The sequence below is a fragment of the Cuculus canorus genome, chromosome 10 (assembly GCF_017976375.1).
Source record: "Cuculus canorus isolate bCucCan1 chromosome 10, bCucCan1.pri, whole genome shotgun sequence".
In the NCBI taxonomy this organism is placed as follows: domain Eukaryota; kingdom Metazoa; phylum Chordata; class Aves; order Cuculiformes; family Cuculidae; genus Cuculus; species Cuculus canorus.
The window spans coordinates 7,359,025-7,482,296 of record NC_071410.1 but is presented as its reverse complement, the minus strand read 5'-3'; the positions used below and the strand labels follow the sequence as shown (position 1 = coordinate 7,482,296).

At 44.4% G+C, this 123,272-nt stretch overlaps 4 protein-coding genes, 1 long non-coding RNA gene and 1 other non-coding gene across 15 annotated transcripts; 3 read left to right on the top strand and 3 right to left on the bottom strand.

Moving 5' to 3' along the window:
* The first annotated feature begins 2,022 nt into the window (after window positions 1–2,022).
* CD40LG (CD40 ligand) lies at window positions 2,023–25,152 on the top strand. Of its 6 annotated transcripts, none has more exons than XM_054075752.1 (9): window positions 2,023–2,483; window positions 5,888–6,023; window positions 13,012–13,389; window positions 16,686–17,425; window positions 19,241–19,378; window positions 20,617–20,662; window positions 20,944–20,991; window positions 21,292–21,354; window positions 22,783–25,149. In XM_054075752.1, the coding sequence occupies exons 4-9, from the start codon at window positions 17,270–17,272 to the stop codon at window positions 23,151–23,153; spliced, it is 822 nt and encodes a 273-aa protein (XP_053931727.1). In that variant the 5' UTR covers window positions 2,023–2,483; window positions 5,888–6,023; window positions 13,012–13,389; window positions 16,686–17,269; the 3' UTR covers window positions 23,154–25,149. The 6 variants fall into 6 exon arrangements, with proteins under 6 accessions (XP_053931727.1, XP_053931725.1, XP_009560796.2 ...); XM_054075750.1 differs by having other exon boundaries at window positions 5,860–6,023; XM_009562501.2 differs by lacking the exon at window positions 2,023–2,483 and having other exon boundaries at window positions 5,667–6,023.
* A 2,666-nt stretch (window positions 25,153–27,818) lies between these two features.
* ARHGEF6 (Rac/Cdc42 guanine nucleotide exchange factor 6) lies at window positions 27,819–67,930 on the bottom strand. 3 transcript variants are annotated; one of them, XM_009562502.2, is made up of 22 exons: window positions 67,701–67,930; window positions 66,568–66,651; window positions 58,797–58,881; window positions 53,829–53,956; window positions 53,213–53,414; window positions 50,577–50,647; window positions 49,084–49,178; window positions 47,436–47,531; window positions 46,440–46,562; window positions 45,159–45,297; window positions 43,188–43,247; window positions 40,875–41,021; window positions 39,895–39,981; window positions 38,833–38,911; window positions 37,920–38,053; window positions 37,499–37,624; window positions 34,522–34,542; window positions 33,625–33,718; window positions 32,600–32,689; window positions 31,700–31,799; window positions 30,775–30,829; window positions 27,819–30,173 (listed from the first exon to the last, which is right to left on the bottom strand). In XM_009562502.2, exons 1-22 carry the CDS (start codon window positions 67,863–67,865, stop codon window positions 30,033–30,035), a joined length of 2,322 nt encoding a protein of 773 aa, XP_009560797.2. In that variant the 5' UTR covers window positions 67,866–67,930; the 3' UTR covers window positions 27,819–30,032. The 3 variants fall into 3 exon arrangements, with proteins under 3 accessions (XP_009560797.2, XP_053931919.1, XP_053931918.1); XM_054075944.1 differs by lacking the exon at window positions 34,522–34,542; XM_054075943.1 differs by lacking the exons at window positions 66,568–66,651; window positions 67,701–67,930 and adding an exon at window positions 61,392–61,530.
* A 5,790-nt stretch (window positions 67,931–73,720) lies between these two features.
* On the bottom strand, window positions 73,721–86,554 carry RBMX (RNA binding motif protein X-linked). 3 transcript variants are annotated; one of them, XM_054075945.1, is made up of 9 exons: window positions 86,475–86,554; window positions 85,162–85,288; window positions 84,869–84,975; window positions 79,351–79,522; window positions 78,144–78,260; window positions 76,501–76,615; window positions 76,263–76,388; window positions 76,081–76,187; window positions 73,721–75,568 (listed from the first exon to the last, which is right to left on the bottom strand). In XM_054075945.1, exons 2-9 carry the CDS (start codon window positions 85,268–85,270, stop codon window positions 75,261–75,263), a joined length of 1,161 nt encoding a protein of 386 aa, XP_053931920.1. In that variant the 5' UTR covers window positions 85,271–85,288; window positions 86,475–86,554; the 3' UTR covers window positions 73,721–75,260. The 3 variants fall into 3 exon arrangements, with proteins under 3 accessions (XP_053931920.1, XP_053931922.1, XP_053931921.1); XM_054075947.1 differs by having other exon boundaries at window positions 76,081–76,172; XM_054075946.1 differs by lacking the exon at window positions 86,475–86,554 and adding an exon at window positions 86,380–86,401.
* Window positions 85,052–85,124, bottom strand: LOC128853231 (small nucleolar RNA SNORD61). The gene has a single exon (XR_008451579.1). It is a non-coding gene; the product is annotated as a small nucleolar RNA SNORD61 (small nucleolar RNA).
* A 45-nt stretch (window positions 86,555–86,599) lies between the features above and the next one.
* LOC128853208 (uncharacterized) lies at window positions 86,600–89,195 on the top strand. The gene is made up of 3 exons (XR_008451525.1): window positions 86,600–86,676; window positions 86,898–86,975; window positions 88,613–89,195. It is a non-coding gene; the product is annotated as an uncharacterized LOC128853208 (long non-coding RNA).
* A 3,076-nt stretch (window positions 89,196–92,271) lies between these two features.
* Window positions 92,272–121,037, top strand: LOC104060681 (transmembrane 9 superfamily member 2). Its single transcript, XM_009562506.2, has 17 exons — window positions 92,272–92,480; window positions 93,356–93,423; window positions 94,744–94,837; window positions 96,547–96,674; window positions 96,893–97,022; window positions 98,057–98,184; window positions 100,549–100,660; window positions 103,085–103,164; window positions 104,111–104,219; window positions 107,772–107,904; window positions 108,995–109,114; window positions 109,291–109,348; window positions 111,470–111,629; window positions 112,149–112,300; window positions 112,763–112,874; window positions 113,289–113,460; window positions 120,420–121,037. Exons 1-17 carry the CDS (start codon window positions 92,364–92,366, stop codon window positions 120,485–120,487), a joined length of 1,941 nt encoding a protein of 646 aa, XP_009560801.2. The 5' UTR covers window positions 92,272–92,363; the 3' UTR covers window positions 120,488–121,037.
* The last annotated feature ends 2,235 nt before the right edge of the window (window positions 121,038–123,272 follow it).

The following is a 123,272-nucleotide window of genomic DNA, read 5'->3' as shown; positions in this document are numbered from 1 at the left end:
TGACCTTCCAAATCCCCCCCCCAGGAAAACGATAACCAAACTGAGCCAGGCCCTTTCTGTCCCTTTCTGAAGGGCTGGGTTTGCTTGCTTCACTTCCAAGCAGCCTGGAGAGCTTGGAGATGACCATCCCTGCTGCTGGGCAGGAGGAGCCTGGCAGGCTGGTGCCGCTGCCTTGACTGCGGTAAGGAAGGGGTACTGGGGCCAAATCTGCACCCCACCTCCCGTCCCCCTCAATCAGTGCCTCTGCTCAGAGAGTACAGTGGTCTACCAGCCCCCTTCAAATCCAGGGACAGTAAAAATGGCCCTCACTTGTTTTTGTGTTTATATGTTCTGGGTTCTTACTCTCCCTTGGGCAGATTTATGTGACCATGTGACCTTAGTACAAATGAAAGCAAACTCAAAATAACTGGAAAAGGATATTTTCCTGGAAGGGTATGAGTGTTTTCTTCTGCTGTCTGGTTTAAAATACTGCATGTTTTGGGAGCAGGGCTCCAATCCACGTAGCGGCTGATCCACTGAGACCTTAGTGCTCCCCTCTGAGTTATCATATATTGTTACACGCGGCAGATTTCAGCAGAGAACTGATGCAAACTGGTGGTTTTGGTACCTTGGTTGCTGGGAGGAGGATGTTCTCATCACCTCAGTATCACACTCCGTGTCAGATGATTGCGGGTTAACACTCTGGCAATATTGCTGTGCGAGCAGCTCGGCTGTGGTCACATCATCCAGATTGCAGTCCCTTTGAGGGGGTACAAAGGCGGCTGAGTGGAAAGAGGTCAGCAACTGGGCTGTGTCATAGGGTCACCGGCCTCTCTGGGCCACCCGCCTCTGAGGATGCTTTTGGGTGGCTGGAGCCATGGTAGTGCTGGTTGCGAGCCAGATCAAATGTGGTCTTACACAAAATACGGTACAGCAAGAGACCACAGTGAATACAGCTGACCTGGTTGGCCCCCACGCTGCCAGTTCACGCTGCTCCTGCAGCCTGGCTTCTTGGCAGAGGTGAAGCTGGGTGCAGTGCTTCCTGGGAGCAAGGCTGTTCCCACAAAGCCCTAGCACCTAGCTGCTTCCCTGACCTCTATCCCCATCTCTTGTGTTTTCCCCATCTCTTGTGTTTTCCCCATCTCTTGTGTTTTCCCCATCTCTTTCTCCACCCGGCAAATGCTAGGTACAACACAGGGCTATATAAATATTGCCAAGCGGTATTTCATACTGAAATATTTCATCTCCTGCTCCCTACCTTTCCACCTGAGACACGGATAAAGTAACAGCTCTCTCCCATGCAGCACAATTGAGATAATTTTCTACACTCAGCATTATAAATCGCTCAATTAGCTTCTAAAACAGGGTGTTTACCCAAGAGAAGTGTCACTCTAGGTAAATCCTTCTGTCAAACGGAAAAACAAATTGAGCGGATGGAAGGAAATTAATGTCCTGAACATCCAAAGGACACATCTCTAATAACTGAGCACAGCCTGAAATAATCCTCCTTAGGCTGCCTGTCTCATGCTGTGTCCCTGTGCCTGCATGGATGTGAGTGATTCCATCAGCAGCGGAGAAGCACCCACGCAGCCGTGGGCTGCTTCTGCTCCTCCGTATTTGTAGGCTCAGAGATGACCCAAGTCTTGCTGATATCACTGAATGATGTGGATGAGAGAGAGACATTGCTTTGTTTAGGCCTTGCAGATCAACCCTTTCTTGGTCTCTCAAAGATTGGTTGCCATGAAAGCCTTGAAAGTCAGTTCATCTCAAAGTTTTGTGGACTCTATCCAGCCACTGCCCCCACAGAGCAGCATCCACATCTGGCTGGGTCTGGTTGTGGCTCTGGAAACTAGAACCTCTGGATTTGTAGAGGCTGTAGAGCAGTACGGACTAATTCAGAAAAGCCGGGTTCTCAGGAGGGCAGGGGGGGATGATAGTGCTTCTTGGAAACTACCCAAAATGTCACCAAGTCTTGAGTGTGTGCTGGATGATATTTAACAAAAGTCACCATGTGCGTCTCACCAGTGTGAGGAACGTTGTGTGCAATCTGGGTATTCGACTCAAATCACTCCATAGAAAAACACTAATTAAAAGTGATAGGCAATTACGGAAGTCCTCCAGCTGGACTTCTTGATGCATAAACGAGTTGGGTTTTTAAAGGTACAATAACTAGATTTTAAAGAAAATCTCCTGACTTTAGTCAAGCTGTCAAAGAACAAAGACTTTTGCGATGTGACACTATCATAGTTCCATCCACCTCACATTGTTTGTTGGTGCTGGATTTGTGCCATGTTTTCAGAAAAGATTAACATCAAAATACTCTTCTTTCCCTGCTTGAGCTTGCACCAGCGACTGTTGATTTTAAGTGTGCAAAGAGCAGCCAGGAATTTATTTTGCTTGCAAAACATAAAGGTACTTTGCTTTACACATTATGAAGAATAACAGCATCAAGACTGCGCCGTGCTGCAGATTCACAGCACCCGAGGTCTTTGTGTAGCACAAAGGTGAGTGATTTACTCTGAGTAAAAGAGCTGGGGCAGGAGGGGAAAGGGGTTTTTTTCCACTCTGCTCCGTGCAGGATCTAAGCACCCTCTCACTGACCTCTGCATTTGCCGACAGAGTGTGAAATGATTGCCCATCACTTGCCCTTGGCAATTTGAACTGTTTTTCTGTGTTTGTCCAAATATGAAAGACCAGGATCATGGTTGCTGCTTCTTTGAAAAAAAATTATTAAGGACGATTCAGTTTATTAGGTGGATTTAAGGTGTAAAATCTGTATGAATTATCTATAAGATAGCATATTGGGCAAAGCTGGTCAGTGTGAGACTAACAGCTTTTTGCAAGTGCAGGGCTGGAGGATGAGCCAGGTCCGAGGAGGAGGTTTATAGGTCTGTCATTCAAAACACGCTGTTACAGACCTCTTGTCTCAACGGAACACCCACAGGATAGTGTTATGATGGGGAAGATTAGAAGGTAAAGCCACGCTGGAGCTCACAGCCACAGACAGACTGCGAGTTGAGGGATGTACCATGCATTGTCATCCTGCAAGGCATCCTTGTGCAGCATCCTCCCAGCATGGGCACAAGCAGTGACCCCACTCCTTGCAAAGAAATCCACTGTCTGCCCACAAATTGTGTAGTGATGTCCCAAAAAGTACGTTTTAAAAAAAAATTATTGCTTTCCTTGCTTACACAGGAAAACAGTCTGGAAATGCTGCTGAGAAATGGCAGTTTGGGAAGTAGCCCTGGCATCATCCCGCAGGGTACTGGCACTGCTCAGGCCACAGCAAGCTGCCAGGCTGGTCTTATGCTAGGCAGATTTCCCACACTGGCAGGCTGCGAGGCACAAAACAACCGTGTAACAATGACTAAGGAAAATTACAGCCCATCTCTATGCAGCAACCTTAGGAAAGGAAAGAGGTTTCAGGGAAATAAGTCTTCTCTGTTGCTCTTCCTTGCCTGGGGAAAATGTGGCTTGGCAAACTGTGGAGTGCAGGAACCTAGAGCTTGGTTTATCCTTCCGTGCGTATCCATCCTCATTGTCTCTCATATATGCAGCTGCAGCAGGCACAGAAATTTGCTTTAATGCAGACTGAGAACCCAAGGACCTTCTGGCTTTTATGCTAATGAGGACAGCTACGCGCTTCCTTGCATGCAGCGGTGCATCAGGAGTTTAAGCAGCGGCAATCCTGCCCCTGCCACAGAGTGTTTGTGTCAATAAGAGCAGAAATGTTGCGCATCTCTGCAGGCACAACCAAAGGGAAAAATTAATGCATCTAGTCAGTCTGACTCAGTTTGAGCAGTTCTGGAATTGTGTTCTGAATTTTTTTATCAATCTTGAAAGGAGGGAGAGAAATCTGTAATTAAATCAATGCATATGGAAACGAGCATCTGCCACAGAGCCAGTTTAACTTCTTTGTGTTAAATATGTATTGCTGTTGGCACGCTATTTGTGACATATTCTTTGTATATAAGGGTGTTATTAAATTGGATTTTGGCTCGATTTAAGCAATTAAATGAGTCAAATCATTATATGCTTCTGAAGGATTTTTTTAAGCTGTTATGCTGGCTCTCGAGACTGCCTCTCAGCTGACAGCTACCTTTATCATTTATGATTATTCAGAAGTAGGTTTGGGTAAATCATGCAGCTGACAAGCTGTCAGTGTTCAGGTTTTCGCTGACCAAATGTGAAACTAAGAGCCCTTCTTGTAAAGCTGCATTTGGATTTGGTTTGGTTTTTCAGATACTTCTTTAAGAGCCCTTCTGAAACCTCAGCCAGACCAATGGATTCAGTATCTTCGGTCTAATTCTTTGGTTGGTTTAAACGCAAGTAGCTCTATTTCAGCCATCTGGCACACAGTAAAAATGCTGAGGGCCTGAAGTTTTTATGGCGTGAGAGAATATATTGTAATTTTCCATGTAGGAAGTTAGTTTGGTCTTGCATTTCCTGAATGCTCAATGCTCCCATTTACTCCCGGGATAAGGTCAGCATGATCCATGATTCTTTGTTTCTTTTCAGGCCCTGGTTTAGAGCTTAGACCTCCCTATGTCTCTTTTGTGCATGGACTTGAGTGCTTGCTGCCATGTGGGTGGCATGGTCAGAGGATGAGCATCTCTTCTTCCTGAGGTGTATACTCATTTCTTCTTGAACTGGGAAATCCAGCTGTGTCAATATGGCTCAGTCAGGAAGGATGCTTGGTTTGGCCTCATTAGATGTATATTTTTGGCTGCAGACAGTTTTCACCACGTGTGTATAGTCCTCTGTGTCTTTGCGAATTACAGGATATTATATCCTGCTTTGTGTTGCTTCCACTGCTGCAGCTGAAAGAGGCAAATGTGAGCGGTTCAAACAGCAAGGGTCACCTCTGGCTGCTTTTGTGTATTATAACGCTTTGAGATTATTAGTGCTATTAGTGCTACTTTATATGCCTGAGGACATGTAATGTGTTTGCATCTATGCTATTAAGTTTGTCACTTGTTTGTGGGCGGACTCATCAAGTTGACGGTGATTGCAATGGATACGTGGTGCAGCTCCTGCATGACGAGTGCCATGTCGCAGTGCTAGCATGGTAATTTCAGGAGGCTCCATCAGGACAAGGCTCATCTGCTGTGTAGATGTCCAGAATGAAATGATGCTCACTGATCCCAAAGACTTTAACATTTGTCACACTCTGCTGCTGATGCAGTCTTTGAACATTACATTTGCTGTATAGACAGCAAAAGATACAAGAATAAGAAATTGACTGAGACAAGGAAGGCAAATGCTACATTTTGGCCTGGTGATAAAATAAGAAGATATTTGGAAAAGGCACCTGCAATGCCCAGTGGAAGAGGGATAACACAGAGCTCGCGTGCACCAGGCGCAGTGCTTTACATATGCCTTAGTCCTCAAAAGGAGGCAGTAACAGACTGTGTGCAAGCCACCTCTTCTTCCAAAGGTCCTGATTCCCAAAGCTACCACTGCTTCCTTAGGAGCCATGCTGTGTTCCAGAGCAGCCATCAAACGGTGCAGTGTGAAAAGCAAACTTCCCATCAGCTTTAGCTTTAAGAAGTGCTCCTTTTAGTGTATTGCATCTGTAAAATTATTGAATTCTCACTGCTAAGGTATAGAAAATCGTAGAGTGGCTCGGCAAGGATCAGGCAGATGGGTGAAACAAGGGGAAAAAAGAATTTCTGTCGCAGTGTGTAATCAAACCGTGGTGCTTCCAGCTCAGGGATGCTACAGGGGACAGCATTATGCACAGGTCTCTCCTAAAGGCAGCTCTCTGGATGTAGCCCCCAGTGTAGGAAGTTACAAGCTTTGATGGACGAAGTGGGTGGTATTTAATTTCCTTAATTATCAGCTACTCATATGGTCACTAGATCTTTGATTTTAATGTAGGATGGCTTTTATGTCTCCTGAGCTCCAGATGACTTGGTCTGCTGTTGTAATTCAGCCCCTCAACTCATGTAATGGTGTGTGCTGAGCATCATGCAACCCCATCCTGCACCCTCTAACACCATGTGTGGGAATGAAAGCTGCTGGCTAATGTGCCACCAATCCAGGTAAGACTTTCTGCCTTGTCACCACCAAAACCTGCAGGGACACAGCAATTCAGGAGTCATGGTTGCTGAGTGCTTCCTTGGCCTTAATTCTATCCCGGAGCTGCTGAGCGTTGGGGCTTGCTGTTCACTGAGGCTGTATGCTGTGCTGATATATGAAACACTCAAGGGCTCTTTATGATTATTTTATTTTGATATCCCCAGGACAGATCTATAATTTCAAGAGCATTTCATTTCCCATGCAGAGCTCTGGTCTTTTTCCTACCTGAGGCATAATTTTATGAATGACTTACTGGCACTTTGCCACCGTATTGCAAAGCATTGTAGGCTGTTAAGGAAGAAATTCACTCCTCCTTCTGGGAAGGAGAAAGTTGTCGCATCCCATGGACACCAGGATATCTGCAGGCTGTGAGGAGGATGCAGGAGCAGAGGCTGCAGGTGGCCTGCGATCCTCTAGGCTGTGTTGCTGCTCTTGTGCCATGAAAGGGGTGAACATATCCCCCTTTGTGTGAAAAGGTTGTAAATTGTGCCTTCCTCCTAAGTGCTTATATGCAGCTGGAGAAGGATTTCTCCAGGCTTTTAGAAATCTGCTCACAGGGAGGAATTGGTTGCTGTGGAGCTCTTTGATCTTATCCCTATTTTGATCTGGAAAAGTGTACTTATATCAAGGTGGGCACCATGTCTGGTGCTGGCACAGCTGTGCAATATGTGCACCCAGTGGGGTTTTGGCTTGCACACCTCAGTGGACACAAAGCCTTGGCCTTGACCATCCCTTATGGATAGAGATGGTTTCAGCTCCAGATTCCACGGCACTGCAGAGGTGGCTTTCACTCTGGCGTGTCCAGATGGGCTCCCACGGCTGTTCTTCAGAAAGATTACTGCAACTTACTTGTCACGTTGATCTTCGGTGGGGTTTTTAACAAAAGCAGTTACCCTTTTTAGCAGGTTTCTAGAGAACAGAAGATCCCATGGGTGTTGTGGTGGTCTCTCTGGTTACCCATGCTCTCCTATGCCAGTTACTATGTGTGATACTGCTTTTGGCTGCAACCAATGAGTACCTGAAGAACCTGATCTGATTTTGGCACAGACAGTGTTTAGCAGCTCCTGAAATGGGCTAAACCGATATAGTTGTGTCTAAGAGATGTCCATTGTCTAATGTTAATCCAGACATGGCCTTTCCATGTGATTCTTAAGGCTCTGTGGACCTCAGTCTTTAACCTCCTGGGATGCCCATCACCCTTGCAATGCAGGGATGAAAATTTTCTTCACACTTCCCCTCTTTGAGCTCAGGCATGTGAGGGAAGGTGGTATGAGAACTCTGGGTTTATACCAAAAGTGTTTTAAGCACTTGCAGGACTTTTTGAAGAGTGGGGCTCATTCTTAGAGACCTGAATCTTGTGCTTCCGCCCTCTAGGACAAGCTCAGTGTTTTTTCTGGCAATAGCAGATCAAGAGGTCATTTCTATTATGAAACTATTCTGAGGCTGTTTTCAGCAGCAGCAGCCAGTGCTCAGAAAATGAACCTGATTAAACATTAGGAGAAGATTGTGTAATTGCCTGGTTTTGTGGTTCGTTATAGTTTTGCATGGGTGGGCACTGTGGTGTGAACCTACTTTCAGTTCCATTGATGTTCTCACCTTGCAAAACTTAAGAAAAAAAAAAAAAAGAGTCCCCTTTTCAAAGATCCTGATGACCACCCTAGAGAAGGGAAGCTCTGCCTGGGCTTACGAAGAGTTGCTCTGGAAAGGAGGAGGTATACCCTGAGCAACGTTTGGGGTCCCCAGGTCAGCTTTCATCAGATGACATGGTGTCATGGTAGGGTGCAAAGGGAGGTGGGAAGGTGCTGCCTGGGACTCTGGCTGAACCTGGGCATCAGTGAGGAAGCTGAAATCCTCAATCAAAATCCTCAATCCTCTGTCTCTGCAGTTTGATTTTGGGATCTGAACTCATAACCAGCACCCACCTTTGAAGGCACGTAGCTGCGGGTCTGATGCATGAGATGTGTTTGGAGGAGCCTTATGCAGATGAAACTTGCTCTTCCACTGTGACTTGATCCTGGGGGAACCCATATGTGGATAATAATTTTAGGTTTTTAGCCCCATCCCTCCTCAATCAGAGTGTTTGAACACTCTGGGTTTTTTTAACTCTACAGTCATGGGGCACTGGAACAGCTGCCCAGGGAGGTGGTTGAGTCGCCTTCCCTGGAGGTGTTTAAGGAACGGGTTGATGAAGTGCTTAGGGACATGGTTTAAGGGAGTGTTAGGAATGGTTGGACTCGATGATCCAATGGGTCCTTTCCAACCTGGTGATTCTATGATACAGGAACTTTTCCTTATGGGAAACCTCTGGGAAGTATGAAAACAGCAGATGAACTCAGTGTGGTTCCTCATCACAGCTTGAGCATGGTGGGACAGGAGCCATCGCAGCGCTCCCACATCACGAAGCAGCCTTGTGAGAGGGGCCAGGGCCAGGCGTGGGACTCCCAGCACAGCAGCCGCTCTGCAGGAGCTGTCTGGGTGCCTCTGTGGTAAAAGTGAGATAAGCTGAGTCTCTCAGCCCTCTGCAAACAGGCTGCAGGCTGCAAGATCCGAGAAGCACTGTGCATCTGCTGGTAAGCGTGACCTGTACCTAGAAACTGCAGTGGATTTGCTGTCAGCCTCAGCAGGATGCAGGGCCTGGGGCTGCAGCATCTTCCTTATTCCTTGAAGGATGGGAGATGCCCTGCTCATGTATTGGGGCTGTGATTTACCTGGGCTGGAGCTGCTTCTTGGAAAGGCCTTTTCTCTGGGTTGAAAAGGACAGAGGGGAATGCTGTCCAATGCCATACAGCCACCGGGCACTATGCATGGCCGCTTCTACTGATGTCATTACTCATTTTCAGTTGTGCAGCTGCAAAAGATGCATAGCACAGGCAACTCAGCAAGGTGTTTAGAGACCTGCATGTCTCTGGACAGTGACTAAAATAAGTTCAAAGCAGGTCTTCCTGATGACAAGCGTGTCTGGCTCTGATGAAAATGTTGTGCCAGTAGGCAGAAGAGCTTGAGCTGCAGCACAGCCTTTTGCCATCAATACCTGTGTTGAAAAGGAAGTATCTCCCTTGGGAAAATGAAGTGTGGAACAGCTTATCTGCACAGTGACCATGGTTTTAGCTTTCTCACTGTTTAGAAAGAGAAATATCTTAAAGCCCCTGCTGTCAATGCATTTGGTAGCACCATCCCACTGCAGCACCGCCATGAGAAACCTCCATCTTCCATCTGGTACATTCTCAGAGCACTGTGGGGAGAGGTATCTTGATGTTTGTGATCGCACTGCTGCCACGAATTTCCTCTACAGAAGCCCCCCGAGCTGCTGGGACCACTGGTGTGGAGGCAGGAGTTTGTGGGCGAGGCTGTGGAGCTCTCATCATGGTGCACTGGCCCACCAGTCACCTGTGGCCATAGAGGTCCTGTATGCATGGTACTTCCCAGGAATCCACTGCAGGGGAAAACAAAAGAGACAATTCCTGGTGTGACTAAACACTCCCACTTATTACATACAGCTGCCTCTGCAATGCTTAGACATGAACTTAGTCAGGTGTGAGCTGAGGCTGGGGTGCCAGTGATATCCTTGTCCTGATGGTTGGTTGTCGCTCCAGTTTCTGCAGCCAAAGCTCCTTCATTTTGCAGCATTAGAAAGAGGGATCTGCCCCAGTGGCCAGGATTTAGCCAGGGGGGTGCCTTCCCACGTTGGCAGGATAGTTTCCATAGCACCAGGAGTGTTCTTTCATTTCCACTTCTGGGTGTTTTTTCATTTTAATTTTACTAATGAGGTGGCATGGACCTGATCTTGCTGCTCAGGTTTCTGCACCCACATGATAGCTCCTACAAAAGGGGTGCTGCACAGCCCTGCCTGGGGGTTATCTGTGCTGTCACGACCATCAGCAAATTTGGATGGGCTTTACACCAGCCCTGGTCACAGCACTGGGGCTGCCAGGCTGGCTTGGGGCTGCCACTTGCTCTTCCCGACCGTGGCTAGCAGGGCTTTGGCTGAGCACACGCTAAGCCAGACCTGGGATCCACACTTAGCCTTGTTCCCACAGATGGTGGGGAAAGCGGAGGTGGCTGGACCTTGAGGAGACACGCCAGCCACAGGGCACTGCCCCTTCAGCTGTGCAAAGAAAAACCTGCAGCTTGGGGCTGTTCAGATGGAGGAATCCCTGAAACATCAGTGCTTTATGGGAGTTGGACTTGCTCTCTGCTTTGAGCAGGACTCGTTGCTGGCCTGAGCACCGAGAACAATATCATGTTGGCAGCAGCTTCTGCAGCTTTAGTTTGGTCTTCTCGCCACAAAGCCCTGGTCTGCAGGCTGAGGGCCTGCTTGAGCCCTGCCCCTGTCCCCAGGACACAGGGCAGGCAGCAGTGTGTGCATGCTTGGCTGCAGGGCTTCTCCGTGGCACCACATCCCATCACAGGGGCCCTTCATTTTTAGCAACAACTTTCCTGGTGACTGTGCGCCGCAGGGATGGACTGGGCAGGGAAGGGGAGACGGAGGAGTCAGTAGATGGCAGAGTTGTTTTAGCATCTGTTCTCTGCCATGTCTCTTGCAGGTTCACAACGATTTTATGGTGGATTTGTTAGTAAGATGATGCCCCAAAACTTGGGCTGTCGCAGCCTGGCCTAGCTCGACTTGGGGCTGCTGCAAACCAAGTGGTTGGAGCGAGCGTTCCTGCCGCAGGGCTGGCGCTGCGCAGGGAGAGGGCTCCTCGCAACGCCCGCGTGCCTGGCTCAGCATCATGGTTTACGCCGAGACAATGGGCTGTGGGTTACCCTTTCGGTATCTATTGAAGGCAGTGCTGCTCTGCCTCGGCATCACTTCGCAAGAGATTCAATATCAGTTTTGCTGCCTCCAACTGTGGGTGCATCGTCTTGGTCAGGCTCTCAGATGGAACACTGCTAGACAGTGTGGCTGGATTTCCACCCCCGCACAGATCCTTCCTACCCCAGGAGCTGCCTTCTCCCTAACAGGGGCTGAGGATTCTCTCCCCAAAGCCCTCAGGTCAGAGCAGTGTTCCATGTCTGCCCCTTACCCTTTTAGCAGCTCACCTTTGCTGCCTGAGCTCCTGCCAGCAGCATCGTTTTCTCGTGCTCATCTTGGGGCTGTCTGTGACCCGAAGGAGGATCCCAGTGATCCTGAGGGATGAGCACAGCGTCCTGGGGAATTCAAAGGTCAGCAGAGGGGAAGGAGAGAAGTGACAGTGAAGACTGAAGGAGATGCAGCAGAGAGCCATGGTGATGATTCTAGTACTGGTGAAGAAAGCCCTTTTGATGAGAGTGTTGTGGAGGTCACTGTGTGTAAGGTTTTGAAAGAGGTGAGTAGTTTGCGTTAATATTACCTTGGCAGGGGGAGTGTGGTTTAATGCAGGAGAGAAAAGCACAAGATTAAATTAGTGGTTGCCAAATCAACCCTGGAAGATTGCCGATCTCTTGGTAATTTCCAATCACGATACGGGTGATTTGCTGCAAGACATGTCAGTGCCGTGTGGCCCCGGGGGGTAACCAGGCATGGCCAGCCTCGGGCTCAGCCAGCGAGAGGGCTCACTGCAAACCTCTGGCTATGGAGGGAAAGGCTGTGCAGGTTGGCAGCATCTCACCCACCTCCTACTACAGGAACCACCCAAACTCCTTGGGGTCTTATCCAGCCCAGGCTGCACATGGCATCCTCTCCTGAACATTGGCCAAGAGCTGTGAAAATCTCCTTAGGGCACTATGCAAACCTACAGGCATTTCCCACCCACATCACTGCGGACCCTCATGGGATGGTGGGAGCTGATGGATGGGTCACCAACGAGTGCTTGGAGCCTGCAGCGTAAGGAGGGACAGTGGCATCAACCATCTCCTCCAGAGGCTTTTGTTTTGTTTGTGAGGATGCAGAAGGTGCAGTCCTGGCTGCCTTTCAGTGCCATCCTGACAGGGCAGGTGGGGGAGGAAGGGGCGATGCAAAGATGATGTTGGGACCCTCCCCACCCACCTAATCATGCCGTGCTGTGGGAGGCAACCACTGGCATCGGCAGCCTCACAGCCTCCCGCGCCTTTTGCTTTTCCCTTCTTCTGCCCTCTCCTTTTGCAACATGAAAGGGCAGAGCCTCACTGGGCCGTTTCCCTGCGGCTTTGATGGTTGCGGGCCCCCGCACCCTCTGCCGCTTTCGGCACCCGGCCAAGTGCGAGGGGACACACGGGATGCTCCCACTCCCTTCTGCTGTGACTCGAGCAGCAGGGGCTTGTTTGGCTGGGCAGGGAGTGCAGTGCTTCCCGTGCCACGTTCTATTTTTAGGAGGCCAGGAGGAGTAGGTGCAGCCGTCCCAGCAAGAAGTTTCTAGTGCCATTTGCGGTTTCACAGCTTCGGTAAGGCTTAGCATCAGCAGTTTAGAGCCTGGGTGCTCTCTGTGGCTCAGCACAGCAAGGCTGGCATCGCCGCCCAGATGTGCAGCCCAGATGTGGTACGAGAGCCACATGCCCTTTGGGGCCCTTCATCCTCTGTGGCATCACTGGGGTTGGTTTGTCTGCCTTTCCCTGCTCTCCATGCACCTCAGTCCCCTTGGGAAAGGCTGGCTCAGGGTGCACCCATGGGTGGTACAGCGGGGCAGGGAGGGGCGGAGGGGAAGGGTCACAGGGGATGGTAGCCCTCGAAGCAGGGCAGCTCAGAGGGATAGCAGCAGTGCAGTGTCATTCTCTGCAGGTGTTTCCCATTGCTCTTCGCTGCTTTGGAGAGTGGCAGAGAAGGGTCAGATGTCCCTTCTCCTCTCCAAGGAATATGCAGTTGAGATGGTGCTCTATACTCTGCTCTGATCTGCCTGCTGGGCAACAGGAACCTGAGATGTCTGCTGGAGACAGGAACTTCTGCTGATGTCTGCATGGGTGTCTCATGGCTGATGGCCATGTTGAGCAATGGGACCGAAGCCTGGCATTTCCACCATAGTGGCTACAACCACCATCTTCTGTTCTTTTCTTCCACAGAGAGACATGACCATCATAAATATTGGCAGCTTTCTATCCTTGAGGCTACTTTTTGCTGCTCTGGACTTCAAGAGCTTTCTCTCATTCATATCAACGTAAAAACGAATGGAAACTGTAACGCAACTTTTCCTTCTCCGGATGCTGGTGATGTTTTCTGTGGTGTTCTGGCTATGTCTGTTGTCTCTTCCTCTCTGGTGATGGGGTTGTCCCGGAGACACAAGAGCTCAGAGGATGCATGAGAGGGAAAAATCGAAAGAAGTGACAAAGCAAATGATGGAAAAGCTCAAATTTCCTTTCTGTCCTTGGCCATGTGCTGAAGGGACTTAATTCAGCTTTCTCTCATAGGTTCCCCTCTGCATCCCTCCCATAGCATCACAGGTAAACTCTTTTTGTGACTCAGAATACAATCTTCTTTTTATTGCAATTACTGTATCGTTCTTAGTACTGCACAGCACCCAGTTTTGTTGATTGTGAAGACCATGCGGGGGGTGAGCAGCACATTTTAAAGAGCTAGTCATGAAACCGCAGCAGGCACCCAAAAAAATTCACTCTCTTCTCATCGGCTTTCACCTTGCTGCCTTCAGAAATACTCCCAGCCTTTGACAGATCACCCAGGCAGGCAACCGGATATTTTCTCAGTAAACAAAACTCTGAACACTCAGTACAAGTGGAGACAATTTGCTGATCAGCGGAAATACCACATCTAGGTCAATAGGAATGCAAGTGATGGATCACATTTTCCCATTGTCTCACCCGGGGGTTATCTGGCTGGAGGAACGGTGCCAGTTTGGGTTCACAAGTAAATGGTCATGGTTACGTTCAGAGGGTTTAGGGGGGTGAGAGAAAACATTGTTGGTTTCTTGTTGGTGGGCTCATCAGCAGGTGAAGATGTGACTTCACCTTCCCTAGGGTTATCCCATACAGGCAGACTCTCCTCTCTGGTGCTGTGTCCTCCCTTCATTGCTCATCATCCCTCTGGACCATGCCTCTCTTTCCTCAAGGTTGTGTCCACCCTCTGCTTTTCTCCCCCATGTTCCTACAGCTGCCAAGTGGTCGAAGATGTGCAGCCATGGGATAACATGGGCATTGAGGATTTGGAGTCTTTCCTCCATCCCTACCACCCATGTGAAGCAGTGAGTGGGCAACAGCTCATGTCCCTATGGGTCACCACCACTGCACACCCTGCGGCAACTCTGTCCTCCTGGGCTTCCTGGCTCTGAACAACAAGTGTGATGAGGTGGCCTGATGGGGTTCTGCCTTCTTCAGAGCTCAGTTGGTGTCTCCTGGCAGGTCTGGTGCTACTAGTATCCACTCCTGGCTTGAGCTGGAGAAGCCTCTGTACTTGGTGGTGTGGGGTGGAGGAAGCAGCTCCCAAGGGCTTGCTCCTTGTCAGCTGGGGAAGTGAGGGTCTGGATTGCTGTGGAGAAATGGTTTCCTGAAGAGGAGCTGCCGGCCTGCCCTCCCCGCTGATGAACCTCTGCCAGGATCCCTGTTGTCATATTTTCCACCCGGTTTCTCCTGTTACGGTGCTGGTGACTAGCAACTCTCAGTTTCCTGGTTTGCAGCACAAGTTGGCCAACCCTCTGGTGATGGTTTGTGCTGGGTACCCAAAACTGGAGCCTTTCCCCATTCTCCTCACCAAACCCGGCAGCCCCTCTGAGGCTGCTGCCAGCTCCAGCTTCCCCATCAAGGTGCGTGTGATGGGGCTGGTGATGCACTTGGGGTTTCCGGCATTACCTACAGGTTCTTCTCATTTCAGCGAAATGGTGACGAGTGGCTATTCAGAAACAGCTTTGAAACAGTTTTTTCTGCTGGGGACAACCAGGGCTCGGGAATAGTTGTGCAAAACCTCACTTGCTGCTTTCTGCAATGCTCATTGCTGTGGTTTCACGCGTTATCAGTTGCCTTTCAGTCCAGACACTCAGGATTCGGGGAAAGTATGAAGCGATGGCTTCTCATGTCGTTTTGTTTCTCAGGTAGAGACTACCCTCAGTGTGACTGTTATATTCAGGGGAAGCTCTGAAAAGCCCTGAAAAATGCTGGTGAGCATCATGGGGTTGAGGCATGAGGTAATGACTCAGGGGAGCGGGTGCTGTGCCCCGCCACGGCCTCGTGGCCCTCAGCTATATGGGATGTCCACCACAAAATGACTTCTTGCCTGCAACCATGGCAGGAACACTGTGTAGGAACTCAGTGTCAGACTTGTCGAGGAGGCCAGGGGTGGCCTTTCACAGATAACGGATATTTTAAGATAAAAAGGAATAAAAGCAGTGGCTTGGCCATGCCCTTAGGCTTGGTCCCACGCAGAGCAGGACTGTGAGCCTGAGGAACCATGTCCAAAGCCCTGCTGATGCCAAGGGAACTCCCTTTGCCACTTAACTCGGCTCATCCCCAACACCATTTGGGTCACACAGTTCCTGCCAGGAGGATGCTCTTGAGGAGACTGGGGAGCCCCAACGGGCTTGAAGAGCAGGGCAGCCTTTGGATGGTGAGGGTGCTGGGTTGCCATCAGGGCACAGGCACCCAGGGGCAGGGTCCACAGGGACCATTCGCTCTTTTAGAAGGCAAAACTGACAATGAGGGGCTGACCTCAGAGCTGACTGCTCTGTCCCAAATCTCTCCTTGTCACAGAGAGGTTGTGTCGCTCCAAGGCACCAGCAAGAGCCTCAGCCGTGGGCTCTCCTCTGCCCAGCCGCTGAATTGCTGCCCACGAAGGCCCTGGTGCCATCCCACACTTGTGATTTCGATGCTATTTTTAGGAACACAGTGACCTGCCAAGGTCAGACTCTAACTTGGTTGCAGAGATGTTCGCGTTCAGTTATCAGCTTTTGAATTTGCAGCTCGCAGCTCCCTAACCACACAGGACAGGATGCAAGAGGGGGTAGAGAGAAAAAGCAAATGCTGGACTCCATCCTGCAGCGCTCTGAGCGGCCCTGACAAGGGGCTGTGTACCTTCCTCTCTTGGGCTTGCTGGCAAGCAGAGTGCTGCTCAGCACCTTGCTGCTTCTAGCAGAATCCAGCCTTTTATTTGTTTCTTGCACATCTGATAAGAGCATCACCTTTGGCACGCTACTTTCAAAACAACTTTACTTGACGACTGCCTTCAAACCAGCTCTTCAGCTCTCCTCACAGTACAGCCTTGCAGCCCTTCTCCTTTGCACCCCAAGAGACCCCCAGATTTATTCTCTTTATGTGGAGAAAAGGCGGTCTGTCCTCTGTTGCAAGCAGCGAGGACTCCTCTACTTTTACTTTAAACTATTTTATTGGTAGTGCATGGCTACCCGGGTATCAGATGCCCGAAGAGCTATGGGGCAGACCTTGCCTCCCTGCTCCAGAGGCGAGGGTGCGTAGAGGGGACATGGGCTGCTCAAAGTTGCACAAAGGTGATTCTGGGAGGTCAACAGCTGGCAGGAGTGCCCAGAATCCCCAACAGCCCTCTTCATACCCAAATATATATATAGGTAGGTAACGTGGGTAAGTGGGCACAGGGTCTGAGATGGATTGTGCCCTTGGGTGCAGGGTGAGCGTCTCGCTAGGGTACCAAGAAAGCTGTTTAAAACTTGCCTACCAAAAGTGATGGCCAAGAACCAAGACCCAAAGTCCTTCTTTCAAGGAGCATGAAAGCTGTGCTCACACTGGGGCTGCAGTGCCCATTGAGATGGTTCTTTCTTCAGGACCAAGGATGAGTCTTCACCAATGGGGAGAACAAGGCAAGGCCAGAAAACAGCACAACCTGCCTACCTCAGCCAAGTGTCTTCACTGCCAAATCATCCCTCTCATGAAGGAAACAAGACAAAAAGCATTTCTTCCCATTTTGAGAAACAACTGACTTTCAGAGCGCTTCCTAGCCCTTGGTAGTCCAACCTTTCTGTTCAGCAGCTCTGTCCATATATTCACGGGCTTCATTTCTTTGAAGACAGCTTGCCATTAAACTTTCATCCACAGCAGGAAAAAAACCCACTGAGGCATAGTTTGGAGTGTTTTGAGGGCAAATATGAATATATGGAGTAAGAACCTCTCTCTGCTTCTGGTAGAACAGTAGAAAAAAGCATGGAAGCGCACTAGAGAAGAAAGTCTAAGCAACCTTTTTTTTGTTGTGGGAGACGGTAGTGAACAAACCTACCCGCTATGAAGAGCTTTTTCCAGGAAGTGTAGGTTGCTGCAACCTGTATCCCTTGAGCAGCAGGCGCTCAGGAAACAGTTCTCATGCTGCTTGCAAGCAGCTCATTTGACGGAGTCCCAGCAACGTGCACAGAGGATGGACGAACCCTATAGCCCTGCAACACCCCGACCCATCAGCAGCACCTCACCCAGCACCATGAAAATGCTCATAGGCTTCCTCGCTGCATTTATTTTAGCACAGACAATTGGGACCGTACTCTTCTGTTTGTATCTCCACATGAAGATGGATAAGGTAAGTGGAGAAATAAGGTTATCTCTGCCAGATTGCTATTGTGATTTGCCTTCAGCCGTGGTGAGATGTGCTCACCAAAAGGATCAACATGATAGATGATGATGCTGGATGGATGCAAGAGTGGTATTTATTACACCCATGTTTTCATTTCTGTTTTAATTTACCACTAAGATGTACGCTGAGGAAAAGGTCTATTCCCTTCACTAACGAAACAAGAATGGATCAATCAAGAAGAGCCGCTAATAACAAACCTGGCACCTATGGTCGGTCTGAGGAGTGGAAAGTGTAGCTTAAACACATAAGTGGCTGTTTTAGGCTTTGTGATGGTTTTTTTCTGGTGCTATAGAGGCACTGTGACACTAGTTGTGAGGATAGAGAGTCCGGAAACTAAAAATTTTAGTGTTTGCATGTATGAATTTTATCAGCCTCTCACTTCAGATACTGTCTTTCTGTTCAGGGAAGAAAAGAGCGGATCTTAGTACTTGTCTTTTTTTTTCTGAAGAGACAAAGTATCAGAGATTTTGTCCCATACTTGGGACAATATTTGCCAAAAAAAAATAAAGATTGAATGTTTTCATTCAATTTTTTTTGTTGTTTTGGGGTTGCTGTGACTGCAGCCGCACTGCACAAGGCTTAAAATCACTGAGCTAAAGCTCCTTTCCTCCAAACCAGAGAAGACCATCAGCTAAGGAAGTGAAATATATCTAGACCCCAGAATGCGTTGTCCTTACCAGATACAATGATAAGATCATCATTACTGGTTTTTAAACATGTTGTCTCAACTTAAATCAAAATTTAAGTGAGTGACTTCTGACCTTCAAGCATGGAGAGCAAACCTGAGCTAGATGGGCTTAAAAGTCAGGGTGAGGGGACTTTGCTTCATGGAGGTTGCAGCCTGGGGTGAAAGGATGAGTAGAAGGTTCCTGGCACAGCAAAACATGACTGCATGGGACTGAGGCAGAGGGTCAGAGGCAGCTAAACTGCAGTCACTGGTGGCAGGAGGATTTCAGCTGCCTCCCAATCTCTCAGCAGGGCTTCAAACCCCCCCCTCCAAATCAGCCCTCTGCCAGGCTCTGTCCTCACATCCATCTGCACTACCTTTTACTGTTTAGCCAAATGTTAGGTTTTTACAAAAAAAAAAACAGGTGTGATTTCAAAAGATGTATTTATTTATTTATTTATTTATTTATTTTTTATTTATTTATTTATTTTGGCTTTCTGATTTTTTTCAATCTGAAGCTTTTGGCAGAACTCAGACCCAACCCACAAGTCATTTTGGTCACTTGGCAGCTCTATTAGTCAATAAGCTGGCCAAAACCAGAAATCTAAAAGCCACCATGCATGGGCAAAGCAGTGCGGGGCTGAGTGAGCATCCCAGCTGCCTGGGCCACCGGGGCAGCAGCAACGAGCCCTGAGTCACTCGCTGACATTTCTGTGTTGCTGTCTATAAATGTGGGCAGGTGGATATTTGCCACCTGCCTTTTGGAAACACCAGAGTTTCAGTTCATTGTCAAGGTGATAGAAAATGGGAAGGGATCCTGAGCAGTCCTCCTCTCATCCAGCATTGCCAGCCAGGGTCAGCCCCATGGGTGCAAATCCTCATGGTTGTGGGTGCAGGTGCTGTGCTGGGTGGCTGGCGGGAGCGCTTGGCACCTGCAACGTGTCTGCAGGGCTCATCCTGATGCTGAACAAGCAACCCTGAGCTCTACAGGCTGCTGTTTATTACTGGCAGGAATAGAGCATGGATCCGCTGCCAGTTGTTGCAGATTTCCAGCTAACGTTTCATTCACCCTCTTTTCTCTACCCCATCGGCAGATGGAAGAAGTACTGAGCTTAAATGAAGATTACATCTTCCTGAGGAAAATACAGAAGTGCCAGACAGCAGAGGGTCAGAAGTCAACATTATTGGACTGTGAAAAGATTTTAAAGGGCTTCCAGGACATCCAATGCAAGGTACACTGCTGTTAGGTGGATAGAAACCCCGCTGAAGGTGGAGGGGGACTCCCAGGTGCACACACAGCTTCACCCCAAGTGTTTTTTAAAACCATGGACGCCCTTAACCTTGGAGCTGCATAGCACATATCTTTTTTTATACAGTATTCTTCTTACGCTGTATTTTTACGCTATATTGATATCATTGGAAAAAAACCCTCATGCATTTTTTTCTCAAAATGGTCTTAGTCAGAGCTGGATGTGCCTCCAACATACCAAGGGATTTTCGGGGGCTTGCAGCAGGAGGGATGGAGCTGCAGCCACCCTGGCTCTGTGCTCTGATCCTTGTCTGAAAAGCACTGATTTTTCTGCTGTCTGGCACCTTGTTTCAACCCTGTGCCAGGTGGCTGTGAGGAGCACATTTATGCCCCCTTTGCCAGGCATCAGTGATGGTGCAAGGCTTGGCCCAGGTGGCATGGCTCCTGGCAGCCTATGAGGAGGGTGATGCTGTGCAAGTGCCACCCGACGGGCTCAGGGATGGCATCTCCAGCTGGTGCAGCAGCTCCTTGTGTTTGGGTGCAAAAGAGTGAACCTATTCTGCAATGTCCTCCTGGAGTGTCTGAGACCCGCCCAGCCAGGGATGAGGTGCTCTCAGCCTGCTCAGCCCTTGAATTCCCTGTTTAGGAAGGGCTGTGCTGGTCAGAGCAGGCAGGAGAGGGATGTTTCTTCCACGTTGTCAATGCCCAATGACTTCAAATGCCTCAGCTAAACTTTCGGGTTTGCATCAATACCCAATGACAACAGAAAATTGTGTCTGAGACAGACTCTGCCCAGCAGTCCTGAAAATCCCTTCTTGGAGGGGCAAGGACGTGCCTGGCGTGCTGGAAGGCACTACACGTGGGTTTAAGTGAAAAAGAGATGTTTTTTTCTTGGGTTTGTTTTGGGTTTTTTTTAAAATAATTTTTCCCTATCGCATCATTTTAATTGTGTAAAACTAAACATCATAAACTCTACAAAACTGGTGCTGCAAACAGCCATTTAGCCCACGGCTGTATGTGATTCTGGGAAGTTAGCAGGGCTCTTACCTGGGAAGAGCCCTGGAAGGGCTCTGGAGTGTCAGATATCCTCTGCTGAGAGCTGACAGGGCTGTAGGGGCAAACCACCACCAACCCAAGATGTGACCAGATCATTCCTTACACAGAAGCTTCCAAAACCACTGATTTGTACATCGTAACAATATTTTTTTGCTGTCTTTTCAGGATGAGGGAGCCAGAAAGGGGCAGCCCAAGTTTGAAATGCAGAGAGGTGAGTTTCCTGGTGTTACCAGTGCATCCATGGCTTGCTAGGAACAGGAGGAGTAGATTGGTCTAGGAAGGAGTTTCCTTCACCCTGTGACAGCCCGCTGCACAGCACGGTGGCAGGGGATGAGATTGGGGTTTGGAGCATCCCCGTGGTGGTAGGACTGTGCACAGCATGGGGGCACTGGGCATGACGGTCTCACTAGGACAGGTGGCTTTGGGTCCTACATTGCCTGAAGTAAATTAAAATTAATCCAAAATTAAATAAGTGTCCTTTTCACATTGCAGGCCATGAGCATCTCCATCTGACACACAAGAACGAGACATCAGTGGAAGGTAAGAAGTGAACACATTGAGGTCTGTTGTCACAGTGGACAAGGTGGCACAGTCTCCTCCACGGGCTTAATCTCCCAGAGGCTATCCCTGAAGGCAACTGAGTGTCTTTGTTGAGCAGAGGCCAGACTCTGCCTCACTCAGAGCTGGTGGGTCTTTGGAAGCTGTCTCTCTAAGCTGGATCTGGCCCATAAAGAAATACCAAGGGTGGGAGGCGCTGTGGTCCCTGCGGAGGAGCTGTGCTGCCCAGGATGGGACAGTGGGTGCCGAGACGTGCTTAACACTGACCTTTCTGAATTGCAGCAGAGAAGAGGCAGCCGATTGCAGCCCACCTGGCAGGTCTGGATCCCAACAAGACAGTCTCAGGTAAGCCAGACTCGCTTGGCACTGCCTTGGCAAGAGGACCAGCAGGACACAGCAGTGCACACCCCATGGCTGTACTCTGTGACTCTGCCCCACGGCTCTGTAAGGGCAGGGACCGGGGTAATAGGACTCCAGCACAAAACCGTGTCCTCAAAGCACAGCAAACTTCCCAGCAGTCACATCGCCACGTGTACCTATGCCACACAGGATCTGGACATCCCATGCCAGCTCTCCTCATCAACCTCCCTAGAAATTCACCACAATGGCTTAATCTTTATGGTGTTTTTTATGAGGGGAAAATTATTTCTCTTTATATTTAAGGAAACCAACCCCTCGCTTTTCTTTTGCACTCCAAACACAACGCTTTTGGTCTCCTGGCCATGCCTTGCTGGGCTGGCTGCTGCAGGAGGGCTCCGCTGGCATATTGTATCTGCTGACACAATAATCATCTCAGCAGTAGCGTTCCTGGTAGCAATGCCAGCTGATGGCTTTACAATCACAACGTAGATGGCTCCAAACTGATTTTGAGATGTTGCGCTTATTCACAGCCATGGCTACGGTTAGGCTTGAGAATCGTAGATGATCTATTGTATTTGCATATGTGCATCCTGTGGTTGCGTCCCCCAGTGTAGCCCCAGCTAAGGGACATCCTGCAAGAGCAAGGATTACCAAAGCAAGGAAGAACTTGCAAGGTCTGCCTCTCAATCTGGCAAAGATTTCGTAATCTGAGAACATTTGATTTAATTCTGGAGTAACTGCCAGTAATCTGCAACTGCTCTTTCCATCTCTGACGCAGCATTTCACCCAGAGCTCAGTCTGCCTATGGAAAGCTTAGTGTTAGATAAGATCAAAGAAGTGAGAAGATGGCTGTGTTTTAAAACTCCCTGCTTAAGCATTTGTTGAGCTTATAAAGCAGGTTGAAATTCCCCGGAGAGGAGCAGCTGCCTGGAGCTTGGCTCCGCACCTCAACAGTGGGGCACAGGGGAAACATTCCCGTGGTGTACATGGACATGGCCCGCGGGCTGTGTGGCTCCCCCAGCACAACCCATGAAGCCCTGCTGTGGGGACTGGGACCCTGGGCTGGGACAACTGAACCTGTTATTCCTCATGGAGCTGGGTTAGTCACTTCTGATGCTCTCGCAGGTGTCTCTGTGGGCTGGGGAAGGTGGAGGTCCAAGCTCCCTCCTGGAAGTTGTAGCTGCAGCCTATATGACCATAGCTTTCTGGTCTGTGTATTTTCTGTACCAGCTCAGAAGGAGTGCATGTTCATGAGCTACTCTGATGACCTGGTTCCCCTGGGCTGGGGATGTCCTGGGTGGGCGGGATCCACCCCCCACATCAGACAGAGGCTGCGATGCCAAATGCCCAAAATCAGCCTGCCAAACTGAATGTGTTCTCCTCCCTGCTCATCTGCCATGCTTTCCCCTACAGTGCTAGAGTGGAAGACAACAATGTATGGCCCCATGAACAACGGCTGGATATCCTACCAGGAGGGGAAACTGAAGGTGAAGGAAGCAGGGCTCTACTACATCTATTCCCAAGTCAGCTTCTGCACCAAGGCAGCAAATTCAGCACCCTTCACCCTCTATATTTATTTGTATCTTCCCATGGAAAAGGACCGACTCTTACTGAAGGGACTAGACACACACAGCACATCCATGTCTCACTGTGACCTCCAGTCCATCCGGGAGGGAGGTGTCTTCAAGCTCCGGGAAGGTGACATGGTCTTTGTCAATGTGACAGACTCAAGACGAGTGAACTACAACCCTGGCAGCACCTACTTCGGCATCTTCAAGCTGTAGTGAGGAGAGGGCCACCCCAAGCTGGAGACCCAGACCACCTTTGTTAAGCAAAGTGGCTTTCCCTGTTTCCCCTATTTATGTTCCTCTGCCTCCTTGGTTTTCTTGTTTCTTAATTTGTATATTTTGTTATTTATTAACAAGGGCGAAGGGGCCCTGAGAACACAAATGGAACAAAGTTTGAAGCTGCTGTCTATTTCACTTTGGTTTCTTCTTCGGTTGCCACTGGTTCAGTATGTGCTGCTCTTGTGTGTCTGCATCCACCATGCCCTGCGCGGGCAGAGTAGTTGTCCCCATTATGTCACAAAAGTTTTGCTTAGCAAACTCTACCATCAACGTTTCTTTCCTAACAACGTAGGGTGGCCGAGGGCACTCCATACGTATCTCTTGTAGCAATCTTCTTACAAAACATCAGCGGAAAAAACATTAAAAGGTTTAGGAACATCTCCTCTAAAGAAATCAATCAGCCAAGTGCTCTCCTTATGTGCTGGCTGGTGATGATGCACCGTTGCCACCGTAACTGTTTGCTTTATCTTGAGAACTCCATTTTTTTTCCACCTATGCCTATCTATCACACTCATGCAGCCTTCCGGCTTTGGGTGACACTACCTTGGCCGGGATCACACTCGGTGACAATCACCTCACATCAGAGTGGGCCCCCAGATCAGCAGCCATGGGGGGACTGGTGATTTCAAGCCAGAGTGTGGGTAAGTCATCAGCAGTGCTCTGACTTGAATCCCCTGGCCGTACTTCTCTCATCTCTGCAGGTAGAGGACCCTTTGCCTGTGGAAGAAGCCACCACCACCAAATTTAGACCTCCCTCCTCTCCTGAGACTCCTCCTACCCCAGAAGGAGGACTGGGAAAGCAGGGAGGTGTCAGAACCAAACTCTTCTTCTCAAGCCCTCTGCGGTGCATGTGTGGAGCTTCTTCTTGCTGTCCTCAGTGAGGACATATCCATAGCAGTACTTTCCCTTAAGCTCCAGGAGAGGAGGACTGTGCAGATGGGCAAGATCTGCTCTCAGGCAGGGGGGGACCTGCTTGACACTGCACACTGGGGTCTCCCCAACCCTCTTCAGCTTTGTCTGAGCTGGAGCAAGGTGAGCTGAGCAACGGCAGGACACAAGGAGGTTGGTATAGCATTTTTAAAATCATCTAAATTTGCCTAAAGTGACAAGCCTGGGCCATTGGGTTATGCAGGTCGCACTGGTCAGAGAGCAAAATTAGGAAACACTCATGGAAGATTCGGAAGTGGAAGAGCTCTTCAATTTGGATAATCCTTAGGGTTAGCTTGGCTGGAGCTTGCAGGTCTGGTCCTAACACAGCATCACCACTGCCAGGATGGACGGGGCAGTCTTCGCACAGGTCGTTGTGCTGGATGCCCAGCACGGCCCCCTCCCGAAGTCAGTAGAGGACAGCTCAGAGCCAGTCTGGTTTTACTATATTTTAATATGTATTTGTTTGTTGTTCTCCAAAACTGCCTAACTCTGTTGGAGAATGGACCACTTTTTGCCTCACACCATGTATAAAAACTGGTTATTTAACTGAAACCATCTTATATTTGTAAACAAAGAGGCATTGTGCACCAAGGGACTGTGTGTAGCCATAGGTGTTTTGCAGTGTATTTCGATGTTCATGGTTCCTCCTCCCCAAGTGTTTTGTCTACCATGACCCTACAACTAATACAATTTATCAATAAAGAGATAGGTTGCTTTGAATGCTGTTCACCCTTCTCAGGTCCAGGCTGGGATATTCTGGAGTCCTGCTTGGAGTCTGAAGACTGAGAGAGCAGTAAGGTGGCACTGGAGGGCACAGTAGGGACAGTCATTCCACCTCAGGGTGCCGTGGCCAGGCCCCACCAGGGGCATTTTGGTTAGAAGAAGGAGCAGGGAGCATCCTGCCCTGGGATTTCGGACACCTGGCAAGAAGAGGACTATTCCTGCCTGCCTTAAGTTCATGAAGTCTGCGGGGATGTTCCCAACTGAAGCAGAGGGATGGATGCTGCACAAGGTGAGATCCTGTGGCTGCCGCACGTGGTGTGACAGGGGTTGGGCAGCTGCTGTCTGCTGTGTGTGTGTGGGGGGGGGTCCAACCACATCCCCACTGCTGCTGAAACCCGGCCAGCCCTGTGGGCTGGAGAGCCCCAGACCTCCGCAGGGGAGGTGGAGGTGTTTGACCACGGTGGGGCTGTGGATGGAGCCAGAGGAGAAACCAAAGACCATGCAAACTGGCACGGTCTGAGAAAGGAAAAAGCTGTCTGGGAGCAAGTGGATGGGGAGAGGTGCGAGAAGGAAGACCATGGCTTTTCTCAGGTGCCCAAAACCTTCAGGAGCAGAAACACTGTTTGTCTCACGGGGGAGGTGAAATCGTAATTGGTGCATAGCCCTGAAACCCCTCACAGCCTCCCAGTTTCAGTGGGCAGGACCGCCAGCTTGAGGGATCTGAGAGCTGCAAAGCACATGGAGAAATGGATCTATATGCATGTCTGGGGAAGCAAATAAAGAGGAGAGGAAAAAAATAGGCATAAACCAACTCAATAAATTCTGCAGCAAAAGCAGCAGATGCCAACAACCGCCTTCCCTGCCCACAGGCTGCCTGCTCTGCTCCAGCCCCCTGCCTGCACTGCTGTCTTTTGCAGGGCTTTTGTTTCTTGCCTCTGTTTCTTCACGTGCCAAAAATAGCCTGTAGGATTCAGATGTGAGGTAGTGCGTGGGAGGGGAGGAGATGTGATTGCTACCATCCAGCTGTGGCCTTCTCCCGGGCGCCTTTGTTCTCCTCCCTGGCCCCTGCCTGGTCCCACAACGGGTGCTGGTTTCCTTTCCATGTGGAAAGTTTGAAGGTCATCAATACATTGATTTTTCCCTTGATGTGGGGCCTCTCTGTCACTCTTTGGGCTGTGGATTTTATGTTTTCTGAACTGATTTTCGTTCTTCTTTCTGAGTAAAGGAGGGAGAAGGGGATGAGAAGGTAATGAGTACGTGGGGCACATTAGCAGGGCTACCACAGGGGCCACGGATGAGCAGCAGCAGAAGGAAGGAGCAACACGGTCATCTGCGGGGAGAGGGGCTTGCATGGCTCTAGGCACACTGAGCTCACCGGAGATCACATTTTTGTATTAGTTTGTATAAGTGAGATATTTTGGGGTTTTTTTTTTTGCCTCAAAAAATATTTGGATGGCAGTTCCCAAGTGGGGTCTCGTTAGCTCGTGCCACTGAGCTCCGGGCTGCCAGGCAGCAGGAGCTGGAGGATGGCTGTCCATGTGCTGTGTGGCTGCGCATGATGGCCACACGGTTGACAAGCCTGTCCGAGCATCTCTGTGCGCTATTTCGTGGTCTGCTGTTTGTGTTTTTTGTTGATCCCCTCCCCAGTTAGGCACTGTGTGGGTGGGTGTCAGCCTTACCTTGGCACCCTGCGCTTGGTGACAGCCCTGATGGGGCACAGTCCCATCGGCAGGATCTCCATCTCTTCTAGGAGGCCAAACCTGGGGACACTTCTCCCTCATTTTGGTTTGGGTTTGAGGGCATTCGTGCCATGGAGTGGTGCCACACTGGGGCAGTCGGAGGGTGCAGCTCAGCCCAAATGGGCACATCCAGGGCATCCCCAGCGCAGTGCTGGTTTGGGCTGCACAGATTAAGCTGTTGGGTTTTGGGTTTTTTTCCTACTTTTTTTCACATTGATAGTCATTTGGAGCCAAATCCGTTGCTTGGAGGATGCTGGTGCTACCTGTGCTGGAGCTGGGTCACACAAAGGCGCTGTGTGGGGGATGGTGTAAGAGAGGGGGTCAAAGAAACCCCATACTCAGCCGGAGAGCAGGATAGAGGGTCTCTGGTTAAGGCCTGCATCTGGTCTCATGGGGATCCAGGAGTGGAGATGCTCCCTCCAAAGCAAGCCTGGGAGATGCCTCCCCTTTGCTCCTCTGCCCAGTTCAGGCTCTGGAGCACTCATATCTGGATGCAGCCCTGCTCTGCCTCTGCAATAATTCTTCAAAGTGCCACCTGGGTTCAAGGAGGCTCCCTTGCAAACCTCAGTGTTTTTCCATAATGTGCCAAAGACCACTGTTTCTTTTTTCGCTTGTTCTTTTTCCCATTCCACCTGCTGTGTTTAGGGAGGGTCCAGCCCTCCTGCCCTCGATCCTCCTGCTTGGGCTGCGCATTGAGCGTGGCGTGCCTCTACCAAAGAGTTAAAAATACCAAATGTGCAGGAGAGGTCTTGTCCAAGCGGTAGACCAAAGGAAATCCTGTCACCACGCCTAATCTCTAGGAAAAAAAAAAAAACAACAAACCAAACATGCACCAACTAAAAAAAAATAATCTCAAACAGGCAGGAAGCCATTTATCTACAGCAACCTGATAATGCAACAGAGAACAGCTCGTTCTCCATATCTCCATAAAGCATCCTTGTTAGCGGAGTGCAAGCACAGCTTAAGGGATGGAAATGTATCTCCTTCCCCTAGGACCAAGTGCCCTCCCTGCCACAGGGCCAGGTGATAATGGGAGCAACAGCCCAAGTGCCAGCATCGCTATTTACACCTGTATCCCCACCAGCGTTCCATAAATCAGAGGGTGGATGGTGCAGCCATGGGCATTTTGAGGAAATCAGGGATGCCCAGAGCAAGCACTGGCTTTGCTTTCGCAGTGGAAACAAAGGAAGCAGCACCAAGAGCTAAGAAGCAATTTTTATCCTTCTTTATTTGTTGAAAATGTCAATTAAAAAACTGTTCAAAATAAAAACATGTTAGAAAAGTTGAACTTGCATAAGTAGTTACAGTAAATAAACCTACATGACAAAGATAAACTGGAAGGCAGCTGACACAACATCCATCTAAAGACAAACTCACTGGAACCTATTTACAAAGCACTGTAAACAAAGTAAATATGGAAACATTGCTGTCCATCCGGCATGGCTTCTTTTCCTTTTTATTTTATTTTCTTGTCTTTTTTGGCGTCTAGCTCTTGACAAATGCTTAATCCAAAACATCCCAGTGTGCCCCTGATCACATTACTTCTTACAAACATGCATATGTACACAGCACGGGTTTCAACTAAATCGAGAGGCAGCAGGGAAACAATTCTACCCTCTTCTTGGAGCGTAAATGGCTCTTGGTTTGCTTCCTTGCTCTGGCTGCACTTCCCGCACCCACTCCATCTTTGGGCAGGCAGCTGGACCGGACAAGGCTGGCGCGCTTGGGCACAGCATTCCAGAATAGCAGCACGAGCTGCTCAGTGTGCAGCAAAGGTTGTTATCCTGGAAAATGATTAACCAGCACAGTAGGACCTGACTGCTGACCAAAGCGCTCAACTGCATGCCTGGGCAGGGATGTGGAGAGCTGCCATCCAGCTGGGATGCTCTGGAGATGGCAAACGTAGCCAGGGCAAAAAAGACCTCTGCTTTGTCCTATAAAGAGCTTAGATTTAAACAGAGTTTCTTCTTCTTTTTACACTCCCTTTGATGTTTTTGAGTCTAGCTCTCCCCAAACACCATTTGCTGTGTTCAAGTTAAACTTCATTTGCAAGGACGGAGTTGTAATTATTGCCTTTATGATGTCCTTCATGACCAACATAATGGTACAACCGTACTGAGCTGTGGTGTGTCTGCACACCCTGGGACCACGCTGCCCTGTGATATATGTAAAACTTATCATTACCTTTAACAGAAGTTTACTTTTATAATGCTGCTAAGGAAGGAAAACATCAGTTCTAAACTAGGATATAACACCAAGTAAGATGAAGATAGCTGATACATATGCACGTTGCCTGCGCGCTGTGTTCGAGGAGCTGTGCAGGGATCTGGAAGGGTGTTGTACGTCCTTGCCCCAGAAGCGTTCTAGCTCTTGTCAAATGTTTATGTTTCTAAACATAAATATACTTCCTATCCCAAGAGAAAGTTCCTTTTTCCCAGCCGAAAGCCTTTTTGGGGCAATGGAGGGAGAAGTGGCCATTGGCTACGTTCCTAGACTTTGGGAAGGAGTGACAGAGAGCCTAACACGGGTAAAAGGGAGCAGGGAACCAGCACATTTGGGGGTCGTTTTTGTTGTCAAGCAGTGTTTACACTTCATACAGAGAAAAGTATGTCCTGCAAGGGGAAGCAGAGCAAAACTATAAACTTATACAATACCTGGACACTCAAATGTGAAAACAAAGCAGGTGGTAGGAGTCATGCATAAGAAAAGGGACGGGGGCAGAACAGCAGTTACCTGTTGTGCTGATCACGAGCTGTCAGGAGGCAGTACTGCGCAACATACCTTCCCATGCGCTCTGACAGGTGCTCCAGATCTGACTTCCCCAAGGAGTTCAAATGTCTTCATGTTAATTGCACATTTTAATCAGTATCAAGGCCACACGGGAACCACAGTATTGCTGGGCTCTAGTTCGCTACAGTCAATTAAAGGGGGAAAAGCAGGTGGATGGAAAAGCTTCCCCAGTTGTGATTATCTGAAGAGAGGAGCATGGCGCTTTTTGGTTTCTGCTCAATGCCACCTCAATAATGTTTTCATTCAATAAATAGGTACCGGTGCTTTTGAAAAGAATGAAAGCATTAAAAAGTGCTATATCTTCCTCTAGGAAACTGCTGCCAAACCCTTTGTGAGCAGCAATAATTAGCAGAGTTTGTATTTGCTCCCAGTAGCAGGTACGATGAGGTATTAGTTGCTGCAGATGAATTGTGAATCATGGACCGCTTGCTTACTGGTTTTTGTGATCGATTGTTTCTGGTTTGTTTCCTTACTGGATGGAAGAAAAACTATTTTTTTTTTCCTCTGACTTTTTTTTTGGTAACAAAATTCCCTAAACCAACAAAATAAGGAGCAAGAAGAGGCAAAGGATCCAGTTCCGCTTCCCAAAAAACACCTGAGGTCACACACAACTGCCAGCAGCTTCTACCCATATTCAGGCGATCAAGGACGACTTGCGCCCTGTGTCCTCCCGACCACACTCGTCCGTCTGCTTCAGCAGCCTTCTAACCAGCTTCTCCAAGTCCTTCCTGGATTTAAGCTCTTCCTCCAAACACTGTTTCATCCTTTTGTTCTCCTGTGAAGTGAAAAATACAGGAATAAAGATGCAGTTAATGCCCATGCACTTTATGCAATGAGGTATTTCCACGTGCCTGGCTGCCTGATGGCTCAGAGATGATGAAATACCAAGAACATTTAACGTGTCAGCTTGCGAGGATGAACAACATGGGTTACTTGTGGTTTGATCTGCTCAAGCAGACCCCTACTGCCTTACAAATCTCCATGAAAGCCCCAGTGACTCTGAGCAGGCAGAAGCATCCTCCTGGGAACCTAACTTTAGCCTAAGTTGGAGGGACCTGTTCTCCTGAGGTGTTCTGCCCCGTTACCAGGCCTGGGGCCGGACAGAGGAAGAAAATTTTCAAGAGTAGGGGGAAAGTTTCGTGCTACCACAAAGATCAGTTACTCCCTCCCTCCTGCTGGTCTGGAGCTCAAGGGACTGTGTGGTGAACTGATTCAGGGAGCCAAATCAGAAGAAAACTAACGCTGATTCGGGGAGCCGCAGGATAGGACCAGCTTTGGTAAGACTTCTGGGAACCAATGAGTCGAAGACAATGACACAGCACAGCCTTGGCTGGCTTTTCCTCAACTCCCAGAACAAACAATGTCACCCAAATTACCTGCTTCAGTTCTTTGACTTCATCCTTCAGTGCATAAACCGTGTCAACAAGGCTCCTGAAAACAAAAAAATGTAAGAAAAAGAGCTGGAGTGCAGCAAAACAGCAACAGCATGGGAGCTTTAGGGAGCAAGGCACTGATGGGGAAGGTGCTTCCAGTTTCTGCTTTGCGCTGCTGTCCGCTGCAAGTACCAGCCTGCAGCTGAGGGGACTCTGGAAACACAGCCCAGGAGCATTTAGAAGCCATCAGTCCAAAGTTCAGGGCTCTTTTCTCAAAACTCAAGAAAAATACTTTGTTCTGCTACCTTCAAGTTATCAACAAAGGTCTGTGGCTTTGGCTTCCTTGTTTATGCTGCTGCAATAAATAATGATGATTTTAAAACTGGAAGTGCCTGAGCATCTTTTGTAAATTGGCCTTGATTCCTTGAAGTTATGCTGAAGAAAAACAAGCAGGAAAGAAACGCACTGTCTGGGTTGGGAAAGGAGTGGAACAACACAGCCATCCAGACACTGAAGCTATGTAACAGGCTGGGAACACTCGCAGACAGGCTGCCAGACAGGCTCCCGACGGGTAGCAGCAGCCCAATATGTCAGTAGTTAAAAAGCCCAAAAGCGCCACTTATTTGGTTCTGTCCTCCCTGACCCCATTAGCTACATCCGGATAAACTCTGGGACTCGATCTGCTGGCTCGCAGACCCAGCACCCAGACTCCCAGAGGACTACAGCCACAACAGAGCAGCTGGGAAAGTGACTCTGTTCTTAAAAACGGACAAAATAGCAACTGAAATAGCTCAGAGTTCTCGTCAGGCAGCAGTTGGTGACCTGAGCCTTGTTCCTCTCCAGAGATGCAGAAGGAGAGGGCTTTAGTTTTTCGTGTCCTTCCAAAAAGCGACAAAGGAATCTGTAAGCAGAGAGCAGCTGTGCTTACTTTTCCTCCGTGACAGTCTGGCCGTTGCTTCGGGTTTCTTCTATGATGATTTTCTCTTCCTCAGGAAGAAGGACTTGAGGGATGGAATCTTTACGGGAGCCTGTGTACAAGAATTACGCATCAGGAAGAAAAAAGGGAGAACACTGATTCCCACACCACTCTGGAGATCTCAGCCCTCCTATTCCCTGCTCTTCTGCAAGGCTGGGACAGGCCGGGGACGCGGGGGCTCGAGCAGCCACTGACTAGCTGCCACAGTTCAATATGGGCTTATATGTACTGCTAACCCGGAGCTAAAGCAGCAAGCGGAAAGTTTTCAAGACTGCTCATCGCATCTAAAACTACATCATGACTTATAAATGAAATCATTTGATTAGGGTCACGAGCTCACAGAGGAAACATGGCCTCCCTTATTTAAATGCACCGTTATTTGATAATTCAATTATTTAATTCGACATGTCACCGGTAATGATAAATAGTTACATTTCCAGTGTTGAAGATGTTAAATAGGTTCTTATGAAGCAGTTTGTTCTTAAACACGCAGCTGATTGAGAGATAATATTCATGCTTCCTTTCTAAAGCTATACGCAACCCGAGATTACCATCAGGTTCTCAGTGCTGACAGCCACAGGCACTGACTAAGGTTGCTTAATTCCTAACAAGTGCTGGTGAAGTAGCTGTGTCTCATCTGCCCTCCTACCTGCTGCATTCTCTGTGTTTAGAAGAAAAACAATGGCAACTAAACCACTAGGCAGATGAAGCTCCCTTATCTTGAAGATTGAACACCACACAGTTTCCTAGCATGAGTCTTGTTGCTGTATGATGCAACCATCTGTTTTTTCCCAGAGGGGTTATCAGTGTTGCGGGCAGAGTAAGAATTAAATAATCTGGTTATGTGCCCACCTGAGCTGAGAGCTTGCTGGAAGCCTGCCCCGGTACAGTACGCCTCGATCACCTTCAGGATCTGAGCATCTTCTTCCAGCGCAGCAGTACCTGTAAAACATCGCAGACAACAGCTATCACAAAAAGCAAAGCGCTCAGGCTTCACCTCTCACAGACTTTGCTCCCAAGCCCCTTCAGAGAAGAGCGTGCTCCTTCCTTGACTGATACTCTCTGGGACTTTGCCTAATTCCCTTTTGAGGTCCCTTACATTTTATGGCCTTTGCAATGTCCCGTGGCGTTGAGCACCATGAATAAATGGTACAAAAATGCGCTTCTAACTGCTCATCTCAGCAAAACTCAGAGCACGATGCCTGACTCCAGGTGCAGGCAACACCGGGAGACAGGCAGGCAGAGAGCCCTTCTAGGAGGGGTCTGGTACAGCCACGGCAGAGCACGACTCAGAAACGTAAAGTCTTCATTTCCAGCCTCAGCTCAGTGCTGTCTTCTCGAGGGAGACAACTGACCTTCAAGCTGGTCACACACCAATGGGTGACCACAGCCTTTCCTGTGGAGCATCCCAAGTGGACTTCAGGGAGGTGTCAGTACATTCCTCTTGGCAGGTGAACACTGCTGCAGGGATAGGGCCTTTTTTTGTTCCCTGATACCGCTGCTGGTCAGGTAAGGGGTATGTACCAGCAGAGAGATAATTTGTTGACTGTTGATGTGCAGTTTTACTGCAGCTTTAATTACTTGGAGGTATCTCCTTGGCTTCATACACAGAACAAGACCACCCACAACCTGTGACCTTGTGCTAGCAATCACAAGGAAGCTGGTAGCATGTCTGGCAGTCGTAAGTAGGAAGGGATCTGCTAGAGGCCGAGGACTGGTGTGCTTCCAGAAGCCTCCTGTGCTCAGCAGCCTATAGGCTTGCTCACAATATGAGCAGCCTGCTGCAGTCTGCATTGTACAAAAGGCTGTTCTCAAAGTCCCGGAGATCACCGAGTACACAGAAACCTCCAAAAAGAAGAGAAAAATACAGCACTTACTTTTCCGAATAACAAACTCTTCATCAGATGGTTTCCTCTCAGTTTTCCTTTTTGGAAGAAACTTCTTCATTGCTTTTGGACTTTTGCTGGAATCCTACAGAGAAACAGATTCTTGTGTTTAACCAGGAGCAAAGGCAGCTCTAACGGCAGCGCAGCGCAGCTGAGTGCAGCTATCTGTGTTATGCAAAACACATTAGAGAACTACAAAGCAGACAACAACAAAGTTGGGGAAAATTATCTGTTTTGCCTTCCCATGTGCTTCTCCGCTGCTCCCTGAAACAGCAATGGGAATGGCACCTGCAGGTCTGGGCCAGGACAAGCTCCTCTAGCAAATCCAACGCTTGGCTAAGATCCTTCAGCCAAAGAATTCCAACACGTTCACAGCACTCCGGTCTGCTTAGCAACTCTAGGGTCTTTGTTAGAAAACCCTATAATGTTGTTTATTTCCTTGACTTAATTTGATTTCTAATATAAAACACTTGGCAAATGACACGGTTTCCAAATATTTTGTGAGTATAAATCCCCTCTTCCCCCCTCTCCGAGAACAAACAAATACATACAAAGTTAGTGTTTGCTACGACTTCACAAGTAAGAAACACAAGCTTTTATCTCCTTCACAGAGTTACAAGTCTCGCTGATTTGGAGAGAATTAGTGTATTAGTAGTTTACATGCAATATGGATTTTAAGCAGGAGAAGAGGTATGCCAGGAAGTTTAAGTACCATAACACTAAATCCTTCTCAAGAGTTATCTCAAAACGTATTGGCCAGTCGCCGCTGACTCTCACGATAACTTACTGACACAGCCAGGCGAAACTGGGGTCATGCAAGCACAAGAAGCACAAGCAGGAACAAGCATTCTTTGCCATGATAAGCCAAAGAGATGTATCTACCCTTACCTTTAAGATATAAGACATCCTCTACAATGAATATGCAAAGAAAGAGAAGATGAGTGTAAGAGATTGATGATTTTATTGACCAAGTCCATTAAATCCACAATTCTAAACCACATTTAAATGTTAGTCTTGTGATTAATGTGGCACACCCTCTGTACTGGTTTTAGAGCACTATCAACATGCAAAGGAGCACGGTGTCATGCAACACTGAAAAAATTACTTGTGAAACGCATGGTAAGTGGGCATTAATACACTCTGAATACATCGAAATAGAGAACATGCCTCCTTTGTTAGTAGCAGTTTTCTGTAGATGTTGCTTGTCTAAGAGAACGGTGCTTAAAAATGCAGCATCCCTTGGTGCTCGCCAAAGCTGCAGCCACCCCGTGTGCCCGGCTGTCTGCGCCCCAGGGGTCTGGCCCCATGCTCAGCACTGGTCCTGAGCTCTTCAACCCAATCCAGCCAGGATGCTCCTCTGCCCACCTGGGTGACAATCCCCCAGGATTGCATCTTCTCAAAGTGGACCCCCTTCGGAAGGGACCTGCCATCCTCACTGGAGACCTGACAGCCTCAGGCATCAGTGCAGCAGCACCTCCCCGCTCCACTGGCAGGACAGGGAGCTCCCTGCACACCCCACGCAGGGTCCCATCCCTGTGATGCTCGGCACAGGGACCCATGCAGCTCTCCTGCAGGTCTGGCGAGCAAAGTCCTGAGTCCTGACGTTATAAAACCCTTCACCTAATGCAAAGCAGGTCACTTAAAAAAAAAATAGAGTAGAAGAAATCATCTGTAAATCACTTTGCTAATCTGGATCCAGACGCAGCACTTTACCCACAGCACCTGCTCAGTCATTTGAAATGATTACTGGAAACAGAACAGGAAAAATGACCCAATTTAAATGGAAATAACAAGAGTGCTATGCGGTACGCAAGCAGGTTCTGGGGTTTCCTGAGCACAGCTAGGTATGAGGAAACGCACAAGACTGTGCCATCCCGTCCTACACTACTAGAAGCCAATTAAAGTAACACTGGATGTCTGAAAATCTCTACTCTTTTAATCAAACTCCCCCATTCCCTTCCCTGCAAATAACCTTTGAAATTTGTATTCCTTCATTATATCTTCATTATAAGGAGATGATTTGCACTGCACTGTCACCACAGGTCATTTCGTGCCCTATTTTAAATTAAAAAAAAAAAATACAGTGAAATAGGAGCTCTACTTAGTGACTGAGTGCCCCGGAGCGAGGGACAAGGCAGACGCAGATTTGTTTGGGCCAACAACTGAACTTACTTCACATTTGCCATCGGAGACTCATGTCCACGAGTCCATCCCCTGAGAGGGGAGCTGCTCCCCTAGCACAGGCTGGACTGACTGGGTACCAGGCTGAGCCTGCTTGACTCTGCTCCAGCTCTGGTGAACCCCCCTTAGGTTTCCACCGACGTGGCCAGCACAGCCCCATCAAGTAGTGGCTGATCCCAGTGAGCCTCCTCATCCGTCACATTTTCAGCTGCAAAATGTTTGCCATGGCCAAGCCCTGTGGTGACACTAAGCACCTCTGCAGTTGTCCCTGGTCTGGTCCTACCAACCGTCTCTGTATCAAAGCAACCACATTTCCACACCTCACGCAAGGACATGGCCTGATAAGCTTTTCACTGTCTGAGGACTTTCTAGCCTCAGCAGAGCCTTTAAATGAAGGCTTCTTTCACTGCTTTAGTGGCCCTGTGTTACCACCGTTCCTGCGCAAGCCACATTTTTGGTCCTTTGACACCTTGCACGCTACCGGCCCGCCTGCAGCATCATCCCGCCCCTTGGGGCTCCCTGTGTGCTCAGCCTCTGGGGTGAAAACCTCTCATCTGGTCCTGTGATGGACTGTGGTATTACTGATATCACTCCATCTGTGGTTTTGGTCTACCTTATAAACAAACATTAGCTTTGCACTTCCACACAGAAAAATTTCTCCTCTAATTCTAGCCTTTCCCTGTATTTTAATTCACCGTACAAGCAAGAAATGGTTTAATCTACATTAGAGGTCCGGATCATGCTAAGATTAAGGGTCACTTCCAGTCTGCTCGGTTGGTTCTTTAAGAATTTAATTCCCAAACTGAAATGTGTTGTTTTGAAATTTTAAGAAATAAATGTTAAGAAAATGCCGTGAGGCTACCTAAAATTTCCACCTGGAGTAGCGGACCCACAGCAGCTGGGCTCTCCATCCGCAAGGGCTGGGAGCGTGCAAGCCCCCTCCTTGCTCCCATCCCTCCTGCGTGGCTGGGCAGCGACGCTGCCAGAGCTGCTGTACCGAGAAGGGCAGCTGACTCAGAACCGGAGTGCTCGTTCAGTAAAAGGAAAGTTACCCGTGTTACTGGTGAGTAATCCCAAAAGCTTAACGTGAGATAGGGAAGGAGAGCACTGCAGTCATAGCAAGGGGCGAGAATGGGAGCTGGGTTGTATTTTGGGTTTCCCCCACGCTGCTTGCTACCTCCCAGGCTTGGGGTTTCTGCGGGGAGAGCAATTCTTGGGGCTTCTGCCTCCCATCAGGGTACAGGTGTGTCAGACACTCAGGTGGGTGGCAAAGGAGGGTTGAGTCCCACGGGGGCTGCAGGGAGCCCTGCTCCAGCCACCAAAACACAGGGTGGGAGACAAGTCCAGGAAGAGAAGGGGAGGCAGCTTCACCGCTGCACCAATGGGATATGCAAGGCTGCAGGACACCCCACTGCAGGACCAGTGACACCCAGCAGCCGTGGGTGCTGGCTACAGCAGCCACGAGCAAACATTGAGCCTGCCAACACACATGCTCGTGCTTTACCTGCAGCACAAAGCCAAATGCAGCAACAAGCACCCATCGTAGAATCGGGGCAGAGTCAGTTCTCTCAACATCCCCACTAACCTAAGCTTCTGCACCCTCACTACGGGATAAGAAGCCCAGACACAAGCACTAGAGATCGCCATGAAACCAAGGTCCTCTGCAGGCAGGCGGGATGATTACCTCTTTGTAACTCAGCGCTGCTGATGGTCTGAGTGGAGGAGCAGGACGGAGGCAGCTCAAGCTCCAGGGCTTGAGGATTTTGGGAGGTTCCAGAGGCCCACGTATCTGTCCAGCTGAACTAAATGTCTGAGAAAGTAGATGAGAAGCAAATGAAGATCGTTAGCCACCAAAAAATGTAGAGAAGCAGAGGGAGATGGAGAAGGGTTCACTGTGAACTTCTTTGACATATCTAAGTTGCACCAAAAATAGGGCAGGATACATGTAAAATGGTACAACCACAACATGGTCAAAAGCAAAACTGCAGGGTGGCCTTGCAGCTGTAGAGATTAGCTGAATAGCAAGGAGCACTGCTGAAACAGAGATATTAGACAGTGCTCAGGAACTCTGGGCAGCAGAGAGGCTGGGGAGGTGAGACACTTACTGAATGAGCGCTCCAGGACTGCGTTTTGGAAACGGTGTTGCATGTCCCTTTGGTCAGCCTTTGCAAGTGGTCAAGCCATTCATGCAAGTCCTGGCTGGTGCTGCAGGACACAGTGATCCGCTCCATCATGTTCCCTGCGGCAGAGGAGTAAAGAACCATCTTTAGCAAGCAGTAGAGACACAGGAGAAAACCCAGGTGAGCTCAATTCAGCACAGCAGCAAGTGGCTCCTCAGTTTGCACAGTCCAGTGGCTCTGAAAAGGCCAAGCAACAACTGGACTGCCCGTCCTGCTTCAGGCACCCAGTGCCAGCCAGTGTGGGAGCAGCACTGAAAAGTTAAGGGGACAGGTGAGATGAATGTGTGAAGAATTCTTTAATGTTGGAAGTAAGCAAATGTAACATTTCCATGATTAACAGGACACAAAATACCTCCCCACACAAACAGCTGCACTGCACCCAAAGCAATGAGCATGAACCCACTGTGTATAGCTACAAGTAATGAAATAAATTGAAAGGCAAAACCGGGAGGAACATTAGGAAAACTACCTGAAGAGCAGAGCCAATAATCTGTCAATAAACAAGGCTGCTCACAGCTACACCTGATAGACCCTGGGCATGCATGGCACAGAGCAGCGCTACTGGGACCACAACCAGCCCCGGCAGGAGATTCGTCCCATATGGAACACTCCAGTCTCCCAAAAGCAGGCTGGTACCAGAAACAGAGCTCAAAGGAGCCGGGAGGAGGTTGCCTCAACCAGGAAGGAGACGCTCAGGAACTCCGACAACATACAACAAAATAAAAAAAAAAAAAAAAAAAGAGTGTGGTGCACTGGTTTGGGGGAAGGAGGACCAATACCTCCAGCAGCAGCTGCTGTTCAGACTTGGAGGATGGCTTCAGGCAGGGGCCACACTAACCTGCGATTTCAAACACGTGCTCATTCCCCTCAGCATCTTCCAGCTTTGTCAGTGTCATTCCTGCTAAAGGCAGCTTTCCCTAGGAGAATTGACGAGGAGTCAGTGTCTGCATCTGCTTCCCAGCTGGCATTGTTCTGCTAGTTTCTGCTGATACCTTTCACTTTGGGAATTGCCATTAAAAACTAATTTGTGAAGGCCTTAGACTGCAGGAAGAGTCTGCTTTAATGTATGGATCTAGATTTGCCTGCACAGCTAGGGAGGAGAGAAGCCTCCCTGAGAAGAGGCTCCTGTGACAACTGAGTCATCCCTGGCTCATATTCTGCCTTTTCCCTTCACTAGGTGCAAACTCTTACAACCAAGACAGGAGGATGAACTTCCTCTGGTTTTTCTGGGAGCTTTCCCAGCCCTCCATGCTGCCTGCTCACCTCACTCCTGCTGACTGGGTAAAATCTAAAAACCCAGCCAAATCCTTCCAAATCCTTCCTGTCTCCCTCGTCGCCCTTGCCTACTACAAATGACACATTAGTACAAGAGTATCTTTTCCTGGACAGTACTGATAGTTTCAGATAAATGGAGAAAAGCCAAGCTCCAAACAGCCTGATTGCAGCCATTCAAATGGTAAAACACAAGAAATTCAGTGTTTTGGGGAGCCGCATGGAGTGGAAATTTTGGCCTCTTTACAGTGGGCTTTATAATAGTGAAATATTTTCCCAAGATAGCCCAACCCTGAGAGCCAGCTGGTTGGTTATGTGGGGCAAAACCCTATAGCTGGGGGTCAGGACACCTTACACATACACACAAAAGTCTTGAGGACAACATGTTGTGAGGGTTGGGGTTTTTTTCCACAGCATTCATACTTACCAAATGCTGCTTAATCAGCTGGCAGCGACAAAGACACTAAGTGTCCTGGCACCCACGGTAAAACCAAGCCCTGGCTGCCAGCCTAGGGCATTTGCATCATAACAGAGAGGTGTAAGAACATAGAGGATTTGAATTTGATAAGAGTTATCTGATTTCCTTTTTCACATCTAACCCTTCCAACTTCAAATTAAGGGTGCCTACCTGATAGATGAACCCACTCATCCGTGGGCTTGCAGACAGCATCAGCAAAACATTTGAAAACAACAAGAAATATCGCTCTTCTTTTTCCTGCGGGGATAAGAAATTAGGTTAGTCCAGTTTGCAATGCATCACAAGCACTTTCCTCCAGCAAATTGAACCTGGTGCAGCTGGAATCACAGCTTGTGAGAGAACACCCCCAAACCTATTATTTTGTCTTTTTTTCTTTACTGCATCTCATTTCTGTACTAGTTTTTCCTGCACACATTTATGTCTGCATCCTGCTAATCCTAACATTACTGACTTTCTCTTCCGATCACTTCAGAGTGTCTTGGAAGTCTAAGCCCTTGCATGCCCCAACAGTTCATATCCCAAACAAGACGTGGGGAATAGAGTCTACAGGGCTTTGTTTTCCAGGCCTTCCCTTTCCACAGAAAAGTTGCTATACCTAGCAAGCAGGTCAGTGGTAACAGGCATTTTCCCACACAGCAAACACCAACCATGGCTTTAAAACTATGGTGAAGGTCTGTGGCAAGCACTGGTGCGATGATTTAGGACCAGCGGCACAGGAATTCCTCCAGTTATTTCCAAAGTGCAGTCAGCTCTGGAGTGGGATGTGACAGCAGCTGCCACGCTGTGCACAGGACGTGGCAAAATGGTTATGCTAATGCACACTTTCAAGTCACTCTCATTTCTCAGAGTAAGTCACAGGGGGGAAAGAGGGAAATTAATGTGCTATGCAACACTGATACTTGTTTTGCTTGAAAAGTGTGTCACCAAAGGCTTGAAGCTGAGCCCCTGCGATGCCGGACTCTAAAGACGTGCACGTTGCTCAGCTCTTCCCCAGGTAAAATTATTTATCAGCATCATTTGCCAGCACGTTGCTGGCCTGCAGCGAGAGTAGCTGCTGCCTTGTATAGTTGATTCCATGAGCAAGGGGGTATTTGGACACAAGTCTTTGCCAGGAGAGAGACCACACTTACCTCACTTCCCCCAAACTGTACCATAACCTGGGACATGTAGATGATGTTTCCCATTGTTTTTATGTCCTCTCCTTCCCAACGCTGGATGGATTCAGAAAGGATCTGCAGTTCGAGTTGTTTCCTCTTCCTCAGCTCTTGGCATTGCGTCTGGGAATCACAACAGGGATCTTCATTAGCTGAAGAGCAGGCGCAAATTCAAACTGCCTCAATGAAGATGGTTTCACCATTAACACTCCCACAGTGACGTGGGCTCAGGGCTGGTCACGTCGAGGGATCAGGAAAACCTGCTTTGTGTCTATTACACAGTTTGTTAAAAAAGAATCACAGCCCAGCAGTTATGAATTAAGGAATACATCAAAATGTCAAAGGAATTGCAAACTGCACCAGGCAAACGTTTCTTTCCAAATCAGTCCTGTTAAAGTACAGGGTCACATTTTCCAAACCAAGATAGCACAGAGTTAAACGTCTCTAATTTTGCTGCTGCTCTGAAGAGATTTTGCCCGTTTTGCCCAAAAGGCAAAGAAAGTTATGCTTGCAGCAATGCAAAGGCCCCAGGAATTAGATGGGCAGACATTTTCTAACCAAAACTTGCAAACGCAAAAGTGGGACTTGGCTCAATATTTCAGCAGTGCAGTAGAGTAGCGCAAAAAGGAGCTTTTGAAGGTGATATAACTGAAAAGACTGCACCGATCCTCAGCAGCTGGGGACTGGTAAAGGTCTATGGAGCAGCCAGTCCTCCAGCGGCTTTCAGCAAGCAGAGGACTATGCGGACTGAACAAAGATAGCCCTGCAAATCTGAGCAAAACTTGCTTTAACTGACCTCTCTGCCAATGGGGAAAATTGCTGCAAAGCCAAACCCAGGCTCAGTTTTCACCAGCTGTTTGTTTTTTCCAGACCCTTGTTTCTGACAGAAAATTTCCTCCTTTCCAGCCCAGTTTCATCCAAACTCTTTGACTATCCAGGTCTTCAAAGAGAGAGACTGCATTGGGTCTAATCTGAAAACACATGATTTTGAACCAGACTGGGGAAGCTTCCTTTGGTTTTGCAACTACTGCGTGATTTGATGGCTCCCTGGGTGTCCAAATTCAACGTTCCCAGGATGTAAATCCATATAAAATCCACAGCAATCCATCAAATTCTGTGCAGAGGTGCCACTGCAAATGACAGCAACTCCATGTTTCCTGCCCTGCTGTCACTTGGGAGCCTCCCTGATCCCACCACGGGGCCATGAATCCATTGCGAGGGGCACCTCTGCCCATCTAAGCTCAAATCGGCACTGACCCTCATATGGTGATGCCATCAAATTGCTCAGCACCCAAGTACACATTCCAAGTAAAACCATTCATCACTTATGAGCATTCCTAAAGATAAATGACACCCTGCAATTTAACTGAATTATTCCACTATTACCTACCAGAATAAATGGAAAGGGAGCCGAGTTTCTAAGTAAATGTAACATGATCGCCCTTTCCTGTTTTCTATGAACTTTCTCCTCCTCCTCTTTTATCTACACTGCTAAACACCGAAAACTTGCATCTGCTGTGCTAAGGAAGGAAGCCGGACCACATCTGGAGTGGTTATAGTGAAAGGTATTCAGTGGCTACAAAGCGAGAGAGACTATAGCTTTTTGAATAACCGAAAAAAGCTTTGCTGGGTAAAACCTCTGCACATGTGGATGGCTTTTCCCCTTCTTTTTCATCTCATTGCAGTAGGACTTTAAGGGGCGTAGGTAACGGAGCTCACAGAAATAGGTTTGTAATCTCTGACTCACCCCTTCGCTGCCACTTGCTCTGTTCCCCACCGATGGCCATGGCACCCGGTGCCACAAATTATCTGCAATGCGGTCAAAGCCTCCTGATGCCTGGGGAGAAAATCTCAACAAAACCAAGAGCCGCTCGACAGGCTCAGAGGGGCTGAGTCAGAGGCCTGGGTTAACCTTTCATGGTTCACGTGAGCGAGTAAGGGGTGGTCGCGATTCAGGTGGCAAATGATTAGGGCGTGGAGGCAAAAGGAGATAAAAGAGATTCTGACACTACTGCTACCCACAAGTAGGTTTTACAGTGGAGAAGAAAGCCAGGTCCTCCGTTTCTGCTGCTGGAACCACAAAGCCAGCGTGTAACGGCTGAAACACGCAGCCAGTGGGACATCTCTAGCCTTGAAACTTGAAATTAAAATTGTTTATAACCCATCTTTTCCATTCCAAAAGGCCTTTTTTTTTTTTTTCCTAATGAGGAGACAAATGTCAGGCTTGACTCATTCTTCGTGAAATGCAGCTCTGAAATGGAGTGCTCTATTTTAAGAATTGCCACCTACCACAAGGGACTTGAAGGATGTGACGGCTTTCAAAACATCTTCGTGATCTGCATGCGCCTCCTAGTGAAGGGAGAGAAAAATCCCTCAGCCAGCAGCACCCACTGCCCCATCGCACCCAGGGCTGCAGAGCTGGCAGGGACCTGGGGGATGTGGTGGGGCTCAGGCATCATGGGCTGCTGGAGAGGGCCAAACCTCCCCAGGTATCTTGTTCACCACCCTCTTCAGTGTGATATGGTTTAAAGCAGCAACGTAACTCATCAATACCTATTTAATGAGTGTAAAGTGGCCACAGCAAGAGCAGATATGATTTTACTTTGAAAAATTCACCTTGCAAAGGAAATCAGTCAAAACAGGCAGAGGTGCAGGGTGGATTTCTGGTTTCACCTTCTGGAAGGTGAAGGAGACTGCATTGGCATACAAAGTATTCCAGCTATTGTCCCAGCAAGGGTGCAGTTTCCCTGAGCATCCATGGGAGTTTCACCTCTGGGTTTAAGGGAGGGCACGGCTGACCATGGAGCTCTTGGGCCAGGGAGAGGAAAACAGGATGCTGGCCCCTATCTCTGACTGCAGCTGCTCTCTGCTGCTCTCCCAGCACCTCCTCCTGGGCATCTAAGGCCCTACATCATAAGATCTTCACCATCCAGACCCCATGTCAAGTAAATCCTAAGATGTCCAGGTTGTGACAGAGCTGTCCTGGCAGCTGTCAGAGGCTGTCTAGGATCGCTCACCTCCAAATCCAGGACGAGGGCTGCCCCAAACACACCTGTCGCATCGCCAGCTGCACAGCAGTGCAGGGAATGCTCTGGTATACATCCACACCACATACATCTACATTGCATACATCCATGCTCTTCCCACGGCATCGCAGCTTAGCCCTCAGCCCTACTGATTCATGCAACAAAACCCCCACCCTCAGCTTAGAAAACTAGAAGAAATAGCTGACGTGTGTGTCCCCAGATCCACTGCAGACCACATCCAGCATCCTGCAAAGAGCACGCTGTCTCTGTACAGGCACGGTGGCTGCAGCCAAGCTCAGCTCAGTCCCTGCAGCTCAGGTGACAGCAGGACAGGGGCAGGTGAGGTCTGCAGTGCGCCTACAGGGCAGCCTCTTATGCCCTCTCCTAAGCAGAAAACCCCCCTGGCTCAAGCACAAAGGTTTTAATCCTCTGGCTGGGATGTGAATTTGAATGCTCATGGCTAAGCATGCTGAGTAATTAACTGGTAATCAATACTGGAAGAGGGGAAAAGCAAACCCAGTTAAAAATAGACCGTTACTTCTGTTTTCTTGCACCACCCCTGAGGTCCACATCCCCATGGCTGGAGTGCACCAGCAGGCAAGTAGCGGAGCTCCACCAGCAGAGATCTTTAGAGTCCCCGGGGGGGAGAGATGTCCTAAAGCAGATCTGCCGCTCGAGGAGGAAATCTCTATCCCCTTTTGCTGCTCTCCCTGCTCCCAGGCACTTGCTCCTCCACCCCCGTGTCTGTGCTGGCTGCCAGATCGATGTCTGCCTGTGTGGCTCTGCCTCCACCCAGGAGCATAAGCTGCGTCTGAGGGGTGGGGATGTGCCTGCGAACAGCAGGAATGAGCAGCAAGGGGTAGGAATCTCGTAAAAGAATAATAAAAATACTGATTGATTACCTGCTGTGCAAATAAATACCAGTTGTAGCCAGACTCTGAACTCAGATTTTATAATGCTTGTGCCAAAAATAGCCCATCTTCGAGGAAGGGCTGTGGTGAAGAGCAGGCAAAGCCTTCCCACAACATCCCCCAGACTCCACCGCTTTCCCACTTTCAATCTGAAAAGCTGATAATGTCCCATCGAAGTGGAACACCTCCTTGGATGGGTGGTATGTACTTTTAGCAATGTGGTGCTCAAACACCAAGGGGCAGAGGTACCTCTTGCAGCTCAGGGGGCAGTTCTTGCAGCACCAAGGGGCACAGCCTGCCCAGCAGTCTCACATCCCACCTACCTCCATGTGCCGCTCCAGCTCCTGCAGCAGTGTCACATATTTATCCAGCCTCAGGAAGGGTTTGCTGAGGCTCGTGGTTAAGATGAGGATGCCTGGGTTTGCCGCACCCTGGCTCTCCATGAACTTCTCCAGCTCATCACTATAAATAGAGACAGCAACAACAAGAAGGGCTCGCCTTCGCCAAGGGCTGTGTTTTGATGCCTCCCACGCTCTCCTGATGGCTGGGGCTCTGCTCCGAGCTGAGCCGAGCCGTGCTGCTTTCAAGGCAGCCCAGCCTCCCCTCCTAGCACCCACTGCTGCAAATCCAGCAAGGCAGGCAGGGAGCTGCGCGCTTCCAGCCGATCCAGACCCCACTCCCCTGGGGACGCGGGGAGGTTGCTGCATGGTGGTGGGGTTTGGTGCGCACAGCCTCTGGAGCGCACAGCAGGTGCCACTGGCACCAGCAGCTGGTCCCCCAGCACAGGCAGGTGGCACAGGTGTCTGGTGGACAGCGTGGGCTGCAGAGGCTGGTGCTGTGCTGGAGGATGCTGCAGCAACACAGCAGGACCTTGCTGGGAGCTGTGACGCAGGTGTGAGTGCGTACATCACTCCAGAAAACACGGTTTGTGTGTGTCAGCACATTTGCCAAAGCCGGCTCTTGGCTTGATTTAAGAAAAGGGGTCAGACTGAGGAACCGCATGAATGAGTCATTTACAGGAGCCAGGCTTTTTGTTAGGCTGAATTAAAGCTGGATTTCAGCAGGTAAGTAAATATATTGTGAGTTCCTACTACAGAACATGAAGACCCAAACAGTATGGCCAGGATCCCGGCTTTCCCATCACTGCAAGGAGGACACCTAAACTGCATTGGGGATGACACAGTTGTAGCCTTTTGGCTTGGCCATTTGGTTGAATGGCAGCTCAGTTATTACATTGGGTAACTCCAGGTGAGTTGACAACGACCCTCTTGCAGCGATGTGCCCCACACCGTAGTGCCACCAGGGAACATACTGCCATCTGCCATTGCGTGAGCATTTCGGAAGTGGGTCTGAACCAGCATGTGGGTCCTTCAGCAAGTAACAGTCATAGGAGATGCTACTGTAAGGGCTGAGGTTGGCTTTGTTTCACCCAAGGGCAGAGTCCTGTGAGAGACAGGACCTGTGAGACCAGCTCTGAATCTTATGTTATCCCCTTGGCCTGTTGTAAAAATACAGGTCAAAAGCCATGCCAGATCAAATATTAATAATAAAAGTACCTTTTTAAAGGAGGGATTTTAGTCTGAATCTCCTCCTCCATCACTCACCTGTGTTGCGTGAGGACATTGACTGCAGATGGGTGGTTAGCACAGTACATCAGGTACAGGGACCTGAATTGGGGCATCAGGTTCATGAAACAGCCTCCCACGCGCTGCTGGTTCTCGGGGAGCCTATGAATGCCAACACACCAGCCACAATGTTAAGCCCCTCAATCTGAACCCTGCAGCTACGGCTTTCTCGAGTATCTGCCCAGGAATCACCTGCTGCATGGGGACATTCCCAAGTCACTACATAACTGCAGCACCAAACAAAATACCCACGCCTACCATCTGGGGAGAAGCAAGAAGGATATCCTCAGATGGGACTGGGTTTCCGTGATGCAAACAGCCAGTATCACAACCTGTTATGAGGCGGGAACAAGGTGTGACCCAGCACGTCCTGTCCCACCAGCAGAGCTGCAGCTGGGATGCTGTATCCCACTGCACCTGATAAGGGTGTGCCAGAAAGCACTGGGAGCAATGGAGGGGTGGTCCCACTTAGGGGGACCCATGAACATGAGCCAGGAGACAGAAAGTGAGAAAGGGAAGCCACAGCCTGAATACATTTCCAGTATTTGGTCTTTTCCCCATCTCTTTTCAGCCTTCAAAGGAGAGGCTGGGATCAGGCTGAAAATGTGTGCCGGCCTCCCTGTGGGAAATTATTACATCTAATAATCTGCTGTTTGCTCCCTGGCAATCCACATCTTCATTTCTGCCAGACCTCCCACCCTGCGTGTGTCTGCATCTTTGGTCTAGTGACACTTTCATGTCAGCTATAGCGACAGTCTCGTTCAGCAGGTGTCTTAACAGCAGAAATGTCAGAGTTTCTTCCACCTTCCCTCCTGCCAAAGCATTACCTGCTGTCTTTCTTCAATCCTGTTATTTTCTTCTATATTTAACAAGTCTAAGACAGCAGCCAGGAGGAGTATTAATGAATGTGTCTTTCTATTATTTTTAGCTGCAGTTTAATGGCTCAACACCCTCAACGCTATGACACGAGCTTACTTTGCAACTTCTTCCAAGGCTTGGTTCAGTGTTTGCTGAAATGCAGAGATTTCTTCCACATTTCCCAGCAAGGATGCGATGTCCACAGCACTGAGCCTAGAAGAGTCAAATCACCAATTAACATTGAAGAAATGTTGACAGCTGAGGCAACCCCATGGTACCCGTAAGCAGTCCTTCCAAAAAGGCCCAAGAATTTCTCTTTCACCGGATACGATATCCAGACATGGGAAAACACAAAATCCATGATCTGTGAGCTACACACCACAGCCTCATGGAGAAGATGTCTGCTGTCAGGGATTATCTTAATTGGATTTTAATCACTTAATCACACTAATCGTCTCCAATCTTTAGCTGTCTAATAGACACAGACAGATGGGATTTCAGCCAGGGGTGGGGAGGAAGGTGTGTGCTCAGACACAGAGACAGCTTTGTCCTCAGGGATTCATGCTGCGGGTTCTCCTACGGGAGGAGGGTCCTACAGAGCGGCCCCTTTGGTAGGGGTTGCTTTGTTCCTTGAGCATGGTTGAATTTTCCTAGCCAAAACTAACATGCCTGCTTCTGCGATCCTCAGAGTCACCCTCGTACCACCCCCATTTATGCCATTTGCCACCCCCAAGGCTGAGAGCATGAGAGATTTTCACAGCTGAATACATGCCATGGGAAGATACGTGGAAGGAAGGAAAGAGTTAAAATACAAAGGCCTTAAAACATAGCTCTCCCATCTCTCCAGAGTGCTCAATGCCTAAATATCTGCCCTCTGCCTCCCTGCAGCTGCCCAGTCCTCCCGCAGCATCTCAGCCAGAGGGACCTTGGCCCCTAATGCAGCCACACGGACGGGGTCACCGAGCTGGCATCGTTGAGAAGAGGTAACTGAAAAGCTGAAGCAATAAGCAGAAGGCAAAGCGAACTGCACCGCGTCTTTTATGCAGGGTGAAACTATCAATAGGAATCTGCTGATAGGCACCAGCACCCTGCCTGTCGCTGCCTGGATAAGGACAGGATAAGCGTGTGCTGCCTCTGCACCACACAGGCGAGCACAGACGGAAAACACATCAGCTTATTTCCACAGGTAAGACCTGGCAGTGTGCCCCAGTCTCCCTGGGGATGCTCAGGCAGTAAGGGATGGCAGCATGCTCTTCCTGAGCATGGAGGCACTCAGTGCCGATGGTCGCAGGGATGGGCAGACGTCGATGGCAGTCGTTTCTTGCTCAGCAGTAGTTTGGATTTAGCGAGAGGCAATTTAACCGCAGAGAATACGTGTTGTGTGAAATGAAGAGATGACGAGGAGATGCCGCTTGAGGCTGAGAAGTCACAATGAAGCAAACTGCAAGGGAAGAAGCCATGCAAGGCATTCCGCTGGGAAACATGCATGCCAGGACAGCCACACGAGAGCTTGCAGATGGGTTGTAACAGCCAGTCCTCTACCAGATGGAAATGCCCATCTCTAACACAGCCCAGTGCCTGCACGATCACTGAGGAATAGGAAAGAGCAGAAACCTGTACAACATGGGGTGTTTTTTCTGGTTTTGAAGCCGTAAGGCTTTACAAGAAGAGCAGTAACAGTCCCTAAACATTCAAAAGCAGGAAAGTAATAAACTATGGTAAATTTTACAGGGTTCTCTCCACCTCTGATGCCCTTATATCTTACTTATCATAAGACTGGAGGGGTCTTAAGTAAGTTCCCAGAAGTGACTGTAGTTCCTTCGCATAATCTCGTTCTGTTTCCAGAATATTTTGCAACACCTAGGGTAAGAGACAGAGCACTGAGTAGATCTTAGTACTAGTGACTAGTCAAAGGAACATGACATCAGCTTCCAAATGTGGAAAAGCATCGAAGTCTATTTTAAGTCCATAAATTACATTTGTTAATGCAGAACCCAGAACGCTCAGGAAAGCCTTGGGGGGGGTCCAATTTTGAGACTTTACTTTGCAAACTGAGGGAGGCCTGGAGAGCAGGTGTTAAGGGCTGCTTCTTCTTCTCTGGCAAAGCATGAAGACAATGTCAATTCAGATCTGAGTTTAATATCTGACCCCTCAGAGGCTCATGCCTAACCCTGCATGCATAACTGGCTGCCAAGGTATGCGAACAAATTATTTGTGCATGCATCCTGGGAGCACCGTTTGCACGAAGGCAGGCAACAATTTAAATGCAACAGTGGCCGGATCAAGAACGGCTCCTGCAGCAGCTCAAGCCAGGACACAGCTCACTTGCCATTTCAAGGATGTGCCAAGTTGGGTTTGGTGCTGCTAATCCATCTCAGCAGCCAATCTGTCTCCAGCAGCAGGGTAGGCAAAGCCACTGCCTGCACGCTCCCAGTTAGTATTCAAGTTTCTTTGTGTAGAAGAGCTTTGGAGACAGTGGAGGTGGTTCCCAGCTCCTTGGACATATTGTTTCTGTTTTGCTTTGCTTGAAATATATTTAGACATGCTGATGAGCGCATTTCACCTCTGGCACCAAGAGCCAGTGACGTTCACATGCAGGCATTTTAACTATCTTACATCACAGGGCTCGCTTGCCCCTCTTCACCAGACACCACTGCACTGGTAGCAAGATGGTAGAGGAGGCAATGTTCCTCCACCCCTCCTAGAGCCGCACTTCATAGCCTGGCAGGCTGACCCGCTCCAAAGCCAAGCCAAATTAACACATCAGGCTGTGAACTGCGGTGGCTGCCCCTTCTCTGAGGGCTGCAGCTGCTGGCAAGGGCATACAGCAGGCAGCTCAGGGTGTAGCATCTCTAGCCAAACCCAAGGAAGGGATCAGGGATCCTAATTTATCTTGCTTCATGGCATGACATTATCATCCCATCTTTGTCAACGAGAGAGAAACAGCAGTCAATGGCAAGGACTGGACCAGAGATGTGATGTCCCATTCCCAACACTGATCTCAAAGCTGCCACCTTTGCTATGTTATCTCGGTTGCCTACTTTGATTGTCTCCTTTTGACATCTTGCAGCAACTTCCATTTGTGCTTTAGTGTCTCAATAGCTCTGAATTAAGGAAATGGCAACAGCTGCATTTAAATACGGAGTCACATCCCCAATTGTTACAAATTGCTTCAATGATTTCTAAAGGAAGAAGCCAGTTCAGAAGATTAATAACATGCTACTTATTAAGAGGTACGATCAGCACTTTAAAACTTACCACAGGGTAATAATTCTTTGTCAGCTGAGTGCTTTCAAGTCCTTTTAGTGCTTTGGGAGAGAGTGGTTTATCTGTACAAAAAAATACACGAATAAATTACAGTGCACAGCTCTCATTATTCCAGCAGAAAAAGTCGCTACTGCATCATGTCCAGTAAATATAACTTCATCTTTGCAATGAAACTTCAATTGCAGGATTTGTTTGCCGGCTTCAGAAAAAAACATGAGCAAACCGAAGGTGTGCACGGAACCGCAGGCAGCCGAGCAAGTTGCACCAGAAGCACCACGCAACCTCTGCCAACTAACTTAGAGGCTTGCTCTGAAATCCCTGGCAGCAGCCCAGTGTCTGGCACTGTTCGGAGCTACAGTGTGGCTCCACCCAGCCCACAAAATTTGGGTATTAAAACTCAGTGTCTATCAGAAATGCCGGATACAGCCATTTGTTCCAGGTGATTCACAAGGCACTTGAAGCCAACACTAATCAATACGCTGAACCTCAAGCCCCACAGTTATCTGGAATGCAAACCCCTTCCCTCAACAAAGGTAGATCTGAATAAAAAGCTTACACAAACCTGGAAGTCAATTCTCATCATCATCTGCATTTGCTAAATCCCTGCGGATGCCTCCAGCATGGTGAATGTATACACACATGCGCAAGCGTCTGCTCCATTTTTCCTTCCCTAGAGAAGCCCTCTCCCTGCCAGCAGCACGGCTTTGCCAGCTCTCCTGATACCACAGCGGCACTATCACCCCTCCAGACCAGGACAGGTCGGCAACGCTGCACACCTCTCACTGAAATGCCTCTGTGCCGTGCAGAGCAGCCCACCTCTGCTTTCTCCCTGCAGTCACCCACGAAAGGCAATTACTTCCAGACCGATAGCAGCGGAGATCCCTGAAATTGATAAATTTAGCTCCTGGAAAGTGCGGCTTGATGTATTGTCTAATTATTGGTTTTGTAGAGCTCCCTGTCACTTCCAGCCAGGAGCTCTGTGCCTCATTTAAAGCCTTGGAGGAGCTTTACTTCAGGCAGCTAGTTATTTCCACCCAAAGGATACGCTTAGGATACAGCAGAAGTACAGACACTGCTGAAAAACAAGTAACTCCACACTTTGGAGGTGAGGAAAGCAGCTCCCGCTGCGTGCAGCAAGGGCTTCCTCTGGGCTGCAGCCCCCCGACAATGGTTCTGGGGCAGGAGAGGGTTAGCCGGTGGTCCATCATTTGCAATCTAGCCATGTGTCCTGAGCAAGCAGGAGACCAGGGGGATGAACCCACCCTCCCACTGAAATGGGTTCTGAAAGGAGGATCTGGAGAGAAAAGCTCTACACATAAAAAGATTTGATGGGCTCCTACATCAGAATCGGTAAGAGACTCTCCCTTCACTTCAATGAGGAGCCATTATCTCATGCAGCCCCCACCTCGTTCTCCCCATAGAACTGATGTTTGCTCTCCTTTTTTAATAAGCATTTCTCTTCCCCACTCACTGACTTAATTAGGGATTCCTGGGTTGTGACAGACAAGCCTACAGTTCCTGCTGCTGTGTCCTACTCCAGCTCAGACATCATTTCCCAGAGGGAAATGAGACATCCGAACAATGATGTTTTCATTTAGAATTAAATAAAAACTGGCCTGATTCTGAACACTCACTCATTAATTTTATTCTCCCCTGCTTTGCTCTTCTGCTTGCAAATCTAATGGGAGTTGTACACTTTGCAGGCATTTTGCAGACCATCCTGGATGTCTCACAGCACTTAAGGCCAGGGCTGATCCTGAGCCTTAAAATCAGCACTGAGCACACAGCAGGTCTCTCTCTAAGGTAAGCCCTCTAGGCATATTAAGGAATTAACGTTGGATTTTGTAAAAAAACAAGTTTACTGTCTCACAGTGGCCTTGGAAGCACAAAGGAACGAGCTGCTTGGATGGGAAGCTGCTGACTGCTACAGGGCAGTCAGCCAGGGGCGTGCTTCGTGTCATCACTACCCCACATCTGATTAAAATCCCATCACAGAAAACGTTAAGGACACTCAAGACAAAGCTCAATGAAGGCAGACGTCATGAGATGGATCGTTCTCTCCTTCTTCCTTTCTCAATCTTGCTTGTAGCTTCACAGCAGAAGATGCATCTTGGGGGAAACGTACTATGTGAAATCAGCCATCGCTACAGACAAAACCAAGGGACTGTTCCCTGTGGCCATATAGATTTTGTTGTTTTCCTGACTGAGACCACGAGCATCCACCACTGCCAGGATCAAACATAAATACATAGTCTCACCGAGGTCACTAACAAAAAGCTAATCTCATGCTCAGACACTGGAACAACCTGGCAGCTCCCCAGGACAAAGAGGACCCACGCAGCCATCTCCGCCTTCATCCTCCGGCGATGTCCCCACTCCTGCACTGCTGGAGCTTGGGGAGCAATAGGAAGGCACAATGCACTGGGGAAGAGGGAGAAGCAGCTCTCAGACAACTCACGTGAAAGATTAGGCTTTACTCTTCTGGCCTCATTTATCCTTCCATTAGTCCTGCTGCTTTAACAACACAAACGATCCTTAATAAATAGCTGCAATCTCCCAACGGCACAAGAATCTACACTGCATTATACCGCTGTCATTTGATCAGCCTTTGAAAGCAATTTGCTTACCGGTGGATTTGATTTCTCTGACGTAGTTGCTTGGGAACCAGCCTGTTTTTCCATTCAAGGTCCCTTCCCACCAGCCCCCTTCTTCAACCCGGGTGACATATATAATGTCTCCTTTGTTAACAGAGAGTTCATCCTCATTGGTCTGTTTAAAATTGAACTTGGCCTTTACCACCAGCTGATGACTGCCATTCTCGGTCATGTCCTAAGGAAAGAAACATGGAAAAACAACAGTAAATAGTCCAAAAAAGCAGAAGCCACTGGGACAAGTCTATTGTTCTTTGTTGCAACAGCTGTTTTTTCAGTATTGCTCTTTATAACAGCAATAATGTCTTGCTTTTGTGTAAGCACTCCTGCAGAAGGATCGCAAGATCCCTTCCAAGCATTAATTTAGTTTCACGGTGCAAAATGGAGGGCAGATAAGAATCACTCTTCTCAGGTCGCAGGGAGGAGCATCATGGTTTGAAGAAGCCACAAGACTTTCACCAGCCAGGACAGCAAAGCCCTGATGGAGACCAGGGGACAACAAGCCCGTCCGGCGTGCTCAACCCGGAGCTACCATTCATATCCTCTACGCCCACAGCAATCAAACCCTTGAAGAGATGTTAAATAAATGTACCACAGGCTTGGACTGCCTCCTTAACGCCTTCGCTGACTGTGAAACTGTGCCGTTGGGGTCAGTGTGAGGACCTCCAGCCACAGAGCTAAGAGACGATAGATGCGAACATGGCCCTTCTGACGGTTGATCTGGTGAGACAAAAACAACATCTGAATTTTACCCAGCTGTTCACTATCCCTCCGCATCACAGCAAAGCAAAGAGTAAAGCCCAGAAAGAAAACAAGAACACGGCACAACAGCTGAAGGAGCATCTGTCGGAGCAGAAGAACAAGTGCACTGCGCCTCCAGTGTGGGTACTTCTAGTCAACAGTGAGGATGGTTTTGCTGGGCTGGGTTAACCCTTCCATGATGGAAGAAGTTGAATTACACCCCAAAGCCCTCCTAGGCTGTGCCAGCTCTGCAGCCATACATCCAATTGCAGTATTTTTTTGAAATTGCCCTTAAAACTGTTGAAAAATAGGGTAACGCTCAGCCCAACTGGGAACGTTTCTGGGATCCAAGTAAACACTGTTGAAGGTGTTTCAAAGTTTAGCTCTCAAGTGAGTGCTCTTATGTCACCTCCGCAGCTGCAGCGTGGGCTTTCCCGCTGAGTGGGGAAGAATGCTGAACAGCTGGTCAACACAATCGCATCCCTATTTAGAGAAGTCCTTCTGGGTTCATTATACAGCTGAAAGAGGCTAGGCACTATTTTGATTACTGTTCGTGGACCACTGCCATTAGCCATGTGAGAGGGATTTAGTCTGCACTGAGGAAGGACAGGAGTCACCCCCAGGAAAGGCTCAGACCATCCCAGTAGCTCTTGGAGTTGCTTCCTTCACATGCCCAAAGCTCATCATTTTGCAAACTTGTCTCTGGGCTTGTTCCTGCCCCCTCCTATCTGTTGCTGGAAACAATGCTGCTGCTCAGACACATATCTGTTTTTCACAATTAGTGATTTGCTTCTATATTGATAGCAAAAATCTTGCCAGAGGGTAAAAAGCTTCCTGGTCACAACTGCCCTGTGCTGAAATTGAGTCAGTGGCCTCACCACCAAAAGCAGTTCTGGCTTCTGCAGGACCTGGCAGGACTCAGCCCCAGAATCCTGCTTGGATGGCGTAGAGCAGTAAAACAAGCAATTCAAGCTACCCAGTAATTTCCAGTACTTCTCTGCTACTGTACCGCATACCACATGGTGGGACAACACTCAGATCATCTCCTTTCTATGTGCCATGGTGCTCAAATGAAGTAACAGCAGACATTGCCATTTCAGTAAACTGTGGAGTACTTTTGAGATTTCCCTTGTAGCTTCTTTTCAGATTCAAGAACCTTTCTGTATCTCAGAGCTGTTGTTTTCCACCTGTGGTGTGGACCTAGAATGTCCACGGACCTCAAAAGCAGGACAGAGAAGAGCAGTCTGCAGGTGTGCAAGTTCCCCGGACAGTGTTCAGAGTTCTTCTTTGAAAACGCTGCGAAAGGGTGATTGAGCCACCAAGAGTGTGCAGGAATCCGAACACACAAACTCTAAGGCTGCTGTTTCCCCCATTCTCCTTCAGTTTGAATGTCAACATGGAAAAAATAATTCGGAAGGGGAAGTTTGGTGGGAGTTACAGGAACTCAGCTGGGCTTTTATTCTCCCCTGAGGATTTTTGTTTTAATAACAAAACACCTCATCCATAGACTGGACCTGAAGCAACACATACTGGGAGCTCTTGCAGAATGGACTTGCTTTGTCTTTCTCCAATGCCTTGCACAACGGGGACCGGGTCCATGACTACAACTTCCAGGTGCCGCGGCCTTAAAAAACCCCAAGCAGATCATACCCACGCACCAGTCCGCCCAATCCATGCCCCAGCGATGCACAACATTCACAGTAAATCTTGTGTGCTGTCAGTGACCCTGGTTTCTCTCTTGCCCTGTTCGTTGCACAACTGCCTGATGACCACACGGTGAATTCCCAGCTCCCTGGGCTGCAGCAACAGCAAAACCCCTCCACATAGAAACCCACTTTCCAAGCACAGAGTGTTTTTTTTTTTCTCTGAAGCATTATGATATTTGAGCAGGAGCGGTTTCGGCTGCTCCCGGCAACTCACAGGCCAGGAGGGGGTGGCTGGCTGCCATCATGGGATGTTCTTCCCCCCCCCCCGATTCCTTCTAAAAAGGGAGGGCATAAACCGCGAGTTCAGACTTCTCCGCTTGTTCAAACCATCAGCAACAGCCGCATGGAAATGACTCGGTTACTGTAGATTTCAAGCTTCTCCCTGCCCCTCCCAATCTTCCAAAGCTTTTATAAATATCTGCAGCAACCTAGAAACAAATGTAAAACTGACTTTGACAGTTTGGCAGGAAAGTGTATCATTTATATTGCATCATGACAGCATCCCATTTTATGCCTGGTCCAGCATGGAACACTGCTGCCATATGTTGCTTAACTATGGTTAAAATAGCTGGGTTTTCTGCTCACATTCCTACACTATTTTTGGCAGAGGAGCCTCATCTGATCCAGCACAGCTGGTTTTCCTCCCCTGCCCTGTCTTTCAGATAAAAGCATCAAGCTCTCTATTGCTGTTATTTGACGGACAACTGCTGAACTCTTGAGTTTATCCACTACAAATGACGCATCCAGTTATTTGCATAGCAAGATAGACACAAGGATTTGGACCTCAAATGGATGCTCAGAAACACCTTCTCACAGTGTTTCCTCAGCTGTCACCTACTTCCCCCTGCCTCCGCCAAGGGTGTCGGGATGCAGCAGCTCTGCAGGTGGCAGGATGTGCCTGGCCATAGCAGGAGCTGCCGTAGCTGGTACCAGGCTTGGCCTGATGTTCCATTCAGCCCTTGGCCTCTGGCGACATGGACAAACCGGACCATCTGCAGTGGCGGTTTGTAGGACACAGGCTCTTGCTTCTCAGGAATTTGGCCAAGCCGCCAAAAAGCAAACATTTTAGACATGTATTTATTTTACCCTGTATTTTTCCCAAGGGTGCTCTCTGCCTGAGCGGTTAATTATATCGCAGGCATTGCGCTTTTTAACATTTAAACAGAAAAAGCATATGTTCAAACAGATGCTGGCCATGAAACTAAGAGGATCTCAGCTTCCCTACAGCCCCGTGGTGATGTGTAATAGAAACTATTCCCCAGCAAAGCCACATCCCGAGCCTCACCCAGTGAACACACGGCCGAGCTGGGACACGGGTGGCTGCAAGAATTGAGTTGGGCTTGTAAATAAGGGGACTGCTGAGACAACGGCACCGCGGCCTCGCCAGCCCATCGGCACCCACCCCACCTCACCACTCCGGTCCAACAACTGGCAAGCACAGAGGCAGGAACGTTTCTTATTTGGTTTACTTTTAGAATAATGAAGCTAACATCAATCACAATGATAGCATTTTGTAAAGGATGCTCCTGGCTGAGGAAACCTGCATTTTATATCCCTGATCATATTGAACCACAAGAGGTTTCTACATGAGGTCAGTGAGCGCTGACATTTAATGGAGCAGTAAGAGGCTGTAAGGAGATGTGCTGAAGCTGAGTTACCGTTCCCTGACTTCTAGGGAGCGAGCTAGCAGCAGAGCTGAATGTTGGCTGCTGAAAGGCAGCCTGAGAATCTGAATTTCTTCAGAGTAGCATTATACGTGCATACATGTACATACCACTGTTATATACTATATATTATTATACATTATATATTATTACATTCTTTTATATATATATGTTGTGGTTTATATAATACATACACGATAATTTATATAATACCTTATATAATACATAAATTTAGCGTATACATTTATATGTATATCTATGACTTTATAAACCCTTGCATCAGAACAGAACAGAAATGAGGAAAAAGGGAGGAGAGGGTCCAGCTTCAGCAAAAAGATTGCTTCACTGAACACCTGAGCAACTTCTGTACCAGCAGAAGAGAACCCAAAAGCAAAAACTCAGTTGAAAGCAAACTGAAACAACTGAGAAAACCACTGCAAACCAAACCCACGGGACACAGAGTAAGCCAACAGAAAAACCTTCCCATGAAAGGAAAATTGCTGGTTTGGGGTGTCAGTTTTTCTCCTTTTAACCACCTAAAAAGTGATCTTCAACAAGGAAATTGAACTCTCCTCCTGGTGCTGGACTTCAGCGGGTGTGCAGGACTCCCTGTGCTAATGTGCTTGCATGAAAGGGGGGCATAAAGGCTTTCCACCCTACATACTCTTCCCAGCTCCATGCAGACCTGCTCCTCTATCCCCTCCGAAAAGAGACCTTGGCCGTTCAACCCTCCCTAGAGAACCAAGATGTCATTGTCCTCCCTGTTGAACTCCTCCTTTCACAGCCTATGTGACTGAGCATCAGTTTAAAGCAGCCTGTGAGGAACAGCTACGTATTTGGGACAGAAACAAGTGGAGCTGATTCACTCCACTTCAGCAGCCTGCTCCTGCACCCAGAGAGGCAGGACAAGATATCAGCTTGATTCCCAAATCCAGGAGCCTTCTCCACAGACCCAGCAAGAGAAGAGAGAGAAACATCAATACAATTGACTGAGCATCTGGCAACGGCGTTTGTTTTGACATTCAGTAAGGATATTACACAGATGGATCTGGTTTTTTTCCCTTCAGCTTTAAAACACACTCTTTAAAATCTGCCATTTGCATTTTGGGAGGTGCGTGCTCATTTACATCCAGGCTCTTTTACAATGACCTACTTCGAGGTCCTTTAATACTATCAAAACTGAGCAGAGGTCCCTTAGTGTGGAGCGATAATCCAGCTCTGCAAAGTGCACGTACAAGTCTGAAACGCCACATTTAAACCTGGAGTTGGTAGACGCAGAAAATGTCGATCCCACTGTCCAGCATCAAGCATCAATGCTGGCAGCACAATTCGCCAAGCCAGAAACCATCATAAACCAGGAATTATCAAAAAAAAACCAACCCAAACCATCCCAGTGTACATATGAGACAGAATTTGAAAAGATGAAAGAAAACCAAACTTTTTTCTTACCTTCAGTAGCTTTATTTACAGCCGTTAATGTACTCAGGACCTTGGAGAACTGTTCTCCGGTGTACAAATCATGTGGATCAAACACCTGCAAAAAAAGGAACTTTGCTGAGCCTGAAATCCCTCACTCCAGCCACCCGAGCAGCCCACGTAGAGGCTAACAGTGAGGATTAAGCAGCCCGTGTGTTTCTGTAGGGGAAGGGTGTTTATTCAGGGCTGCCAAGTCCCATTTCCTTTACAGCGAGCGAATTCCTGGGGCGTCGGTGGCAGGCGGCGCGGGAAGGGCAGGGGGACCCGGCAGCAGTCGGAGCATAACGTCGGGGACAGGGAAGGGAGAAATCAGTGCTGTCTGCAGAGAAGGGACTGTGAAAATCACAGAGAAGGTTATTGCTTGCCTTGAGGGAAGGAAAGATTTTGCTGCTATTTTTGCTATCGAAAGCTGAAGAGATTGAGGCTGTACACAGAGCTGTGTATATACACACACATATTTGCCACAGCAGAAGACACAAACACAGAATTTTTCTGCTATGGCAATATGGCATATATAATACATTCACTTTTTTTTTTTTCCCACAGGAAGCCAAACCCCGTTATTTCATGTGCAAAAATTCCACTCTGAAGAATTTTGTGTTTCTAAGCCTCAACAGCAAAATAGTTAGCAAGGACTTATTTTCCATGACTGGTAACCTGGACCTCGAACACCCAGCGCTTCAGAAATCACCCCCAGCACGAGGGGGAATGTGTGTTCCCACAACACTACAGTCCCTTTTAACATGTGAGAAATGCCCTCGAGTTTATACAGACTGCACAAATCCTACCATTAATGAAGCAAACGTAAGTGATACAAAAAGTCCCCATTAGTGGTACCACCACGGCACTGCTAACCCCCAAACACACACCGTCATGCAGATGGAGACCTCAGCCCATAAATCCAATGAACGAGAAACGTGGTTTTCAAGGTCTCCTGGTAGATACCATCTACTTACAAATACTTCCAATGCATTAAAGAGTATATTCTGCTCAATAAGCACACAAGCCTTAACCACCTTTAGGGTAGTCCTGACCTTTAACACGGCCCCTTCTTGCTTTCCACATACAGCTTCTTGATTATGCCTGGCATATTTCAGATAGGAAGGAGACTGGGACTGGCCTCTTCCGCAGCCCTGGATGCTCACGGCATCTCTTCCTCTCAACAGACACATCAATGCAGCAACGAAGTCCAACGCAGGCAATACAAAGGCTGCTCTTTGTTGAGAATATATTTCAGCCACTCAATACTGGGAGAAAGACTTTACCCTAAAGAAATTTAATCCACGCTCAGAGGTGGAACATCTTGTTGTTGTTACAAATATTAACATCAGCAGCTCCGCAGCTCCAATTGCATCTACCGCTCTGCACATTTCAGGGACACACACCCCACCCCCCCCCAACCTACCTTGGGCTGTTTCCAAGCTGATCTACCGCCTGGGCTCGCTTGGGTTTGCTCCCTTGGATCACACGGACCCCATCCCCTCTGCCAACTGGGGTGTAAACTAGTTTTGCTGCCCTGCAATTGCTGCCAGTGCTATCTGAGCATCGCCTCCAGCCGTAAGCAGGGACGTTAGCGTCTCGGTGGAAAGAGAGACGGTAACAGAGAGCCTGGGTGTGCGCTGACCCCGTTGGCAGCCCTGGAGGATGCAATATTACAGTAACACGCCTTCACCCTCCTGCCAAGCAGAAGAGGAAAGCAAACAGCGAGGCTGGGATGCTTGCGTGCGTCTCTCTGGTGTGTCATTTTCTCAGTCATATCCTTTTTCTTCCACTTCAGTAAGTCCAGAAAAACAAGTCCTGCCTTGAATGAATGGCTTTTTTTACAAAAAAGGACCGAAGTGGTAAAACACATCCCTGATCCTTCAAAGCACAGAATAATACTGTAAGCTTGGAGTTACCAGACCGACAAAGTCTAGAGGGAAACGGTGGTGGGAGGGATATGGAAAAAAAAAAAACATTAGCACAAGAGCAAGCAATAACTTTTAGCACTTTTTCTTCATGGAGAAACTGCCTGGAAAAGCTACTGTGAAACAAGGGTGATGTGGAACACTCTCCTGGATCAGCTACTGTAACACAAACAGACCCTCCAGCTCGTGCCAGGACAAATTAATCAAACAGAGAGTCCTCATTCCATCTAAAAATGACTTTTTTCCAGCACAATCCATCTATAATTCCATTCTTAACTATAAGACAAGCTGCAAGGCTAGAAGAGACACAGAGGCGGCTTTTTCCCCCTTAGCTTGCAGAAGATCTGCTGGAAGCAAATCAAACCCCGCTTAACCCTACGTCTGTCCTCTGAGGATCTCCATAAAAACGCTTTTCCTACTGTCGGAATCTCCGACTGCGGCTCTCCCCGGCGAAACCCTCGGGCTGGGAGAGAGAGAAAAGCCGCACCGCCGCGGCTCCAGCGGGGAGGAGCCGCCGCAGAGCCCCCGGAGGCTCGGGAAGGACGGGAAGCCGGTCCCGGGGGCGCAGCGAGCGAGACCCCCCCCGAGCCGCGCGGAGCCGCCCCGGCCGGGACGGAGATCCGCCGCCTGCAGGACGGAGCCCGAGGCGGGGGGTACTCACGGCGGGCGGGCGGGCATGGCAGCGGCGCTGACCCGGAGCCGATCGCGGCGCGGGGAGCGCGGGGGAAGGGAACGGGAAGTGACAGGCGGCGCCCGGCCCCGCTCCGCCCCGGCGGGGCTGCGGGAACAGCCGTGTGCGGGAGCAGCTCCCTCCGCCGGCAGCCGCGGGGAGCGGGAGGGAGAGGGGAAAAGAGAGGGGAAAAGAGAGGGGAAAAGAGAGGGGAAAAGAGAGGGGAAAAGAGAGGGGAAAAGAGAGGGGAAAAGAGAGGGGAAAAGGGGAAGGGAAAAGAAGAAGAGGAAGATGGAAAGGAAAGAAAAAGGAAAGAAGGAAAGGAAAAGGGTAAAGAAAAGGAAAAATGGAAAGGCAAAAAGAAAGGAAAAGGAAAGATGGAAAGGAAGAGGAAAGATGGGAAGGAAAGATGGAAAGGAAAGATGGAAAGGAAAGATGGAAAGGAAAGATGGAAAGGAAAGATGGAAAGGAAAGATGGAAAGGAAAGATGGAAAGGAAAGATGGAAAGGAAAGATGGAAAGGAAAGATGGAAAGGAAAGATGGAAAGGAAAGATGGAAAGGAAAGATGGAAAGGAAAGATGGAAAGGAAAGATGATGGAAAGGAAAGATGGAAAGGCAAAAGGAAAGAAAAAGGAAAAAAGGAAAGGAAAAGGAAGGATGGAAAGGAAAAAGCAAAGATGGAAAAGAGAAAGATGGAAAGGAAAAAGGAAAGAAAAAGGAAAGATGGAAAGTAAAAAGAACAGGAAAAAGGACAAGGAGAATGTGGGGGGAAAGGATAGGAAAAGAAAGGAAAATTCAGGCTGTTGAAATGGTAATTGCAGCGGTTTTGCACCGCTGAAAAGAGAATCGCTGCAGAAGGTCCTGCAGATGAGGCGCGGTTCCGTGGAGGCAGTGAATTCTCAGAGACAGCACGTCCTCGCCATGGTGAGCACAGTGCCTCTGCCGTGTGCCTCCATCTGTTCGGGGAACACTCCTACAGGGAGCGTGCAAATCCCCGGGTACTTTGGTGCAACAGCAGGCTGGAGCGTGGAGAGGGAACAGAGCTCTGCGCCAACAGCCAGGGTGCAGCCCGGCTGAGGACCCAGGGACACCCCGCAGTGTCTCTGGGACACTCGGTCCCTCTGAATTCAGGCACACTCATTCCCCTCGTGCTTGCACTGGTCGGGGCTAGGCTGGAGCTTTCACTTTTGACATTACCCAGCCAGGAAACCAATGGGGAAGCCAAAGCGGAGCAGGTTTTGGGAGCGTATGGATGAGGAGCCAAGGAGGTGATGACTTTTCATTTGCCTTCCCAAGACCTCCATCCAAGTACGAACAGATCAGTGAAGGTTGCTTGCAGGCACCTCCAGCTGCAGAAATAGCTTCAGTTCTGGCTACGATGGCAACAACATGCTGCGCACTCTGGGATCATTCTGGACAGTCAGGTTTAATCCAGCTATTGATTTGTCTTGCAGATATCATTCTTCGTTCACAAAATTCTGCTCCTTGCCAGAAGTTTTGTGGTTGTATTAGCAATAAAATGCTGCTGAATGAAGATCTTGTGCTTCTTCAGCAGTCAATGATGGTCAGCTATTGAGCTGCCTTTCTAATACGCACAGTAGTGTCAACAGCAAAAGCATAGACAAACAGCTCTCATTTGTGCTCCTTATAACAAGCCAGACCAGGAGCTTTCTATCTGAATTTTCTCTCCCTATGATCTTTTTCCTGTATCTTCTAAACTAGATTCCACCGGGCCTGAGCCTCTTGCCTTCCACTTTCCACCACAACCTGCTTTCATCGAGCTGTCGCTGCCTTAGCAGTACTCACTCACAGGGTCAGCTCTTGGGTCAAGCACACAGCTCACAGGTTGAAGCCTCAGAGTAAATGAAGCACAACCAGGTTACCTGCACTGTTCCTCATTCCAAACCACCAAAGAATCCTCTAAGGAAAGTTAAGCTCCAAAAGAGGTGACCACGTCCTCTGCCCAGTCTTTTGTTTCAGCAGACTTACGATATTCTTATGACTTGGATCAAATTCTAGCCCTGAAAAATGGTCAGGAAATTTTAGACACGGTCTCATTTGTTTCACCTAATTACAGCACTTGTACAGTTAGAAGAAGGTGTTGATTCCCTTCTTTTTTAGGACTAACACATTTGAAGTGGCAGATCATTGCAGGCTTCAGTCCTGGCTTGAAGCTAAGGAAAAGTTTGGTTATTTATACCCTACAATGAGACGGAGTCTCCCAGCTCACATCACCAACCTGTAGAGCTGTTGCAGCTTAGCAGAGCCACCTCGAAGCAGGAAGGTCACAGGGTGTCCTTCTCCTACATCTAAATCTTTCACTGTTCCTGTAAAATGGGAGAAGATGCTTTTTGCCTTGCTGTGTCTTTCTTCCACTTCCCAAGACTGAGTTACCAGGACAACAAAGACGAAGGGTAGGAGGGAAGTGCATATGTGTAACTCTGCAGGAGTAACCTCTTCGTGTGCCCTCCCACTGGAAGAGATTGGCACGCAGTATCCATTCAGCGGAAGGTGGGACTTTGGTTTCAACCGAATGCTGTTGGAAACTCTGCCTTCCACACTGGTCACCTGCCCTGCACGCTGGCAATGCCCAAGCGAAGGGATGTGTTCAGCTCCAAATGGCAGCCGTACAAATGTCTATGACAAAGCCAAATTTCAGGCACCGTATAAAGGGAGCCGCTGCTTTGGCAAAATACAATGATGCCATGGGATGCTAATGTCATGTATGAAGATTTTCATGCTTAATATTCCCCAGAATGAGACCCTTTTGTACAAGTCAGTGTCCAGAGTAGAAGTTGTGAGTTCTGAATTTCCTCAGAACATCCTCTTTTGCTCACATCTGCAACAGGAACAGAATCTCTGACCTCAATATGCACTTTGTGAGTCTCAAGACAGATCCAGTCCCAAGCTACTTCTTCATATCTCTTTGGCATTCGGAGAAGGGCAGAATTTAACAGAACTGTTAGGGTTTTATTGTTAAATACAAAGCCCAGGTAAGCAGCAGGATGACAGTCAGGGAATTGAAGCTTATTTAGCCAGAAGCTTTCCTGACGTTATTCCTTTCTCCAACTAGGTTACTGGAGCAGAACAGATTTTCTATCCTATGCTCCTCTTCCATAAACATAACACCAGATCAGCTTCTTTGCTGACAGGTCTTGGTACCAGAAGGTTCCATGACTCTTCTGATGCTTCTAACATGCTTTCAGAATAAATGGGCTTCAGACACCCCCTCTAAAGGAGTTTGCCTTTCCCAAGGCAAACCAAGCATCAGGCATGAGTGAGGACCACCTACAGTTATGCTCTTAAGAGTCGCTTTGCCAAGAAGGTCCAAACAGGGCAGCATTCAGAAGGAACAGATTGCAGAGGGTTTTCATGTGTCCTCTGGCTTTGCTTTCAGAGCACACAGAAAAGCTGGCAATATGGGTGGAGAAGAGCCAGAGGGAAGTATAAGCACTCTGACCTGTGCCATGTCCTGCCCACCATCTCGGCTCTCCTACCTTGAGACCCTTCTTCTGCCCAAGGCTACAAAGAGGACCCAGAAAGAAGCAAAATTCCTGTCTTGGCATTCTAATATGACTCTATATTTTGGAAAAAAAAAAAAAAAAGAAGGAATAATTTTCATTTCACTGCCAAATTTAAACACAAGGTTGAGAGATTTGAGCTTTTATGCAGCTTTTGAGGTCTCCTTTCACAGCAGCAAAGACAAGGACAACCACATGGTCACTACGGAAGTTACTGAAGAGTCAGAATATTTCAAAGATCAAGTGGGCTATAAATTAGCAGTCAGAAACCTTTTCTTAAATTAAAACCAAGGAAGAAAAGGCACAGGGAGGACTGTAGCAACACCCAGCACTGGGCACACAATATTGCCAGTTCCCAGGATCTGAAAATCACGGAGCATGCCTGCAACACTGCAGAACTGGCAGAACTATGAGATGTTAAAGCACAACAGCTGAGGGCTGTTCCCTTGTCCTATCTTTTAGCTGTTTAAGACTCTTATTTTTAAATATTTTCCACCACAACCCTTCTGATTAGTTTTCAAATAGAAAAATAAACCTTCTGAAAAATGGAGAAAATCCCACGGTCAGTACCAGGAGACTGGCAACAATCAATTTCTGATGCGATAGGCCTTCGGTGGTTCTATATATATCTGCTCTCAAAACTGGGCTGCCGCAGCAGGCCCCGAAAAATGCATTACTGGGAAACAACAGGCTAGTAAAACCCTTCTGGAACAAATGAATTTTTATGCTGTTTAGCTAAAAAGCTCTGAAGAGAAGAAAGGCTTTTTGCTTCTTTAGACCTTCAAAGGAAAAGTGTGGAACAGAGCTACCACGGTCTGGGCTTTACTCACTGTGGTGCTTGAATATTCCATGGAATGCAGTCCCTGCTTCTGGCAGAATTTGTCTTCAGAGTATATTTTTTTCCACAATTTTAAGCATATTTCAAATGAAATAGTGACGGCTCTTAGTTACAGGTTTCTTTTTTTTATTGTAGAAGTTTAAGTGTGATGCAAAAGTCTTTCCATTTTAAATCCGTAGGCACTTAGTGAAAAATTTGATGACAAAATTGAATGGACTCATGATTCATTTAGACTCTGTGCAAATATGAGCTATGCTTAAGAATCAGTATATAGACAGGATCAGGAATAGCCACTGAAAAGGTGTATTTTGTGTTCATTAGGATTATTTTTATGTGTAAGGATCTATTTAATATTGTGTGTTTGGCAGAATCTCACACAACTGTTTGCAAGAGGATGAAAAATCACCACAGTATTAAGACTTCACCTTCATATTAAAGCAAGGCTCAAACCTGCAATTCTCTCTAATAATAAAAATGAACCTTCTTTCTCTCTAATAATGAAAAAAATTTAAACAGGTCCACACTGCTTCCCTCGTTTTAGACCTGTTATTGCTCCACGTAGTTCTACCTGACCATTTTGGTTTGTCTCAGAAGACGAGAAGCAATCTGTTCAGTTCACAGTCACTACACTCTGTTTCCAAATTCTCCATACAGAATATGAAATTACCCATGCTCCGATTTATGTTATTAATTCAAAAGATGAGGAATGACTAGTGATATTGTCCCTCTGGTATCTGGCTTCCTTTCAGAAGGCTGATTAAACAAGCATGTTATGACAATAAAAGAAAGGATCCAAAAGCTGACTTACCTCCACTTTCAGGAGCGCACAGCCTTTCAAGAACTCTTGAATGTTACTGATGCAATCAGCTTCATCTTTAGGCTCCAGGCAATACTAAAGAAAGAAAATCCACTGAGATCATTGCACTACCTTCCATGTAGCCCCTGTTCAGAAGGCCTGCATGAATATTGACATGTGCGTTTTATACTGAATTAGGGAAGCTTCTTGAGGGGGCGGGCGGGGGTGGCAGGCAAGCTGTTGAAGCAGGAAGAAAGAGCCACTGGAGGAAGTGATGCATACACCGAAATGGTCGGCATCTTGTTTTGAATGTCAACATATGACAGTTCCTTACGTGACAGTGGGAAATTGATGATCTTTAAGAACACGCTGCCCCCAACAAGCAAAAGATAAGGAGCTAGCAAAACTGATTTTTGCATAATAAATAAAGGCTCCTGTTTTACAGGATGGAGAACCTGTTTTGTTTTTAAACTGAACAGCTTCTCTTCTGTGTTGCCATTTTGTACCTCTCATTGGACTCCTTCCCTTTTTTTCCTCTTGCAGCTACTTATCACAGTTTTGGACTGCCTGAATATTCACCTCATAAAGATGCAACTTTATGAGCTACTGGCATTGCTTAAATGGCTTCAAAACCAATGGATTTGTGGCCTTGGGACAGTTTGAATGGCATGAATGCAAGGTTTATTATTTATTCCTAACCTAATCTGTTTCTCCAGTGTATTTCCAAAGTAACAAAGTACATTACACTAAGAGTTCTGAAAGAATGAATATATTTACAGCTGTAATTAATAGTAATTATGTAAATACAGACAACCTGCATATCCTTCTATTAAAAAACAAGGTATTTTGATCTCTGGTAGGGCTAGTATTTCCTGCCGCTGAATGAACACGTGTAACTCAGCCAACTGCAACCTGTCAGGGTTCTTTTCTGGATATAGAGACAAAACGAAAGAACTAAACTTACAATTGTACTTTGCCCACCATAAGATATGATGAGTAACCAAAATGTAAAACATTCATCTGATGGTCCTCGCTCATCTGTCTTCCTGCAGAGACCCAGATCTCGAAATGCCCAGGGCAGGATTTCACCGAGCAGTGCTACCAAAATAGTTTCAGTTTACCAAAACACATCTTAAGAGAGTTACCTTTTCTGCAGCTCCAGGAAGAAGTCGATTAATGAGTTTACAAAGCACAGTTCCATCTTTCAGAGAAGTTTTCAGGAACTCCTCCGGATCATCTACTATTTTCTTTGGAGAATTTAAAACTCCTAATGAAATAAGCCACGTTACAATTTGTTCCTCTGGATTCATCGCGAAGAGTTGCACTGCCAGCGCAGTTCTCCTGTGCAGCAGCTTGCTGGAACCCACATCCGCGATTACATCTTCCTGCCTCTGCTGCTGCTAACACAGCTCAAGTGTGAAACTATTTTTTTTTTTCACTCTGCACAGAAACTGAGCAAATCTGAAGAACCAGAAGTACTGTTACCCTAAGGTAAGGCTTTTTTTTTAAAAAAATAAAAGTTTCTAGTGCTGTTCCTTTAAAGACTGACAGTGAAAACAGACCTTTAACTACACATTTTCAACATGATTGAGAATAGAAGTATGTTATGTGGATATTTACTCCAACAAAAACTCCAGTGGCAGCTGGCATCCTATCCTCTGGTAAAGTTGGCCTTCACCTGTGGCTATTGCCCAAAGAAGTAGATGTAAATTTGTCTTTAATAGTGTAAATAATGAGGTCTCTACAGCATTAAACTTCATACTACCAATGGAACATCACGCCAACTTTAAATAAACTTTTTTCAACTTTACGTGGCAAACCTAGTTACCAAATTAGCTTTTCTAGTAGCTTTCTACTTTTGAGATCGTATTTTTGAAAATAAATCGTTCCTGTATTAACGCAGAAAAAAAATTACTGTATCAAATATATTATACAAAAGCACATATAACCCAAAATGGATTTTCAGAAAATTATAATCTCTGAGAACAAACATCCTGGAGAAAAGTTCAAGAATTTAAGTCATCCAAAGCTGAGATTGAAACTTTCCAACTATTTTATTTGTCCTATTAAAATCTCCCTTTCCACCAGCTCTTCCAGGATCCATTGTATGGAGACAGAATAGTATCAGGAATTTCTCACCCTGCTCTGGGACAGAATTAACCATTGCTTTAGTCATGCTGATTTAGAAAAGTCCAGTCATCTTACACTTTTCTTATCATTTCTAATTGTCCTTTCACCAGAACAGATGGAAGACAAAGCAATTTTCTCAGTTGATGAAGCCAAAGAAGTTAACTAGAGCATCACGGATTGAAGCAATAAAATAGGAACTGTTACCCTAGAGACCAGAATTTCTCAGCAACAACATTCTGAGCCAATTCCTAACCCTGGCACTTTGAAGCAATCGCTTTCAAGACCTCAGTGCTCTCAAACTGCTTAGGCTAGTAATTTAAAGAGTAGGGTGAAGGAGAACAGCAGAAGGATAAATAGCACACAAATATGCGTGGCTTTGGGTCCCCACTTTCCTGTTTTTATGATTGGTTCTGGGGCCTAGGTAAGGATCATTGCCTTTTGGGGGCTAGACAGACTTTTGACCTTTAGAAGGATGTGGGGATGTGTTCCAGTTCCCTGTGGTGTGGAAATACAGTCGCAGCCAGTGTGAATGATGAAGCCGGCTGAAGCTGAATCACAAAACTCACTGCCATCTGGTGAAGTACATCGACAACTACCCATATGTGTGCAAAACATTTCACATTTATGACTGATTATAAGAACTTTCGTGGTGTTATTTTTTTTTTTTCCTACTTCTCATGGGCGCTACTATTTTGTAGAAGTGAATACTTGCAATCTGCCTATTTGTAGCTTGATTTTTCTTTTCCCAAACCTGTAGTAGGGAAGGCAACTGGCAATGCTCATTCATCTACTGTGGACAAAAATTTGCGTATGGAACACATCCACTTCACTCATCTAATCAGAACATACCCATTTCTGACATAAAGAGCAAGAGAAATATCACAGCACAGGGAAAATTACACATCTGCTTCACTAAAAGTGTTACAAACTTCCTCTAAAGCAAACCTTTCTTTTGTAGGCAGCCAGGTTGTTTCATTACTTACACACGTGGCTCTTGCATCCAACTAGATGTTCATGGTTGCAACTACAATTAAATTTAAACACTTCCCCCCCTTCTTGATCACTTGGCAAGAGCTTAAAAGACTGACCTGGAGACATAGTGAATTCAGAAAGCTCAAAAATGTAATGCATTTCTTGTCACCTCAAGGCGAACCTTACACCTTGCAGAAAGGACACATCTAAATATATTCCAGCCTGTTCACCAGCCTAGACTTACCCAGGGTTTGAAGGTACAGCCATCAGGTGAGGAAGTTTCTGGTCTGGTCTTCGGAAAACACTTCAACTTTGGTTATTCGTTGACAGGGACAAATCAAATGAATTGTCAGTCATATGTTCAGAGTCAACCTCCACCTTCAAGCTACAAACACACCTTCATTTGCAGCCTGATTTACACCCCTGGTGACTATATAGCACAGCATTATTTTAAAAGTAACAAAAGGGAGGTGGCAGTGGTCCATACCCAATTACCAAAGCACTCAGGTGGCACATACACCAGTCACAGCACGGCAACAGAGTATGCTGTGAATAGCATTCACGCGTTCAGATATCACTCTAGAGTGATTCTTCTCAGCATCACTTTTATGTAACTTGCTCGTTTTCCTCAGCAGAGGGAAAACAATACAAAGACCACTGAAGCATTTTTCTTATGTAGAATCTACTGATGCCTTGTTTTGTGTCGGCATGAGCTAATTTACACCGGTGGTACATTCGTATTATTTAGCATTTTAGGTAGGTATACGTCTTTTTCATATAGTAGGTCATATGCTGGCATTAGATTTTAGTAAGGATGATCTGGTTTAGCCTGAACAGCAGCACCTGGACTATAAGCTGCTGCTGAAAAAGCAATCTCTTAATATTACAGCATATTCTTTCTTGCAGAAGATGAACTCTCCGAGACTACTTCCTAATAATAAAATAAAATGTAAATAGTACACACCACTTGTTATCCTTTCCACCATGCAAACGCTGCAGAGTAACCAGTATTTTATCTTAATTCAAAAAAAACCCAAAACTCATGAATTTTTTGAACAGTAAGTTTATTTGCCTGGGGAAATACTGCAACGCTACCCATCTGCTACACACAGGCAGACTTACTCCTTCAATCTGCTGTCCATAACTGAAGTCTGAATCAAAACCCAAACGTCATTTTAACTCCTTACACAAGATACGCATGCTTTTTCTTCTTCAGCTACTCATTATAAACTGTTAGTTGATTAAATGAGATCAGTTTACGTCTACCACAGAAAAAGTCAGTATAAACTTTATTAGCCATAATTGTTTAAGCACTTCTGTCAACCTGAAGTTAGTGTTCTACAGGAAATACTGGTGCCTGAGAAGTTCTCTCTCATAGGTTGGCACATATCAACATACCTTAACATAAAAATGTATCAGAACAAAGGCGAAGTTTTGAGAAAGCATCTTATTGCAAAAAACACATTGCTGTTTGCAGTTTTGCAAGCTCACAGATAGAAGAACACTAATTATTCTGGAGACTTATCACTAACATCGTCTCAGTACAACATTTCCCTCCATCAAACAACAAATGTCTGTAACAATTTAGTCCTATTTTAGAGGCTAAAACTCACTTTTATATAACTTGCTCTTTTTCCAGCATATACGGAAAGCACCCTACGTGAGGGGCAACCCCGGAGTATTTTCCTGCTGCAGAATCTGCTGATGCATACACACTGACCAAAAAAAGGCTCACTCTTTGCTCTTGGAAGAGCTATGGCAGACACCAACTGACTTCCACCATAGAATTTTTTTTCTATCCAAGAGATTAGTAGTGCTACTTTCAAAGGCAATTCCTGAACGATAACACAACCCTCTAAAACAAATACTGGGTGTAACAGCACACTCAAAAGCCAAACTTTATCAGTTGCATTTTGTTATCCTTCAATTTTCCAACGCATATCCACTGCTGCACTGCCACCCTGTAGTCACCAGGACTGAAAAAAAAGGAAATACAAGTTAGTACAGTCTCAGAAACCAAGAGACAGACAAAAGAGATAAATCATCCTTGAGCTGTTTTTTTAACATACACGACGCACACATTCGGATTATATTCAATTTGTCCCAACAGTATGGAAATACACCAATAGCTTATCTACAATAACCTAGACTACTTGTATTAATGCACATTTCTGGTACAACAGTGTCTCCAGAGCAAGTACTAAGTAGAGCCACTGTAATTCCTGTGCACATCCCCCTCCGAACTCTTGCCTACCACAAAATCCCACCAGCTCTTGATCATCTCAGCACAATACTCAGGAATCCTGTAATCAACTGGTATACACACTGGTACAACTCAGTAAATAATGATGTGCTATAAATTAAATAAAGCTTGTGATCAAGAAAAGGAGAACAGCCTGCTGAATCTGTACAATTACGTCCTTATTTTTATTACCTATTACCTTTCCTTCCACGTAGTCAGTTTAGTTCTATTTACTGCTCCCTAAATGAACATTGGCACTATACCTGTTAAGTATTTGGAAATGTTTATAAGCTGCAGAGTAGGCTGACAAAACATGCTTTTATCTCTAATGTCTTTATTAATTATTACGTGGCCCACTGCCACCAAGGTTACAGTAGCAGTTTATCAGGAGTGTTTACAAAATATTACTGTCATATTCTGACAAAAGCATCAGAGACATATTTAGACTCTAAAAAGAATGAACTGTAAGCCAACTGAGATTACAAGCATCACACAATAGGAAACAGAAGCTATCCTTCACACAAAATGGAACTTCCTGAAATCAGTGACCAGGTGTCAGATGAACACTGTACCACCTACAGCTTTTTCTTTTCACTATTTGGAAGCTAGCTCTCAAAAGCAGCATTCCTTACAGAATACTTTAAAAACTAATTAAAACATTGCATAAAAAGTAAGCAGACTTCTTACATAAATATTTCCCTTAAAAAAGGGATTTGTCCTTATCCTTCGCTCTGTACTACATTTTAACATGCTGCGCACATATTAGAAGTTTTGGGTTTTTTAATAGCAATTATTTAATAGAAAAGGTTTTCCAAAAAGCTGTATTAGCATGACAGCCACTACCGCTTCCCCCCCCTTGAGTTATCAGAGAAACAGAAGAGTAGGTCACTCTTCCCCATCAAGTCAGGAAAGAGATTCTCCTACATCTATTTGAAAAATAATTTCAATAGGGTAGGCTTCAAAGTCATGAATCTGCTCTGGAGATCCCTGGGAGTCTGCAATTTAATCCAAAGGCCTCTCAAGAGATTAATTCCTAATCAAAAGGCATACTCAGTATATTAAATTGCACATTCTGCACATCTAACAAGACTAAAACGTCTGTACTAATTATTCCAATTCACATTTCTGCATTCTGGTCTTACAAAGATTCCTAGGCCAAGTACTCTGCAGTATGACTCAAAAGGAATCTCTATTTGTAGCTCATGTTTAGCCATACCCAAACTAGACCAATTTCTGCAGATAAGTCCCTCTCTGTTTAGGCTTAAAAGGCCTACTTAAGCCTCCTCCAAAATTCAAACAGCAACTTGAAAATACAATTTAGCCAGTGAAAAAATCCATCCAAATCTAGAAATATGGAACTACCAGAAAATTTCCTTCCAGCTATTACACTAGCATACTATTTACCTTATGCATTGGGCAGGTGGCGCAGCACGGCATTCATCTCTGACATCAACACAGATGAACCACCATTACTTCAAGTATTGTCTTCTAGAAGTTATCACCCTGCAATTGAAAGATAAAACAAATTAAGAAAAGTAAATCTTACAACACAAGTCAATCTACAGTGCTTCCCCCCCATTTCAAGTCAGAAGCTTGGGTTTGCAGATTATTCTGTTGCAAGTTTTACTACTTCTCTTTAAGTGGTGGAGCATTCACTGGCTTGGAATGGATGCGAATGGCTTAGTGATAGGTTGCATGGCTTATGGACTGTCATTCCTTTTCAATGATGCACTGCCACGTTAAATCCATAAGTTGAACAACAGAATTTACTGCAGACTAAACAGTAGTACAAAGCTTTAACTTTTTGGGGTTTTGCTTGTCTTTGTTTTGTTTTTTTTTAGTTGGAGGTCTTCACGTCTACTATATTCAAGAGCATCATTTTCAACTTCATGGCTTTACCCGAGTCATAACAGTTTGCCACAGGTTCTGCCTAGATATCCCTGTAACGCAGCATCAAACTAAATAGAGTCAAGCATCCAACTAAATATCATGTTTGCAATGGCTTGCTTCAAACTCCCAACAGCCGAGCTGGTATTTGTCAATCTAAACCAATTCCTGATTTCACAAGGCTTTAATTTTAATATAGTAAAAGAAGCCTCGTCAAGCATCTTCACTGAAAGATACTGTGCACACAATAACCCCCTCCCAACCTACTTGGCAATATTCTCTCTACAGTGAGAGGGCATTAGGTCTTTAGTTTCAAAATTGGTGCCATAAATGCTTTTATCCAAGAAGAAATGTTGAATTTGGAGAACTTCTAATGCATTGAAGTATTTATTTTCCTTTTTTTTTTTCTTTAATCTAGACAGCACTTCCATTGCCACAACGTGCAGCTTGTCTTACTGTACTAGAGGAAGACAACTTGGTTCAATTTTCACTTAGACTGAAAAACTGGTTTGCTTTGCTTACCATCTTTGCTGTTTCACAGGCATTTGATGCTTTAAAGCAGCTGTGGAATGCTGAAAGATTCACTTGTTTTTATGAAGCCATAAGCCTTTGAGAAGTTGGAGAGAAAGACTTCTTTGCTTATCTTATTTTCTCCTTTGGAATCAAAGATGTTCCTTTAAAAGTGAAACACTACAGAGTTGCAAAAATTTGAAACAGTATAAGTAAGCATCCTTTTGCAGCTTCTTTGATGGAATTGGTTTGGTTTTTTTGTTTTAAAACTTTTACAAAGGCATTCTTGTAGCTGACTTACATGTACATGATCTACTGGGGAGATTTTTTCAAACACCCCATAAAACAGTAGGAAGGCAGAAAATAGTATTATCCACTTGCTTTTTTTTGGGTTAAGCGAATGACATCCTCTATTTTTCTTTACACAATTATCTGAAGGCATTTGTACTGGCAACACTGACTTCAAATTCTAAGCAAAACTGAACCTTTTGTGGAATATCCCCACCACCCTCCAAACCACAAGCGATACTTTTATCAAGAACAAGATGCTGAACATGTAGAACAATCCACCTCCCTGAACGATGGCTGGATGTTGTGTGGAAGATCTTAAGAACCGCTTGTTCCATTCATGAGGAAATTCAGATGGAAGTGTGGCATTTCAGGGAAACTTTACTTTGAAAATTACAACACTAGTACACAGCTCAAGTTTTATACATTTAACATCTGCTTTTTGAAAGAAATGTTAACAATTTTGAAATGAAATTAAACATTGGTTTAACTTTTCCTCACAAAGGCATAAAAGTCATGGAGGGGAAAACTTAACAGGCAACAATAAAAAAAGGTGAAAACAACTTTTCCTTTTAGTAGTCCTCTGGTAGTAAAGATAGAACAACTTCCACTTTCCTTTTTTTTTTTTTTTTTTTTGAAAAGTAATCTGTCTTGGTCCAAAAGTTTAAGAGTGTTTTTAGTATCTGCTTCTGCCTCCACCTCTATCGGATCTGCTTCCGCCACGGCCACCGCCTCTGGGCGCTCCGCGGCTTGAACTACTGTAAGAATCACGAGGAGGTGGATAGCCCCTTTCCATGGATGGGGGAAGACCCCTGTCTTGTCTTCCAACACGATCACGGCCACTTGAGTAGACATCACTTCTGCTGCTTGAGTAACTTTCTCGGCTTCCATATCCATCTCGTGTGCTGCCGTAATCATCATATCGACTGCTTCCACCATAAGATGGCGGGGGCCCTCGTGCAGGTGGAGCACTACGTGAGTTACCTGCAGGGTCAATGGTCAGGCAATATGGCAACACCATAAGTTATATATAACAATTTCAATCTGAATTTATAGAATTGCTGTATTAAATGTTTACTGCTACTCTTTTGTATGTATTGAGATGTTCTTAATATAACCTGCCACCCTAATAGTATTTAAAGTGGGGACTGCACATCAGGCAGTGAGTGGATTTAAAGACTCTGAAGGAATGAAGACGGTGCTTATTCAGGAAGGCGCTTTACTGGGTATTCCAGAACAGCTTGTTACTTTAGAGAAGAAACTCAGCCATATTTTCCAGAGACAGCTGCATTTCTGAACTGGAGGCTTTGCTTCTTTATCTTATACCTCACTTAACAAGATGATCAAATGATAACCAAACAACTGTACTGCCCTGCAAGGGCAGGGGGAGGAAAAAAAAGAGCCTGCCATTTCCCCCTAAAACACGAACAACCTAGTAAAAGTCAGGTGTTACTGACTGAACAAATTATAACATGATCCTCAAAATGGAGTCTTACCATAACTCTCATATGAATCTCTGTAGGAGCCTCCACCACTGGGATGATCTGAGTAATCTCTGTCCCGTCCTCCACCGTATCCATCACGATCGCTATAGGAGGAAAGACTACTAAGACTTAGTACAAATCAGTAAGATTACAGCAAGGATAAAATGACAGCAGAAAAATCGAACAGTAGATACCTGTATCCCCTAGAGGGGTATTCATCACGTGAGCTGGAATGACCATAATCACGATACGCATAGTCTCGTGGAGGTGGTGCGTAGTCCCGTGTATCCCTGGAACTGGGATAATCTCTGCTTGAATAACTACAAAGAACAAGAATTCAGATATTAGCTCTATGCCATACTTCAAAAAAAATAGGGATCAAAACCTTCTCCAAACAAAACAAGGGCAAACTAAATTAGTAAAAGAATTTACCCATCTTTAGTGCTATAGCCATCATCTCTTGGAGACATGTAGACATCTCTTCGTGATGGCATTGGTTCTCTGCGGGGGGGACCGCCATAACTGTCTCTTCCACGTGACACAGGAGCTTAAGAGAAATAGTTCAAATGTTTTAACTTTAGTCACACACAAGACTCCTCAAGGCAAGTACTAGCACACTGCTGATACCTATTCAAACATATCTGTAGCCTGTATTTATAGTATTAGGTTGGTGCAAAAATAGTTGGTTTTAACCATCAATTTTACAGCAGCGTATCTCAGCTTAGAGTAAAATTTATGAATCAAAATAAGAACAATTAGAATCTATGCATTTTTGCCAACAAGAAACAAGTCTATTTATTCCGGTAGCATAGAGCTCTAGAGCCCTGGAACAGATTAATTCTTTGAAGGCACTTTGAGCTGCTGCTTTGTTGTGGAAAACAGTCTCTTGCAGAAAGCAGAGATGTTTGAAAGTGCTGTCAGTGGGAGAGAGAGGTCTTACAAGCCAGCTGGGTGAGGTAGTTTTGTAGCCCAGTTTGCAGCTTCCGCACAGTCATTTGCGAGACATGCAATTGGGCACTGTCATGGACAAGATGACATTGGTCATTCAAAAAGGACCAATGTCATCAACACTGCACTTCTTGGGTTCATTTTTTTTTTCCATTTCCCAGCAGTATTTATCTGCTGTGATGGTTTCACCAGAATTCAACAAGCTGTAGTCCATGATTCTGCTTGCCAGCCTTCAGTGACCACAGCCTTCTTTTGATGCAGTTTTGGATTGAGGAAGTGCTTTGGTGCTCACCTAGGCCTAGCCACTGCATTAATTGCCACTGGCTACACAGAATTCCTTTTTTGCCGCATGTCACAATGTGCCCAAGAAATGGATCATTTTTCTTGTGCAAAAAAGCAGCAGAGCAGAATTTGTAACATTGATTCTTTTGTTTTCATTCAGCTCATCCAGTAGCTATTTGTCAAGCTTTTTGATTTTCCAGTTTGATGTAAACTGCTAAATAGTCAACATTTAGTTCTTCTAAAACCTCTTGAGCTGTTTTGTGTGGGTCCACTCCAATACTGGCCCTCAACAGGTTGTCATCTACTGCAGAAGGACTTCCGTGACCCTCCTCACCCTGAGGCTCTTGTTTCCGTTATGAAAAAAAATTGGAACCAACATCAAGCTGCCCAAATGCTGGATGGATTCTATGGATTCTGCTAGCAGTTTTGGTAGCTTTACTTTTGAACTCATAGCAGAACTCCTCAAGTTTGTTCTTTCCATCTCTTATTTGACAGTGTAATACAAAAAAAGACTGAAGAGTGAAAATAAATAAGTAGGGAATTTTGCCCTCTGAAGCAGTAACCACGACAGTTAAATATAGGTTTAACTTGAAATATGCATCACAGTTCACAATGACAAAACCAGCAATTTTTCTTTTTCCCAAAAAAACCTAATACCTCAAACTTCTTCTTTTACAGTTTTAAAGCAGCACTGGAACCAACGCACTCATACAGATAGATTAGAAAAAAACACTACACTATCCGACCACAAATTTAAGTTAGAATCAACAACTTGCAACAGTTCCTGAAGAAAGGCTAAGCTGCTTCAGTTGACTAAGCAACAAAATAATTCAGGAACTCCTTACCTCTTCCTCCCATACTACTGCTGCGCACTGGTCCTGAAGGTGCAGATCTTTTTGGAGGAGGGCCTCCACTTCGTGGAGGTGGACCTCTTTTCATGGGAAGTGGACCTCGAGAAGACCCTAGAAGGATAAGCCATGAACCAGCCTGTTATTTCTGTGATATTCACCTGTATGCCCCTACAGCCTAACTAAAACAACCTAGGCGCTATTACCACTATGTGATCAACCATAAACCTTCAAAAGATAGACCTCAAAGCCTTCTCTTGTGTTTTGGTCATGACTAGATGCTACTGGCAGAATTGAGAACCCACCAAGTTAACTTCATAGCCTAAATTCCTGTCAAGAACTGTCTTCTAGAACTTATCCAAAAGCCACAATGTGATACAAGGGAGAAAGCTGATATCTGTAATCAATCACAGCTTAAATGCTCAACAAGTTACTGTTCTCAGAAGACAAGAGCCATCTGGGAGTACATACTGGAGAAGATCCTACAGAGAGGGAACAGAGACACCGCAGAGTCTGTAGAACCTACTACAGACTCTTGAAGACAGGAGTTTTCACCATTTCCATTTTTTTTTTTTTTCTTCTGCATTGCAGCTTTTACTGTTCTACCTCAGGTGCTGCTTGCTTTTTCTTTCAGGCAACAGTTTTGTTTTGATACTGAAAATCTCTGAATAAATAGCTGTATCTTAAATTAAAGAATATCCAGTATCAAGTAATAAACTATCCTTCCACTTCAGAAAGCTTCAACTCAACACTATTTTGTAACAACAAACAAGTCTTAGCCTCTCTAACTCCCTCTATGATCTGGAAGTATCAGTCCTAGAATTTATTAAGTTTAGATCTCTTGATAGTAAGAATGAAAGGCAGTTCCCTTTCCCTGGTGGAAGAGAATCGCTTTTTCAACTTCAATATCAGAAAGCTTCCTTTCTCACGTGGAAGGCAGGAGTTTTGCTTTTCTTTCATAGCCAAAAGTCAAGTGGAGAGTTAGTTGTAGAAAGGAATCTTCATATTTGAAAGCCTTTTCTTAAGGCATACTTGCCTAATAAAAAATTGACTAAACTGCAGAGATCATATTTCATCATTTTAATAAGGAACAAGGAGTGCACTATTCGGCTGTTTGACTTTTTTCCAGTAGGATTACTGTCATCTTCCAATGGCATTGTCTTGTATGTTGTCCGAGTATATAATGAGAGAGGTAAATACATACCCAAGTGACTCCCTCTTGAAGGTGGTCCTCTCACGCCACTTCCGCCTCTTCCACCTCTAAGGCCCCTGGGAGGACCTCTGCTTCGTGGAGGGGGTGGCGGCCCACGCCTGCCACCACTTTCAAAGGATGGCTTGGTTGCTTGTTCCACTTTAATTGCCTTCCCATCTAATGACTAAAGAAGAAGCTGCTTTACTTACTGCTCAGTCACGTTTGTATTTCTTAAATTAAGCCCCTCTTGCTTTGCTAATATGGGGCTTCCATTTTATAAAGTTAGAGCAACTCTAGAACTGATTTCAGTCTTCAGTATTAGTCCCCATGTACTCAGCAGCATGTTGGGCCTAATTTCTACAGCACTTCATTCTTGTGGTATTGATGAAAAAATACAGAGCAGCATCAGAAATGACTTTCAGTGAAAATACAAGTGTCCAATGATTACGGCAGCCCCATGTCATTTATTCTGTTAATGAAACATGATTTATCGTCTCCAATTTACTTGCAATTGCCATGGATTTTTGTACAAAACTAGGACTGCACCAGGAGTTACAGGGTTAAGCTGAAGATATCTTAGCTTCAGTTGGGATTTCTGGCAATGGGGAGGCCGTTTAGTACATTTTCTTGATGTCCTGATAAAACCGGTGATCACTGAAGTATTTAGAAGTAATTTCAGCATCTATAAAGCAGAACGAGTATGATAATTCACCCCTCCTTTCTACTGTTTCAAGCTGGGTTTTCAACAAAGGTGAGTGTCACAATTTACTCTTATTACTTGCATTTCCAGAGCTGAGGTGCTTTGTGGTGTGGGGTTTTATTTGTGGAAAAAAAGTGGAAGCTTTTTCTGGAATATAGACCTGCCGTAACAGGAACTCTGCAGCCAACTACTGTACCTCAAACATGAGCAGGTGGTTAAGACATATCGAGTACCTCAACCTAATTAATCAAATTTCCATGTAATCTTTCAGACACTACACATTTGTTAATTACAGCAGAGCCAAGATCCCAAGCTCTACTGAAGCGAGGTTACTGCACATTTATCCTGACAAACATGGTTTACATGCCTTCTATAGCAGTTTAATGTTAAACTCATGAATTATACAGGCAGGAAGTGTTGTTTATTGCACCACTCTGCTGCAAAAAATGAACGTAACTGCTAGTCATTACTGACTCTGAACTGCTGATATGTTGTTTACTGACATACTGAATCTTTTTTTTTCTGCACTGCAATCTAGCCACTTCTGAATTTATCCACCACAGTAGCTCACGTACTCTGTCACCATAGGTAGTTGCAGCTACTGTTTGAAAAAACAATGTTTACATCCATAGGTTCAACTTGATCCATTGCGAGGAAAAAAGTTAAGAAACACTAGCAAAACCATTTTGGTCTTTGCTTTGACTTCATAAAAACATTTTACTTACGGAAGGTTCTTCAAAAAGCCTTTTTGAAGGCAGGACTAGCCAAAACATTCCAGGTTTGAGCATTAGTACCTCTCATTACTGGGACTTCTCAGTTTGCATAGTATTGTTTTGCCATCATCATCATTGCCCTGTCTCAGCCATCCTTCTCAAAACAAGAACAGTGAGCTTGAAGCCTTAAGCTTTGCCATTGTGACCACTGCTGTCAATTTCATGGCAGATTCCCAACAGCTTCTTTCAAGTTTGGAAACCACACACTATCCCCTTCTGCTAGCATGGGTTCTGAACACCTGCATGCTAGGTGCAAGTTCTTTCCTTTTCTTTTATGTAGGAGGTAGTTTGCCTTACCATTTCTCCTCCTATTTCCTTCTGCCTCATACTTTTGGCATTTTACTTAGGCAAGATAGGTTTCTACTGAAAGTGCTTTATGCAAGTGGTCTTAAATAGCTATGCCTAAGGTCAAAAAAAAAAGACGTTTCATGAAGCCAAAGGAGATTCTTTTTGGTTAACCAGAAGATATTTGTCAAAGTTTGTCGTATTTTAAAGCACAAGGGACAAATTCATTTTATAGGTTCTTAGGTCAAAGTTTCATCTCACTGAACAAATAAAATTCACACAAGCCACCTCAGAATAAGGATTTCTGTAAACGAGCCCAAAGCACCAGTTGTCCATACACTCATTAGTTGGTGTTTATAACCTTGTTTCAGAGTGTTACAGTAGCACTTTTACTATTATAGGGGCAACATAAAGTAGAGTCACCTCCCTGCTAAAAGTAGCAAAGTAATTTAAGGATAATAATAGCTTGGCAATCAAAAACTCCTGTATGTGGAATGAGCCAGGGAATCTTAACCAAAGGGAATCACAGAACCATCCTGCAAACCGTTCCATATTCCAACAGAAAAGATAAATTATGTTCTTGAGTAGTTCTTGGAGTGGGGCAGCCATCAAGTATTTCAAGGACACTTACAGAAACTTGAATGAAACTGCGGCCCAACATCACAGAGGGCTTTCCTCTCACATGGATCATTTTACTGTTGATGCTGCAGTGACTCCACGATTTCTGCATCTTCCTTGATGGCACATCAAGTGGGCTTCCATATTCAAGAACTGAAGGTCATTTCTTATCAGACTGATATTCCAAGTATTGCGTCACTTCTTCACCAGACAAACTAGAAACTCTGTCAATTAAAGGAAGACAGTCTTCTGTAGCGCTGAGTACAGTTTAAGTCTGCTATTCAGATTGTAATATTTGCTTCCAGCTCCTTAAGACGGTCCAGATGTCTGGCCAGGTCTACACTGCAATTAAATCTTTGGCTTGTCCCAGATGTCTCCTTTAAGGTCATATTCTCCCTTTAATTATCCATTTAGTCCTCAGGAGTTAGAGCCAAAAGATGATGAGAACAGCCTACTGCACAGAATGACCGCTACAGACTTGGCAGTATTCACAGTTGCATGCACGTAAGCATGTGCATTTCATGTCAGCAGGATGTAGACTTGACCATCATGCAATTAACGTTCTTCTCAAAGAAGGTTAATTATTTGCTACGATAAAAGCACTTGTAACATTTCTTCAGTGATGCTCAGACTCACTAACATGGACAGTAACATCCTTCAGGTCAAGTAGTTTAAGTGAAAACATCTCCACCCCTGCTCCAAATTCATTACCTCCTGGCCTCCTCCTGTAGAATTGAAATTAATCTTCAACAAGCAAGCTTAGACTAGTCCATGCTTGTCCCATTTTAGAATGAAGAGTAATTTACTCCCTTCCTCCCACCTAGAAAGGAGGAAAATATTGGATATACATTTTCTATGAATGTTTTGCAAAGCAAAAAAACAAGTCTAAGTTTACTCTTGCGGAACCTAAGTCAGCCTCTTCTACTGGCTGCAACTTTGAATTCCTCTGGAATGACAGAATGAGCAACACATAGGTGATGCAGAACTCTTCTCCCTATACAGGTCAATGAACTCCTTTCAGACTCCTTGAACTATTGTCTGCACAATCCTTTCACTGCTTCTTAAGTGCCTGTAATTCTCATGAGCGCTCCGATCCATCATTTCCACATACAAAGAAAAACTCAGGATCTGATGTGGTACAGTGATGTCTTCTCACAGCATGGTTCAAACATCACTTATCTAGAACACCATCTTTGAGGTAAGAGCAGTACTTACTGTCCAGAACACTTTTTGAAGATGAGGACAAGAGAATAGCTCATGAACATCTTCCACATCCATCATCAAACCAAGCTAGGCCAGTACAGAACGAGAACTACCCACAGCAGCACAAAATGGTTTATGTTCAGAAGGCATTCTAGGCCAAATCCCAAGCGAGAGTGTCCTTTTCATATATTCTTTGTTGTTCAAATTTCAAAGCAGATGAAAGCATTTTTAAATTTGTAGCATTGAAGACAAGGAGAATGATGAACCACAAAGCAGTACTTTCTAGCATTTCTTGACTGTGATGCAGATGGTGCATTCCAGAACACGTAGACATTACCTCAGCCACATTCAATCTCATTTAGCTACTACACTAGGCTTTACTTTCCTGAATGTTTCCAATGTGACCAAACACATGCCACAACATTCGAGACTTAGAACAGCTGGTGATTATTTTCACAGGGATTTTCATCTGCAAGTTGCACTCCACAAGCACTCTGGATTAGTGACTGAACTCCTTTGTCTGATAATTAGCTGTTGATGGAAAGTTACCTTAGGAGAAGGTTCAGTGCAATAAGTACTTGAGAGGAAATAAGTGTTTAAGAACTGCAGTAAACAAGTCTTCAGAACTGTAGCAAGCTACACAATGCAGAAACCAATTAAACGAAAGGAGCACCTTCAAGGATGTTCAGGCTGGTACACAACAGACATTATCTGATTTGTCACTCTCTGCCTTGACAGAAACTACTCACTTGTTTAAAAAGGAAGCAGGTCGCCAGAGAAAGTAACACTAACTGCATAAGGTTGTCCTGAAGCACCCAGAAACCAAGCAAACACAGTAGAAATCTTATTGCACATATCAAGGACATTTCACTACGTGTTCACCATGAACACAAGCTCATTTTCTTTTTCCTGAAGTGCAAATGTTCATTTATCGTCTACTTACTGACAGCAATGATTGACATTTTTCCTTCACTCCCACATCTTATACCAGTAAGACTGACAGCTATCAAATTCCCAAGCATTAATCACCATCAATAGAGGCTTCTTCACCTGACATGAATAGCATCTCAGACACCGCTTAGAAAAAGGCTGATGCACCGTGAACTTAAAACCATTCAGATTACACACGAAAGATCAGTCTGAGATCCAAGTTAACTGAGAAGACAGCTTTCACTGCCCAAGGAGACAGCACCTCTATGAAGACAAGCAGCTCCTAACCATTAAGTTGCAAACTTGAATCTAGCTTTTCACACCCTTGCTGGAATGGACACAGACCACAAAAGCTATAATCCTTTGACAAAACACCCTGGTTTTTATCTCAGAGTTTTTGCTTCAAGTTCACAGGTTTTTGTTTTTAAAAACATTACATATGTATTCAACTTTTACTTCCCCTTAAAGCCCTATCATTACATTGCATGGTGTAAACAAGCAAATCCACTTGCTGGCTAACTGGAAAGCTAGTTCACATTAACTGGCAAGATGCTCCTCACACATGCCAAGTAGATTGATGGTGCAACTCATCAACGTATGAGGATACCTAGAGACTACCAGAGAGCATCAACACAGTCAATGCTCCAGCACAGCAGGGAAGTCACGTTAAACCCATGTTAAGGGAAACATTAATCCTTTACAGGTAAGTCACTTCCCTGAAGTCTAATTTACACAGCACTACATTAAAATGATACAACAAAAACATTATAGGAGACATGCAAGAATGAAGAACCAACTACCAGAAAGCTCTCCACCAATTTAAAGAAAATTAAGAAGAGATAATAACTGACAGCCAGACAGACATCTGTCAGGGACATGGAGACATTCTGCCAAATTATGGTTTGTCTCCAGGATCCTCTAACCTGTTGTCTTTCCAATTTTTATTACTAGTCCATTTACCCCAAAGATCAATATTGCTGGTCAGTAACAACAGTGATGTAAAATTGGTCTTCATTCCTACCTTTCCATTCATATCTCTGGCAGCATCTTTTGCATCTGCTGGACTCTCAAATGTGACAAACGCAAATCCTCTGGACTTGTTGGTTTCACGGTCTTTCATCAAAAGGACTGCAGAAAAACAAAAAAACCCACATTACTCCTTCCTGTAAGGAGGCAGTAACACTGAACCTTTTTTTAACCATTTAAGCTCAGGACTTCTTAGAGGACATGAAAGCACCATCATTTCAGATGATCAATGCCAAAAAAGTCATCACAGCTATATTGTTCTTTTTTATTCTTTAGTTTTCTTTTTACCTTCCACAATGCGTCCATATTTGCCGAATACAGCCTCGAGGGCTTTTTCATTAGTCTCTGTGTTCAGGCCTCCAATGAACAGCTTCCCAGGACGATCTGCTTCAACCATTTTGGTTCTATAAATGACCTATTAAAAGCACAAGGTTGTTAATGACAAAAGATCAGACTGCAGTGGAGAATTCCATTCCATCTTATAGGCTATAAACGACTTATTTCCTCAGCAGTACAAGCAAATACTCCTGAGTAAGATGTTAACTGAGAGATATGAATATTAAGGCACAGATACTCATATGAGGAACACAAATGTAAATTTTTAAAGCGAAGCAGCCAGTAGTAGTACTGCCTTCAGTTACTTCTTCACGTTAAATAGTCTTATTTCAAATAACTTAATTTTAAGAGCATCACCAAAGCACTGATGAGAACTCAAGATCTTAAGATCAAGCAATATCAGTGCACGTAGTCTTCCAGGGTTACTGTCTTTTTGCCCTCGATGGTAACCCTAGCATTCCCTCCCTCCAAACCCTGTCACACGTTTCAAGAAACTTACTCAATATGTCAAAATAATACCAAAATATTAAAGTCAGCTCGGGCCAGTATTCTAAATTAAGCTCGTTCTTGAAACCACTTAAAGCGCAACGCCACTACGCTAAAGTTCCGCCCTACACACCGTATCAGCCCAACAGATCCCAGACCACCCCTGCAGCTCCTCACAGCAAGGCCACGGCCAAGGCACGGCGGGGGGAGGGAGGGGGAAGCGCTAAGCACAAAGACAAAGCCCAACCGCGCGCCTGGCGGAACGGCTGCGGCGGCGTGGCGAGAGCGTGGGGCGGGACGCACACCCCCCCGCCGTCCGGGAGCGCGGGGACAAAGCGGCCCCCAGGGCGGGGGGAACTCAGGCTCGCCGAGCACCGCCACAAAATGGCGGCCGCCTTTGGCAGGGGCTCCTCTCTCCCAGCGCGCAGCGCACGCCTCGGCGCGACTCCGGCCGCGCACCTCGCTCAACCCGTCTCCGACCCACCCGCCCGTCCCCTCCAGGCGCGGCCGCTGCACGCCCTTCGTCCCCGCCGGCGATGCGGAGCCCCCCACGCTTAAAATGGCGGCCGCCGCGCCTCACACGGCCGGGACCCCCGCTCGCCCCATCGCGGCCACGCGACGCCCTCCGCGGTCCCAGGCGTGCGGGGGCCCGGGCCTGGCTCCGCCGGCCCGCAGCCCCCTCACCCCGGGCCGTCCTTTCGCCGTGCCGCCTCCCTCGGTGGCGCAGCCCGTCCCGCAGGGCCCCGCTCCCCCTCCCCGAGCCGGCGAGCTGCGCTCACCTCCGCTCGGCCCAGGACGTAACTGCGTAATGGAGGGAACAAAGGCGCTGCGGGCCTTTATAGCATGACGTCACCGCCGGCCGGGGACCCGGATGCAGGCGAGCCCGGCAGGGGGCGGGCGCGGCGCGGGTGTCGCGCAGTCGGGGCGAGCCGCGAGGAGCGGGCGGCGGTGCTTGCTGTGCGCGGCGGGCCGTCGGCTGCGGTGAGAGCGAAATCACTCGTGGCTGGGGCGGTTATCATTGGGGAAGGGTCTGTGCGGAGGGTCAGAGAATCATAGAATCACTAGGCTGGAAAAGATCTCTTAGATCATTGAGTCTAACCATTCCTGTCTGCCACTAAACCAGGGTCAAACTCTCAGCCATGTGAGAAACAAAGAATCATGTAAATCCTCAAAGAACGTTTATTCCTTTCTTTTTTTTTTAGGTTATCCAACCATATCTGGAGACTACCTTCAGGTTATCTCCTGACTTACAATAGCTGCATCTTACAAGACAACTAAGGGTATTCATAAATTCTCACAGCCCTAGGACAGGTTCTCTCTTGACTTAAAACAGCTGCATCTTACAAGACAGATTTATAGGACAAGATAATTAAACATACAAACCAGCTGCAACAAAACTTATCAATTAATTCTCACAGCCACAACTGGCTTCAGGCGGTTTTAGTTTAATTAATAAGGACCTGACAGTACCCCTTCCTCGGAGGCTTAGGCTGAAATAACTGTCATTTAAAATGAAATATGTTGGTAACATAAACTTTTGTGTCTGCTTAACTCTGTTAGTTATATCTTAAGTTCAGCTGCAGGTATTTCCTGCAAGGACAAAGTCTGTGCATACAAAATTGGCTAAGTTTTCATAATTAGAACTTGTCAATTATCTAAACTGGAATTAATCAGTCAACAAGGCCTATTTTCTTAGAGTCAACCAGTCAAATCACCACTCAAGTCTTTTGATACAAAACCAGAAATGGATTTTTCTGTTCCTTTCTTAAAAACTAAGTGACAAAACCAGAAGGGAAGCTCTGATCATGGGTTCTGTGTGGTTTTGGACAGGGTCGCTATTTTGCAAGTCTGACTCCATTTATTACCTTTTATAAAGATTCCAGCACCACAATGAACTTGGCACCTGGAAACTGGGAGCCAGGACCTGTAAATACACCCATTCCTACTCCTTAAGAAGGGCCCCAGAAGGCTCCCTTAGCGTTGATTTCTACAGGATGCAAAAGCCAAGGAATTGAAAGTTTCAGGATTTCATGTAGCTCCTGACTCATCTGTGTGAGTGAAGGAACTGCCAAATTGTATCACAAGTAAATTATTTAATATGCCTGGTTCCCATGCTGAAATCTCACTAAGATTAACCAGAGGACTTAAAACAGAACCTCAATGGAATCCCCTCATCCCAGGTTTGAGTAACTGGATGCCAACTGCCAGTCCCTCCCTGTTCCTGGGAATTTGCAGTGCTGAGGGATGTCTGCCGGGTCTTAGAAGCTGGTCTCCAGAGGTGCTCCATGTTCCTGTACTGCACCAGGTCCCCTGGTGGCTTTTCAAAGGCCATCCATGCTGCACAGTAGGCAGGGGAGCCTGGTACCAAGGAAGGTACTGGTACTGTCCATACCAGTCTTTTCCCTGCAGACACCATAGCATCCATTCCTTGAGTAGTCCCTACAGCGAACCTGCTAGGAGTTAAAGGGCAAAACCCAGTACTTTTCCCAAGTGTACCTACTGCCCTTCTGACTCCTTCCCATACCATTAGTTGTACCAGGGTTATGCAGGGGTAGGAGGGGATAGGGTGGGGTTGAAGTGATTAGAAACAGTGATGTGGTTTCCTAGGCATTGTTGTGTTTTAAGTGTCATAGGAGACAAAGAATATGGTCCACCAGCACGTTACCTTATGGTACCATGGGATGGACATTGCCCAACTCCTCTCTTGACTTCTGTTCTCCCTTCTGTTCTGTTGGTACCCTGCAGAACATCATTTCTGGGAGGTGCCAAAGAGTCCATAGACTACTCAGTACCATTACTGTCGCAGAGCTGTGCAAACATTGCATCCTGATAAGAGAATATCAGACCTCTACTCTTATCTTCAGTTTTTCAGTCTCCTCTGTTCAGACACTGATATTCAAACTGTTCTTTGTTTTAGGGAAAGCAGAAGGCAATATTGCTTCAGACAACCTCATAGATCTGCTCAGAATACAAAAGAAGAAGATAGCTCTCAAACACTGCTCTAGACTGTAGTACATATTTAAAGATGATCACCGTTCCCACATAGATGCTAAGAGTTTCCGGGTGCTGTTACTGTGTGTGGGAAAAGGGAAAGATGACCTTCGGTAACAAAGTGGGAGGGCACTGCTTGAGATAAGAATGCAGCTGCCAAAGAACAGCATAGCTAGATACTCATCCGATTATCACATGAAAAAAACATTCAACTTCTAGTTTCAATACAGAAGATTTTAAACCTCAGAGCCTCCCTGGAACAGAGAGTGAACAATAAAGTCCTGTAAGAAACATGCTAAAAATAGTCTCCATCTATGTGTGAAATCTCTGTGTGCTTCCATGACCTCCAGTAGGGTGTTTGCTGGCTGCCTCCCAAGTAATTGGAAAGATAAGCAAATGCAAACTGAAATCTCTTTTTCTTCTTCTGATTAAAAGAGGAAAATATTCCATGGGTAGCTCCAGGCTTCATTTTATTAACATTCTGTTAACACATACTTTACATGTAGCTAAGTCGGATTAGCCTGAACGTAATTACATTTGAAACAGCATTTGAACATAACTGCTGTTAACTCAATTAGGGCCAAATTCTTCTTATCCTTTGTCCTAAAAAATGTCTTCATCAGGTTTCTGATATAACCTTAGTTCCATCTACACCACAAGCTAGAACAGTATTTTACTGTATTACTCTACACAGTTTATGTGTGGTCTTCTCCACATTCAGCAAGACAGATCTTTTTCATAGAGGATTAAAAGACATATAATTCTTCTAGTTCTTTCCCCTCCCCTATTTTTTTTTTTTACTTTTTTACTTTTTTGTAAGTTTGAATTTTTGTAGAAGAACTACAGGGAACAAACTGCAGTCTGAATGGAAACAAATCCCGCTTATGCTTCATTGAGTAAGAAGTTCAAGGCTAAAGAGCCGTGACAGTTTCTTTTGCATATGATCTCTCAACTTTGAATTTTCTGATAGGATATTAAGATAGTAATAAGAGGTCCTAATACTGGCCCCTACAGAATAGATAGATAGGTGGGCAAAGAGGCCAGGAAAACTCCACCAACATTTATACGGAAGGTGGTTGCTGTCTAACTAGCATAGATACACTTGCCCTTACATTATCACAGTTAGAAAACTTTCCTTACATTTTTAAGAGTAGAAGAAATGTCATAAAGTATGTTACTTACAATTCCACATACATATAAACTGATCTCTTTGTGCCTTTTTATTGATAACTATAAAAGTGAGCCCACCAGACAGAAGATGTGAACAACATGCCGTAACGGTAACATTTTATGATTTTTTTTGTGGTAGCTTTCACCTAATATGTCACTCTCTTGAATGAATCCTATGATGTTTAACAATGTAGTTGAATTTATGCTACAAATTTGTTTATACAGAGGCCAGTACTTTGGATCTCCTTTGTACCATACTGCAAATTTTCATCAAATGTTTTAGCCTTTTACCAACTTCATCAGTCTCTGGGTTTAAACTGGATAAAGGGTTCAGGAGGGCTGGGGAATGAGGACTAATGAATACATAAATAATCTGCTCACGGAAGATTCATTCAGACTGACTAAAAAAGAGAATGTAATTCCCTCTAGATAGATAGTCAAAAAATAATAACCGAAAAGATCAGTTTAATACTTTGATGACAAAGTGCAATTTTCCAGTCAGCTGTCAGTTGATAGGTATTTATAGAAATTCAGCATTTTCCCTCTCTAAAACTCATACTAGAGTGGATGACAGCAGAACAAAATAATTGTTTCTGGCACTGACTTTGTCAACTATGTCTAAACTGCAACTCCCTAACGTGCTTCTCCCAAATCACGTGTTTGGGATCTGATTGTGGCCTCTTTTGGTTTAGTAATACAAGGTGGATCACAAGTTCCTAAGACATAGATGGAGCTGCCTGAAATGAACATTCAGGTTTTTCAGGCTCAGATGCAAAGACACAAAATAAGCAGTTATAATGCACCCTTTATTCTTTCTCCTTTTGCCTGGCACTGTCCTGTGGTAAGGATAAGTCACCAGTGATTGATGAGTTCTGTAAAATTGTTGGACATGGTGAGAATAATGCAAATGTAATGTCACATATTGGAAACCAGAGTGGCAACATCTTGCCTAAATGGAAAATATAGAGAGGAAGATGGAGGTGTTGTCTCCCTGGGATTGACAGCAATGTTTACTGCAATGTCTTAGAAAGCAGTATCTGTGTTGCCACGACAGCATGGAGCTGGGCTTGGAGCCATCACTTGAATTTGCCCCATTTCTGGCAGTTTTTGCAGCTGTCCCTAGGTGCTACACCTGCCGTTGCCACCTGAACGAGCAAGGCTGGAGCTTGGCATCACGTTTGTGGCACCACTGTGGCTGCATTGAAGGAAGGAGCTATGGGACACCATGAGCTGGTGGGTATCCCACTGCTGTTGGCTGCAAACACCACAAGCTGCTGAACCAGACATCAAAAAAACCATCAAACAGAACTCTTAAAAGTTGTAGGGTTGCAGATAAAGGTTGCAATACAAAATCTTGCATATCCACCGCTATTTTCTGAGCTGGTAAAATCCAGTTTAAGTCTTTCTCTGCTATGCTGGGGCGTAAAAACTGAAAGACATTCTAATATGAGTCACCACAGGGGAATCACAGAATGCCATGTTGGAAGGGACTCAAGGATCATCCGGTCCAAACTTTTTTAGGTAACACATAGTTTAAATGAGATGGCCCAGCACCCTGTCAAGCTGAGCCTTAAAAATGTCCAGTGTAGAGGAATCCACCGCTTCCTTGGGGAGACTACTGGTTGACAGGAGCCAGCAATGTGTGTTCGCAGCCCAGGGGGCCAACTGTATCCTGGGATGCATCAAAAGAAATGTGGCCAGCAGGGCAAGGGAGGGGATTCTGTCCCTCTGCTCCCCTCTAGTGAGACCTCATCTGGAGTCTTCTGTCCAGTTCTGGAATCCTCAATGTAAAGAGATGGAGCTGTTGGAATGGGTCCAGATGAGGCTACAAAGATGATCAGAGGGCTGGAGCACCTTCCATAGAGGACAGGCTGAGAGAGCTGGGGTTGTTCAGCCTGGAGAAGAGAAGGGTCCAAGGAGATCTTATAGTGACCTTTAAGCACCTGAAGGGGCTGCAGGAAAGCTGGGAACAGACTGTTTACAAGGACATGGAGGGATAAGACACAGGGCAATGGCTTTAAATTGGAGGGGGGGAAGATTTAAATTAGACATTAGGAAGAAATTCTTCACCACGAGGGCGGTGAGACCCTGGCACAGGTTGCCCAGAGAAGCTGTAGCTGCCCCATCCCTGAGGGTGTCCAAGGTTGGATGGGGCTGTGAGCAGCCTGGTCTGTGGAAGGTGTCCCTGCCCATGGCAGGGGCGGCACTGGATGGGCTTTGGGGTCCCTTCCAACCCAAACCATTCTAGCATTATTCTAACGTTCATAGAATCATAGAATAGTTTGGGTTCAACTGTTCTCATGTGAAACACCCCCTTAGCGCACCGAGCAGAGCGCGGTAGGCACGGCTGAAGCCCCGCCCTGCCTCAAGATGGCGCCCGGCGCCTCACACACACACACCCTCCCGCGCAGGCGCCGCCGCGCGTGACACCGCCTCCTTCAGGCGCTGCCGAGGCAGTCGCGGCCGCCGCCTCGGCCGATGCTGCCTTCGTTCTTTCGCGCGGGAAGATGAGGCTGCTGGCGGCCGGCTTCTTGCTGGCGGCCCCTCTCTGTGCCGCCTTCTACCTGCCCGGCTTGGCGCCCGTCAGCTTCTGCGAGGAGGGCGAGGAGAGCGAGGGCTGCAAGGTGAGGCCCGGGCAGGGTCCGGCTTCTGCCCTCGGGGGTTCTGGGCTGGAACCCGCCCTCTGCGCCCTGAGGTGCTCAGGCACGCCGGGAGGGTCGTGAAATCATGGGAAGGTGCAGGGTAGAAGGGACCCTAAAGCCCATCCATTTCCACCGCTTGCCATGGGCAGGGACACCCCCCACAGACCAGGCTGCTCACAGCCCTATCCAGCCTGCCCTTGGACACCTCCTGGGATGGGGCAGCCACAGCTTCTCGGGGTGACCTAGGCCGGGGCCTCGCTACTCTCATAGCGAAGAATTTCTTCCTAATGTCTAATCTATATCTCCCTCCCTCCCCCCCCCCCCCCTTTTCGCCCTTCTCCAATTTAAAGCCGTTCCCCCTCATCCTGTCACTCCATGTCCTTGTAAACAGCCCCTCCCCAGCTTTTCTGCAGCCCCTTCAGGTACTGGCAGCTGCTCGAAGGTCTCCTCAAAGCCTTCTCCAGGCTAAACAACCCCAGCTCTCTCAGCCTGTCCTCATAGCAGAGCTGCTCCAGCCCTCGCATCACCTTTGTAGCCTTCTCTGGACCTGATCCAACAGTTCCATATCCTTATGTTTCCTGGGGTTTCCAGAGCTGGGCATAGGACTCTAGGTGGGATCTCTTGAGAGTGGAGCAGAGGGGGCAGAATCCCCTTCCTCGCCCTCCTGGCCACGCTTCTTTTGATGCAGCCCTGCTACATCAGCAGCCCTCAGGGCTGTTGGAGGCTGTAGTGACCCCACTGTGCATGGTGAGCTCCCAAATGTGCCACAGCTCTTACCTGCCAGCCACACATTCTGTGTTGGCCGCACCTTCGTTTTTACAAGTCTGTATTTTCTTACTTTTACTTCCCTGTTTCAGTCACTGATTGAGCTCTTTGTGAACAGACTGGACTCGGTTGAATCAGTTCTCCCATATGAATATGATGCGTAAGTACATTTCAACAGGCTTCTGCGAGCCTTTGGAAAGGCTGCTTTCTATCCTCAGTATGGTGATGAAACTCCCCATAGAGTATGCCTTGTTCTGCTGGCTGCTGTTGTGGATGGAGGGGTGGAAGAATAAATGAAGTTTTCCGCGTCTGGAATGAGGTACAAGAGGGTGGAAAGGATGAAGGCCACACCTGTGCCTCTGGATCATCCTCTGTTATTGTTGAAAGACAAGATTGCTGGGTTTTTAGTGTGTGCGTTTTTTTGAGCTGAATACTAGATTTAGTGTTGAAATTCTGATATGATTGGAGGTTCTTCCTGGTAGTCAAATCTAGGAAAGCAGGAGCTTTGCATTCCTTGTTCTTGGCAGATAAAAGAAATTACAAGAAAAGTCATTGTTATTTTTCCCTTTTCCACCAATGCCTTGTATCTAATTCTTGATTTATTTATTTTTTATTTTGATTCTGATCTGTGAAAACTGTTACCTGCTTTGGCAGATATTTGTAGGCCTACTAAGGAATGATACACAGTGTGATTTGCAGTCTTGCTGTTGGGCTCAGAGAAAAGAGAAGCTTACAGGTATTGTAGGGCTTGTCTTGTGCAGTGCAGTGGTAGTAGCAAGATGAAAGACTACCTTGAAAAGCCCGTAGTGTCTCTGTTTGTATTAAACTTTATGGAAGCCAGTGCTTTTAGGATCACTTCTTGAGAAAAACTGCTTATTCCCCAAAGATAAGCAATTTTTTTTCCCTGTAATTTACCAATGTTTAAATAACAGAGATCTGGAATGGTTATGTTCTCTTTTCCATTTTCAGCTGTTTCAGACTGTATGTAGTTGAAAAGAATTGATGAATGGCATTTGGCACATGAATATTTAAAGCACTTCCCTTTTTTAGACTATGTTTCATGTTAAATACTATTGACATAAAGATTATTGTAGAGAAGAAGGCGTGGTTGCTTTTTTGAAACTTCTTTTGCAAAAGAAATGAACAGTCTGTACTGCAGTCTTTTTTTTTCCTAATATAAAACATTTTCTTGTTTTAAATTCCTGTTTGAAAAGGGTGCTTGAACTAAGCATCATGCATTTCGTTAAAGATACTTCAGCTGTGATATATCTTGGTTGAATTTGATAGAAAAATATTTCTATGTAATATACGGCAAATTTCTTTGCAGAGGCTCTCAAATGTTTACTAGCAGTGGTTGACTTGCCAAAAGAGGCATGAAAACTGTCATGTGAAGGATATAATTTAAGAAGTTGATTTAGGCTGATATTTACAGTTATATGTCAAGTAAAAATTAAAGGTAATCTTTTCAACTTTTTTCCAGTTTTGACTTCTGTCAAGACACGGAAGAGAAAAGACCCTCAGAAAATCTTGGACAAGTGCTATTTGGGGAGAGAATAGCATCGTCTCCGTATAAGGTTATTTTATCCCTTGAAGTTCATCCTGTTTAAGTTTGCTAGCTGTTTGCTATTTACAAATCTATAGACATAGCTGAAGATTTGATGATTGTTTGATTATTTATTTTTCTAGACATGATCTTTATAATATTTATGTAATAAGACCAAAACCCTTCCCATCCCCACTGCAAAGGCATTTTAGGGTGCCTAATTAAAATATAAAGATTAACTTGTGATCATTCTTCTTTTCTGTTCCTCTGTGATAAAGATGTCCAGAAACTATATCTTGAGCACTTCGTTAACAGCTGGGTGTGTAATGAGTTAGGAGATCTGAAATCATTAGGTTGTTTAAATGTAATGTTGAAGGCTGTAAACTGGTGACCTGTGAACTGCTTTGTATACTTGGTTGTACTGTTAGGCAGCTTCCAGAGCAGAAAGGGAAAGTCAAGTTAGGGCTCACTTCCAGCTGTTCCCTACTTGTACACACTTAAGATCTGTTGTTTAAACCCAAGTTTTTCATTGTGGATGCACTTGTTCTATATAATAAATGTATAGAAGTATTTTGTAGATTAGATGTGTGGTATTTTTCTGTATCATGCCCTGCATTAGCAGTGACCAAATGTAGCATCTCTATAAACCTGTCCAATCAACTTGGGAAAAATATTAGCAGTAAAAGAGATGTGATCAAACACTGGCACTAAACGCTTGAAAGCTGTATGTTGTTCAAGTGTAGCTTCTAGAATTGGATTTGTTGGCAAAATTGAAAACTGGGCTATTTTGTGTGTGAGGGTTGCTAGATAATCCAAATCCCTGTGAGAAAAAGGCAGCAGTTTCCAAATCTACTGCTGCTCAGTCATTAGGGGCTTGGTCATTAGGGACTCGGTCACATTTTTCTGTAGGACTGTTGAGGAGGTGGTGCTTCCTCCCATATGTAAGATGCTCCTAGAAGTCTTTTTTTATCTTTGACTCTCTTCAGTTAATGTAAGTCTTACAACTACTGGCCATAAGAAGGTTTTATATACTTAGTCTAATGGGTCATTTGGGCTGGATTCCCATTTATTAGATGAGGTATTATAACAATTGCTTGTTTGAAATGGCTGTATACCATAGTAGTTAGAAAAGGCCTTGTTATTGATTAGCACTTAGGCCTTGATAATGTTAAAGTTTTCTGTCATGTTGTAAGTATGCTAGCTCCATTAACAGGTAAATCCTAGCGAGGTTGGAAGACAAGCTTGATAAACAAATATGAGCATGTTTCTCATAGGTCGTGTCTGCACTTGAAGCCTAGATGCTGCGCAAGTTGTTACATTTTTGGAAACCTTGTCTAGTGACTTAATTGTTGTGGGCAAATGTAGCCGAAAGTAAACTTTCAAAAAGGATGTAGTTAAGTCTGGTTTAGCAAATGATGAACTTACCAAAATAAACAAAGTGGTAAAAGGAAAAAGCCTTGCCATTTCTACTATTTTTCAGATTCCAGACCTCAAGTTTTATTTGGAGGTAGTTTATTTGGGCTAATGAAGAGATTTTTAGCAGTATAAATGAGGGTTATTGCTGCTGGATATACATAATCCTAGAATTTAAGTTAAAGGTGTTGTATAGGTAATTCTGGATTTAGAGACTTGTATAGCAAGGAGATGAAGTATCTCAAAGACCTCTTTACGTGAGAAAATGTCTCTAAAGGATTTTTGAAGCAAAACTGAAATTACTGTTTTTGCTTGCTTTTTTAACAGTTCACCTTTAAAAAGCAAGAAACATGCAAGAAGGTTTGTACAAGATCATATGACCCAGGAAACAGTGCTGATAAAACCAAACTGGCTTTTTTGAAGAAAGGGATGCAGCTGAATTATCAGCATCACTGGTGAGTTGTGTGCTTGAGGTTGGGTTTGAGGTTTTATTTGCTCCTTTTTTTCATTGTTATCTGTGTTCCAAGTGGTTGCTTTCTTCTTTCTGTGTGACAGTTGTCCTGTACTGTGTCTTGTGGGCACTAGTGAAAACTGTGCATTACCTGAATGTTAAAAGTCAATTTGAACTAAGGTGCATCCCTTTCTGAGGACATGTTCTTTGATTTCTGTGTAGGATTATTGATAACATGCCAGTAACATGGTGCTATGATGTGGAAGATGGACAAAAATACTGCAATCCAGGATTCCCCATAGGATGTTTTGTTACTCCAGATGGTAGAGTTAAAGACGCTTGTGTTATAAATGTAAGTGGTGGAACTTTTTTTTCATTACTATAGCAGGTGTAATTTCATTTACAGTTTTGTTTTTAAGCTTTCTTTTCCTGAAAAAGAACAGCTATCCTTTTAAATGTGGCTAATGTTCACAACGTGGGCATTGACAAAGCTCAGTGCCGCCTCTGTGTCCAGCATTTCGCTGATACAATTGTCCAAAAAATGTTTATGTAGTTCTTTTGAACAATGCAGATATGGCTATAAAATAACTGTATTGGTGTCTAAAAGCCTTAGAAAATTGATTTGGTTTTGAAATTCCACATGTATCCATCCTTGTACCTATTCATTCTTTGTCCATACTGTATTTGCATGCAAGGACCTTTCCTTATAAATGTCAGATAGAAGTGTTCTAGTGAAGACCTAGAAATGTGCACGGTGTTCTAGTTGCGAAAGTTGTCTAGCACAATTTGCAAGTTAAATGTGTCAGGAGTTTTCCAGATGGCTGGAAGATAACACACAGCTGTGACAGGGAAGGAATTATATTGACAACAATTTGAAATATGTTAGTCATCCTAGGAGTTCCATGGTGAACTAGTGCAGTTACAGGTAATAGTGATACAGTTCTATCCCTCCTGGGGTGAGGGACCAGACTGCTCTGACAGTGAGGAGAGAACTCTGCTGTGACTCTGCTCTGCCATGTGACTTACTGCTTCTATGCAGTGCACTCAATTTTTTGTGTTCAGCAGATCTGATGCTTATTGGAGGCAAAGCATTTGCCGTGCATGTTCATTTACTCTCTGCAGTCGCCTTCTAACTTCATTAGGCTCTCTAGACTATTGAATATGGTCTGTGAATGGAATAACCTGTTCTAGTTAGGTGTTCAACTCTATTACTTTTTATGTGAGGTTGTTTTTATGTTAAGTTGATACTGGTGTATGTTGTGTTGGAAGCTGTCTGGTATGCAGAAAATTGTTGTAGAAAAGTCAGCAGTCTCGTTTTAGAGTTCTTGACTCCTTGCCGCCCTCTCCTGTTGAAATTTCTCAATCTCTTGATGATGTTTTTTGTAGTCAGAGTTTAACAAGAAGAACACTTTCTACCTCTTCAACCACGTTGACATAACGATTATGTACCATAGTGGGAAGGATGAAAACTGGCCTGGTGCAAGACTGGTGATGGCGAGACTGAGACCGCAAAGGTAATTGTGCGTTAAAGGAGCGGTTTCTACTAGTGATGAGAAGGAACAGTGGTTGCAAGCTTAAAAGATGATACTTAGTGTCACTGAGTTCTGAGGATCTGGTTATTCTGAATTCTTACAGAGCTCCAGTGTACTGGTTCAGGGCTGGAAATGTATTTACAAAGGACAGTTCCACAGTTGTCATTTAACTTTGATTAGAAAATATTCCCCAAAGTCCTTTCTGATTGGAAAACTTCTCCTGCAGACCCTTAGAACCTGACACAAATGATTGTTGTTGATTTGGATCTGGGTGTGCATTACTTTCTTTTAAAAGACATGTTTTCAGATATACTGAGAAACATTCTTTAATTGAGTGAGGGTTTCCCATGTCATCTTTTATTGCTGCGTTGCCTCCCAAATGTATGATGTATGAATGTGCGGTATTTAGTATCTGTACAAGTGTACCTTTTCTCCTTTGTTGGTTTTGATACTGAGGCATAGGTGAAATATCAGGTTAATGCTGGTATTCAGAACATCAAAAGATGGTGACTAATTTTCTAAGACAGCTAACTTATTTTCTTAAACAGTAGCTTCTGCATTTCTGTGTTGACCAGAGAGGAGGTGTAACACTTCAGAGATCAGAAACAGACTGAAGGCGTTGCTTTGGCCTCTTGTCGGTCTGTGCACAGTTCATTTGAAAACTGCAGTCTGTTTATAAGATTTCAAAGGCGATGGTTTTTTTAGCTAAATTCTTCCCTCTTTTCTACAGAGATTTAAGTACATTCTTAAATTACACTACCACAGTTTTCTTAGGTGGTACAGACATGTATGGTAAAACATGACTCAAGTATACTTTACTTTTCTTTCTGTTGCGATGGAATGATGTGCTTTTAGTAAATTATACTTGCTTTGCAAGTTTATTCCTTCCATTTATCTCTACTCTGTGATGATTGCAAGAAGATTCTACCGACCTTCTCCATTTTCCATTTAACACTTCATCAGTTGCGTCCTGAGTGGCTGAAAGATGAGAATGTTTCAACAGTAATGCGGACCACAAGGGGGCACCGTTAGGTTGCGCATAACCTTGATTCTGTCATTCTCTGATCTGATGTTTTGCTTGATGCTTTGCTTCAACCTTGATGCTCTCCTGGTGAGGCAGGAGTATCTGTAGTTGGAGCACCGTAGGCCTTTCATGGAAATTTGTTATCTCGTGGCTTGGCTTAGTTCTTGATGTGTAATAATGTATGTGAGGTAGAATTGTTTCTCTAAATTGGGTAAATACAACTTGCCCAAGACGTGCGAGAGGAAAGCTATTTTCCAGTGTTAGAGGAGATACAAAGGAGTGAATTCAAGCAAACCTTAAGGTTTCTTTTAATTCGTGCTTCTATAGCTGCAGTGTTTGTAAGGTGAAACCAGCAAAAAGTTTGCATGTTTGAACTTCAGAACGTAGAATGTTGTTCTGGATTGTTCTGTATTTTTCAGAGTTCACAAGTCTGAGAGGTGAAATTAAACTATTTGTATAGGAATGGAAAACAGAAAGGTTTCCATGGTCATTTCTTTTGCTCTGGTGTAGAAAAATAATAGGAATTAAAAAAAGACACTCTCAAATCCACCGAAGTAAAATACGATAAACACCCGTCTCTGTATGAAACTTGAAGGAAGGTGATAACCTGTGGGGATTGCCAAGAAATACTCTGTCTTCCTTACTGACAAGCACACACTGATGTTAAGTCCCTTACTGATAATGCAGCCTTGTTAAAAAGTGGAAAGGAGATATGATGGTAATTTTAATATAAAATGCTTCTCTACCATCTTACCAAGGTAAGATCTCCAGACTTCACAGCGTGGTTAACTGTCAGTATTTTAGCTTAGAACTGGGACTTCATTCTGATCAATAAACCACATCTCACGATCTTTCAGATGTCTGCGGTTCTTGTCTCCCACATACGTAGGAAACAACTTCACATATAATGTTCTCAGATGCCTAGAAGTGTGAACTGACATTACCTGAATGTAGGGTGGGAATCCAAGATCCAAATCACTGGGTTGCTTTCTGTGGAGTTTTTAGCTCTCACAGAAATATTGTTCAATTTTGGTGTGGCTTTAGGGCAGTTACAGAAATTCTGAATAATGACACATAATTATATACATGGTTTTATTTTTCTCCAGTTATCTCTAGCTACAAACATAAGTATTAACAAAAATAAATTTTAAGATGTTTGACCTTTGTTGGCAGAAGAGCAGGAAAGCAAGTTCTCAAAGAAGTTGAATAGCTGGTACAAAATGATCTACACAGCTCTCCTTGTTTTAATTGCCTTATAAAAGAATTTGAGGAAATTCATCCTGTAGATCATATACAATTATATTTATTTATTTTCCCTTTAGCTACAAACACACGGATGAGAACAACTTAAGTTGTGAAGGTCCACCTATGGAGATTCCTGGAGAATTCACCAATAAACTGAACTTGATCTACACTTACTCTGTGACATTTGAAGTAAGTATTGAAGCTGTTACATGAATGTGTAATTCCCCAGAAAAATGAAATCAAAACAACTGGGTAATTTACTATAACTGGATTAAAGCAGTGCAAATTCCATACGTATAGTTTTGTGAAGCTATTTTCTATTACCCTGGTTTAAGTAACTCTTTGAATGCTTAAATAAAGGCTGGGTTTTTTGCCCTATTTTATTACTAACAGAAAGGCAGTAGACTGAATAAATGCAATAATTGTCTTCTTTGAAGTGTGCTCTGTGTATTCAGAGTTCAGTGAGTATACAGAGAGTCTCATGTAGAAGAAGTGTTTATAAATACTTGGAGATGCTTTTTTGTTGTGTTGATTTTTGCATACTGTAAAGCTCTTTTTTCTAGTGAAGTTGCAAGGTTTGTCTCATTTGGTATGGCTTTTGTGTTATTCACTTGCTGGTTTTGAGTTGGAGGCCATTTATCTTTAGGGTTAATACTCTTTTTTACTAAGAAATTAGTTTACTAATACTCTCATGCTTTATTCAGCCTGTTATAACTTAGACTGGAGGAAATTAGGCTTTCTTGCTGCTGGGACTTAACCCCGGCATGGAAAGCGAGCCTCCTGTGGGGGTGAGAATAATTTGGTTCAAGCTACTTCAAACCTTGGTTCCAGTCTGTCCTGAAAGCATGGTGGTTCTTCTGATGTAAGACACCCATCTTTCAGAGCTTGGCTTGAGACCACCAGCTTATTTTGTGTAGGCAGTCAAACAGCCGTCATATGGTAACAGCTTTCATTCTACCAAATTGAATTTGATTTGAACCAGTGACCTTGAGGTGCAAGGCTCTGTATCCTGTTACTTTTCCCTTGAGACACTGCATCCTCCTTAGACTCTCAAATTTTACTACAGGAATGAGCCTCCTGTCTGTTAACATTTGTGTTGAGATCTTGATGATAAATTGCAATTTAAAATTGCAATGTGAACTTTGTCCGTTTTTTCACACAGTGTGTTAGTCATTTGGGCTACCGTCTCCCTTTTCCTCGGGAGCAGAGCAGTTAAGGCTCCACTGCTGTGGGTTCAGGCGCTTCCAGCAGATGGCACTGGGCACCCCTCAGTCACCGGGTGCTGCAGAACTGCTTACTTTCTCTGAACTCCTTTCTCCTTGGTTTGTAATAATACCTGGTTTGTTTTACTTTTTATCGTTAGTTTGAAAATAATGTAAAAGGAGAGTGTTTATCAGTGAAAAGTACATTTTAAATAGGAGAATATTAGTTTTGGTAGTCTTAAATGCATAACCCAGTAAAATGCATAACAGTATGGTCCTTTCTAATACGGCAGCTGACTTCTGATGAGAAAGCTATGGTGTCTCTAGTTAATTGAAATGGACAAGGTATTTAGCTCTCTGTGAAAAATATACAGGGCCATGCCTGTAATTCTTTATATACAAGTGTACAACAATGTAAGCACATGAGCAGTTTGATATGCAAGTAATAAACTTAAGAATCACACTTCTGAAACTTTCTCCCAGCTAGCTGGGATTCAGTCATGAATTGCTGACTGGGCTGATAAACAGCAATTTATAGCAGTTTCAGCTACCTTGTCCTTTCACTGTTACATGTTCCTTATTCAGAACATGAATTGGAACTTAAAAATTCTAGGCTGAAGGCATAGTCTAGATTTTGAGAATTAGCTGTACAAACTTACCACCTGGTGAATAAGCGAAACTCAGCAGAACTTCGTGCCAGATGGGAAATAAAACTTTGTAGCAGGACAGCAGATGCAGATAACATGAGACAGGCTGTAGAGGACAAGGGTTGGAGGTCAGGAAGAATCATCATTTGTACAGCTCTCATATGGAGCACTTGCAGGAGGAGATAGAACGTGGAAGCATCCTTCAAAGGTGAAAGTTGCTGCATGATGTCTTCTTAAATCCTTCACAGGGATCTCTGGAAATGGAAGTTATCTGCCAGGAATCAGAGTGGAAAATAGTCTGTATTGGAGAGCATTATGGTAGGGAGCAAGGAAGCCCGTGCTTAAATGTATTAACGATGACAAGAGAGAAAAGTTCGAGGGGAACTCAAATTATGTTTAACAAAGTTGAAGTTTCAAGGTCGACGTGCTATGCTGGCAGTATCTTGTGGCGATGGCGTGATTGTTTTTCAGCATGGATTTGGGACGTGCAGACAGATACATACTGAATTGTGGAAAGATGAGGCTTAGTGAAGCCTAAGTTGAAGTTGGAAGATGTGGATAGAAGATTTCAATAAAGAAGACTTTGAGAGTCTTAAGAGATGAATTAATGCAAGAGGAAGATCTAATATTTAGGGTTGATACCAAACTTAGATATTAATATTGAATGGAGGGTTTGTGGAAGAGATTTGAAGTGCTTATTCCTTCTCAGAGACTGCAACGAACTTGTGCTTGTATCTATTAATTACTATCTAATTTCTTTCTAGGAAAAGAATAATATTAAGTGGGCATCCAGATGGGACTACATTTTGGAGTCCATGCCACATACAAACATCCAGTGGTTTAGGTAAGACTTGCTTTATTTAGTGAGAGCCTTGTAGGAGAGCACAGAGATTTCTTGTTTGTTCTTTTAGGGATGTATAACTTCTGCCCTGGTGGAGCAAACTCTGTTAGTTTTCAGGCAAGAAGACTTCCTTGTTTTATATATGTGAAGTAACTTTTATCAGTATTCCATCTCCTGGGAGCCACCGTAGTATTGCAGTTCACCAAAGGAATGCACTATAGTATCCAAAATGATAGCAGCTTCCATCGTTCTACTTCATCATTTCCGTTCTGTAGAACTTTTGAGACGTTGCTGCTCTGCAGTATTCTTACTGCCTGGCTTTCTCTAACTGCCAGGTGAGAAGTACATATGCGTACTGTGTGTTTTGTACTCGGAAGCTGCATACAGTAAAAAGAAGGGGTTTTTAATGAGTAAAAGATATATATGAAAAGCTCTTACTTATTTCCCTCTGTACCATGCAGATGGTATCGAGTAAGTATATAACTTATGTTGAAACGTTAATGCTTTGCAATACAAAATGTTTGAAAAGGCTGATCTGATTAATTATGTCTCTACAAAACATTAAATGGCATGATGTAGATTTCATTGGTTAATAGATACAAAATCCACTTGACCATCGTCTGCTTTAAGAGCTGTAAATGTTTCACTAGGAAAATTACTTCTGAGCTATGTGAGGAGTAAAAGAAAGAAAAAGCAGTAACTGTCTTGAGAACAATATATAATGCAATACCATTCTTCTCACTTCTGTCTCCTAAGAAATCATAAAGATTCACAACTTAAAACAGCTTATATGCTCTGGGTGGGAAAATATTAAAAGGTCTGAATGACTTAAATGAAGTGACTCTCTAAGGCTGCTCCTCAGACTTGAGCTGTACTTGATATGAATTGAAGTGCATGTCCTGAAACCTGAATAAGTGGACTGAAAGTTTAACTCTTTCTTTATCTGCAGTATAATGAATTCCCTCGTAATTGTTCTCTTCTTATCTGGTATGGTGGCTATGATCATTCTGAGGACTCTTCATAAAGATATTGCAAGATACAACCAGATTGACTCTTCTGTGAGTAAGATTTACAGCTTTTACATGAGCACGGTTTTATGACGATAGTGATGTCTGTCAATTAGTTTTGAACTCAATCTAAAGAGATCAATGACAAGAATTTGATACATGCTAATATATCTGGGTGTTGAAATAGCTTTATTGCTATTTCATCTTTTGTAACAGCAGAAATACTTGGGCAGATGTGGCAGTTTTACTCTTCCAGCATTATTTGATGAATTTGTAATATGCAAGGACAGACTTTGGGTTTTAGGGGTGTGTGGAGTGATTCACAGGAACTTTTCAGTAGTGAACAAAATCGTGTTTGAAAGGTAAGTCCCTGTGTTCCAAGGTCTCAACCAAGGAAAGCCTCTTTTTTTTTTAAAATAAATACTTTCACCAACAGCCACAAACTCAGTATAGTTATTGAAAAGTGTTCTGGCATTGGTTCGCCATTCCTTTTAAGTCCTATGGTTGTATTATGGAGTCAGTTTGGACAGGTAGCTGGTAGTATGATGCTGACCTAAGCAGTCAGTGTGTTATTTATGGAATCCCTGTCTGTGGAGATACTCGGAAGCCATCTGGACGTGATTCTGGGTAACCTGCTTTGGTTGGCCCTGCCCGAGCAGAGGGGTTAGGCAGAGGTCCCTTCCAGCATTAGCCATGGAATGATTCTGTGACTGGCAACCTGGGATTATGTGCAAAATTCCTAGTCATTGCAGCCCTGTGAAGTGAAGACCTGGGACCCGCTTTGGTGTATATTCTCTCTAAATTCGAGTCTTATAGTATGAACAACCAAACTTGTGAAGAGAACAGTTGTTTTTATTGATAACGTTTTTTTCCCCTGTTGAGGAGATGAGGCTTAAACCTACTGCAGACAGGTGTTGTCCCAGTTGTAATGAAGATGCATTAGGAAGCTCAGTTACTGTAACCTTTCTAGTTCCAAAGTGGAATTTCTGTATAGTAGTTTGTAGTGTGGTTTGTCTAGGAAGCAGGTGTGCTTGAACATGACTTACAAAGTTTGGAATGTTTGTGGTCTAAATTTCATGAGAAATATTATGTGATGCAACCTCATAAAGCAAAGGATTTTTTTAAAAGAATGATATCAGCTGGTTATTGCAAAAAAGATCAAAAATTAAACGAGTGGCTAATAATGGAGTGAAATTAGTGTGAGGATGAGTTGTTATCTTGCTAAATGTTGTGGGAGAGATTCTGATTAACAAAGGCTAATACAGGCTGATGTTGCCTTTTGTCTGTGGCTAGAAAGTGTGGTGGAATCGCATACTTTGTCTCCAGTTAGATGATGGTAACGTTGCAGTTCTGGTCTCTAGCTGTGTTAGAACTAATTGGGCTCTGTGTGTGACTGACAATATATTTTTTTTTTTTAATACAATTCTCCTGGTGAGCACAGTGTTAAACTGAGCCTAGTTTGTCTGACTTCACATAGAGACTGAAGCTTGTTGCCATCTGACTGAACTTGCGACTTTTCTTGAAATAGGTACTCCTTTAAATGGGAAAGGGGCAGGTCCCTGTAGTGTCTTGATGCCTTGGTGGAAGAGAATGTAAGCGATCGTGAGTTAAAAAGACTTGACCAGCAGACTGAGTGAAAGGCTGAGTGAAAACTACTCTTTCTTTCTGGTAAAAGTGGTTATCTGCTAGCCAAAGATGAGAAATAGTGTCAGATACTACAAAGGTTTGAATTTTCACTGTTGTTGCTGTCAGTCTAGATAAAGACGTACTTTAAAATGCACAAAAATGTTTCATGTTGAAACTAAAACATCTGAAAGTACTTTTATTCTTCTCTGTGTTTTTGATATTTAATGTCTTTTGTTAATGCAAATCCAGACAGTAATTAAAGTGGAAGAATTTTTCCACATCCTTTAACTGATCGTTTTTGTGAAGCTTCTGTTTGATCTCTCAATTAAATTATGTTCAATATCTTATACTGTGTTGTCTTTATTAGTTGGTCATTCTTAATGTGATAAAGAGCAAGACTTGTAGAAGCTTGATAAGTTTTTACTTTTAACAGCAGGGATAGGTGTGACTTTTGAAAAAAACACACTTATTTTCTTGCCAGTTGATGGAAACTTAAAGATCTATTGTAGTTCAAGGAACTGCTGTAAAAAGGTGTAAAATAATTGTGCAAAAGAGGACCTGGTTTGAGGAAGCTGCAATGAAGCAAATTAGTATCTCACAGTTAGGGAATGCTGGTGATGCTACTTGGAAAGAGAAGCACAAGCCAATGATTGAGTTCTTGGTATTGGCAGATCATTAAACGCACACACTACCTGGGTTTTAGTGATGTAGACTTACTGGGACATATATTAATGAAGTGTTTAGAAATTGTTAGAATACATTTAAGGATCTTATGGCTAAGAGAAGATTCCTGAACTGAGCTTAAGAGAATTCGTGTCAGTGTCTTTTCATCAATGACGGGTAAAACTTCTGTCTTCTTTCTTACATCTCTTTGATTGTGACTACTTCAGTGTAAGGGACTTAAATCTTTGTTAGAACATTTTCAGAACTGGGCTAAACTAACGGATGAAGATTACTGCACTTTTGAAAAATATACAGTAAACTTTAGTGTACTTTCCAAGATCCAAAAGTACCTTTTTTAGATTTTCCTCAAATTTTTTTTTTTTGGTAAGTGTAGCTTCTAATTGGGATTAATTGTACAATTCTTATCCTCATCTTTGAATGGCAAATGTTAGCAGTACAAAATACTGCTGAATTCTCTAAACAAGTCTGGAAAGTACTCTGGCTTGTTGCTCATTGGCCTGTAATGGAAGAGTTTTACTAAAAGTCAAGCTTTGAGACCATGTCAAGCTTTCTTACCATGTTTTTTTGTGTAGCGTAATTCTAGTGGTAAGTAATCCACTGAACTAGGCTTAATACTGCTAAGTTGAATGAAACCTGTAGCTTATACCTTTGTGGGGAAGGGAGCGGTCTTTAGGGGTTGGTTTTTTGTGCTTGTGTGGGTTTGGGGTTTTTTTTGTGAGGGGAGGTGTTTCTTTTGGGTGACTTTGGAAGGTTTTATTCTTCAGTGGCTCTAAGGAACCACAGCTGTACTGAAAATTCCCACTGTGCCACCTGTCTGTTCACCTCTGGCAGTGGGACAGAGTGTTAGTACTTGCTCCTAGTGATTCTTTCTTCTGGAGCGCGAGGACCACTTAATTTTCTTCCAATGTTGTCATCGAGACTGATGTACCTTGTAGTGGAAGCAAAAGAGATAAATTCTTGAGCTAGATTGAAATGCTATAATCCAAGTTAAATTAAAATGAATGCTTTGTTTTAGTTTAAATTTAGAATGATGTTATAAGGTTTGGCTAATTACATTTTGATTTTTTTTTGCTTTAAGAGATGAAGATTTTCTTGATCAGTCCTGCTTTTTTCTTTCACTGCACCATTGGGGGTTATAAAATCAATGAGATGTGAATCGGATGCAATTAGCCTGTCTTTGGATCTAAACTGGAAGTTAATAGAACTTTTAAAATATGTATTTTGTATCTTGTTTTTGTTAATTCACTACTGCATTATGTATCTTGGCTAAATACGTTGTTGATTTTTATATAGGAAGATGCCCAAGAGGAATTTGGCTGGAAGCTGGTTCATGGAGATGTGTTTAGACCTCCAAGGAAGGGAATGTTACTGTCTGTCTTTTTGGGCCAAGGAACGCAGATTTTCATTATGACATTTATTACTTTATGTAAGTAACTTTATTAAGGTGTTGTGTTTATAGTGTCATAATATAAGAAAAATGCAATATCATTAAACAAATGATCAAAAACATATTTGGAAATGAAGTCCTTCCTTTAGTAAAATAAAATATTATTGTTTCAGAACAATAATCCAGCTAGATTCAGTAACACAGTCATAAGCAGTGCTGTTCAAAATGTAATGGTATCCAGGCTAATTCAGATTCTTCACAATTGCAGAAATGAAGCTTCCTTGTTAGAATTTTCTTTTTAAAAAAAACAAAAAACAGTTTGTCATGGTGTAAATTATCCAAGGATCCAGTAATGCAAGAATGCAAGTTCAAAGACATGTAATCAAAGCTTTAATATTTTCGGAACACTTTCTATCTAATATGTTTGACACAACAGCCTGCAGCCATGCAGAAATAAGAGCAAGAATGCGTGCCGATGAAATAATTCTGACACAGTGTTGAGATATGAGAGCCATAAATAGCTCTGTATATATATGATGATGGAACTTATCAGAAGTTGGTGTTTTATTGTATGTTATCTATAATGTATATTGCCATTCCTTGTCTTACTGTACAGTAGAATTGGATGGGATACTGGTATTTATTACGAAAGAAGAATTCTTCAAATTCTGCTCTCCAGATTTTATTCAGATTTTTTGATCTCTCATAAAGGAGCTACTTTTTTTTCCTATTCATTACAGGATGCTGCAAGATAAACAATATTTTATTGATGGGCTCATCTTCCACTGTTGATCATAACTCTTTGTAACTTACTTAGCTGCAATAGTTTCCTGTGCAACCAAAGTAGTATCTAAAGAAATTGAGGGGGGAATCGTTTTTTTTTTAAAACCAAAACTTTGCACTAGAGACCACTGACGTACTCTTTTTCTAAGAAACTGTTTAAAAGATGAGGTTGAAATAACACTATTAGGAATGAAACAGGGTGTGATTCTGTGATGGAGACATGAGAGCTTATGCACATACTCTGTTTAAATATGTGGTAGTAAAAGGGATAAACTTGTACAGTGATGGGTGTTACAGGGGAATTCTGGCATGTGCACAAGTGACTAAATCTCTTTGTCTTTTTTAGTCCTAGCTTGCCTTGGTTTTCTTTCTCCTGCCAACCGTGGTGCTTTGATGACCTGTGCAGTTGTATTGTGGGTCTTACTGGGAACTCCAGCTGGTTACGTGTCTGCTAGAATGTACAAGAGTGAGTACATGTGTTTGTTTAATGTGACACAGCAGGTTAAGTTTAGAATTGCGGGGCTTAATGTAAACCTCAGACTGGAGCTGAAGTCTCAGACAACAAGTCTGCTTCTTGCTGCTGTACTGCAAAACAGTCACAATAAGTTCTGAACTTAAAATTGTTTTTGCTTTTTCCCTCAGCATTTAGAGGCGAGAAGTGGAAGACAAACGTTTTGCTTACAGCTCTGCTTTGCCCTGGGTTAGTATTATTTCCCCTCATTCTTTCCTTTACTCTTAAGGATAAATTAATCTGAGCTGGGAAGGAGGAAGAAAGGGAATTGTTTTGCTGCTACTTGTGGGGGAAATTTTCTTTATTCTCTCAATTTTTGTTCCCTTTGAGTATTGCCTATCTGTGAATATGAAGAAAAGCAAATTCTGAGGAGCTGGAGCCTAGTGCTGTGGAACATAGCTTCTTAGCATCTTGTTTTGGAATCAGCTGTGGAGTAGGAGGAATACTGTGGCTCTCCTGCAAGGTAGCATCACAGCCTTTGAGAATTGCTGTACCAGAACATTGGGCATAGTGATGGGGTGATTTGGTAGCACAGCACTCAGTGTGTTCCAGGTAATCCCATCTGAACTGTGAACACGGTCGCTTTGATGGGAAATACATGGATTCTGCCCCTCTACTCTGCCCTTGTGAGACCCCAGCCAGAGTATTGTGTTCAGTTCTGGAATCCTCAATATAATAAGGATGTGGAACTGTTGGAATGGGTACAGAGGAGGCTATGAAGATGATCCGGGGGCTGGAGCACTTCAGCTATGAGGACAGGCTGAGAAAGTTGGGACTATTCAGCCTGGAGAAGAGAAGGCTCCAGGGACACATTCCAGTACCTGAAGGGGCGTACAAGAAAGCTGGGGAGGGACTTTTTTACAAACGCATGTCGTGATAGGATGAGGTGTGAAGATTTATGTTAGACAAATATGCTTCAGTCTCCGTGCTGTCACTTAGATATTGTCTTGAGAGAGAAGAAAATATTTATCAGTGGAAGGAATACTGTGCTGATGATTTAAACACCCAAATAAATTGTTTCACAGAGGAAGTAAAATGATTTGGGATGATAGGAGATGAACAGATGTCTTGATTATGCTATGCTAGATCGATGAATTTGCATAATATCATAAACAGCCTAAGGCATTACAGTCTCAGTAGACTGATGGGAGCTCATTTTTGCGGTGTTTTTTTCTGACTTCGAAGGGGGTAAGTGGAGTCTGTGTTATGAGTTTGGGCAGATGATAAAGATTAGCAAGACTTCTAAAATGGATTTGATTTTTATTTTTTGTTCAACAAATGCTTACACGAGGGGTTGTTTGGGTGTGCTTATTTAACAAATCTTTTCCCTCAGTTTTAGTAAGTGTAGGACCCTCCTAGGAAAAAAAGGAGTCTGTCTATTGCTCTAATCCTCCTTCCTTTCTAAATTAAGTACATTGGAGGATGCATGTTTGCTTTGGGGTGGTTTAAATTCTGCCTTGGGAATACTTCTTTAACAAAACGCAGACGATGGTGCACTTCGCAAGGGCACTTCCTGAGGCTGAATTTTCCGTGATACATTTCTGAATCCATCAAAAATGGAAATTCAAGCAGAATCTTGCAGTATATTTTGCTTTGCTTTCAGAATGGAATGGATTTGTCCAGGACACATCATGTGTCCTGCAGTAGTGTTCGAGTGTTTTCCTGGGGTATTTAGAAAATTAAGCAGAAACACTTAAGTGGAGAAGGAGGAACAGATCTGCAGAGATGTCGTGACTGATGCAGGTTTTATCTGAATACTCAAAAGGTGTGGGCTACTTAACTGCATGAGGTGCTAATACGAAGATTCTCCTTGTAGGGAAGGCCCGTCCTTAATTCACCCTTCTGCTAGTGTGTTGCTGTGACACACACTGCAGTGGGTATATGAGAATGATGTGTGGCTTTCTAAATAAGATGTTCTGCTGTTGCTGTGTTTCTTTGAGATGGAGTTTACTAGTTAGAACGGAATTAAATGACTGGCAGTAGGAAAGGTGATTCAGATAGGAGATATTTTTAAATAGCTTTCTCTTTTAGCGTTCTTCATATTGATTTTTGTACTTGAATCTTTGTGTTACTTTGGTTTTATGTGCAGTCTACTTTAAACAGTAGCTTTATCAGAGATACTTGCATTATAGGCATTGGATGTTGCAAGCATTTTTACAGTAAGGCCATTTTTGCTGAAAGTAACCTGGGCTGTTACGGAATGAAAGATTGCAAGAAGCTACATTTTTCTAAGGCAGACTTAACTGGTCTATGTCTTTTAATATTAGCTGATATTTATTCTTTACTGTATTCTTTTCCAATCTTTTTCAGGATTGTTTTTGCTGATTTCTTCATTATGAATCTCATTCTGTGGGTGAAAGGATCCTCAGCAGCCATCCCTTTTGGCACTTTGGTTGCTATCCTAGCTATGTGGTTTGGAATTTCAGTCCCACTAACCTTTGTTGGTGCGTACTTTGGCTTCAAAGAAAAGGTATGGGACTTTGAATACAGTTCTGAAATGTATCTGTCTCCTACAGTTGAGCCATTGAATCCCTAAGCGTGCGAGAACTAGTTGAATTGAAACATGTATGACCCTTTGATTGTAAAATGGTGTTTCACTTTGTCGTGATTTTGGAACTTTGTAATGTCTTTGTAATGTATGTTTGTTATGTCATGCTAAACTTTTTTTCTATCTGTTCATTAGCATCAGATTTTAATTGTGCTCTTAGAGGTCTTGCTTGCCTTTTGTGCTTCAGTAATATCTCAGCAGTTTCATTTCTGAAGTTGTACTTCAGAAGTACTTCAGTTTGTACTTCACTAGTTTGAGATAATGCCAGACAATTAAAGAAATAAGTTTTTCTTAAGGACTGAACAGATTTCTTGGTTTGGTAACTTGTGATGGCTTATGGATGAAACTAAAGTTATTTTATGTTTATCAAATCTTTAGATGTTAATATTAGGGAAAAGCAATCTTAATTATGATGTAACAATTTGTTTTAATTTTTCACAGCCTATTGAACATCCAGTTCGTACAAACCAGATTCCTCGCCAAATTCCAGAACAGTCCTTTTTCACAAAGCCATTACCTGGTATTATAATGGGTGGAATCTTGCCCTTTGGCTGCATTTTTATTCAACTTTTTTTCATTCTGAATAGCATTTGGTGAGTGTAACTTATTTTTTCCTATTGTTGTAATGCTGGCTTGATATTAAACATAGAGTTCAGTTTGAACATCCCAAACCAATCAATGTAAGGAATAAACCAGTTCTTAATTGGTAATAATTTCAGGTGATGTGAATGTTAGGGAAGCTAAAGCAAATCTAAAGTGGTAAACATTTCCAGAAATAGCCTGCAAATGTTCTCTATGAAAGCTCATTGAAACTTATTTCAAGGAAAGTATAGTTGAGGACTTTGAGGATTTCTTGGTAAAACAGTGGTTTTGTTTGCAGAGTTCATTCAGATAGAGGAAAAAAAACTTTTTATGAATCAGACAGTAGTGGTACAGACAAAGTTCCTCCAGTGGTGTGGACTAACTTTTTTTTGTTTTTAACTTGGCATCTGGCCAAGACTCGTAGAACTTCTTCCAACAACGAGACTCTTCTATTTATGTCTTCTTTACTTTAGGTCTCATCAGATGTACTATATGTTTGGTTTCCTGTTCCTAGTTTTTATAATTCTTCTGATTACATGTTCTGAGGCTACAGTTCTGCTGTGCTATTTCCATCTGTGTGCAGAGGTAAGAAGTACAGGTTTGATGCAGATACCGCCTTCAGCTGGAAGGTGTTAGAGTTGAGGTATTGGCATACACTGTGATGTGCTGGGCACGATGAAGGGATTGTATTGTCAACCCTAGACATGTCTGTCTTGGCCTCTCGTCTGAAGGGTGCCTTTTGCTTCAGAATCCACAGTTTGCAGTGGATAAACAAATATAGACAGCCTTGATTTTTAGAATAATTTCACGTTCATAGTGGATGCAATACAGCTGACTTTGAGAAAGAAACAAGTAGCTACGTACTACATTGGAATTTTCACTTTTTGATATAAATTTTGAAGAATTAAATGTATTTTGTAAAACTTATTTTTAACTGGCTTACTTATATTCTGTTTTCTACGGGATGTCTCTTACAGAATGGTTCATTATTTCTTTCAGGATTATCATTGGTGGTGGCGATCATTCTTGACAAGCAGCTTTACAGCAGTTTATCTTTTTATCTATGCAGTTCATTACTTCTTCTCTAAACTTCAGATAACAGGAACCGCTAGCACTATTTTATATTTTGGTTACACAATGATCATGGTCTTGATTTTTTTTCTTTTCACCGGTAAGTACATTGTTCTAACTGAAATGAATGCAGAGGTTTCCTCTTTTGGTTTGCTAAAGATTAAGTGTAACAGACTATCTGAAACATTAAATACAAGTTATGACTCTTCAGGCAGTGTTACTTTTCTGGTTTCTGACAACACACATCACAGTAAAATATTCTGTAAGGTTCTTCTGAATTGAAATTACATTTACTTGTAGTATAATTAATTTTCCTTTGTTGCATATTATATTAGCAGTGAGTTCAAACCATTGTATTTTCCAAGTGCTGTTCTTTTTCACTTTGATATCAGGGGTGTTTAACTTGATTCTGGTTTTCATAATTGGTTTTAGAAGCTCTATAGTTAGAGATACTGTGCTCTGCATATGAAGAATAAAAGATGTTTTCAGCTTTCAGTCTTGGAATATGAAGCAAGTTAGTGCTTGGGGAAAAAGTGAATGTTGACAGTAGAGTTCTAGTACTGTTAGAGATGGTCATACCTGCTCATTAACTACCCTGCTTCTTAATGGCAGGAATATACCTTGACTGGAGGAACCTCAGAGCGAAAATACGGCTCTCCATTTTTACTAGTCCAACTTTTCTGGTGTTACTCCTGCATACTAGGTGTCTTCTACAGAGTTAGTTTGGTGTTCAAAATCTCACTTGGCTCAGACTATAATTTTGAAGTTGATTTGATGTGAAATCTGTGCCAGATTTACCATGTGTTAGATGATATTAGAAACCCTCTGAGGGGTACCATCCCATTAAAAATAGCTAGGAGTTTTTGTGTTGGTGCTCATCGTGCTGATGGTGTTGTGTATGTGGTTTTCACAAATGAAATCAGATTTTTAATGCATTGCTCTGCTTAGCATCATGAAGTTCTGCAGTGATAGGCCTAGGGAAAATGCTAGTTCATACAATGGGCTGTTCCTAAAATAAACCTTTATGGATCTCTTCGGTTGTGATGGTTTGTATTGTTACTTCTTAATGTCTTCTACTTGATTATTGAAACCTGCTGTAATTACTTTGTGTTGGCTTTATGAAATACATCATTTAACTCCTTTGATGCATTTTAAAAAAGAGTGGCTAAAATAAGTAATGAAATTAAGTCTCAGCATCAGGCTTCATGTTTGTCAGTTCAGCAGTCAGGGCCTCTTTCGTCTTTATTGCCTCTAATACTGGTTGAGTATGAGGCAAAAAGTGCACTGTTAGTAATAAACACTAAAGAAAACTACTGTATAGGTTTGAACAAAGCTAGTACTTTGTAGAAATTATATTTAATAACAAATGGCTGTTACTGCTGAATTTTTATTTTTGTTATTTAGACTTGTGTCTCTTCAAAAGAAAGTAAAAAACAAGTTTTAAAGAAAGTGCGGGGGAAAAGGGAGGATTTAATTATTCTAATTTTTAATTATTAGAAGGCAAACATGGAAGTTGGCGTATTGCCAGTTAAAACCCTGCTTAAATCCTGGCAAAACAGACAAGCTCCAGATGTCCTTTATAATAAATATATATTTAAAAGAAAAACAACCCACAACCCACCCCAAGAATCCCGAACAAACTATAGTGTGAAATGTTTTAATTACTTTTAAACTAAAGTGGTATGTTAACGTGTGTCTGGATTTTAGCATAGGTTAGTTGCTATTCTGCCAGTTTCAATTTTACTTAGAAGATGCAAATTGATGGAATTAAAAATATCCCTTTTATATATGAAATGATAATTGAAATTGTCATGGCAGCTGCTGAAATGGTATTAAAAGCTTCAGATGTGCTGATCCTGGAGTTCTTGTTGTGGAGGCCAGTGAGGCCCCAAAAGTACAATAATAAGCTGTGCTGCTGTTATTCTTGCAGTGTCTTTTTTTTCTGTTTTTCAATAGCAACTGGATAGTGGTGTCTGTGCTGTGTTTAAAGAAAGCTGCTGCATGGTCACTTTAAGTTGAATATACTGGCTAGTCGCTAGAAAGGCAGAAGGTGTATGGAGTGTGTGATAAATCCTCTCTAATGTAAAACCCTGTGATAAATTCCTTTCTTGTATGTAGTTTGATTGACTTTTGTGGGAGGCCCTGAAATGTAAGCTTCTACAGACTGATGACACAAGTAAAGTTATGTATCTCTGGCTTTGTTTTGTAAAATATTCCTTAATAGCACTTGCCGTGGGAATGAAGGGTTCAGTCCTTCAGAAGTTTATGAAGGTGAGGGAGTTTCCTAATGTAACTTCACACACTGTTCACAGTAATAGCGTTCCTGTATGTCTGTTCCCAAAGTGGGACCTTGATCTGTTCCACTTAAGTTAGCACTAGGTATTTTGGTTTTCTTTATTCTTGCCTATTAGGTCTCAGCAACTGTGACAGAAATATAAAGGACAGTGTTAATACCTCCTACATGGCAGTGTCTTGTGTTACTGTGGAAATCACAAAGGAGATCATAATGAATAAGTAAATAGGAACTGAGTGCTCGTATTGCAATGACGACAATAATATAATCTGACCAGTGAAATCTAACAATTAATGTGCACACCCAAACAAGACAAATTTTTAATGTACAAAGTGCAGCTAATCTTTCAAGAAATAATGAGTGTAGTTGAATGGGGATAGCTACATGATTACACGCATTTTATGCTAGGAGACGAAAAAATGCTGAACATAGTCAAAGCATGTTGCTTTACAATGACCTCTATTTTTGAACATCATTTTCACTTGTGAGTTAATGCCATTTTTAAAATTGAGTTTTGATCTTCTGGGTAGATTGTGTTTAGAATCCAAGATTCTGAAGCACCCACCACTGTGCGGTGATTGAAACCAGTATGATACAGAGAGCTTTTAAGGTACATAAGAAGTATCAGCCAAGTGCAGAGTGCTTTTCTATTTGCTTTCTTACAATCTGTTCGTGCTTTGAATTCTTTTTTCTTCATTAAACAATAAAGCTAGCAGAAATGAAGAGAGCACAACAGTCTGCTTAATATATTTTGGCAGTATTCTGTGCAATATTCCTTGGTTTTAACTTTGAATTTAAACTAGTTTACTAATAACTTTCCCTTACCCAATTAGCTGCTCGCCTGTGATCTTCTTTGTGTGTGTAAGAAAACTGTTGCTGAGTGGTAGTAGGTGTTGCAGACCAGGGTATTCAACAGTCTAGAAACTGGAGGACAAAAAGATAAAGAAACAACTGGGGTGTCAGTGTCTCCCTAGTTAGTACAAATGGATGTATTGCTTCTTGGCTAGAGAAATGACTTGAGACATCTTCCCGAGTTCTTGAATTTTAAAGAGCTCCTGCAGAAATTATCTGAGCTGGTAAGTGCTGCACCGTGGGCTGCAGCACACTAGGATGGCACCAGCTTCGCAGGCTAATAGGGCTTGTTTAGAAAGGCCGAATCTTAAAATACGAAGATCACCACGTGGGGATAAATAAAGGCCTACCCCACAAAAGTAAGTCCTTAAATGTATGTCATTCTGATGCTTTTTTGTATAATTTAAGCTGGTGAGTGGTTAGGATTGGTTAAAGCAAACATTAGTCATGAAAGTAATTTTTACTGTTAGATTAAAACAGACAGGTTTTACAGGCTCACTGGAGGAATTAGTGTCAGACTTGGTATCTTTGTGCTGTGCCACTTCATGGAGATGTGCATATTAAAGCTGTATAAACCTTGTGAGATGGGCTGAAATGTTGAAAACGTTCTAGCTAGAGTTTTCAAACAAGCCAAGCTGGTTCACAGTTATCCTTCCCCAATCATTATTCATTTGCACATCCTTTCTGATTGGAATGTTTACTCCTGTATAGGAAATTGGAAGCTTTTTGACCTTTGTGTATCTCTTAGCAGTTCATGGAATCACGAGCACCTGCAGGTGAGAAAAAACACTGAATTTCAGTGGAATGAGGCATTGTACTGCTTATGTTCTTAAAAAAAAAAAAAAAAAGAAAAGTTGAGCTCTTTTCTGCAGTACGAGTTCTACAACTTGGAGCAGATTATAAGTAATGTTTCTTTTAACTTACATTAATTTCTCTCCATTTAATACTGATTTTGTAATATCAACATAACACTGTGCTCACCTGAGCTGTTGGAAGTTCCCAGTCTCAGTGTTTGGCCCATGTTACTTGGGGGAAAAAGAGAACCTTGAAAACGCCTCATTGACTTGCTGTGATTAATTCTCACTTCTAAATCTGCAGCTGGATCCCAGAGGTAGATTTTCAATCCAGTTGTGATTCCTCCAGGACCTTTAAGCCATGCTGATCTTTAAGTGTCAAGTATACTGTTTGGGAGGGGTCCTTAGTTTGATGTTCTCTTCGAAGTTTCTGGTCCATAGAGCTGTCCACATCTGGAATTTCTAGGATACACTTATTCACAGGAGGGAAAAAGAAATTAAAACACTGGTAAGCCCTAATTATTATTGTCGAGGTAACAGCAAAAGGACACTGCTGACCAGGGAAAGTGCTGACTACATGATCTGTATCTTGGTGATGAGTCCAGCCTCTCTCTCCTGAGCTTTGATGTTGGTGGTTCAAATCTGGTGCCTGACAAACAATACCACTTGCTGCTTGTTTTAGAAAAAATAGCCTTACTCGACTTCTACCACATTAGCTAAATTTCTGATAACGTTTTAAAACAGGAGCAGGGGGTACTTGGTGTTTGATTTTCTAAATAGGCTGGGGGTTTTTTTTTTAGGAGAGAAGTTGAAAATCAATGTTACTAAAACCTGTGAATATCTGTTTATAGATGAAATGCTTGTTCTCAGTATGAAGTCTCCACGTTCTGCTACAAATCAGGCCAAGATGTATAGAAAGCTGCTGTATCAGAGAGATTCAGAGTGGCAAGGATTGGAGGAAAACATGGTAGCTTTAGAGTGTGTTCTGATATTGCGTTATGGTGTGTTCAGAAAACTCTGGAAAATCTCATTCTTGTTATAAAGTTATAGATTTTTGTCATAATACTAAAATTTTGTTCTAGAACAGCAGATAGGTTTTTAACATAGCTCATCTATTAAACATTTGGGAGAAACAGTGCTTTCAAAGCCTAAAAGGCTCAGAGCTGGCTATATTATAAAATCAACTAGAAAGCAGATGCTGAGAACCATTATGAGGGAAAAAACCCATGAGAGTAAGGCTTAGAGTAACAATCCTGATATTGGAGTATTGGACACAGTAGGAAGGAGTGAGAATTGACCATAAACTGCAAAGACTTAGCAATGCCAAGCCTACAGAGGAATTAAATTCCTTCTGTGGTTGGTGTCTGATCTCTTATCAGCGGCAGTAAATCTGCAGTCTCCTACTGTTTCAGAGGATGATAACTGCAAACTTGGAGAGAAAGGGTAATCTGTGGCATATAATAGTAGGCTGTCAAAAAGCCTTTAACTGCAAATATACATGGTAGTACAAAGAGTACAAGAATTGGCATATAGATAATAAGCATCCAAAGACAGGTTCCTCACTTACCAAATGTGTAGATGTGGTCTGAAGGACAGAAATGTAATGAATGTAGAAAAGACAAGTGCTTAATAAAGAGCCTCCTAGTTAGTAAACCAGTCACGATGAAGTGGTGAAAAAAAAATTGGAGCTGGTGTTAAACATGGGCTGTACAAACAGAAAAGGGTGGGTGTAAAACTGGAGGAGCTGAGTGCTGATCTTGCAAGTCCCCATAGTGTAGCTGTTAAAGGCTGTCACGGGGCTGGCATGTGGTTCTGTCTTTGAGAGTGAATTCCGAGGATATGGAGACCTTTTTTTTTTTCTACTGGTAAGGCTTAATGTCTCTGTGGCAGTTTATCCCTAGGTAAAAGCATGAGGAACAATGCATTGCTTCCCTTAGAGCTTTAAGACTTAATTAATTGAATGGTACTCAATGTCTCCTTGCATACAAAGTTCTTAAAGCAATTTAAAAATAAATGTGATGGACAGTGTCTTTGCAGTTTCCTCGTGATAGTGACTGTGGGTGCACATTACAGACTTGAACTTCAACTTAAAAACAGAAAATTAATATAGACTAATCCTTTCAGTGCCATCTCCTCTCTCTATCATCTTACTCTGCACTCTGCTAGCTTGAGTCACAGGACTTGACATGTGGCTCAAGGGCCCGGCAAGGGTAGTTTTGTAGGTTTTTTTTTCTCCTACCCTTGGGTTGGATGACTAAAGAAGTGGTTCAGTGAGAAATCAGGGATATTTGTACCACACCAGACCCTGTGGATCTGCTGCCCAAGCAGCAGTGCTCGCAGGAAGGGGTATGAGAACAGGGCAAACATGTACTGGTGCTTTCTTCAAGCCTCCCATCAGCTGTGGCTCAAGGGCTCTTTTTAACACTTGAGATGATGTCTTTCTAGTTAATGGCCTTTGGATTTCTTTGTTAGTGAATTTGTTCAGTTGCACAAACTTAGTGTATGTTTTTATTATCTATAGTGACCTATGACAAGAAAATCTGCAGCTTAAATAAGTTACACAAAATTATGTGGTTTTGTTTGTGTCACTGCAAGTTTCATTTGATACTTGCTTCTGGCTGCTGTAGCGCTCAGAGCATTGCTTTAGCAAAAGGAAGTAACAGGATATACAGAGTAAGAACTTCCCTGTTCGTGAGTATAAACAGCATGATGAACAGAAAACCAGGCCAGGTGACTTTTCTCAAGGCCTTGTATTGTGGCATAATTCTTATGTGGCTGTGAGCTATTGCAGACCTAAAGAACCCAGTTAGATGTTGACTCTGTGTGTGTATAAAAGTCTGTTTCTTAAATGGTGCTTGTGTGCCTGCTAGTGGCGATCGTAGCATCAGTGTCGGTGGTTTAAATGTATATCAAGCAGCCTGGTCCTAAAAGTCATCTTTGATCTAAATCAATAACTTAGCCTGGGGATGAATCTGTGTGCTTAAATTTAACAAGTGCTGTTATTCTGGATAGTTAGCTGGATTACAATGCTATATTCTGTCCTGCTGGGAAGTACTTGTTACATTTTCCTCTCAGAGCAAACTGGGAGATAAACTAACCATTTTCACTTTCTCGTTTTAGGGACTATTGGATTTTTTGCCTGCTTCTGGTTTGTAAGTAAGATTTACAGTGTTGTGAAAGTGGACTGAAAAGCTTCAAAGTGTCTTTTGAACATATCTCCCTTGCTCTTTGATAATTTTTACCATGTATTGAAAAACATCCTGTGTAATTACTCTAATTTCTGAAAGCTGAAGAGGAGACTACAGCATAAAACACCGATTTTTATGGAAGGAAATGGCACCGTTGGAAACATGTTTACATCAGTGTACTCATTGAAGATGTTAGTTCTGATCATTCTAAAAATTATATCCAAAATTTGATTCGGGACAAATAAAAATTCTGTGAACTAGTTTATTTGAAAAATCAGTACATTGTACAGTCCTTCAGCTGAAATCCCTTGTGATTTTTTTTTTTTTACCTTTTTTGGTTACCATTTATATACCATGAAAGCATAGGACTGTCAAGTAAATCTATGTAAAATGTGAATTTTTTTAACTTAACTCTGATTGTACATATTGTCCTGCACCTTCTCTCCAACCTTCTTACAAATGTACATGCATTTAGCATATTGTAGACTTTATTAAAAATATCGACACTGGTTTTTGTTCAAATAAAACTGCACAACTCTAGCTGACTTGTTTCATTTCTTGTTAATTAGGCCTTCACTGCATGGACACAAATCACATTAGTTTGACCAGTTGATAGTTTTTGAGTTTTATATTGCTTAAAAGCAGTTTGGCTGTGACTTTGGCTGCAAATTGTCTGTGCAAGCAGAAGGACTGGTAGCTCGCTGGAATCTGTGGCTGTAGGAAGGGCAAAGGCTTCTGTAGCTGCTGCTGCTGTTACCTGTGCCTCAGCTGTGCTCTTACTCTTAACTTGCCCCAAAATATCTTTTGCTGGACAAAGCATTACTTTCTATCAAAGAGCAAAACCTTTTCCTTCTTTTACCCCTCAGAAACACACATTTCATTGCTCTTCATCCTGTGGAGACGGTGTGCAGCTTGTTGGGAAGTACAGCTGTGAATCTAGTGGGCTTGAAAATGGGTGATTTGTAAAGGTGAAGTCTTTCTTCATGCTCTGCAGAGCTTGTGCTTAAATGCAGGATTACATGAGATGGAGTATCTTAATAGCCTCTTCAGTTATAAGATTTCAGGCATTCTTCTCCTAGAAATGTGAAGGCTTTAGAGAGGCTCCCCAAAATCTTGAATCGGACTTGAAGCTGAGCAGAGAGTCACTGCAGACACAATTCAAATGGCTGTGTTACTAACCCCGTTGGAGATGAATAAGGGGATATTCACTCAGATTAATGGGTGAAATACTCAAAGCTTATTAACTGGCATATGGAAACATTCATCGCTGGAAGCTGCTTTTCAGTGTCTAAGCCCGCAATTTAATAAGCCCCAGAATGGCTCTCTATCTTTTCGTAGTCATACAAATACCAGGTAATTGTAGTTAATGTTTAATATCCTTTCTGAAATGTAATCTTTGGTATGAGGATTTTAAGTCTCACCTCTACACGTAGTTGTTCCTTCCAAGTTACTTAAGTGTGGGACAGATCACCTGGCTAAGCTGGGATGAGTACCAGGCTATGCCTTTTGAACAGTACTTGTAGCATAAAATTGGGGCTTTAGGCAACTTGATAAAAAGAGCCAAGCATTAGTGTACCAGGAAGAGCTGTCTACAACAAAGATTGGCTCAGGTATGCCTTTGATGGCAACTCGGCCTTGCAAATGTGTTCCCCTCTTGCCACCAAAATCTCCATTTCCCTCCTGAGGTGGAAAACTAAAGAGCTGGCATTAGAGAAATCAGCTTGGGGTTGGTTATCTGCTGCTTCAGGTCCATCATTCACTCTATTCATGCTTGCATTGAAATTCGTGTAAAAGTCCTTCCTATTAAATCTTTCAGTTAAAGTTTGGGGGAATTTTCTGGGAGACTTAAAAAAAAAAAAAAAAAAAAAGACTCATTGGGTGAGGCTGCTTTTGAGTTTTACATGTTCAAAGGGAAATAGATTCAGAAGAGAATTTGGATCCACAATGGGTATAAACTCCCAGCAGGAAATTTTACCAGATTAATAAATAAGCTTTTCACAAGAGGCGATGGAAAATGAGTTGTAAAATTGTATTTATGGTGCTTTCTCTGGTTCTACTGTGACTATTACTTGAGCTGAGAAGCAGAAACTGGGTTAAGCAATTTCTGGAGCTTGCCTGTACTGCAGAGCCAAAGCCATGAAAGTAAAGTCCATTGTTCTCATGCAGTTATCATCAGAGAACTTGGTTTGTTTTTTGTAATTCATGCAAATCTGGCGTAATTCAACAGTCTCTGTGATGGAGACAAAGTGCGGCGAAGCAAGAGAGTGCATCTAAAACGATCCCCAAAAGGCTCAAGTTTGGGTCTTGTTTCTTCAAAATAAATGTATGCTGTCACAGCAAAGGCAATTGTTCTCTTGTAGTGGTCTGTCATGGGCTGTATATTTTGAGTATAATTGAACTAAATTTTAAGAATGCTCTTTATTTACAAGGTTTGGGAATGAGCTGGGGTAGGCAGCATCCTGACTGACTAATACCTGAGTAGTGGAAAGCTTTAAACTAGTTTGTCCATTGTTATTTTTCCATCTATGGACACCTGTGAGATTTGCTGCTGTGTCGCCCCTGCCGAAGAGACAACCACCCCTTACATCTCGTGAAGTCCTCTACATCAAAATATTTCTTCTCACCCCAGATCTAGGATCTGTGCTAACTACAGAGAATCTGGATGGAAACCCTCTGAATTTTCTGACATCTTTGTTTAACTAAGAAAGAGCTGCAAGTTATCTTTTGGCTTTGCACTTCTAGAGAAAGCCTCCAGGCTGGAAATAAATATGGATTATTATGATCA

Coding starts and splice junctions, on each gene's coding strand:
- CD40LG (XM_054075752.1), top strand. CDS start 17,270: ATGGACGAACCCTATAGCCCTGCAACACCCCGACCCATCAGCAGCACC. Junction 17,426..19,240: donor TCCACATGAAGATGGATAAG/GTAAGTGGAGAA, acceptor CCCCATCGGCAG/ATGGAAGAAGTACTGAGCTT. Junction 19,379..20,616: donor TCCAGGACATCCAATGCAAG/GTACACTGCTGT, acceptor CTGTCTTTTCAG/GATGAGGGAGCCAGAAAGGG.
- ARHGEF6 (XM_009562502.2), bottom strand. CDS start 67,865: ATGAATCCAGAGGAACAAATTGTAACGTGGCTTATTTCATTAGGAGTT. Junction 46,563..47,435: donor GCCTTGGAAGAAGTTGCAAA/GTAAGCTCGTGT, acceptor TGGCATTCATAG/GCTCCCCGAGAACCAGCAGC. Junction 38,054..38,832: donor GCACGTGTTTGAAATCGCAG/GTTAGTGTGGCC, acceptor CCTCTGCCGCAG/GGAACATGATGGAGCGGATC.
- RBMX (XM_054075945.1), bottom strand. CDS start 85,270: ATGGTTGAAGCAGATCGTCCTGGGAAGCTGTTCATTGGAGGCCTGAAC. Junction 79,523..84,868: donor CCAGAGATATGAATGGAAAG/GTAGGAATGAAG, acceptor CTTCTTCTTTAG/TCATTAGATGGGAAGGCAAT. Junction 78,261..79,350: donor TTCAAGAGGGAGTCACTTGG/GTATGTATTTAC, acceptor TTATCCTTCTAG/GGTCTTCTCGAGGTCCACTT.
- LOC104060681 (XM_009562506.2), top strand. CDS start 92,364: ATGAGGCTGCTGGCGGCCGGCTTCTTGCTGGCGGCCCCTCTCTGTGCC. Junction 109,115..109,290: donor GTCTGCTAGAATGTACAAGA/GTGAGTACATGT, acceptor TTTTTCCCTCAG/CATTTAGAGGCGAGAAGTGG. Junction 112,301..112,762: donor TTCATTCTGAATAGCATTTG/GTGAGTGTAACT, acceptor TCTTTACTTTAG/GTCTCATCAGATGTACTATA.